This window comes from Phalangium opilio, unplaced genomic scaffold (genome assembly GCF_054372755.1).
Source record: "Phalangium opilio isolate 3A_F unplaced genomic scaffold, DU_Popi_V2 ptg000017l_1, whole genome shotgun sequence".
Taxonomy (NCBI): domain Eukaryota; kingdom Metazoa; phylum Arthropoda; class Arachnida; order Opiliones; family Phalangiidae; genus Phalangium; species Phalangium opilio.
In genome coordinates, this window is record NW_028324151.1 from 7,956,576 (window position 1) to 8,085,572 (window position 128,997).

General features: G+C 34.7%; 2 protein-coding genes and 2 non-coding genes across 4 annotated transcripts; 1 reads left to right on the forward strand and 3 right to left on the reverse strand.

The window, feature by feature from the left end:
* The first annotated feature begins 8,697 nt into the window (after positions 1-8,697).
* On the forward strand, positions 8,698-12,392 carry LOC149702901 (uncharacterized). The gene is made up of 9 exons (XM_089865803.1): positions 8,698-9,324; positions 9,384-9,423; positions 9,498-9,574; positions 10,111-10,177; positions 10,246-10,407; positions 10,460-10,631; positions 10,770-10,990; positions 11,046-11,344; positions 11,754-12,392. The coding sequence occupies exons 1-9, from the start codon at positions 9,251-9,253 to the stop codon at positions 11,986-11,988; spliced, it is 1,347 nt and encodes a 448-aa protein (XP_089721929.1). The 5' UTR covers positions 8,698-9,250; the 3' UTR covers positions 11,989-12,392.
* A 12,192-nt stretch (positions 12,393-24,584) lies between these two features.
* Duox (dual oxidase) lies at positions 24,585-117,621 on the reverse strand. The gene is made up of 27 exons (XM_089866818.1): positions 116,959-117,621; positions 70,247-70,348; positions 66,574-66,735; positions 62,874-63,061; positions 61,738-61,942; positions 60,659-60,825; positions 54,588-54,648; positions 51,839-51,935; positions 47,361-47,536; positions 43,879-44,051; positions 43,133-43,314; positions 42,482-42,600; positions 32,942-33,079; positions 32,384-32,488; positions 31,675-31,913; positions 31,244-31,429; positions 30,945-31,167; positions 28,904-29,219; positions 28,328-28,491; positions 28,022-28,252; positions 27,793-27,936; positions 27,406-27,566; positions 26,992-27,342; positions 26,749-26,925; positions 26,514-26,669; positions 26,292-26,420; positions 24,585-25,624 (listed from the first exon to the last, which is right to left on the reverse strand). The coding sequence occupies exons 1-27, from the start codon at positions 117,104-117,106 to the stop codon at positions 25,499-25,501; spliced, it is 4,626 nt and encodes a 1,541-aa protein (XP_089722944.1). The 5' UTR covers positions 117,107-117,621; the 3' UTR covers positions 24,585-25,498.
* TRNAV-CAC (transfer RNA valine (anticodon CAC)) lies at positions 102,011-102,083 on the reverse strand. Its single transcript has one exon. It is a non-coding gene; the product is annotated as a tRNA-Val (tRNA).
* Positions 102,292-102,364, reverse strand: TRNAV-CAC (transfer RNA valine (anticodon CAC)). Its single transcript has one exon. It is a non-coding gene; the product is annotated as a tRNA-Val (tRNA).
* Positions 117,622-128,997: the final 11,376 nt, after the last annotated feature.

Sequence of the window (128,997 nt, forward strand, 5' to 3'; positions counted from 1 at the left end):
AAGAGAAACACGAGAGAGATATACCTAAACACTTAGCTTTAGAATTTTATTTTCTCTTGATCTTTGGTACTTTCTTCTGAAGTGAAATATCAATCTTGGGAACCCTCGCTGTTTAACGGTGTTAAAACATATCCTTAGTTTCGTAATATTAGTTAGTTGTCTATATAAATTATTATAAATTTATTATCAATATCCATTCCATTTCCAAACTTATCCGGGTTGCGTATTATTGCGCAAATTTTGAATTTCATTTATCAAATACCGGCAAACGTCATACCTGTCCATAACTCTTGAATATATTAATAATTTCCGCCGTTTGACCGCGCCGCTACCTTTGACATTTTTAACACGATGATCTCATGATCTTACCGAAACTTGGGAATTTTTAACTGGCAAAGAATAACCTTTAACGTTCTGAGTAAAAAACTATCCACCGGAACCTTCCTTCGTAAGTCAAAGACTCAAAAACCCACGATTCTGAGAAACATTTCCTGGTTGGTTGGAAAACACCTGGATGCTACAAAAAATGGTAGTATGGCACGCAATCATTTAGGCATCGAAGAAATTTACCTAAACATTTATCAATAGGATGCGATTGTCATATTTGAGTTAATTCAAGTAGGGTTACTACCTATTACTAAATAAATATTGTCGTTTTGGGAAACAGTATGGTAATTTTTCTTCGAATTTCAAGCATCTTTCGCCAAAAGTATACTAGGGGTTTAAACAGCAAGGCGATAATCACCCTCTTAAAAAAACTTAATTGAATTTGGCGAACTTAAATTTTCTCATTTCTCGACACTCAACAACTTCTATTTAGTTTAGAAAACCTAGGATTTTTCAAGTAGAATTTAGCTGTATCCACGAACAGACATACTTATTCATCTCCTTAGCCATTTCGATTTGTTAGTTAAGAAAAATTTCCTGTCTCCAAGGCTGCATTTTCGAAAATTCAATTTTGTTTCAGATTTCATAGATGGATTTTGGACCTCCGCCTGATCACGTTAACAAATCTCACGTGACGTACTCTACATCTCGTGCCATGATTCTCACACCGCCCGCTAAATTTCATTCGACACGGAGTGTACCACGTGAATCTCTTAACAAGAAGGCAGGGCGGTTTGTGATTGGTCGGAGGTGCAAATTTCAAAATATCTATGAAATCTTCCCAAACTAATTTGAATATTTTAAAATCATTCGGAGGTATTTTCTGGATGTTTCACTATGCAGATTGGTCTTATAATTAGTAAAAGAATCGATAGAAAAACAGTCACTTTATCTTCCTTTTCACCCTCCCTTTAAATAAAAAATTAATCACAATAAGTTAGCTTTGTTATTTGAAAATTAAGTTAGGCCTAGCATCCTGGTATGTATAGATATTCCATCTTATTTAACCTTTTGAATTTAATGGGGGGATTCCCAGGCTACCAAACCCGTCTCACTTCTTGGTAAAGGTGAAACAACTTTCCTCACTTCTTCAGGGTCTATATCTTTTATTCGATACCACCTCACCAACGCCCGATAATTTTTAAACTTATATGTAGCACTGGTCTTGAAAAAATCAAAAAGTCCGTTGTAATGTTATGATTTTAACACCAACTCGATAGGGGATTTCCCTATGTGTAAAAAATAAAGGCGCCAAAAAATCTCGAAAGACGCACACCTGTCAAGTGACTCAAAAAATAACTCTAAGGGTTTTTAAACCGTTCACGCGACTTTGAGAAGCAAGAAGGAAGCGGGAATTTTTATACCAAAACAATGTTTCTAATTTTTTTTAAAAAAACTGATATGAAAAGGGCATGGGCTTCAAAATATTTGACTTGTAAATCTTACAAGGACGTCTTCGAGTTTGTAATACACCCTTATTGAAGTGTAATGCGTAGTTTTAGGACTGACTGTATATCTCTGATTAAATCGTTCGACGCTACATTCCTAACTAAACTCGGAACTGGATTGGGGTTTTTTGTACAAATTATTTAATTATGGGTGGAGTGATTTTGATATTGTATAACGTACGCGGTTAGACTCTGATACGGTTGTCGCCAAAGTTATGATTTATGCCTTTTTTCATGCATTTAGGCCTAATTTTGAAATATTGGTTATGTTTAAGATAAGACTACCTTGGTTTTATTTGACTGTAATGGGACAGAAGTAATTTATTTTAGTTTTTACGTTTTATGTAATTGAAATATCATTTGTTGATAGTGGTATTGGCACTGCACGTCTTTGGGTTCTTATACCGGACCTTAACCCTGTATCAGACGATACTGCAACGTACCTTTGTAAGACTACGAAATGGTCGTCAACGTGTCACACGTCATATTCGTTTAGTTTATGCAGGGATAGATTTAATTTTAGAAGCAGGAATGGAGAACAGAGTAATTTGGGCGCGCGTTAAAGTCCCGGACCCCCTTCACCGGGACGGGGGGTATGAAAGAATAGGCGGGTCATAGCGACAGAGGTAAAAAGGAATTACCTATTTTTCGCCGTCCCCGTCAGCAACGTCATCAAAATGTAGTTTAAGTGAGCCAATAAGATAATTTAAACTTTTCGTTACATGTTGGAGGGAGGGGCTATGAGTCGGACTCAAGTAAATACTAACAGTAGCTCATATATTTCTGATACTAACCGGTCCCCATTCCTGCTTCTAAAATTACATCTATCCCTGGTTTACGTTTATCAAATAATTGTGCGTGTTAAGCCTAATTTCAATTTGAAAGTGAAACTGCACGTGGGCTTTTTCCCGCCAAGTTCTTAAGTCCAGTAACGTTTTCGTTCGCGGTTTTTTGGCATTTTATTAAACTTTGTCGTATTCTTGTGGGAAACCCGTGGAAAATAATTCATCTATTGTTGTTAACTGAAAATCTTTTTGGCAATCAACCTTTACCTAGTTTATTCGATTTAAAAATATTGTGTTGAAAGCTTTAAGTTTATTTCTAAATATATTTTCTAAAGGATTATTGTTATTATTATTATTATTATTATTATTGAATTTTTATATTTATTCTGTATACATTAGAAACGCTTTAAGGCCTAACATTAAATTAAGCATAGCCTCAATGACCTCTAATTTTTTTTAAAATGAAAGCGAAAGTCTCATCTTTTGAAGGCGTGAAGTTTGAATAAAATTATATATTCAAATTTATTCAACTAACACTTGATTAAAAAGATCCATTGTCGAGATACAGAATGGAAATAGATTTTTTTAAAAAAGACTAGATATTTAGATTTATCTCTTGAAAGGGAATTTTTGCACGAACTTGAGTTTGAGTCTCGATAAAATTCATTCCGCCGTTTAAAAAAGGTATTAAAAAGAAAAAAAACCGCTTAAATTGGGTAAAATCCCGAAACTTCCCAATTATATTTTTCTTTTCTTAGCTCCAGCGTGGGTCAACGCTTCACAATGGTCAATATTTCTTACCCGCTGTCTTTAAAAAAAGAAACGTTCCTACTCTTATCATTAAACGTTATTTTCCATATAGTTTGGGAAATTCCCATTTTTGTTAATTTAATTGTTCATTAGCGGATTTCTTTCGGGCGGCTTTAAATTAGAGTTCATAATATATTAACCGGATCATTTTTTCTTTAACTAGTTTCACGCGTACGGAAGCTTAATTAAAGGTTATAGGTCAATTGTTTCTTAACAAGTTAATTTTTTGGCAAGGTGTTGAATAGTTGCTGTTTTTGGTAGATATTGAGTTTAGGGTTTTGGAGAAGATTTGAGATTAAACATTCTCTACTAAAAGGGGATTTCATAGAGAGTTTTTCTCAGAGAATATTTATATTCTGATTAAAAACATTTCACAGAGAATATTTAAATATTCTGATTTAAAAAATTTCCCTGAGTATTTTTAGATATTCTGATTAAAAATATTTCACAGAGAATATTTAGATATTCTGATTAAAAATATTTCACAGAGAATATTTAGATATTCTGATTAAAAATATTTCACAGAGAATATTTAGATATTCTGATTAAAAATATTTCACAGAGAATATTTAGATATTCTGATTAAAAATATTTCACAGAGAATATTTAGATATTCTGATTAAAAATATTTCACAGAGAATATTTAGATATTCTGATTAAAAATATTTCACAGAGAATATTTAGATATTCTGATTAAAAATATTTCACAGAGAATATTTAGATATTCTGATTAAAAATATTTCACAGAGAATATTTAGATATTCAGATTTAAAAAATGCACAGAGAATATTTAGGTATTCAGATTAAAAAAAATTCACCACAAAGAATATTTATATATTCAGATTAAAAAAAATTCACCACAAAGAATATTTATATATTCAGATTAAAAAAAATTCACCACAGAGAATATTTAGGTATTCAGATTAAAAGAATCACCACAGAGAATATTTAGATATTCAGATTAAAAAATTCACCACAGAGAATATTTAGATATTCAGATAAATTCACATATAATATCCAGATTAAAAAAATGCACAGAGAATATTTAGACATTATGTAATATTTTGCAAAAACAACATCAGATTCATAATTGCCTAGTTACTGTGGACGAAGGAGGTGCCCCTTGGCCATATTAAATTTTATTTATCACCTCAATTTACGGCAATTATAACTAATACCTTCTTAATGAATTAGAGAACGAGGAAAATGTGTTAAACACCAACGCCACATCAACCTTCACATTTTCTATTTGACTTATCGTTTTTCGATACTTTCAAGTTTTCCCAAACCATATCAAGGTTATCTCTAATTAAAATCAAATGTTTTTTTAACAAAATCTATTTATTCGAAAGTGATACCTTGCACACACCCACACTTACGTATCTTAAAAGTTTTGCCAAAAATTCAAAAAACTGGTGAGATAAATTTGAGAAGATTGCAAGTATAATTAGCTTGACAAATTCCACTGGGGGAGTTGTTCCGACGTACTTTCCCTCGTAAAGTTACCTATCAATTTTGAATCCCATTGATTGAAATTTGATTATGATTTGGAGGTTTGTCACTCTTCAAGAGATACTTAAATACGCCTAGAACTGAATGTTTCGTCATATCATAGTAATTTTCAAATATATGAAATTTTAAAACTTTATTTTTCATTATTAAAATTTGAGAATAACATGGTTTTGATTTTTCAAGCGGTAGTACGTAGTCTGAAACACCTAAACTATACAGGGTGTTTCTTGAAGTTCTGACAGAAATTAATGGGAATGTTCTTTGGACGAAGTATTTTGAGTCTAAAATGTTCTATGACATTTTGCCCGCAGGAACACCGTTTTCAAGTTAAGATTAAATTATTTTAATTAAGAAACTGAAAGGCAATGATTACTAATTTAATTAAGGGGTAATCCATAAAACACTCCAATCATAACTTGAAAACGGTGTCCATTAGAACATAGAGCTTAATTTCTGATAAACCTATCCTAAACACTTTGCATAATTCAGTACCATAAAAAATTGACTGCACAATAGGGTGTAAAACACGGTGTTTTAGTACAAATTTAAAAAAAAAAATTAATTATTTCCAAATTAGCCTGGACTATCTCGCGAAATAAACCGGCGCTTCATCTGAAATTGTAGTAAAAACATTAATTCCAAAAATTAACTGAGATTTCATGAAACGTTGAAGTGTTAAGTATCGCTTTACTAACTTTTACAACGTTCTGATAGAATTTTAATCTCGGGGTTCGCAATTCCCATATATAATTATTTCGAGGGAGTATTTACTACAACATCGTAATTGCGTGGCACACCCATTATCTTCACCATTCACACAATTACCTACGTTATTAGCCCCTCGAGTTAAAACTCCTTCGGGTCCCACACATTCTTTTCTAATTCACTCGTGCCATAGTATTTATTCAATGCGATATTGAAGACTCGAATTCAAACGGCCTTGTTTAACTATTTCAAATTGCTTCTATCGATTTTTAAATTAACGGCTGCTAACTGGTTTATTTGGTTTTGGGAACACCCACTTCTAGCGAAGGTAATATTATTGACCCCAAAAATCATTTGGTTCTATTATATTACTTGAAAACGAAACATTGCTATTACTCCTTGACCATATTGTTTCTTTGATATTAAGGCTTATCTAAATTAAGCCCGGAAGGTTTGAAATAAATTTAAAAACCATTAAATGTTAATTTTAATTAATCTGGATCGTATGAAAAGTTTTGGAATTTTTAATTCGAGCGGGAGCGGGATTTCCCTGGCTTCAATCTTTTTGTATGATCGCGCGTTTGACCTTGCTAAAATCTGAAATTGTCAACGAGGTAATTAGATATTTTTTTTAATTAAGGAACAGTCTCGCGAAAAACACTTTTTTTGTTGGTATTGATGTGAAATGACACTGACAGCTTTAATGTGACGAATCTCACACCAAAATCGGTGTTGATAAAAGAAAGTTACAAGCTAGTTTTCAAACATGATTAGTGTTGACATTTGGTTCTCATCTTTTGTAGATACGTAAACCAGATTCTTTCAAAATTTAAGCTCATAAAGCAGTACAAAGAAGCGCGATTTGATACATTGGTCAGAAATTAGTTACGTCAGAATTGTAACATAAAATGGAGCTTGAAGATTCTGATGTTTAAAAGTTATTCTTTTCCAAATCTTTCATGAACATTTTCGAAATTGTTGAATTGTTTTAGTGTTGATGATTTTATAGCGTACATTCTTTATAAAAATGTTGTCTCATGGACAATTGCGATACTATAATCCACTATATGGTATGGGAACACGACAACTGTGTGAAAGAAATTTGGGTGACAACGACTGGGTGTTGACGCTCTGTCGGTTTCGTTGCCACCCAATTGTCGCCTCACCCAATTTTAATTTCTCCCAGTTGTCGGACACCCAAATTGTTGTGCTCCAAATTGTTGGACACCCAGTCGTCATCACCCAAATTTCTTTCACCCAGGGCCAGATTAAGCAATTTGCACCAGGGGGGCGAGATAGTGTGCGCCCCCTTAAGTCGGAAAAAAGGAACAGCAAATGTCCCTAAGGGGGAATAGTTTAACTAAATGCGCCCCCAACAAGCCTTGCGCCCGGGGGCCAGTGCCCCCTCGCCCCCCCCCTTTAATCCGGCCGTGCCCATTTGGCTTACTGAGGCTCATACTTACACATTATAGGGCTATAGTGTTTTTGAACTCATCTTGAAGCTCTCATATTATCTGGTGCCAATTTCAACTCAAGAAATTACATGTATTTATTTCACGAGTCTTGTCCTTAAAAGTAGACGGTCGTTAAGAACCTTTTCTTAACCTCAAATATGGTATATCACCCTTAATATATCTACACTCCTTCTTGCTTACACCCATGGGTGTGGTACTTAGTATCATTCTCCAAGTGGTATATTAGTGGTTAGGCCTAATTCAAATTTCAAACCCAGCCACTAAAAGGGATTTTTACCTTTATTACGTTTTAAACAACTTTCGTTCGGTCAGTTACCTTGACTTCAATTTCTTTTTCTCTTTTTTTCTTCAAATAATTGTTGTGGTAAATGTCAGACTTCTACATGATAAACCTGATCTCGTTTTGAGTGGGTAATTCTATTTCCTATTATGTAAATATTTTCAAGGGTGGTTAGATTTAGGTGCCGCTTTTTAAGGGATACTGTAAGATTAATTTTAATTATACTGGTTAAGGTTGCCCGTGTGTTTTGAGGGAGTGGAAACCAGGAAGTGGTTCCTGTCTATGTATCCTACGTCACCTTCCATTTCTGTAAGTCACTTGACCAGTGGTCTCTCAAAGAAATTCAATAGAATGTTCGATTTTAGAGTGAAAATATAAACATTATTGTTTATTTTCTATACGGAATGAAGAATAGAGGCACTTCTTACACTGATCAAATTTCGTACACTTTTATTAAGTATTTGAAGTCTCAATTATTTGTCGATTGATCGTGCCCTATGTTCCCAAGGCCGCGTTTATACCGTTGTTGTATTTTTTTCGGTAAAATTCAATACCTAAACTAATTTCTAATGTCTACAGAAGTGGTATAAATTTTAATTTCTGGTCCTTTTGTGGGTTTGACAGAAAGTTCTCGATTTGCTAGCGACTGAATATAAAATTAGTTTTAAGGACCGTGAAGCACAAAATCGTTTCTGTATAACAGATGAAACTGAAATAAGAAATCAACAATCAACAATTTTAGTTTCACAACAGAAATTTTTGTTGTTATGAAGGGAAATTTTCCATAATATGCATAGATTGTCTATAAGTTGAGTACGTCTTTAGCATGGAATCCGAATCTGGATCAATTAGTCAATAAATTGCAACGAAGTAATAATGAAAACATTTTGTCACTTTTACTATGTCAAGAAAAAAAAAATAAAATAAAATAAATATACAGTTGGTTCCCGAACAGGGACTCTCCATGTATAAAAGGATTAAAATGATAATAGCATCTCCAACGTCACCTTATATTTCTTCAATACAACCCCATTTAGTTCCATCTGCATAATACGCTCTCCAACCTCATTACAGTACCATTCAGTTATAAACTCACTGATACGGTTGAAATTAGCCTGATACACGATTTAATTAGGAAAACACGGTAAAGGTGGGCTACTTTCATTTTTCTTCATCACGCGATTCACCTAAACGTAAATAGGAATAACACGGGGTATCATTATCTCTCTGTGTACATATGAAACTACAAGATGTGAATGGTGGGGGCCTGCGATCTGGTAAACAAACCACGCTTATACAAAAGTGACGACAATGAAGGAATATAATATTATCAAAAACGGATTTATGGGATAAGAACGTCGGATCGTAGCTTTAGCCTCTAGTACCATCCTCGCATACTTTATTGAGAAACTTCGTCTGCTTATATTTTGACTCCACCCACAAATTCGATCTCTAGAAGTAGCTATATACAGAATTTGTGGGTGGAGTCAAAATATAAGCAGACGAAGTTTCTCAATAAAGTATGCGAGGATGGGGAGTGAATTCGCTAACTCCGACGTTCTTATCCCATAAATCCGTTTTTGATATTATTATATTGTTTTCTTCGTATTTAGGACTAGTATTGACTAAGTCGAGAATCAACTTAGCTCTTGACGAGATAGGGTTACTGTTGTTGTACCGCGTTAGTTTTAGGGACGGGTTAAGCGTCTTGACGCTGGTATAATTTGCTAAAAAGATAAAGTACTGGATATCTTTGTTCGAAGTAGTTTTTGTGTAATAAATTGTGTCGCAAAGAAGTAGGTCTAATACATTTCGTTCTCGAAAACGGGTCTTGAATTGAGATCAGTCATGAATTGTGGCAATGTGTTCGGAGCAAATATCGTTAAACTTAATAATAGTGAGGGTCGCTTCTACAAATACAGGTAATTAAAGTTATTTAATGAATAAATTAGGCAGTGTATTAATTCCTTATTTTTTTCAGGGCTGCAAATCTCGCGACTATTCCAGTTGCGGCATGCGAGGTATTTTGTAAAATCGTATAAGCTCGATCAAGGAGCATGCAGAGCACGTTAAAATGTATTGAAATTTCTATTAGGAACTTTTATCTGTAGAGTCAATATTGGCATTATTCAAAATAATGGACGAGATTTACCTCAAAGTGTTTAATATGAAGTAAGGTTTGGTTACTGACTTTGAATAATTGAAAATACCGCACATTTATTTTAGTGTTCTGAGCTTTTCATAATAGCAGAAGCATATGATACTTATCTTCTAGAGAAGTGTACCACAAAGCGGGGTAGTTGTAACATGATTCTGCCCAACATCATTTTAAATTTGTAGCAAGGTTACTAAACAAAATCACATACGTGATAAATAGTTCCCCTCATCATTACTCTATTAGCGCTTAACTATTTGCCAAGGCACATGCTCTTGTGGTTTTTTTTTTGTCCCACGTCAAGACAATCAAGGTCTGTGGGTTGTTTGCTGAATATTTAGTACCACAAAACAGTTATATAATTCACTCTGCACGGTGCGATGCCCATCTGAAGTTTGATGAGCGGGAGAGCCAGCAGAAAGGGAAGTGAGCCTGGGAAGAATCGTGTTAATAATTGAAGTATTAGAAGGGATACAGAGTGTCATCCTTCTTCTATAATCCCCTTCTGATAATAGTAATAAAATAATAGTTTACGTTCCAAATGTATGCTCAGATTGGATTACAATTCCTTTCCATATGCCGAGTTGACTACAAATATAAGCTCCATTGCGCATATACAGGTAAAATTTCGAAGGCATTTACCTAAGAAATAATCAGAAATGAGACGAATTTTAATTGGTTACTATAGAATGTGTACGGCGCCCTATTTCCTATGGAACTTTCAGGCATTGCGCTAGATAACTTTTGGTATCATACGCCGGTATTCTTTACTTCGGAACTCCTCTTAATCACGGGACCACCGACTGAAGTTGGAAAATATTCCATGTCCTTCTTGACCTTCGACAATAGGGTACGACAGACACCAAAAGCTTAGGCTCTATAAAATAATGGTTATTTATCAGGTTCCATGCCTGCTGCTTTTGTGTATCTTTGCTCTACCACTCTTGGCTAAGCTTTCTGAATTTGTTTCGAACATGGGTAAGGGTGGACGACTAGATAAAACATCATTTCGTCAGAAAGTTGAAATATATTTGAATTTCTCATGGCAATTCGTTTGCATATTTTTCTTCGAACGTGAGTACTTGCCCTTTTTACACAAAACTCCCTCGCAATAACGTTGCCTCTGTACCCCCACCGACGGCATCGAAGTCTTCCCAGCATCCTTAGCTTTTAGGTAGGGTCGTACAGTAACAAATCGTATGAACATTTCAGCCTTTCTTCGGGTTCATAAATGTATTTCATGGAGAATCACTGTCGGTTCATGGTTAATCGTTATTTTAATTATATCAATATTCATGGGATCCGCCTTGAAGACGGAACTGTACTCAACCGATCACGTCTTGATCGACAGTCTAGAAAGTCTCAGTAAATACACCGCGACAAAAATTCAATTTAGCCAAACAGATAACGCAGCCTCGTATTTTGAAGAATGGGTAAGCTTTTATTGGTTTGGGAGATCATCGTGTTTTGATCGAGGTGTTGCATTAGGAAACGTCTATCATGCAAAACCAACCGGAATTGTCCCTGGCTTCGAGAGTCGAATACGCGACTATAGATGACGCCTTAGACCCTGATAATTACCGGAACGTGTATTTGGGGAAAATTGCGCTATTTGTTTCAAACTTGTACATGGACAATTTAATGTCAATAATTCTGGAAGGCGATGCTGATTTGAGAAAATTAACTTTTTACTTCAACGCAAAGCGAATCAAAAATCTCCTTTTCGTCTTTCCTATCAGTAGCGAATTGAAAAAATGTCCCGAGTTGATTGAACAAATAAATCTTGTGTAAGAAATGTTTGACTTTGTTAAATTGTACCAGAAGTAGGTTAAGGGACTAGAAATATTAAGGTAACCAAACTCTTGACTTGGCGAAAGTGAATATTCTTGATAACACACCAACGGTTTGCCCTCTGGTAGCGGTTTCTGAATTTTCCCTCCAAAACGTGAGACGCTCGTGGCGGTAGACGGCCGAATAGATTCAAGCACCCGCGTCCGTGTTCCGCGGCTTTATGTTGAGGGGAAGGGGATAGGAAATATTTTTGGAACTCGACCAATTTTTTTCTCTCAATTTGATCCTCAAATTTGTTTACTAGTGCCAGGATCTATTACCAATGCTAGAGCTCTTTACTTCTAGTCTCATCCTACTTCTGATTGTACAAATAATCGCCCAGTTTTCTTATTTCTCCGATTTTAGAACTTACGTGACCACGGAGACGAAACTTTTGGATTACTTGTTTTTCAAAAACAATTTCTACATTTCGAGAATAGTTTGGAAGAAGCCCGAGAAAACAATTTCAGCGCTGACCATTAACGAAACATACGGAGCATTTTTGTTATTTGCCTACTGTATGGCAATTGCAACAGCAACCTTGATTGCCGAAGTTATTATAAAATTGACATCTAGCTTCAACTGTCAACGCCATTTTTAAATATACCTTGGTTAAATACTCTTTCAGTGGAAACGACTCGGATAATATTTTTCGAATGAATAAAATTCAATACACCTAAAAATAAATTCATTCAAAATTTACAACGGCCATACGAGTTTCTAAACCGGGCTTTCACGAATGAGGGGTGATCTTATTGGTTCGCTTAGAAATGCGCAGAAGCAGAATTTTAGTGTCAGCCAATGAAAAAATGTCACCTTTGAGTTTGTATTTCTGTTCACTAGATGGCGCTTGCTTCATTTTCAATTTGCCCCTTAACGGGCGTAAATATATGGCCAGCTTGTTTATTTTATTTTTAGGTCTATTGACACTAACGGTCCAAGTTATTGGAGAAAAAAAGCGGCACCATGCAGTTGTTGTACTTTATCTTTATTAAAACGATATTGCAAATTTTTGGTTTACCACGTTTTGAACTAAGTCTAGAAGCCATATCATAGAATAGGTCGGATCAATTTAAGTTGAAGATATTTTTAGGGGTTAAGCGTGGAAATCGGCAACGTAAATTATTCATTAAGTTGGGGAGAAAAAAATAATGAAAAGGTCAACAAAACAGTATACGCTATGAGGGACTCTCTATTTACAAAAGAACTGTTTATGATTCTTGTCCTCACTTTTTATATGACTCAAATTAAATTAGACAGGGACTTTCCATGCATAAAAGGATTGAAATTATTCTTGTCCGGGCCGCATAATGAGCTCTAACCTTATTTCATCTGTTTCTACTATTATTAGTAAGAAACATTCTCTGCTACCATTAAAATTACCCTGATGCACAATTTAATTACGAAAACATAAAAAAGGTTTCCATCTTTTTTGATTATATCACGCGATTCCACTGATTTTAGGTAACTTCAAATGTGTAAATATCAAAGTCTCTCTTGATATTTACTCCGTGCAGAAGTGGTATGATACTAGAAGTATTGAGCTAACCAAATTCTTCACTCGGCATTAGTGAAAAGACTTGATAAAACACAAACGGTTGGCCCTCTAGTGGCGGTTTCAGAATTTTTCCCTCCAAAACGTGAGACGCTCGCGGTGGTAGACGGCCGAACTAGATTCAAGGAGCCGGGTCCGTGTTCTGCGGCTTTAGGTTGAGGGGAAAGGGGTAGGAAATGTTTTTGGAACTCGACCAATTTTTCTCTCTCTAGTTTTAGCGCGTGGGAAGCGGCATAAAATCCTCAAATTTGTTCACTAGTGCCAGGATCTATTACCAATGCTAGAGCCCTTCACTTCTAGTCTCATACCACTTCTGCTCCGTGTGATAAGTAGGTTTGAGCTATTCGCAGAGTTATACAACATAAGTCAAACACAAGTTGGGAAAACCAAAATATTACCTCGTAGAGTCAACTGGTTTATTATCTCCACTTATAAGCCAATACGTACAGATTGGTGTCTATGTGGGGAAGACCAGATAAGGGTGTTAGAAGTCAATAAGTACAGATTGGTTCTATGTGGGATAGACGAAGACAAAGGCCAAATGATGGTGGTGTGATTAGCCAATAAGTACAGATTGGTGTCTATGTGGGATAGACAAAGACCAGATGATGGTGATGTTAGAAGCCATTAAGTACAGATTGGTGTCTATGTGGGATAGACAAAGACCAGATGATGGTGGTGTTAGAAGTCAATAAGTACAGAATGGTTCTATGTGGGATAGACAGAGGCAAAGACCAGATGATTGTGGTATTAGAACCCATTAAGTACAGTTTGGTGTCTAGGCGGGATAGACGAAGACAAAGGCCAAATGATGGTGGTGTGAGTAGTCAATAAGTACAGATTGGTGTCTATGTGGGATAGACAAAGACGAAGACCAGATGATTGTGGTATTAGAAGCCATTTAGTACAGACATAATTCCGTTGTGGTACAGTTGTTCAATTGTTGTCTCTATGGGAGAGGCAATGACTAGATGATGGTGGTGTTAGAAGCCAATAAGTACAGATTGGTGTCTATGTGGGACAGAGAAACAGCTGAAGACACACACATACACACAGACAGACCATCGTGAATAGAACCTCTCTCAGTAACTTACGTCACTCGGAGAGAGGTAAGAAACATCTGATATATAAATATAAATTTAATATTTAACGCAGTTTAAAATAGACATATGTTTTACTGTCACGTTTAACGTAATCTGTAAAGGGTAGTTGAAACCATAATAAGTAACCAATCAAGGAATATGCATTTTTGTCTAATTGAATAGATTTTTAATTCTTATACTATCTCTTTGAAATCAGCATACATATTAAACAAAGGTGTAATACGCCGTAAAAACCTGTCTTTTAGGAGGTTGACCTCTAAATAATTTTGTTTATTGCAATGTGCGAATCCAATTTGTTAGTAATGATTTTAGTATATATTTTTTTTGTACAGGGTGTGGTCCTTAAGCCCCCCCCCCCGGCCACTTTTAACTACTTAATCGAAAAGTTTGAATAAATTAAAAATTAAGCCCTTGATAATGAATAAACCGGGGAAAAGATCAAAAATCAATAATTAAACTGCTTTCCTTTATTTTTTAAACCGTTTTCTGAGAAATTACGGTTCTTTTATTCAAACGTTTTTACGTTAAAACGCTTAAACTATAAACCCCTTTAATGTATCGCTTGTTATATTCATGAAGCGAATGATTTCCATATTGTGAAAGCTGCCAAATAACGAAATAATTTAATTTTTAATACCGGTATTAACGGTTTAAGCCTTGACCTCGAAAGGTTTGTTTGGCACTAGTCTGGTATTCTAATGTGTACATTAAGAAAAAAATGTCCATTAAAGGAAGTAAATATTATGTCTAAATTAATTAATAGTCCCTTTTTATAAGGGAAAGAGAGTTAATAAATTAATTACCAGAGTTCATAAGATATGTTCCATAAGTTTGTCACTGGTTACAAACTGGAGCTTGTAATGAAGTGACGTAGGTCATAGATTCACCTTCGTAAAGCGACGCCTGATGAGGCACTGTCATTGTGTAGCCGTGCGCGTGGTTAACTGTCGCGGACATGGGGGTTATAGGTACTAACTACAAAAAATGAATCCTCGTTTGTAAAATAAAACAAAACTTAAGTTTATTGGCAAAAGATTGAATTTAAAGTATCTCCATTGAGGAGTTAAAGTAGAAGCGAACTACACTGCTTCTTTACTAAACAAGAACTGCCTTCTCAAGCGAGAAAAACCATCCCCTCTCTTTTTAGGGGATTTACCTTTTAACAAAGAAGTTGGGGTCTCTTGGCCACCAACAGCGCCAGCATAGAGGCTTGGTCGAAAAGTAAAAAGGGGTACAGCAAGGATAAATATGTGGTAAATAGGTTGACCGAGAATGGACCACATCTGGCCGTTACACTTCCCCCCACCAAGGTTGGTTATGTAAAGACATAACAAACTTTTTTTTTTTTCTTACAAGACAATGAAAATGAGAACATGTTAAAATGTACAAGTAAAGTGAAAACGCGTACAGTTTGTTTTTTTTTGTTTATATAAAACGCGTACATTTGATCATAAAGAAAATAACTAAAAAAATAATATCATTGTAATGTAATGAAATTTTAAGAAATACGCGTACAAGCAGTCGGGAAAAACGCGTAAAAAAATTTGATTTTATAAAAGAAATATACGCGTGTACAAATTGAAGTTAAGATAACGCGTACAGTATTATTATTATTTAGGGTACCGCTTAGGAGCATTTCGATTAGTTCTTAGATTATAAGGGGACTTTCCTGGGATGGTACTAGTTTGTTGACATGTACTGGCATTTTTAACCTTATTGTTTTTTAAGGGTTTACTAATTGCTGTAGGGTCTACCTCAGGAATGGTTAAAGCGGGGTCCCTTTCATGGTACTTTTTAAGATTGGTGACGTGGTGGGTACCGCGGTCTAGAATTTTGCCGTTGCTTTTTTCCACTAAAACATAATTAAGATCTGAGTGTTTGGCACTAATGGTATAGGGGCCATCAAATTTAGGGCAAAATTTCTTAGCAATCCCATCCTCTTTGCTTGATAATGGGTGAGTTTTTAGTAAAACTAAATCGCCTATTTCGTAAGTGACATCTAGATGTGACTTATCGTATTGAGCTTTCTGCTTTTCATGGGCCTGACTACGCGCTGCTAGAACATTTTCGTTGAGGGTTTGAGTTTTGGACCGAAGATCCTCAACGTATTGAGATATAGTGCTAGGTTCTGAAGAATCATCTTTCGCGAGCACCCTTTCCAGTGGTAGATGCATATCGCGACCGGTCAGCATGAAATGTGGGCTCATACCCGTGGAGCTATTAATCGCTGAACGCATAGCCATTGCTAATTGGGGAAGGTTCTGGTCCCACTTTCCGTGTTTATCGTCGACGTACGAGGCTATCATTGTTTTTATTGTGCGATTTTCGCGTTCAGTTGGGTTAGCTTGCGGGTGGTATGTGGTCGTGTTGTTGATTTTTACACCCCAATCTGCGCATATAGATTTAAATAAACGCGAATTAAACTGTTTGCCATTGTCCACAATAAGACAACGCGGAACGCCGTAACGGGAAAATACTTCTTCCGTCATTTTTCGGGCTATAATAGGAGATGTACCCAGGCGGATAGCAAACATTTCAACGTATTTTGAAAAATTATCCGTAAATACGAGAAGGAAGGTGTTCCGTTTAGTGCTTGGCACAAGGGGTCCCATGAGATCCGCTGATATAACTTCCCATGGTTCTGTGGGAGTGATAGTTCCTAAAAGTCCGGCAGGTTTGTGATTGGCGCTCTTATATTTTTGACATTCTATGCAAGAAGCCACGTAACTCTTGACATCGGCTCCCATGTTATCCCAGTAAACTGACTTTTTAAGACGCCACAACGTCTTTTCCACGCCGAAATGACCGGCTGTAGGGTGGTCGTGTAATTCGTATAGAATCTGCGCGCGCATGGCGCTAGGAATTACGGGTTGCCAGGAGATTGGATTCGACAGCTTTTGGGTGTGTTGGCAGGAGCGAGTTTCGGTCAAGAAATAGAGAATACCGTTATCAGCTACGCAGTACTTCGGGGCTTTACGTTTTAATTTTCTTGATAAACGGTAATTATTTGGCAAATCACCTCGAGTGATGTACTTCTTGAGTGGTCCCAGGTTAGGATCCATGTCTTGAGCGTCGGCCAAAGCCTTGGGGTCTCGGATTGGAGTGAAAGTTGAACCGTTACTGGTGAAGTTTGCTGAGATAGTAGAAACGTTTAGCTTGTAGTTTCGGTTATCAGCAAAACTTAGGATGTCTTCGAATCTTTCTGATTCGGAATGGTCGTCGCAATCATTAATTGGGTTTCGGGAGAGAGCGTCAGCAACGACATTCTCTTTGCCTTTGCGGTGTTCAATTTTGAAGTTGAACTCTTGGAGTTCCACGGCCCATCTTGTTAATTTCGAAGCGGAATTTTTCATCTTGTTTAGCCATTGTAATGCGCTATTATCCGTGATTAGCGTGAACGGTACGCAATCTATATAGTGGCGGTACTTGTTAACGCTCCAAATAATGGCTAAAAGCTCTCGCTCCGTGGCGTGGTAACGCGTCTCCGCATCCTTTAGCTTTTTACTCCCAAAACATATGACCTTTTCTTTACCGTCAGGGGTCTTCTGGTATAGAACTGCACCAAGGCCTAAGAGGCTTGCATCAGTGCGTAACACGAATGGCAGGGAGTAGTCTGGGTAACTGAGAACGGGTGGTTGAATCAGTTTAGTTTTCAGGGCTTGAAAGCTTTCTTCGCAATGACTATCCCATTTAATAGCAGTCGACTTGGTACCCTTGGTAAGATTAGTTAATGGTAAGGCCGTCTCAGCGAAATCACTTATAAAATCTCTGTACCAGCCTACTAATCCGAGAAAGGATCGAACTTCCTTTAAATTAGTAGGTCTTGGGTAGTTCTGAATGGCGAGGGTTTTTGATTCGTCGGTGGAAATTCCCTCGTTGCTAACCATATGGCCCAAATACTTAATCTTGCGCTTTAAGAAATTGCATTTTGATATTTTACAAGTAAGACCTGTCTCTCGCATACGCTGAAGAATTTTTTCTAAGAATTCTAGGTGTTGCGGAATGGTGGCGGATTTGACTAGTAAATCATCGAAGTAAACTTCGGTCTCCTTTTGCAAGAAATCTTCAAAGATGGTTTCCATACATCTTTGGAAAGTAGCCGGAGCGTTGATTAGGCCGAACGGTAAGACGTTAAACTCGAATAGGCCTTTATGGGTGACGAACGCTGTGTAGGCTTTGCTTTCTTCGCTAAGGGAAATTTGCCAAAAACCGTCTTTAAGGTCCAGTGCAGTAAAATATTTGTGACCTATCAAGCGGTCTAGTTGGGCTCTGATGTGTGGTATAGGGTATACATCCGGTACAGTGATTTGATTTAATTTTCTAAAATCGCCTACGAATCTGTAACTTCCATCCTTTTTCCCAATCAACAAAATAGGTGAAGAGTACGGAGAGTGACTTTTTCTAATTATTCCGTCTTTCAACATTTGCTCTAATTGTTGATCTACTAGCTCTTTCTTCTGAGGAGAGAGAGGATATGGCCGGGATTTAAAAGGAATGGGCGTGGTGAGTTTGATCACGTGTTCTACCGCGTCAGTGTGACCGGCCTTTCCGGAAAAAACATCGGAGTATTGTAATATCAGGTCGTTGATCTTTTTAAGCCCTTCTTCTTCTTCGAGATTAAGATTAATTTCGGAACTTTCAGACTCGGCTGTTATGTCAACTGAATTAGTAGCTTTAATTTCGTCAGAAAATTCAATTTGATTTGGGAAAGGTTCATCAACAGCTCCGCAATAGGTATTTCCAAAACCCGTATCATAGGGATGAAGTGGAAATTCAGCCCCCTCGTCTCTAAAGGCAAACGTAAGGCGATGGGGTTTTACGTGTATATCCGTATGTAATTCGAAATCCCATCCCAAAAGTAGGTCTGTCTCTAGTTCGGCAGCTACCAAAATTTTCCATTTCCACGAGCGACCTTCAATTTTTATGGTAAAAATTCCATGGCCTTTTATTTCTAGCCCAGTTTTGTTGGCTGCACCTAGCTTTGGAACTTCTGAAAGGGGTTCTAGCTTGTCCTTTTCAGCTTTAGCCATATTGTATACTCGTTCTGACATGATTGTAACATCAGACCCACTGTCAAGTATGGCTGTACCTTGCCAATTTCCAACCCTTATCGGAATCTTTGGGCGTGCATGATTCTTGGCACTACAGCAACTTATACGTGGTGTCATTGTATCCAAAGGGGATTGACAGGTGGAATCTGGGTCTAAAGGAGTGAGCTCCGACCACAGGGGTTCTTGAAAATTTTTTGATGAAAGGGGAGAGTTCACAATAGAGTTTTTCGAAAGTTCGATCTCTGGCGATACGTTAGGGGCATTTTCCACAATTCTAATGAAAGAAACGCTAGGCTCTGGCTCTATAGAAATAGCAGAAGAGGCCCCACGCGGAGTATTGGCGACGGGTTGACTTTGGTCGCGCTTTAGCTTCCTACAAAATTCTACGGTGTGCCATTTCTTGTTGCAATAAGTGCATTTTGGTATTTTCTTAGAATTTCCCTTGTTTTCGTTCCCAGAGTTGTTATTCGTGTTGTTAGAAGGAGCTTTTTGGTTAGGGTTATTTGATGTTTTGGGCTGATTTTCGAATGAATTTCGGGGTGGAATATTCCAGTTTGAATGTTTGGAATTTTTGAAATCTCTCGTATAATTACGGTCGTAGAGATCACATTGTTCTTGCAAATGTTGAGCCTCTTGAGCCGCGTTTTGAACCTCTGAGAGAGATGGTTCACCCGATAAATGCATGTTGCGAATTAGATGTGGATTTAGACCGTTGACAACTCGCCTAGCAATTTCGTAGGTATCCATAAGCGGATCTAATTGCTTGCATAATTGTTCCATGGTTAGGACAAAGTCGAGAACTTTTTCATTCGGCTTTTGTCGTAGTGAATTGATTTTAGCATCTATTTGCCTTTTATAATCACGACCCATGAAAGCTTGAAAAAATCTAATTCTAAAAGTCTCCCAATCTCTAACAACCTCACGCTCACGTTCCCACCAAAGACACTTGTTTCCTTCCAACATTAGGGGTATACAATCTAAGATATCTGTATTACTGACTCTTTTGATTCTCATATAACGTTCTACCTCATCAATAAAAGCCATGGGATCACTATTTGAGGTCCCGAACTGGGGTAAAGGAACTTTTACCTCTCTTAATGAGCTAGAGTACGTTTCGGATGGGGGAGGATTTGGATTAAAATTATTTCCGAGTCCCTCTAATAGATCTCTACGATTAGTTCGGTTACTAACATTAGCGCCTGCAGATAAATTTGATTGTGGGGATGCTCCACGCGACGCGAGTATTTGATCTATTTGATTTTGTTGCACCTTCTGTGCCTCCATAAACAATTTCATATTTTGAGCTAACATGCCAAGCTGCTCCTTAAGGGAGGGACTATCATCTTCGCTTTCCGACATTTTAAAATCAAATAAAGGAAAAACAAACAAATATTGTGACCTTACTGATACTGGAGTTAAGTTGAGATGACGTTGGAAGGCAAAAGAGTTTATAAAGTTCACTATCGTGCACGGTAAAGTCCAAATGAACCTGAAGCGTCGTGTTTCTACGATGTTTAACGTTATTAACTGTTGTCTTCTTCCAAGGAGTGCTCCCTCGTTGTTTGTTGTTTTCTTCAGGTCTCCGAACTTTTTCTGGTTTCCTGGGGTTCCTTCCGGTCTCCGAACTTTTTCTGGTTACCCGGGGTTCATCAGTTAAAAATCTGGACTGGTTCTTCAGATTTGTTGACTGGATAGCTTCATCTGGTCCTGTTGATTTTACGCTTGACTAGAGACTATTGCATCAGTTTGTACATTTAATTCCAAACTGGATCTCCGTATGATTACGTTGAATCGCAGGAACAGGTACTGGATCGGGTTGACTATTTTAAATGTTTAGCCTGCCCGGCGCCTCCACCATTTTGTAGCCGTGCGCGTGGTTAACTGTCGCGGACATGGGGGTTATAGGTACTAACTACAAAAAATGAATCCTCGTTTGTAAAATAAAACAAAACTTAAGTTTATTGGCAAAAGATTGAATTTAAAGTATCTCCATTGAGGAGTTAAAGTAGAAGCGAACTACACTGCTTCTTTACTAAACAAGAACTGCCTTCTCAAGCGAGAAAAACCATCCCCTCTCTTTTTAGGGGATTTACCTTTTAACAAAGAAGTTGGGGTCTCTTGGCCACCAACAGCGCCAGCATAGAGGCTTGGTCGAAAAGTAAAAAGGGGTACAGCAAGGATAAATATGTGGTAAATAGGTTGACCGAGAATGGACCACATCTGGCCGTTACACTTGGCCTAGTACAGTAGGAATATAGGAAGATTGAAGTCCTGAAAAATTAACCGAGTGTAGGACTTCAATTCTCGCTTGTCGTTCTCGAACTAGCTCGAACTGTAAGTCTCTAGCATTACGAAGTATAGGTTGTGTCATACTTATGGAACATATCATATAAACTTATGTTACCAGTAAAATAAGTTTATTCAATTTAATACGGTAATGGGACGTTGTTTTTCTTAAGCATGTCTATAAGTTTTAATTAAAAAAATCAATATCTGGGCCTTCAGTCAAGTGATAACCTCATTCTTTTCGATACTTTTTAAGTCTTGGGTCTATCAACACAGTTTTGATTAATTTTATTCAGGCGTAATAAACTACATTCAAAAATAAACTGAATTGCAGAGCTAAGTTTAATCTTACTACAAAGAAATAGTGCTATAATCATGCTTTTACTTCTACTAATAGACTTTTCTAAAACGGTTTTTGAAATGCCTTAATATAATCGCGACTATAAAATTAAAAATTCCAGAATTTTAAACAAACCGTAAATATTGTCACGCGTTGAAAAGTATTACGTGGGTGTTGTCGACTCGCGAAAGCAATTACGAAAGAAGATTCTACCTTTCTTTTTTTGTGTTTATGTGAAAACCAAAAAGCACCGTTTTTAAGGTGAATGCCAAGGTTATTTTGACGTGTTTTATAGAATAACGGGAAACCACCCAGTGTGTTTCGGTTGGTAATCTACGCTATCACGATGCTATTTAATATGTTTAATGATCAGCAGAAGATTTGAATTTATTGGAATGTTTAAAAAAATGTGGATAGAATATTTTATTTTAGGGAAAATTTCATAAATGCGGAATTAGTATTACTTGATTTAATATTGAAGTTTCGTAATTGTGGAATAGTTTTCAGGGATGCTTTTAAGAATGTGCGTGGATTAATTAGTGGAAGGCTTAGACCAAATTATGAATGGAATAAACGGGGAATTATTTTGTTGAATGTTTCACGAACCATTTTTGAGAAATAAGCAATGTTATGTTAAATCTAAACTAATTTCTATGATGTGTTGAAATGGTGTAGGTCCTTAATGTAGAATAGTCGATCGATGGAAAGGTTGAAATTTTCAATGTAGAATCGATGGAAAGGTTGAAATTTTCAATGTAGAATCGATGGAAAGGTTGAAATTTTCAATGTAGAATCGATGGAAAGGTTGAAATTTTCGATGTAGAATCGATGGGAAGGTTGAAATGTTCAATGTAGAATAGTTGATCGATGAAAAGGTTGAAATTTTTAATGTAGAATCGAAGGAAGGTTGAAATGTTCAATGTAGAATAGTCGATGAAATAAGTATCTGTGAGACAGTAGATGGAAGACTCGATAAAGATGTAGAATGGTCGATGGAAGACTTGATAAACATGTAGAATAGTCGATGGAAGGCTTGAAAAACATGTAGAATAGTCGATGGAAGGCTTGAAAAACATGTAGAATAGTCTATGGGAGGCTTGAAAAACGTGTAGAATAGTCGATGGAAGGCTTGAAAAACATGTAGAATAGTCGATGTAAGACTTGATAAACATGTAGAAGAGTCGATGTAAGACTTGATAAACATGTAGAATAGTCGATGTAAGACTTGATAAACATGTAGAATAGTCGATGTAAGACTTGATAAACATGTAGAATAGTCGATGTAAGACTTGATAAACATGTAGAATAGTCGATGTAAGACTTGATAAACATCTAGAATAGTCGTAGGCTTTGAAAAGTTCGCAATTATTTTTGGAAGCCTTTCATAAACATAGAATTATTGTTAGATTTGATAAATGTGGAATAATTGGGAAGAGATTTTTGGCTTTTGATATTGGGAATGACTGTACTGGAAGATGTAAAATTAAATAATCGAGGGAAGGCTTGGCAATTTGATGAAGTATCGAAGGCGGAGAAAAAGCCTCGATTATCATACGCCCTTTAAATTTTTTAAAATAATTAGAGACTTCCGAGGTTTTGCATTACTGCTTCCAACACAAAACTGCAAAAATTTAATATTTATTGATAAACATTTAAATATTTCGTAATTTTAAAATTATGATACGTAACGAACACTACCATTAAATTTAATTATTTTTTCTATTGAATAACCTTTCCACGGTTAGTTGAGTACGGTGCGGGAAAACCAAATTTTTAGTTTTGAAATGTGCATTTTCGGATTATCACCGAAATCGAGACGAAATGTGACATTCCATTGCAATAGGCCTATCTATCTCTTCCCATTTAAATGTAGTAATTTAGTAGAAAACCTTGAATTTTTTAAAGTTTCTGCAAAAATACCAAAACGATAAGAATTCGTTTTTCTGTCTAAATGCGCGTCTACTTAAAAGACACCAAAAGAATTAATTTAAAAAAGTGTTAATTACGAATCTCAAGAAAGAAAAGGGCATTGTTTATTATATGAAAAATGTTGTTGCTTACAAGTTTTTATGGTTTTCTAGAATTGGGCGAGGTCCATGTCGGGTAGTGTAATCTCCTTTGTGGTAGGATTTAAGTTGACCTTGGCAACTGTCAGTCTGTTGCTTAATACAAGTGGGAAATGAACGGTGACCTTATTAGCTTTTTCCTATTTTTTTGCCAAAAATTACTAATTAGAAACGTGGCACTTGACATTGTGATGTCGAAATCAGAAATTTTACTTAATTTGTAGATACCTTGGTTTAAGACTAGGATCATTTGAGAAAGTACTTAAAAAGATAATTTTAAGTTATAATTATTGTACATATAGTTTGTTAAGATTTTGCAATGTCAAAAATCTATTATAGGCCCCAGTATGGAAACGCGACCAAATTATCATCACTTTAGTTCAGAATGTACCACCATAAGTTCATATGATATATTCCTTAAGTTTTCACTGGTTACTGAGAGTTTGTCATGAAGTGACGTAGGTCATAGATTCTCTCTTGAAAAGCGACGCCTGGTGAGGCGCTGTCAAAGGCTTAATACAGGCTAAATGGGAAGATGGACTGCAAAACCGAGTGTAGTCAATTCTCGCTTGTCGTTCTCGAACTGTTAGTCTCTAGCATTAGGAAGTAAAGGATGTGTCATACATATTTTATAAACTTATGGTATCACTTACTAATTGAGGGAAGAAAGGGTTGTAATGTTCCCCTCCATGTTTTGGCTGAGACACAAACTTGAAGGAAGCATTTTAGGACTTTAATCTTCTAAATGGTTTCACTGATTATAACTTAATTAGGCTTATGAATAATGAAACGTTAATTAACGACCAACGTTTTAATAATAATAATTAATTAATAATAATAATAATATAAAATTGCAATTGTCGATGTATACAAAAAAGCTCTCGGAGCTTATCACTGGAGAAAATTATAAAATCCTTAAAAATTATACATTTCAATTACAAAAATGACGCGAGAAGAAAAAAAATTACAAAAAAAACTAAATTGTACAGAATATTGTACGAACAAAATCACTGGAGAAGTTATAATAACAACAATGAAATTAATTTCAATTCATTGAGTCCACAATTGCAAGCCTTTATCACAACGAACTCCTAAAAAAACGCATTATTTCGAAATTAAAACTAATGAGCGATTTAATTGCGATTAAACTTAATAGTTATTTCATTATCATTAACATTATGGCTTATTTTGAAACCCAAAATTGAGCTTTTTCTTATTTATTTATCGAAATGTTCAAATCCGTAGAAAAAAAAAAATTAATTTATTCACTTAGAAGCAAATCAGTCGATCGGCTTAAAATAAAGTCTGTGTTAAAAGACGCGAGTTATTGTTTTAGACCGTAGCATTGTAAAAATGTTTGTATATTTATAAAACCTATGCTATTGCTAATTAGACACAAATCTAAAAAGAGAAAGACAAACTTAAAGGACTCGTACAAACACGTGTACAAAACTTGACTTAAAAATACTGTCACTGCAGTGGAATTTTTTTTTATTATTTTTTCTTTTTTGTTGACGTTTTTAGTCGATTTTTTTAATCTAATTTTTATTTTTTTATCTTCTTGTTCATGACCCTCATGACTCACTCGGGTTTTTTTGTGTTCTTGCCATCTCGCGCAACGTTGCATTTTTTATGTTCAGCTTTGGCATTCAGTTTAAGTTTCGCGATACCGTTTTCTTTTTTATTATTTTAATTGATTTTAAACTAAATTTAGAAGTTTTCGTAGTGATGTACGTAGTAGGGCAACTTGCGGTTATTATTGACTGTTTCGCAAGCGTGGCTGATACTTTTGGTAAGCGCCGACGGACCGCACGAAAAGACGCCGACTTTGCTAACCTGAAAATTAAAATAAAGGATTAGAATTTAGACCTAGTCTAAGTTTGGTTAGACTCGGGTTTGGGTTTGGCTAGACTCGGGTTTGGGTTTGGCTAGACTCGCGTTTGGGTTTGGCTAGACTCGGGTTTGGGTTTGGTTAGACTAGGGTTTGGGTTCGGTTAGACTAGGGTTTGGGTTCGGTTAGACTAGGGTTTGGGTTCGGTTAGACTAGGGTTTGGGTTCGGTTAGACTAGGGTTTGGGTTCGGTTAGACTAGGGTTTGGGTTCGGTTAGACTAGGGTTTGGGTTCGGTTAGACTCGGGTTTGGGTTCGGTTAGACTCGGGTTTGGGTTCGGTTAGACTCGGGTTTGGGTTCGGTTAGACTCGGGTTTGGGTTCGGTTAGACTCGGGTTTGGGTTCGGTTAGACTCGGATTTGGGTTCGGTTAGACTCGGATTTGGGTTCGGTTAGACTCGGATTTGGGTTCGGTTAGACTTTGGTTTAGGTTAGTAGTTATGACTGTACAGATAAACAGTCATCCAAGATGGCGGCCATGTTGGACGACTCTATCTGTGTAGTTATAACTTAACGCCAATGGGGGACTACGTCTTCTATAGCTGGCAGAAGTATTGACTTATACCTCATTAGCAATATGGGTTTTTCATATGAGAGACTGGAAAAGACACTTACGTATGAGTGTTGTTGTTGAACAAACTTGAGGAATGAAATCATATCGGGTCGACCAAAATGGTTAACCGCTTTAAGACCAGTAAACATACTGCGGTTCGAAATTCTTTGGAAATGATTTTCGCAAATATACTACGGAATAAACAGAGATGTTTGTTAACGCTGAGCTAGTTTAAAACTTTAAAACTTAAGTCTTCTAGAGATTATTCAGAAATTGAGCCTTACCAACATAGTAGTTCTTAAATCGAACTTGTGGAAGAATTGGGTTATAAAAATATGATGCTCCAGGACATTGGTAACGTCCTTTCTTTCAACATCCCTTAGGACATCGATAAACCATTCGAAATGCCGGTGGGATGGACAAATCCATAGGAAATACACCTAGTTTAGAAATAAATAATTACTAATTTTCCCTAGTTATTTTTGACCAAAGTATTTTGAATCTTAATTGACAACTTACCTTCTTGCAGGCTACTCCGGAATACCTATTGGTGGACGTCCCGAAGACCAAGTCGTTTAAGATGGAGGCGTAAGGAGTGACGCCAATTCCACCACCGACCATTATGGCAACTTCAAATTTGTACCAGTCCTGGTTACCTCCGCCGTACGGACCTTCCAGGCGTATTTGAGAGGATAACTGTTGAATGGTAAGTCGTACAAATTTAGTGTTCTGGGGGTTCAAAAAGAGTCATTGGGATCTTACCCTGGGTATAAGGTTATCTCTGTTATTATTGGGATCGAAGAAGTTTCTTAGCTTCCACGTCCATGGCCCTTGGGCCTTAACGTGCACCGATAAATAATTTTCGTGGGGTGCCGACGTTAAAGTGAAAGAATGAAGCTCGTTCGTTCTGAAACCCGTACAGGCCAATCTGACCCATTGACCAGACAGGTACTTGAAATTTGGGGGTCGCGCGAATTTCACCTTGGTTACGTCCGACGGTAGTAGTTCAGTCTCGATTATCTCCAACTCCATGTATTTAGTTTGGAGACTGACTACCTTGTCCAGGACAAAGACGATCGCTGGACCGACGAAGTACATCCAAAATCTTGGGGACTGTCAAAGTTAAATCGTGTTAATTATATTTTAAACTGATTTTAGAGGTTTATGATGACTTACCCCCGTTAATTTGGCGAGGCCGTGAATAAGACTTAATAAATAGATCAACACGTAGAGGCTGTGCGTTGACCAGAAGTAACTGTACGCTTTTTGACGGATTCTTGGGTGGGCAAATACGAACATAATGCAGACCAATGTAAATAGCATAATCCCCGTTATTCCTGCGCAAGAAGGAGGTTATTAGTATTGATTAGAGTAATATATTAAGCAACGGCTTCTACTAAAGCAGCGTTCTTGTCACATGGTTTGGGGGACATAAATAATATAATGAAATCTAGCTTTATCCATATGGAGCATTGACATTGTAAAAAGTCCTCCTTGTTCTGCTAACTTTTGCAACCTTATGTTGTCCTTGATTAAGCTTTATAAGATCTTTGTTCAACTTACCCGTTACTGTCTGGAAAAGCCAGAACGATATCGTTGGCTTGAAATCCGACTCGAAAGCCATTTCTTGAGTAAGACACCTTAAGTGATCCAATGGTTGAGTAGAAACGTGGTAAAAATTGATGCAATGTCCCACAGAATGTATAACTAGAAACGCAAAGTTTTAATATATTGGTCATATGTTAAAAACGCTCGCGAGCGTGTTGATTGCGTCATCAAACTCTGAACATACTTGTAAAGAAGAGAGCCGTTAGTGCAACAATCTTGTGAAACTGTATGGCGGAATCCAATGGAATGTATTGATGTAAAGGTAGTTCTCGAAGTTTCGTGGTCAAGTTTCGACACATGGTTAGCAGTAGTAACGAGTAACAGAAGGACATTGAAGCGGCCGAACCACGAGTGATAGCGATACCCATTCCCATGACGTGTCTCAAGTCCATGTGTTCAGCGAAGAATGTGTAGTCTGTAGATTTGAATTTTATGTTCGGGTTATTTAGGTGATTAGATAGGGTATCGAGATTAACTCGAGTGGACTTACATATAAATCTTTCCAAGAATAAAACAGTTGTTATGACGTAAAAGACGAAAATGTAGAAAATGTGTTGTCGGTATTCCTCTAAGAATGTTATCAAATAGTTCCATTTGCTTCGAATCCAAGTTGGAGTTTCTTCTCTGTTTTGACTGAGTTGGAAACTGGTCATTCTAAATCGTTTAAAATGGTATGTTAATTGTTTGCAGCAATTCCAGAGATGTGTTTTGTCGTAGCGTTTATGTGTAGAAACTATACAGAGTGTTTCTGATAAGTCTGCCATAAATTGAGGGGATGTTCTTTGGGTGATTTTGAGTCGAAAATGTAACTTCTACGATAATTTGCCGTCCGGGCCACTGTTTTCGAGTTAAGATTGTAAGAAGTATTTTACGAATGACCCCTTAAGTTTAATTAAGAAACTGAAAGACAATGATTTCTTATAAATTAAGGGGTCATTTTTAAAACACTCAAATTATAACTCGAAAACAGTGGCATGGACGAGGGCCTGGACGTCAAAATGTCTGCAGTACGATGGCTATACTTAAACTAGATGTATGTTTTATTTCTGAAAGAAAAACGCATTACCTTGCTACATTATTAGAAGTATCCAAGAAATTCTGATTAGCTCCTTTGCAGTCGAGTCCAATAGCGATCAAGTCTCCTTTATACTCGCTCATCATAACTTTGAAATCATCGTAAGTCAACTCATCCTTATTTTCCAATCCAGCTGAGGCGAACATCTCTCGAATTAAATCCATAACTTGTCCTTCCGTCATCGAGTTAGTCTTAGCAATGTCCACTAATGACCTTAGCATCTTGGTCAACTCCTGTTTATGAATGACACCGCTTCCATCGTGGTCGCACATGTCAAAAACGATCCTTAACTTATCTTCACTCTTTCCTGCAAATTAATTATATTAAAACACTATTATACCATTGTTTAAAATTTTGACACGAAAATTATGGGGTAATTAGATTAAAACATGTCAGGATACGTGAAAAGGGCGGGATCGTTTAGCGCCAATTTAGTTCGACTAAATAGCTGTCAGTGTCACGTTTGCCGCGCCTGGTAGTTAATTCTTTCGTAACCTTAGCGAGATACAGGAAACTGTACAATTCGGTAGAAACTAGACCGTTTGCAATGGTTTTGATACGGCAGCGGAGTGATACCCAATGTAAACTATCATAATCAAACGGTAAAGTTTGTCCAGAACAAAGTATGCACCTGGAAGTATGGGTTAACGCACCCCATTCTAAGTCTAATAACTTCACCGTATAAGTCTCGCAACACCCACGCCTGCGTTTTATTAGTGTGTATATACGGACACGTGAGATCATGGTGAGATAATAGCAGACGCTTGGGAAATAGGGGAACACATAATTTCAATCGTGACATCTCAATGACCTATTCTTAAACACAATTTCTGTATGCTTTCTATGCCTAGTGGGATTCCTTAATTGCTCTACCTAGTTTTATAAATTAATTTAAGAAAAGGAAATCATTGTTTTGTCCGTCGTGGTTCCCTTGTTTGTTTTATTTACCCACCCATACGTTCATTGACTTTGGTGTAGCATTACGTCAGGATTTCTTTTGTTATAAATTCTCTACAATATTTGGGAACTTGGAATAGAACAATTTGGAAGATAATTGTCCGTCTTAATCCATCATGAATGTAGTTAGAAATACTGATTTTTCTAAAGGATAACCCTGAACCACTTGAACTGTGTTTTTAAAAGGAAATTGGTAGTAACTCATTAAGGAGGGTATTTGAATCAGTTTAGTTTAACCAAGAAGTGATATCTAGTTTATTAGGAAGAAGGGATAAGTTACCTAAGTATTCGCGCGCCATAGTACCAGCCCCCCGGGGGTTTCAAAATACAAGGGGGGGACGTAAAAGGAGGCCGGGCTATTTCGCCTCACCTCAGTCGGAAAATACGTAATTTTCGTCATTCGCGTCGCGCTCATGTGAGTTTTCAAGAGCCTATGAGATGCTGGTTGTAATTTAGAGGCGGGGATTAACTTCGGACCTACGTTTGGACTGGAGATAAAGCTGGAAATGTGGCAAATTTATACCTTCTCCCTAATAAACTAGATATCACTTCTTGGTTTAACTGAAAGTTAGAATATCTCAAAATGGGAAGTACGTGGTATAAGACTATCAATGAATTCACAAAAGATTGGGACCTTACTCTGTCGAGAAACTATCTTTGTGGGACGTAAGAGAAACGCGAAAGTTTAGATTTTATATTAAAGATACCTCCAGACGCTTCAGGTTGGATTTCTAAATAAATTTGAATCTTTTCGTAGTTAAGACGTTTTGTCATTCAACGAACAATGGAAAATTACATAACTCCATTGGTGGCTTAAAATTATATCAAGAAGAGTTAGTTGTTAAAGGGAGACTCCGTCAACGGTAATTGCCGGTTTTCATTTCACAACGTGGGTGTTCCACATTCGTACTGTCGTGTTTTATTTGCCTATTGTTTGGTAGCGACCGACGGGGTAGGTTATAGAAATCTACTAAAATCCAGGGAGGGGGAAGCAAAGGGGTGTCTATAATTCCTTTCCCGGGGGGCAGACTAGACAATATGGTTTTATATCTTCGAAAAGTAAATTGGTAGTTACCTCTGGAAAACATAACGACCGTGTCCAGAAACTCTTGAAAACTGATTCGACCATCCTTATCCTTGTCGACGCAACTGAACATTTGTTTGACGAATAGAGAATCCGGTTTCATGCCCAACGCTTCCGCGAACTCTTTCTTGGAGAGTGACGTTCTCATGACCATGATGACGTCATTGCCGGCGTCTTCGATCTTGCGTTTCTCGCCAGGTTTCAAACCGAATGTCTGTTTGGTATATGGTAGGTTCGTTAGCTTATGAACCAGTTGAACTTGAACTGCGAAGTTTTTTCGTTTGACTTACCAAAGCGTAAGCTTCTCTAAAGAAATGTTCCAATCGCTTTTGTCGTTTTTCTTTCGTTTCGGCATTGGCTAACATGGCGTCCCTGTATGTTGAGATGGTTTCGAGCGTCTTCTTCTTGCCTACTAGGAAAGCTTCCAACTTATTCAGGAACTTTTTGCGTAGACCTATGCTCTCGAATTGCAGAACCTGAAAATTATTTTTAATTTATTATTGATAGGGATGTACAGGATTGGGGTTAAAGGATTCCAACAGTGACCACAGTTTTTGGGGAAATGGACATTGGGGTATCCCTCTATATGGTCATTACGAAAGGGGCTGTTGTTTCAGGAGGTTGGGTGAAAGGTTTTGTAACTGCCAACTGCGTGTCACTGTTTGTAAACTTTAGGACTAAAGTATGGTAAATCATTCTATGTGCCTCTCGTGAAACTTACCAGGTCATGGTCTCTGGGTGACCTGACTAGAACCATTGGTTTCTTTAAATTGTCCTCTGTGATTTCAACCACGATGGAGTTGACGGACTTGAATTCAATCTTTCTAAGTACCTCTCCTTTTCGATTGACTGTCGAGATGGATTCGTCCGGTCCAATTTTGACTTTGACGAATCTCTTGTGGTTTTGATGAAGCCATTCTTTTACGTCTAGCAGGATGTGGGTTGGATCTTCCTTAGTATCTGCGCGTTTTTGACACGTGGCCAAATGAAAAAAGCACCGACCCCATAGAGGGTTTTGTACGGTTTGACATATTATAGTATCGTTCTCCAATCAATGCGAAATTCAGTTATAGAATAAATTAGATGGTTCAATTTCAATTTGAATTAAGGCCTTTTCAGACGGTACAACTTTTCGACTGATTGATTTGAGTAAACTAGATGGGTCGTGTGAACAGAAGTTTGTGAAGTTGAATAGCCAAATAAAAAATTTATCGCTGACCAATTTTTTGACCCATCTAGTTGAGTCAAAAGTTTTATCGTCTGAAAAGGCTTTCAGTTATATATTAAATTTAAGTGTGATTAGTATTGTTTGTTAAAAACAAAGAAATTTTTTAGTTAAATACGTCATATCAATTGGGGATATGAAAACCATACAATTAAGGGTATAGAGGAAAATAGATAAACCCACAGATTTTGAAGAGGTTACTTACATTGTTTATCGTAATTTTTGCCGTTATTCGCATCGTTTCTCGCTTTGATCATTCGACGCCTCTTATTAGCTAGTTTAACAACTCCATAGCCCAATCCAGCGCAAACTACAAATACAATAAGTTAAATTTAAATATAGATATTTTGATGTTTACACGAACAACTACAAGGGTTCATCAAACCACGATATATAAAAAGTAACCAATAACTTATATGACAAAGCAGAAATTCATAAGATTTGTTCCATAAGTTTGTCAACTTGTCATGAAGTGACGTAGGTGAAACGTCATAGATTCTCGTAAAGCGACTCCTTTTGAGGAGCTGTTAAAGGCTTAGTACAGACTTAATAGGAAGGTGGACTGCAAAACCGAGCATAGTCAATTCTTGCTCTCAGTAAATCTTTAGCATTACGAAGTATAGTTAGTGTCATACTTAGTGAACATATCTTATAAACTTATGGACAAAGTAAATAAAATTTCGTCATATTAATCGAGGATTAAGATTATGTGGTTTTGCGAAATACCCTTCATTGTTCAATTAGTCAGTTATATATTGCTTACTTATTGGAATGAAACACAGCGTAACGCATGAATAGATATAAGCCACTTCGTTACCGTGGAAGTAATCAAAACCGCTAAGTTGGAGACACGGTTCCAACAATGAACTTTTCAATTGCATCGGTTGTGGACAAGGGTCACCTGAAAAGGTTAAAAACAAAATTCAAATGTAAATAATCAACCTTATGAACCGGTATAACGCCAATACCGATGGGGCTATACATTATATAATGTATTGTAAATCAAATTAATATAATTTTATAAATCCGGTGTCGCCTTTTTAAATGCGGAAGGATTTAATTGCTGCCTTGCAACACGTCATTAAAAAGCTATCGAATTTGAAAATTGTTTGAGATATTAAATTACGTCATTGTGATTAAGGGTACGTGTTTTAAGAAACTTTAATTGAATTTCAATCGGAGCTATAAGAGTTAATAGACCACGAAATGGAATATTATTCATTTTAATTGATATTCCTATGGCGGCGGCGCCTTTTACTCGATAGTTTTTACAATCCGGTTCTGTTTTTTAATTTTTTTTTTAAGTTAAATTTCTATTAATATCGCCTCAAAATTTTTATTTAATTAATTTAAGAGACGATGAAATTTAGCCATGAGGGTGCCGTAATACACCGGTATTGCGCTGTGTTGTGTTTGAAATATTTTGCCCTATAAACTGTTTAGTAAACAGACGTCAAATTCATATTACGTTGAAATTGTTATGGTAACGATTTTTACTTAAAAAAATCATTATTTCTGTATTGCTATTTGCTTCATATTTAAATTAAAGGGGCTTATGTCCAATGGTCCCATTTTGGTTCCTACCAAGAAGTGATATCTTGTTTACTAGGGAGAAGTTATAAGATGCCTAAGTATTCGAGCGCCATAATCCCAGTCCCCTTTTAAAATACAAGGGGGGACGTAAAACGAGGCTGGGCTATTTCGCCTCTTCTCAGTCGGAAAATACGTAATTTTCGTCATTCGAGTTGCGCTGACGTGAGTTTTCAAGAACCAATGAGATGCTGGTTGTAATTTAGAGGCGGGGATTATCTCCGGACCTACGTTAGGACTGGAGATAAAGCTAGATGTTTGGCGAATTTGTATCTTCTCCCTAGTAAACTAGATATCGCTTCTTGTTCCTACTTTAAAAATTTTTGGCCCTATTTTACCCTATTTTTCTCCTATTTATTTTTGGAGATTTTGGTAGGATCCCTGTATTTGCACCTATGGCAATGTTATTTGCTTCATATTAACCAAAATCCTGTAAACCATTATTTGGTAAGGCGAGGGGGAGCGGAGCCAGGCTGCTGACAGCAAAGAATTCCCTAAACGTGAACCATTTATTCATTTCTTTAAATTCTTTGGTATCAAAAAATAATAATCCAATACGTATTTTTTTAATTTATTTTTCTAACAAAGTGAAAATTTAATTTTTCACTTTCTCCCTATCTTTTGATCTGGTATGGTATAAGTTGTAGTAAATTGATTTGTTTTAAGGTATTTAAGTCCATTAGTAGAAAAATTCAGAGAATTTTGTGGAAAATCCAAAAAATCTGGATCATATCGTTTAACAATGGATCCAACAAGACTCAACTTCAATGACTAAAATTTCAAGTTATATTCCGAATATCTTGGGAGTGGTTTTTTTAACAAAAAAAAAACCCCTTCCCTCGCCTTCGGTTGCACCTTTTAATTCTCACGTGAATTTATTTTTCATGGTCGTTTAGCTCGACCACAAAAATCCCCAATTTTTTTTAATATTATTGAAGGTTATTTCATTTAACTTGTTAATGACGTCATTTGATAATCTTCAAATGAATGAAGCCGCGTGCGTTTAAAATAGATATTGGGTTTTTTATAATTTTATACCTGATTAATGAGGGTTAAATTGTTGTAAATTTAGGCTAAGGTCGACTCTTAATCTCAGTTTTGCTATAATTAATTCAATTCAAGGGGGAATGATTTTTAGAGGAAAAGATAATTGGGTGGATTTTGGGTTAGGTCAGTTATATAAGTATATAAAAATTTTCTAGCCCTCTAAAAATTCATCTCCCTTGGGCGTTAGTGAGATGGTGGAATTTTTAATATTATTATTTTATAATTTGTTCAGAAATTTCTCCGAATTTCTCTTAAATTTGTTAGAATAATAAAATGGATGCTTGCTCTGCAACGTTACGTCATTCATATTGAGAAAAGGATGGGTGTTTTAATATAGTGGAAACCTGGAAGATTTGTATGTCCATGTAGACACTAAACAGTAAGCACTAAATGGTCTTTGTGTGAACCCATATCAAATATTGTTCGACATGGAGCGGGCCACGAGAATTTTGTTAACATGAAGGCATGGCGTTACGCTATTGGTCAAAGGTGCGAATTTCAAATAGATCTATCTCAGAAGTCTTGGTGTGACGTCACCCATGCATGCTATTTGGCCATAGAACCAAAGCGGTACCAAACATGGCCGTCCACAGCTAACGTTTTACCTATTCATTGACGTCACAATTGAGATAGCACTATTATCCATGAAATCTCCTTAAACTAATTTGAATTTTAAAATAATTCAGAAGTATCCTAGGTATATCCTGGATGTTTCAGTTTCACTATGCAGATAGGTCTTATAATTAGTATAGAAGAAAGAATTTAAGAAATTACTTTATGTTCCCTTTTTACGCTCTCCTTAATCAAGTTAGAAATCATGCTGGTACGATATTATTTCGATTTAAATTAAGGTTATTTTATCTGTTACAAACCTCGCGCACTCCTTAAGAAAATTGCATATAGCGTCTTTCTACAATGTTTCCATTGGAATTAGTAACTTTATATTTTATTCAAAATGAAAGAAACGAGACTTTATGTAACCAGATGAATTGAGCGTTTTAAGTTATATAAACGGGATTTCAGCGGTCTTATTAATACTGTCTTATGATATTGGAGTTGAAGTCCGTACTCTTTCTAAGCTTAGATTTACGAATCATTGGACAAAGTACTTATTGTAGGACAACGTCCATTGAAAGAACTTGTTACTAAGATGACTTTAGAAATTGTATTCAATCCTCTGGAAGGCTCATGGAGTGACTAAGTGACATTATTACGCAATTCTCACATGTCACTCCCTGACTTACTAAACCTTCCAGGATTTGCAATGAAATTGAATTGAACTGAACCATACGTGGATCCATATAAAACATGAGAACTTAAAGGGTTATTCTCGTACCAAATTTTTTTCTTTGGTTGTTGTAAGCTTGTCAATAGGGTCTTGTCTTAACTGTAAAACCTCGTTCAGTCGATTAATCTTAATTGAGTTAATAAAATTAAGTGAATTGCTTGGATACAATGAGGGAAACTACCGCGAGTAGCAGAAGATCAATAATAGCCTTGATCTTCAACCTTGGTAACACTGTTTCAGGGTTTTGCCGGGTACATCTTGTTTTATCACACAATTCTATGGCTAATGATATACGAGATCCTGGTTTTTAAATAACGTTCATTCATTTTCACATAATACAGGCACATCAAAATCGCATTAAAGTCACCTTGTATTTTTTATATATTTTATATATTTATAAATATATCTTTCAAATCTAGTTATCCGTAGAAATATTAACGGGTTAGGATGTCATACCGGTTAACTTTTAACATATTCCTTCGTTTTGCACAAAAAGGTCGTCAGTCTTAAAATGCATATATAGTCTGCGAGAAAAGACTTATGTAAGGCGCCTTCAAAATGCTCTTTGTGTATAATTGTACCGTGGGCGGAATTTTTAAATATTTTCTCGAATAATAATAAAAAAAAGGTTTACAATTTTTCTTAGAGATGATACACGTGCTGGCTAATTTAAAGGAAAAGTATTGTGAAAACTTCTCTTTTTATTGGTGCACCACAATTAGTTATAATTATCGTTTTGGTTTTAATTGCTTAGTTCCCAATATTAGTTATAATTCGAAATTTTATCGAAAACCGTTATAAATGCGGCATTTCAGAAGAAAACAGCAAATAGTTTAATAAAGGATGATTATTAGTTCAAATTAAAGTTGTTGAGGGGTTTGATTAAATTATTTACAATCTTTGTTTTATCGAAAACAAGCGTACCTTTGCAAAGGAGAGACGAATGACGTCAACAGGTTTAAGTTACGTAAGATGAAGGAGACACTGCGATTGGCTTACGAATGTTATTAACCATAAATGTTAGTTAATCTAAATGTGTTTAAATAAAGCGAAATAAAAACCGATTTAAAATCTTAAGTATACAACGTTTCAAAAACTACGAGAAAAACATTTGACAAAATCGGCTTTAGTCACGACAATGTCTAATGATAATGTTAATGGTATTAAGTACTCGTACAACATAATCTCACATTCGAAATTTAATTAAGCTAAGAGCAAGCGCAAAATGAGAAGTGCTTTAATTTGCTTTTTCCCTTTGGCTGGATTAGGGTTAGTTCTAACTTATCCAACATTGATCTACAAGAGTAAATCCAAATGCCAAGAATTGATAAATTATTTTTGCGGGCCTAAAGGTAAGAGTGATTTAATGTGAAACGGTACAAAATGTAATCTTTGATAAAGATGGTTTCGATAAACAATATTTCATTCATATACTAAGGTGAGGATTGGGAAACAAATCGAACCGCGTCTTATTCCAAAGAATGCAAGAAGGTAATGTTGAATTCTTCCCAACAAAGAATATGACCATGTTAAACTGGTAACATAGACAATGTCGCTGTATACGCCGATAGACAGATAAGGATAGTATAGTTTAAATAATAAGATATGTTCCATAAGTTTGTTACTGGTTACAAACTGGAGCTTGTCATGAAGTAGATCATAGATAGAGTAGGTCATAGATTTGAGGTAAAGTGACGCCTGGTGAGGCGCTGTCAAAGGGATAGTACAGAATAAATAGGAAGATGGACTACAAAATTAACCGAGTGTAGTCAATTCTCGCTTGTCGTTCTCGAACTAGCTCGAGTACTGTAAGTCTCTAGTATTACAAAGTGTCATACTTATAGGACATATATCTTATAAACGTATGTTTAAATAAAACGTTAAAATACTTTAAATTTAAAACAGAGACATGATAGAATCAAGGATGAAATAGATGCAGTATTTGCCAGGACGTGCGCGGTAAGTTTATATCGCGTTACTATGAACTACACTTAATCTCGATTAAATCAAATTTTAATGACAGGATAAATTGGGATTTAGTAAGGTGACCAAAAATTTTGTTGTTTTGATGGTAGTCAACCTAATATTAACATTAATGTAATTAAACTTTCTCCAGAAATGCGACCATTTAATTATTGTGAGAATATTAACTAAATTTTATACGAGGGGCTAATTACTATCGGATTACGCCAAGTGACTGGCCCCTCGATTTGTTTCAAAATCAAATGATATCGCGTACAATTGATATTATTATTAATATTCAATAAATTAGATCTACAAAGCGTATTATAAAAACATGGAGGGCGTAAGTAACGTATATTAATTTGGATTTTTTAATCAGTTTAATTCTGAGATCCAACGAAAAGGGTTCTCGACGAACCAAGTACCGAATTAACAATGTGCGACATTGTCACGGTGCAAAGTGGTTCTGTAACAACTGAAGATAAACAGTAGAGCGTCGCTTAAATTTTCATCTTCTGTTATCTTGGTATTTCTCAAAATATTAACAGATATCGGCACGGTCGCCTATTGTAGGAAGCCCATGTGTCCTATAATTCCTATAAAATCCTATATTTTTTAATATTATCCTATAATTTCTTGAAATTTCCTTTAAGATCCTATATTTTCATACAAAAACGCATTTTTTTGTCCTAATAAAATCCTATATTTTCCTATAAAAACACATTTTTTGTCCTATAAAATCCTATATTTTCCCATAAAAACGCATTTTTTGTCTTATAAAAGCCTATATTTTCCTATAAAAACACAGTTTTTGTCCTATAAAATACTATATTTTCCTACAAGAACACCTTGTTTGTCCTATATTTTCCTATAAAAATACATTTTTTGTCCTATAAAATCCTATATTTTCCTATAAAAACACTTTTTTTGGCCCTATAAAATCCTATATTTTCCTATAAAAACACATTTTTTTGGTCCTATAAAATCCTATAATTCCGGAAAAAACACATTTTTTTGTCCTATAAAATCCTATAATTCCGGAAAAAACACATTTTTTTGTCCTATAAAATCCTATAATTCCGGAAAAAACACATTTTTTTGTCCTATAAAATCTTATAATTCCGGAAAAAACTCCTCTTTCTCCTATAAGGAATTTAAATTTTTGGCTGGGCTCCCTGCATTGTTATTGTCGATGCTTGGTTTCCAGTTCGACTATACCCCTTATCATAAGTTTATAATAATAGGCATGATAAACTTATGCCCTTATCTATCGTTGGATCTCGGCCTTTAATGCGTAACTTATTATACCCGTTCACAACTATTAGCCGAAATGCCTAGAATTGTACTTTTGCAATGACTACGTGAAAGAAAGCTGCGTACCGCAACTTAGTAATTTCAAACTTCATTACGAAAAATAATTAACTTGTATTGGGCTAAAAAAACTAAAACTGTATTTATAGGTGACGTAGCATACGTAAAGTTCCTCTTCCTATATCTTGTAAATACTGAGGCGTGTAAAAAGGTATTAATTTAAACACACATTAAGCGTTGAATTTCGATACTTCAGAGAACCTTTCTATTTAACTTCTGGCACTTGTCGAACAGAAAATTTTAGAATCACGCCCTGCATATTTGAAAACACAGGGAGAGTCCTGCCGGGTAAAATTTACTCTTAAGTGTATATTTGAAAACTTAAATTAATTATTTCAATTTCATAGGATAAAGCTAACGTTGGCCAAGTCAGTAAAATTAGTAAATAATAAATATTATATCTTTGTGATATAATTTCATTTACGTCTTTATTTTTCACATTTCAAAATTTTAGACATGCACACGTTTAATTGGGGTAATTTACCTACGAAACGTTTAATTAATTTTCTGCCTTATTTAAAATTTGAAAATTTTTCTTTGACAGGCAAATGCCCAATTTTGGAATAATCTGAGTGTAAGTGTATACAACCAGGGACAGGTTTAATTTTAGAAGTAGGAATGGAGAACAGGGTATATTGGGTGTGCCTCAAAGTCCCGGACCCCCTTCCACGGGACTAGGGGGGGTATGAAAGAAGAGGCGGATCATAGCGACAGACAGACAGAGGTAAAAAGGAATTACGTATTTTTCGCCGTCCCCGTCTGCAACGTCATCAAAACGTAGTTTAAGTGAGCCAATAAGATAATTTAAACTTTTCGTTACGTGTTGGAGGGAGGGGCTCTATACCGGGCTGAGTCTGACTGAAGTAAATACTAACCGTTCTCCATTCCTACTTCTAAAATTATTTCTATCCCTGATACCACCAATGGAAATTAAAATAACAGAAAGTGACGAAGTAGACAGAGCCTCGCAGGCAAGGAGAACAATATTTACTGTCCCTGTAGTTTACTTGAGGAGAAGTCTAGAGCTAATACACGGGCAAACCAATTTATAATTAATTTACATGTTTACACGATGAAATCTGTGATCTCTAAGAACCAAAAATATTCTAATGCCTCAAACGTCGACGTATTTTGAATTTTCGTTTGAGACAGGAAAGTTTTAACGTAATATTAAAGTAGCGCGCTGATTGGTCAACCAAATAACCTTGAGATAAAGCGAGGCTTGGTTTTTAATCTAATAGGTGTCCATTAATTTCAGACTGCCTGCAAGGAAAAAATCTAGTGGAACTAAAGTTAATTATGAAGATCAATTAATGTTCCTATTATACGATATAACATTAATAATCTATATATATATAAATCAAAGTCCTGACTGACTGACAGACTGACTGATAATCAACGCCCAGCCCAAACTGCTTGCCCTAGAAGGCTGAAAATTTGCAGGAACGTTACTCATAAGTAGTAGGCGCGTACTAAGAAAGATTTTTCCAATCCGCCGCCATCTTAAAAAATGGCGCCCAGAAATGTAAAAAATATTCTCTATGCAATTAAGTACGCGCTTTTCAACCGATTTCACAAATATTTAGTACACTGGTTTGCTTTAACCTTAAGACGGGCTGAATGGTCTTTCGGGTTAGATTTTTCGCTATCTTTTAAAATGGCGCCCAGAAATGTAAGAAAATATTCTCTTTGCAATAAAGTCCGCGCGTTTCAACCGATTTCACAAATATTTAGTACAATGGTTTCCTTTTACCTATAGACGGGCTGAATGGTATTTTGGGTTCGATTTTTTGCCATCTTTTTAAATGGCGGCCAAAAAAACCCTTCTTTATGGAATAATGTCCGCGTGAAAAGTAATAAAAAATATCCCGACGGGCTGACGGACTGTGCCGAGTGCCTTCGCTCCTAGGGTGCTACAAAAATATTAGTCATCAGTAAAATCTACACATTCTTTATATCATTTTAGATGGAAGTTCTTATTACACGCGAGCGACGCCGCGGGTAACGGCTAGTTATATATTATGTGCAAATAATAAACCAAAATACAAAATGTTTTCTACCAATACTTCAACCAATATTCGATTATTTGCTGTGACTGATTCATGTTTGGTAGTTGCGGAAATTGTCGAAGGGTTTTATTAAATGGTTTACAATCGTTTTATCGAAAACGGGCATTCCTATAGCGAATGAGAGACGAATGACGTCAACAGGTTTAAGTTACGCAAGATGAAGGATCACGGTGATTGGTTGACCGACGAGAAATTAGAAATTTCTATAGGTATTAATATTTGAAATTAGGTTTAATGGATATGATATATGCCTATTTGGTTTTAATCGAGTAGTTCAAACATTTGTTATGATTCGAAACAAGTAAAAGTACAGCATTTTGGAACAAAACAGACAAATTTAAATCAAGGACGATTATGAGCTCAAATTGAAGTTTAATAAGCTCATACAGAGTGTAACAACACATTATTGTGAATGTATGATAAACCCCAGACCTACGACACGGCTTTTAAAGCCACAAATTAGAACGACGGATATTATTTCACGAGTAGTAAAGCGACATCTGTAAAACTTCGAATAATAACAAATGTTTCAACTACGCAATTAAAACCAAATTCCTCATATCGATTAAACTTCATATGAAATATCAATACCTATATTAAGTTCTAATTTCAGGCTCTTTGTGGGTTTGAAAGAGAGTCAGGAGATGTGTATAAATGCAGTTTTTTTAGGACTTCGAAGCAAAACTCGTTTTTGTATGATTCTTCTAATTTTAAAGATGAAATTGAGCGGAAAATTATTCACGAGACTTTGCCTTTAAAGGGGCAAAAGTTTAAAATAAAAATAGCGAAAAAAAAAAAACCTTATTGGCAAAACCGGTTTTGTTCGGCGTTGTATATACCGTTTTTTTGAAACCGTTTTTCGTCGCTTTTTATTTGGTGATAAGTGATTGAATTAAGCCGTTTACGTGGTGGTGTTTGAAAGAAACATTATATAGTGTCGTGGGACGCCCGAGAAAGAATTGAAAGAAACACTTACCCTCTTTGAATGTTAAAACGTCTCTTTGAATTTCGCTCGCTCTGATTCCGGTTGCGTTGACAATGACGTCATATAATTTAATGTTGCGAATGAATTCAATTTCTTCCGGAGAGAATTGACTATTAATTAGAAATTGACACAAAATTTGTGAAATTAGTTATTATTACGATCCTCTATTTAATAAAAAAATTAAAAAAGAAGAATTTGTTGATCAAATGGTTACTCCGGGCTTTAATATTTGTTTTTTTAATCAAAAGAGCGTATAAAATAATGAATATATTAATTGGAACCATGTTTCTATCTATAATAGTAAAGAAGATACGAGTAATTAAGTTTCCGACGCGTTATGCTTCTCCGCGAGGCACTGGGAAGTCCCCTTATTGGATTCCCAGAACCACCTGACGGATTCGTCCAATAGTGGTGCTCCCCAGTGCCTTGCGGGAAAGCCTAACGCATAGTGCTCATTACATAAACTTAATTGCTCGTATCTTCTTTAATACTGTAGATAGAAACATAGTTCCAATTGATATATTCATTATTTTATAAGCTCTTTCGATTAAAAAGGAATAATTGTAGCTCAGAGTATCAATTTAATATTATAAGGACTAATATTTAAGTAAATACAAAGTTAAATCTTTTGTAATTTCTTACCCATTATGAATGTTCTCGAACCAAAACCTGTCAGCGTCTCTTAACAGCGTAAACTGTTGTTTTATGATCGCTCTGAATAGTGGTCCGGGTCTTCCGTCCGCCTCTGTCTCCAGCATACCGCCAACGTACAAATCAACGTTGTTTAAATCACCTTTATATAAATCTCTCATTTGCCCAATAATCTACGAAAAAAATAATAATTATATTTTAACAATTAAAATGTTTAATTTAAATCATTGGTATATGTCCTGGACGGCAAAATGGAGATAGAAGTTACATTTTCTGCTCAAAAATCACCCAAAGAACACCCCCCCCCCTTAATTTATATAAGACAGACTTATCAGAAACACACTGTATGTTCTTTCGAAAAGGATTGATTCAGTTTGATCAAGAAGTTATATCTAGTATCTCAGAGAGAAGGTTTAAATTCGCCACATTTCTAGCTTTATCTCCAGTCAAAACGTAGGTCCGGAGTTAATCCCCGTCTCTAAATCACAACCAGCATCTCATTGGTTCTTGAAAACTCACGTCAGCGCGACGACGCGAGTGACGAAAATTAGTCTTATTTTCCGACTGAGGAGAGGCGAAATAGCCCGGCGCCTCCTTTTACGTCCCCCCTTGTATTTTGAAAGGGGACTGGGACTATGGTGCGCGAATACAAAGGCATCTTATACCTTCTCTCTGAGATACTGATATAACTTCTTGGTTTGATAGAGACCTTTCATTTAAAAAGTTATATCTCTTACCTCTGGACTTTCTTCGGTTAAGCTGGGGTTGATATTGGACCAATTAGAAATTGGTGGTAATCCAAAGTATACCCTAACTGTGTTATAATCGGGTAAACCGTTATCTCTACCCCTCATAATGTTCAAGGCTCCTAAATCACGTCTCGTGAACTCCATGGGACCAAAGAGTTTATCTGTTAAAAGAAAAACAAACCTTTAAAAACATGTTAAAAAATGTCGTTTTAGTAAAAATATTCACGTAGACCCTGATTTTCTTTTCACCCCATGTTTTATTGCGATATTTTAACTGATTTCGTAACTCAAAAACTTATCAAAGGGTGTTTTTCTAAATCCCCAAAAACGTTTTGGTAAAAGAAAAGAAAAGAAAAACTTAATAGGATTAAATAATTTCGGAATTTTTTGGGGACAGTTTTAATTAGATTAAATTTCTGATTTAATTCTCGTGACATGTTGTCTAAGATTTTAATATTATTAATATATAAGTTTCTTAACTGGCACGAATTTTTTGATAAAAATTAGTCTGTTGGCACCTTCGAAAGCCGAATAATTTTCTTTAATCCAAACCATGAAGGTTTTGAAACTTTTCATCAAATAGTTATTTCAAAATAATAATAATTCTTTCAAAATTGAAAGTTGTACTCGATGAGAAACATTTTAGTCTGCATTGTAATACATTTTGTTCCAAAAACCCTTCTAGAATCGAAGTACAATAGATTAAATGGACGATTTTGAGTCGAAAATGTTCTATGACATTTTGTCGTCCGGGCCAACGTTTACAAGTTATAATTAGAGGGTTAGGGGGGGGGGTGTTTTCATATTACACGGCACGAGCAAGCTTCAGTGAAGTACACTTTTGGTTTTAATCTATGAACTTTTTCTATAAAAGACAATACTAATGCATTCAGGGGTCGTCCATAAAACACATTTTCGACTCAAAATCGCTCATAGAACCCAATTGTACTTCGTTGCTATAATTTCACTTTTTGGAACACCTTGCATTGTCGTTACTCCATTGCCATTCGTTTTCGATTGTACTAAGGTGCTAAGGGACTATATACTAAGCCGAGAAAACGTATTAAGATATCGTTTTTAATTCAGCGTGAAGTTGATAAGCTCTTTATAATCTTTGGGTGTGGGACAGCACCCCGTTTCAAAATCAGACGTCCTTATCCAATAATACGTTTCGTCTCTTTTAGGGTTACAGAGTCTAGTTCTCACTATCTTGTTTACTTCAAACAGTAGTTGATAGAGCGTAGGCATACAGTTAATAATTTAAATTCACGCATTTTGACAGATGTTGATGTGGTTTTTCCTGCTGTAGTAATTGGATAAAATGAATAATTTACTTTAAATAAGTCAAGTTTAGTTTTAAATGAACTAGCGATGGTTCGAGGCACTAATTACCGTAATTTCTAAAACTATAATTAATCGATTAAAATTTGTAAAAACATTATTTACTATTTTATGTGTATTTTTTAGTAATTTGAGGGTTCGAACGCCTTAAATACTAAATAATTAGTGATGGCCGATATAGTAAATTAACCGATACCGATATCGAAGTTTTACTGGAACCGATGCTGATTTTAATCGACTATTTAAACTCGGCGAGATAACCGATTATTTAGCCTATTGAAACCAATATCGATCGATTTTTACCAGTAAAATCTTTGAATTGCATGATCTTGAACTTGTTAATTGTAAATTAATCTCGAACCAATTAATTGAAAATTAATCTCTAGCCAATTAATTGGTAAAAATCTGTAGATTAACATTGAACCGATATATCATTTAAAGTGTAATTTCGGTCACTTACACCGATATCATATCGATTTTAATTTTCTTTGTAAATTTATTATCATTGTGATATATTATCAAAAACGGATTTATGGGATAAGAACGTCGGAGTTAGCGAATTCACTCCCCATCCTGGCATACTTTATTGAGAAACTTCGTCTGCTTATATTTTGACTCCACCCACAAATTCTGTATATAGCTACTTCTAGAGATCGAATTTGTGGGTGGAGTCAAAATATAAGCAGACGAAGTTTCTCAATAAAGTATGCGAGGATGGTACTAGAGGCTAAAGCTATGATCCGACGTTCTTATCCCATAAATCCGTTTTTGATATTATCAAATATTCACAGCGGTATTTAGTAAATTCCATGTAACTTATATACGTTAATTAAATTACCGACTCATAGTAGTTAACTCAACTGCTTAGTGTTCAAAATCAAATTTAACATTAAGAAATATAAAATACACGAAAAATAAAGTTCCCATGAAGGCTGTTAAGTGCGATCAAAACTCTAAGAGATTCGTGCAAGTTTTAAAAGGGCTCATTCTTTCGTCTTAATAAAAAATGTACTTCATTAGTTAGACGGAAGCCCTATATACGTTTCAGAGATATCACCTCCCATTTCGTGATTCCAGAATAAATCAAGAAAAAAGGATTTGTTCGTTAACCATAGGCGACAAGTTATTAATGTCAAACACCCCTTTTTTTGAATAATTAATATTTTCAAAGGAAATTGACTCTACACGTCTTTAAACGTTTGCAAACCTACTGTTTATAGTTTGACAGTGATGAATTGCTATTTTAAAAATTAAAGAGGTGGTATATTATTGTTATTTCATTATTGGTTATAGACTGTGCTAATTACTGGGCGCTATTAGATTGTAAATAACATAACAATTATAAGTAATGCACACTTGTTTTTATCAGGTTAAAAACAAGCCAACAAAAGTAATACATATTTGTGAAATACATTTACTCACTGACTGATCATTGTATCTCCAAGAAGCGATATCTAGTTTACTAGGGAGAAGATATAAGATGCCTAAGTATTCGCTCGCCATAGTCCCAGTCCCACTTACAAAATAAAAGGGGGACGTAAAAGGAGGCCGGGCTATTTCGCCTCTCCTCAGTCGGAAAATACGGAATTTGCGTCATTCGCTTCGCGATGACGTGAGTTTTCAAGAACCAATGAGATGCTGGTTGTAATTTAGAGGCGGGGATTAACTCTGGACCTACGTTTGGACTGGAGATAAAGCTGGAAATGTGGCGAATTTATATCTTCTCCCTAGTAAACTTGATATCGCTTCTTGGTATCTCCTAAACTCATTGCCCTATAATGCCACCATAGGTTTTACTGGGAAATTATCTTAAGGACTATACTAAAATACTATTTAATTCGCGGCCATCTTCGAAGATGGCGGCCACAGATAAGTTACTTAATATTCCTGACATTTCTTTACACGGTGGTTTGAACATGAAATGCATGGACTATATTTTGAAATGTATTGTATTTGCTTAAATTATGTTAGAGATAAGTTACATTGGTCGTAATTTCAGACCTAAATTACAGTTCTTAGGCTGGTAATTGCAATCGTAAGTTACCGTGCACGGTAATTTACCTCATATTTAAAAAAATGAAACGCTAATCACTGATTTTTCCTTTTAATATAAATGTTGGTTTATTTACCTCTGACATCGGAGCATAATATGTGATCTTCTCTTTCAGCAATTTGGGACGCCATTCCCATTAACATCTCTTCGACTCCGTATTCCGGCAACACTTCCTGCGAATCCCACCACGTGGAACACAATCTCATAGCTGGGAAATCACGTGATGTTTTTCGAAAGTTGCATTGACCGTCTCTATAAGGTGTTAAAAGAAATGGGTGAGTTTAATTTTTATATTTTTTAACACAATGGTGACCTAAATGGTTAACCTCTTAAAAGATTTAACGCGTACTGGTCATTTCTTTATTCTTTTAAATACGCAGTAAGAGTCCATAATGAATAGCCACTATAACTAAAGACAGAGACCGTGTTTTTCAGTTGATATTTTATAACCATAGATATTGCTTCATCTTGGGGTATTTTTACGATGGTGGATTTAAGCCTTTGAAACGTGTATGTTATCTGAGTGTCGTGGTACGTTTATAAAAGGGGGGCATTGGCTATACCTCGTGTTGAATCGAAATATCCCATTTATGTCGTATCAAAAACACCCCATTCACTATTTAATTAGTCATTATGCTTGTCACGTAAAAACTTTTGATAATTCCTTTTTTATTATTTTTAATTTTGCTTCGTCGTGTATAGCACCAATTTAATTTAAGTACTTAGGAGTGTGAGGGGGATATGGCTTATGCAGGGACAGATTTGAGTGGTCAGATTATGTGTTAACACGAACGGGGGGGGGTAAGAGTGTAAATGGGAAGCCTTGTTTCGCACCAAGTTTTTAATATGACCCTTAACTGCATTACGTAAACAAAACACGTCCGAGTTCCTAACAATTTAAAAACAATTTTCCAAAAACTCTTTCTTAAAGATCTTTTAAAAAATATTTAATTCACACTTCTTTAGATTCTATTAGATGTAATCAGAAGGGGATAATGGAAGAAGGATGACACTCTGTATCCTCGTAATACATTAGTTATGCAACATATGATTCTTCCCAAGCTATAGAGATCATTTTTTGTTTGCTCTCCTGCTCATCAAACTTATTTCAGATGGGCATCGCACCGTGGAAGGGTGAATTCTATAACTGTTTGGTACTAAATCCCCAGCAATCAACTCACAAATCTTGATTGTCTTGACGTGGGACAAAAACGCACAAGCGCATGCGCCTTGGCAAATAGTTAAGCGCTAATAGAGTAATGATGAAGGAACTATGTGATTCGGTTTAGTAACCTTGCTGCAAATGTTGGGAAGATTCATGTTACAATTACTAACTTCGCTTTGTGGTTGATACACTTCTCTCGAAGAGAAGTGTTATAAACTTCTGATGTAATGTAGAATATTCTTTTTAACTTGGAATCAAGTAGTGATTATAATTATAAACCGCGTATAATTTTTGGGTGTTTTGCAGTTAAACGTTTCGTGGTATAAACGTGGTGTTGTTAATCGAATTAGCGAACAACTTGTAAATTTATATTTGAATTTAACCCGTTCACTGACCCATCATAAATAATTCTTGTCTTCAAAGATGAAGTTTCTGTTTTTTCATTTTCTATAAAGAATATGTCAAATTTTGCTTCTAGGGATTTTAAAGTTAATTATTGTGATTTTGAAATTGGAATTTTTGAAAACACGCCAGTGAATAATTGAATTCTACAGAATATATATATTTACTTCCTTTTTTTGAAAATCCTAGTTGCAATTCGAACGTTTTCACCACAGAAAATCCCGATTGGCTCGCGCTCGCAAAGTACTTGGTCACGATATTAAATAGTTTAAAAGGATTTTTTCTTGCCTCTGGGAGCTTCCGAAATATTACCGAAACTTTATCGATGTCGTAAAAAAGTGCCTGTTTATTTTCTGAATTAACTTTTTAAGTAAAGAAGTAAGAATGTTTAGGAAAATCGTTACACGATGAAATTTTAAGGGCAAGTGTAAAATATCCGACTTCAATAACGTTTTATCACCACCAATCATGGAACCGTTAATTTAATTAATTTCCAAGAAGCTGTCAATTAAAACCTCTCAGGAAGTTTACGGTCTGTCAAAAATTAGAGGGTGTGTTCATTGGGTCAAACTGATTGGAAAGTGCCAAAGAACATGCACGGATGGTGCCAACAACATTTAGTTAGGAAGGTATGGGCTCCCAAACATTGATTGGAACCCTAAAACAAGGAAATAGTCATACTTGGGGAGTAGGAAATATCAGCCTGCTTAGCTTGTTTTAGAGTGTAAGACAATTTCAATAGCTTTCATTTCAATCTAAGAGAATTATTGAACCATTATCTGGCAGAAATGTATTTACTTACTTTTGGAGTAAGACATATCAGCGTGATCTGCTTGTTTTGGAGAAATAGACAATATCAATAGCTTTCAATCTAAAAGAACTTACTATTAAATGGGTAGAAGTGTGCAAACATTTGTAAATTAATGCTTATTCAAAGTGTCACTTCTACCCATTTAATAGTACTGTACACTTCTGCTAGATAAAGCTGGTTCATTAACATTCTTAGATTGAAAGCTATTAAAATTGTCTAATACTTCTAAACAAGATGGTATGGCTGATATGTCTTAAACACATATGGGACTACCTTGTTTTTGGGGCCAACTTGCGTTACTAGATGTTGTATACGTCATGCATGTTCTTTGACACTTTAAACTCAAGAACGCATCTTTTAATTTAAGGCAGACGTAACAGAAACACCCTGTATATGACTGTTTTGTCACAACCAAAAGGGTAGTCGGTTAGTGTTTAAAATTAAATGGAAAAGAAAAATATTTAAAATCTCAGACTTTGAAAGAGAAAGTGACTGACATTACTTGTCTAGTCGCTTAAATTAAAAATAAATATTGTGGGAAATAGGTCCCTGACTTAAACGTCTTATATATGCAAATATAGTGAGAAAATATTTTTAAAATATTGAAATTGCAACCTAATTTGCATATCTTTAGAATACCTGGGAAATTGGTCGATAAATTGCTTTACAAATTTTGCCACTATGACTACATTCTCTGCTCGGGAGTAGGTGATGTAACAAAAATGTCATATTTAAATTTTAAAGAAAAAAACACCGAAAATTTAAAATTTTGGGAATTATGAAAGGAAAATATGAATGAATTTGAATTTGAATTGATTTTAATTTTGATATGAATATTTAAGTGATAACTAATTACGTTATCTAGCAGAAGAGGTGCAGGTCACTCTTCATTAATTTAGTCCAATTAATCAGGTTGTGTAATTTTAATCACTAAATTTATCGGTTAAAATATTGATTGGTGATTTTGCGTGACTTTAGTTTATTTTGATTGTACTAATCAATCCAATTAAAGTGGATGAACTTAATTAAGTGAGGGATGTGTCCATTCCCTCGCCCGTAAGTGACTAAAGTCTTGTAACCAGAGTTGACGAGTTGAATTTTAATGGGAAAATAGAACAAGCGCTTTAGCAGAAACGTTTAATTTAAATAATATATTTTTTTCGTAAGAGGTTTTTTATTTATTCTTTTTTATTTATTGAAAGTGTGGGAATAGTAATTTCACCTTTAGAGGGTAATTCACCAAATTGTCTTGTAAAGTGGTATTTTATCTAAAGGAACCTAGCATAGTAGCATTCCAAAAAGCTGTTAAGATCGTGTTTCCTAAATTCCTATACCTACATTTCTGATTTCAAAGTATATAAAATTTTTACATCATCTTTTATTGGATTTCCAATTTCCTTATCTGTATCTTATAACTTAGGGAAATGGGTTCGCGAACTGATTGCTTCACATACTCGGGTCAGCCGTTTATTGAGGGTGAAATACTTTTTAAAAAACATTTGGGGTGATTGAGAATTATTGCTCAAGTTCAGGACGTTGCTTCACTTTAAATTTTCTTAATCTCCCACAGTTAAGTTTTAAAGCGAAGATTTTATTCCGTAGTCATCCGTGAATTTTATTAGTGCCAAATTTTTAGGGTTATCTGCTTTAATGTGTGATTCTAAGAGGGTCAGAGCATTTTTCGTAAAACTCTACTCCATTTTTGTACGCCTTAATATGACCACAGACCACTATAATAATCTGCTACGTTAATTAAGAAGCTAGGCCTAATTAGTCGATTATTTTAAAAGTAAAGTACTTTTATATTAATATTAGCAGGAAGGAAGAGATTTAATTTTAGAAGTAGGAATGGAGAACAGAGTAATGTGGGCGCGCGTCAAAGTCCCGGAGCCCCTTCCACGGGTCGGGGGGTATGAAAGAAGAGGCGGGCCATAGCGACAGAGGTAAAACGGAATTACGTATTTTTCTCCGTCAACGTCAACAACGTCATCAAAACGTAGTTTAACCGAGCCAATAAGATAATTTAAACTTTTCGTTACGTGTTGGAGGGAGGGGCTCTATACTGGGCTATGTATGAGTCGGACTGAAGTAAATATTAACCGTTCTCCATTCCTACTTCTAAAATTAAATCTATCCCTGATATTAGTAAATTTTTGATAAAGTTTTTTTCACTCACCGTCTATAAATTCCAGGCGGTATTTGCGTGTGTCCAAAACGAAACGCGGCAGATTGAAACACGTGACTAATACCAGGGTGACTGTCAGCCTTGTAACCTGAATTTTAAAACAAAACGAAAAATATATATAATAAATTTGTCACTTTTATCCGAAAAATCCTGAAAAATCGTTATTTTTCACCCTAAATTCTCCCAGTTTTTGTGTCTGTATATACAGAGTGGAACAGATCGAACCGACACTTATTTTGTTTGGACTGCTGACGGAGTAAATCGTTACGCTAAATTGTAGATCTATGAAACTATTGGTGTCAATTTAGAAATAAGCGAGACTATTTAGTAGTTAAAAATTATGGTCTAATTGAATAATGGGTAATTAAGGATAATATTAAATTAACGTATCTGTTATTATACCCATTTCAAGTTAGATAACTACTGTTGAAATCGACGGAATGTAAAATTGCTTATTTTACATAGGTCTGCTATTTGCTATCGTTCTATTGAATCGAAATCCCACATTGGACCGCCTTCCTATTCGGAAAAATATTTCAAATATGGATTTCGGTCCAATGGGACTCGGTTCTGCTAGACGTAAGGTAGAAAAACCGCACATTTTGGCTATTTTCGATCCAATTGGATGGAAGCATAATTTCCGAAAACTCATTTTTTTGTTGCCTGTTCGGTCCAATTCAGGCTTCTGATTAGGCAAGGTTTAGGTTAGGTTGGGTTAGATTCTGTCCAATGGGAATCGATTTAATGGGATTGGATCCACTGGGATGCGATTCAATTGGATTGGATCCACTGGGATTCGATTCAATGGGACCAAGAAGTTATATCAGTATCTCAGAGAGAAGGTATAAGATGCCTTTGTATTCGCGCGCCATAGTCCCAGTCCCCCCTTTCAAAATACAAGGGGGGACGGAAAAGGAGGCGCAGGGCTATTTCGCCTCTCCTCAGTCGGAAAATACGTAATTTTTGTCGTCGCGCTGACGTGAGTTTTCAAGAACCAATGAGATGCTGGTTGTAATTTAGAGACGGAGATTGACTCCGGACCTACGTTTGGACTGGAGATAAAGCTGGAAATCTGGCGAATTTATACCTTCTCTCTGAGATACTAGATATAACTTCTTGATGGGACGGAAAGCAAGAAAACCTCACATTTTGGCTGCATTCGATCCAATGGGCTGAAGCCTGCAATTTAGCATACCTATTTCTTTCGTCGGCAGTCTCGCTATTTTCAAACATAGAAATAAGTGTTTGGGTCTGATCTCTTCCTCACTGTATCATTTGACACTACGAATAAATCAAATATACCCTTGTCTAACGCTATACGCCAACTTTCTTGCTAGCCAAGTCACTAGATTAGTTAATAAAGATAAGAATTCTCGTAACCCAGAGCTGCCAAAACATACTCTATATTAGTTGCATTTAAACCACTCTTTAAAAACTTAAAAATCCCTTTGGCATTTTTTTTCTTCTTTTCGTGTTTACACCCCAAAGGCACTCTTATACTTTAGTATTAGCGGAGTTTATATCTTCGAAAAAACGCGATAATCTCGTCTCGATTTTTCATTTTTTTCTTTTTTCTTCTTTTAAATTTATTTAAGTTTTTCCCTCAAAATATTTTTTCTTGTACATTTTATAAATTTTGGGCGTTAGATGTTTTAATTCGATTAAACTCAAGTGGCGCGTGCGCTACAAGTCTTGTTGAACATGTAACTTGATACCTTACATTTTTTTTACTAGCCTTCGATCAGACTACAATAACTGACTTTGGGATCGTGTTTTTAAGATGATTATCGCCTTAACCCTTGTTATAAACTCTGCCATTATAGATTTAAAACCGATTTCAAATAAAAAGGTACTTAGCTATAATTTAGGTTTTTTTATTTGCAAAAGCACGATGTTTTTAATTTCTTAATTTATATTTAAGTTCAGGTTTTAATGATGAATTTAGTGATTTAGTTAAATCAAGAAGCGATATCTACTAGGGAGAAGGTATAAATTCGCCACATTTCTAGCTTTATCTGCAGTCCAAACGTAGGTCCGGAGTTAATCCCCGCCTCTAAATTACAATGAGCATCTCATTGGTTCTTGAAAACTCACGTCAGCTCGACGCGAATGACGAAAATTACGTATTTTCCGACTGAGGAGAGGCAGCGCAATAGCCCGGCCTCCTTTTACGTCCCCCCTTGTATTTTGAAAGGGGGACTGGGACTATGGCGTGCGAATACTTAGGCATCTTACCTTCTCCTTAATAAACTAGATATCACTTCTTGCTTAAATATAGTGTATAGCCAGAAACACACAATTCAGATGAATTTAAATATAAATATTTTTAATTGAAGTGTTATGCCTTTTAATTATATTCCAATCAGATTGTTTCTCTAATTATGATACCTAATGGGAAAGAAAATAACCCTGGTCCATTTTTAATATCACAATCGATTTATTGGGTGAACCTAATTTTTAAATTATTTATAAAATTTATATCTTGGTGCCTTATTTTTAAACTATTTATAAAATTTATATCTTGGTGATGTACGAACCGATTTTAATGAATCTTTATCTAGTTATATTTAGAACAATGACAAATGGGCCTAAAATGTAAGGGAAAATCGTAAAAAAAAAGGTCAGGGAAAACCTGGTAAAATCAGGGAAGTTAAATATGAAAATTTTGTGGCAACCCTGTTTTTCAAATTAAAAAAATGCTAGCTTTGAAAATAAAATGTAATTAAAAAATGACACCAACCTGTATACGTATCTATTGGTTCTTGAAGCAAAGTTGGTAGATATTCGTACATAATTATATTCTGAAAATAAACATAAAAGAAAATAACGGAAATTAAAACAATGGTACATGTATTTCACCCCCAAAATATGCTTAATTCCAACACCCAAGGTTGTATAGTCCGAATAAATTTGCATAGAAATATATAAAGAATTGTTTTAAGGAAAGCCAGTTGTAATAAACTAGATATGGTTTACGCCGAAAGCATTTAGCGCCAAAGGATATTCTAAATTCTCCTCCCCATTTATTTTATAATTTATTCATCGACCTTAACCTCATTAATGGGCGCGAACAACAATGAGATTAGGAACGAGAAAGAGTTCAAAGACATTGCCCTAATAACCAATTACGCGTTTGTTATTAATAATCGCTTTAAAACCAGGGTGAAATTATCTTCAAGTATATATGCTTAATTTGCTCGTGAATTAGTCTTAAGGTTTCCTATATCGCGTCATAAGGGGTTGGACATTCGCGATATCAATAGACCTTCTGTACTTCTCATTTCGAACATTTATGAGAATTTTAGAGAGCCCAGCAAAAATTTAAATTTCTTATAGGAAAAACAGGGTTTTTTTCTGTAATTATAGGATTTCATAGGAAAATATTGGACTAAAATTCTCATACATTTTTGTTTTAAACTATGTAGAAAAATCTCAACAAAAAAAAATAATAAATAACAAATTGGATTTTAGTTTGAAAAAGAGGAGCTTAATTAAAATATAATATGTAAGCAATCCAGAGGGAATCCGCAATTTCGTTGTCTAGACAAAGTTATCTCGGTAAAAGAGCTAAATTTTGATGAATTTGATGCTAAACTATACGAAAACTTCGACTAAATCAAAAATATAGGATATTATAGGACGTTTCATGAAATTATAGGACAGGTTCAAAAACATTGGATTTCATAGGAGTTCACGGTGCTTCTGAACTGTCGGAATTTACGCAAATATTATAATGTTCATCTTTAATTGAGGTGTTGCTTTTAACTGTGAAATTTTAGAATTAGCTTAAAGGTTTTCTTGTACTTTTGACAGTAGATATCGAAACTGATATCTAAACTTACCCTACTGATCATATAGAAAACTAAGAGAAATTTGTTATCTGTTATAAAGCTTTCTGAAAGACTATCTGGAAGAAATAAATTTCACTGATTTACATTTGATAATTATTTTTCCTGTAATCTAAAATGGTGCTTTTTATTTCAATTGTGCAGGCATCTGACATGATCCAAGTTAACGAATCAAAGAAAACAATCATAATCTAATTTAATTTAATTTAATTATTTAGAACTACAGATCATTAAATCTTATCAGCTAGTGGGCGACGGTCCTAAAGGTTACATTCTGACGCGTATCGAAAATAGGAAGTACACTACCTCTCTGTATACCTTGCAAATTAGTTTACTTGTTAAAATCGAACTCCACCCTAAATTCGTTTCAGATAGAACATTCAGTTCATGGTGTTTAATAGTAGGTAATCAGGGTTTTTAATGGGAAATTAAATAGAATTTCAAATAAATGTTATAGCCTTTCTTTCAGTGTAGTTTCATTATGAAAAAGTAATGTTTTTCATTCAGTTTTGTTTCTGTTACCGGTACGGAAGGTTTATTAATATATGGGGTTTAGTTTTGTCGTCATAATTTGGGCTGGGGGAAGCGTATTCCGTCCGTGGTGTTTCCCGATAGTTTTGGGTGTGAACTGGTTGAGCCATGGGTATCGTGGCCTCGTTGCCCTTGAATTTATAATTATTTAACTTCAGGGCGTTTTGTTTGCCTCACAGGAAAATTTATTTACCGGTATTTATATTGGGTATATGTATTAATTTACGGATTTTGTTTTGTTATTTAGTTAGAAATGTGAATCATTTTTATTCCGCGTAGGTGTCTTGAAATTGAAATAGGTTATTTTAAAATTATATTTTACGAGATGCCCTGATGCGCGCGCAGAAATGCGGGCGGGAATTTCTTTTCACATAACTGCGCTTATTTCACCCCCCCCCCCCACGCTACATATTTTATATTGGGGAATCAAAACATTAAGGGAATATCTCCGAATAATTTTAAAAATCAAAATACATTCACAAGGTTCGTAAAGAACCTGGATAACTTAATAGTTAAATAATATGCTTCGAGCAAAGCTAAATATGAGGCCAGTTGTGATGAAGTGGACTCTGGTAAACACCTTGAAATGGTCAGGGGTATTGGCAAAATTTGGTCAGGGATAAGCTGGAATTTTCAATATAAAACTTTTGTCAGCTTAAGCGATAAACTATAAGCTATACCTCCGACCAATCGCTTCAGCTATACAAGTGACGCGACATTTCGCCTTAAACTTTGCTCGATATCGAGAAAACTAAGCTCGAAAATGATTTATTTGTGTAAATCGTTCATGTTATGTTTTTCTCTAAAGGTTGTTTCGTGATTGGTCGTAGGTGCAGTTTTAAATTCATCAATGAATTCTGAATCAATTTTTATTAGCCCATATCTCCGTAACTAAATGTTGTAGACCCCATACACCGAGCACTCAGTTTGACCCTAAGAAGAACCCATCTAATTATTAGATGGCAGAATTATCAGAAACACCCTGTATTTTGTTATAATGGGAGATTACACCATATATCCATTGCGCTTAGCTGGCTATTATATGAGCCCTGTTTGTTATTTCTTAACAATTTAGCGCTCGAATGATTTCAAATATCCTTTTTTTATATTCAAGTTTATTGTTAAATCAGCGAAGTTTTTATGCAATATGAATTTCATAGTTTTGAAGGAAGAAACCCGATCCCACGCCTTCTTATACCTTGTTAAGAATTTATTTGTTAAAACGACACATGGCGCCAAATTTTTTTTTATATAAAGAGGAAAGGACCTAGACCTCTTTCCAATTCGATTTCTCTGTAGATTGTTAATAAAATTCGAGACACGCGTTCCAATAGATTGACCCATAAACGGCACGCATCCGCCACTACCACTCAGATTAACCGTAAAAAAACGTTTTAACACTTGTCTAAACCAATTTTTTTTCTTTTCGAGTCTGATTTGTCACTCAAAATTTTAAATTATACCGATTATGTTCTTGTGTCAGCGGTTAAAAAAAACACGCGTTTTTAACCCTTTTACGAGATGTAATTGTTTACGTATTTTTCAAGTGTTTGGGTTTGAAAAAGGTAACGTTATGGAATTCCGCTAAACAACTTTGTATGAAAATTTAAACTTTTGATTTGATTCTTTTCCTCTTTTATTGAATTCAAGCAATTAAGTTTAAACGTTACTTTTCAAAGTTTTTAAATACGAAACTGCAGCCCTATTATGGAAGTAAAATTAGAAATAAGAAAAACATTTCTAATTTTAATTACCAAAGTTATCTAATTATATAATGAATAATTGTAAATAATACAAAATTAATACTAAGGGGGCAACGAGAGTCATGGAACTTAGACCAAGTTTTGCAGTTCAATATAGCAATAGTGTTGCGATTTACAGACAGTATAAGAGTTCATCTAATCTCTTTCTCGCAATAGATAAGCGTATGGATAATATAGATAAGTTGGATTATAGGTCTAAATTGTATTTTAGAGGTAAATTAGTTGGGAATAGAGTTAGCTTATAGAGGGGTTTTTGAAATTACAAATAAATTCATTAGCGGCTCAATTAAGAGTCAAATTTGCCTAAAAGGAGTCTAACCAATAATAGAGAAGTTGGACATTAGGTCTAAAGTGTTATTTAGATGTAAATTAGTTGGGAATAGAGCTAGCTTATGACATTATAAATAACTTCATTAGCGGCTCAATTAAGAATCAAATTTGCCTAAAAGGAGTCTAACCAATAATAGGTACGTTGGATATTAGGTCTAAAATGTTATTTAGATGTAAATTAGTTGGGAATAGAGCTAGCTTATAAAGGTGTTTTTATGAAATTACAAATAACTTCATTAGCGGTTCAACAGTCAAATTTTACCTATAACTAGTTATTATCTCCATATATTTTGGTGTAGTTTTGAAAATACGCTGATTTAATTAACTTATATGAGAAAAATAAATCTATAACTAAATAACTCGCGTAGGAAAATACCATGCAGCTCTCAGGCTTTTGAACCGACGACAATAAAGTAAACAATGGTGTACTATACCGTAATTCAATCCCATTTTCTTAAAGTAATTTATAAACTGGAATAAATAAACTTTCAAATGATATAATTAAAGTGGTATTCTTTACCACGAATTATCTCGTTTCCTCGATCGGGTTAACCAAAATCCCACCGCGTGCAAATTGGAATTTTTCTCTTCAAAGTTCAATCTCGTAATAAGTTTCTGGTCAACCCAATTACACTCGTAATGTTCGCTTACCGAAGCTAATACGCCTAATGCCAGACGGGCTTTTTCTTTCAGTGTAGTTTATTCTAAGTCTCCCCCCTTTAATTGCATTGTTTTAGAAAGTTTTAACGAGGGAAAGTTAGTATTAGGTCCGTAGCCTAGTGACACAGAAAGTCACTTGAGCCTGCGTTTAAAGGGTCATTATTCCGCTCTGTCTACTTCGGCGACGAAGTCCTGCTTGATTGCGATGAAAACCTTTTTTCTTGTTTTTTTTTTAAAATCCTTTCTTTTTTTCAAAGGAGAAAATGTTTAAAGGACAAGCCTAACGACGTATTTGGTTGCTATTAGGCTTAGGACTTGAAATAGTTTTCATTGAGAGCTTGAAAATGAGACAAGTTACTCTAAACACAGTCGATAAACAAAGTTTCCAATGGTCAAAAAGTCCTAGAACACTTTTGACTGAAAATTGACATTCCCAAATTATTCTAGCTCTATAAATAATATTCTAATCGCTCAGGTTGATTTTACTAGCTGAAATATTTCGTTATTGAAAAACGTTTAAATTTGGGCGAGACTTGTTCTTTAAGGCTTTTCAAATGGTGTATGGTATGGACTAGAAATTGTCTTTTTAAATAATTTTGCCCGCCCTCCCTCATTGAATTCATTGTATTTGTACAGTTTGTGTTGTGTGTGTATGACCTTTCCCGAGGTTCTTCTATCTTTTCTGAAAAGATGTTATAATCTCTGTATTGCTTAACGACCTTTAAGGACGTATATTACGTATTTTTACGCTGAGTTATATACAGGTTGGGTAAAAAGGGTGAGGGAATAATGTTTATTTGTTTGGTATAGCCTGTGAGATTAGCTAGGATGACGGTAGAGCCATTGAGTTGTATTGACAGTAAGAAATGCATTTTTTGTAAGATAGTAATTGAGTATAGTTGTGAAGATGTCTATTCCAACAATTAGTTCATGATATTACGTCATTGGTGTCACTGTCGTCCTAGCATTTTTCACAGCCTATATTAATATAAATCTAGTTTAGATACAGGATTGAAACTTTTGCAATAAACGTTTTCTTTGACGAAAGAGCGAAATCTTTGAGTAAATTTCTATAATTTTGAGCAAATTGCGATAATTTTGAGCAAATTGCGATAATTTTGAGTAAATTTCTATAATTTTGAGCAAATTCCGATAATTCTGAGTAAATTGCGGTAATTCTGACCTAATCGCGATAATTCTGACCTAATCGCGATAATTCTGACCTAATCGCGATAATTCTGACCTAATCGCGATAATTCTGACCTAATCGCGATTACTTTGAGCAAATCGCGATTACTTTGAGCAAATCGCGATAATTCTGAGCGAATCGCGATTACTTTGAGCAAATCGCGATAATTCTGAGCGAATCGTGATTACTTTGAGCAAATCGCGATAATTCTGAGCGAATCGCGATTACTTTGAGCAAATCGCGATAATTCTGAGCAAATCGCAAAATTTCGGAGCAATTCACAAAGAAAATTTCTATGTACGATATTGGAATTATCCCCGAATAATTTTTTTAAATTACTCTCTTCCTGCAATCAGCTGTTCTTTTTATAGTTTTTTAATCATTTCCTCATTCTTTTCATTTGTAAAGTTTATTGGCGTGAAGAGGTTTTAATGTCGTTAATTCGCGTGACTTGTAAATCGAATGTAAAAGGTAGTTTCTTTTCGTTTACCTGCATTGTTGCGATGACCCATCTCCTGGCACGATGAAAAATGTCTTCATCCGTCCAATCAGGATGTTGAGCTTGTATGCGTTCGGCCAAGATATTGTGCCAACGGAAAAGCAAAATCCCGAAGGATAGCAACGCTGGGTTTTGGTTGCTTCGGGGGTCACCCAATACTGTAATTAATGGTCAAAGGTTAAATAATCAATGTGGTACCATCCAATGAATCAGTGCTTAATTAGTGCATAGTTTTGAACCTCGCTTTGGAAATGTCGGAAAATTTGCAACGTTTAATCAATAACCGATTAAGACTACTACTACTTAGTTGATTGACTTGAAATACATTTGCATATTGCGCTTAATTGAGGCCTAACTTTATGATAACGAGTATAAGAATTTGAATTGAACGTTCAGGATGTACAAGTAGAAACTTGCACTTTACAAGACTTCAATCTTTGGGTTATTAATTTCTTTCCCTAATAAATCTCTTATAATTAAAGCGATTTTCATAATACTTGGAGCAGGTACTCAATGGAGTACGCTCTTTCTGATGTTACTTCTTATATACTCTATCTACTCTAGATACGAATTTATGGGAATGTACATGTACAAAATTGCACTTCAGAAGTTAAATCTTTTGGTTAACCTTTTCTTTCGCTAATATCTCCTTTATCAACGCAACGAATTTCAAAAAACTTTGAGCGAGTACTCTAAGGAGTACGCTCTTTATGGTGGTACTTCCAAATATGCTCTATCTACTCTAGATACGAAGTTATGGGAATTTACATGTAGAAACTTGCGCGTCAGAAGTTAAATCTTTAGGTTAATATTTTCCTTCGCTAATATCTCCTTTATCAACGCAACGAATTTCAAAATACTTTGAGCGAGTACTCTATGGAGTACGCTCTTTATGGTGGTACTTCCAAATATCCTCTATCTACACTAGATAATAAGTTATGGTCAATAAAAGACATTTTAAAAAGTCCAAACATTGAACTACATCTATGCATAGCTACAAACAAATGTTTATAGTAGGTTCAAAATGGACGCAAAACAATTTAAATAAACTTTTAGGAATAGAAACTTACGGAACATTCGCTCGGGACTGAGCATGCCCAAATATTTGGCAGGCGGAGAATTAATCAGTGGTACCCTTTCTCTATTTCTGGGCGGAAATTTCCCTTCAAATTCGGATTTAAAGGTACCATTCTGGTAACTTCTCATACTGCTCATCCAGACTTCACTTGTACTGTAGACGAAACTCCCGTCTATCCAACTAGTCATTAAATTCATCTGAAAAAAAGATTTATATCCGTTTTATTTTTTCAATTAAGGGTGTAATTCTTTATTGAATTACGTGTAAATATACAATTCCCAATTAACTTGACTCTAAGATATAATTAAACTAATATCCGTATTTACTTTGGTATCATTGCACAGTTGTTTGGTAGCTTAGTATACACGAGACCGTGAAATTTTAACAGAACGGTAGTCACGGATGGTGTTTAAAGACGTGATTTAACTGACCCTCGCCCATAAGCACGTTTTTTCTTATGTAACTTTTATTTATTACTTTAAATATTAGCTATAACCACAACAGTGCTAACACATGATTTTTATGTTAGTTTATGTTTAACATTTTTACTTCATAAATATTTAAAAAAAAAACTTATCTATTAAAATATTTGTGTTTTTAAAGGGTTTCTTAAAACACCAGACATGTTAAGCACTAAATCTCTTAAATCTTCCTTTAAGTATCCCTTAAACTACTTGAGGAATTAAATTTATTGAATCATGGAGGAAAGAGGTAAGATGGAGCGCTAATGTTGATGGGCGAGCTGCTGCAATTAAAGTTTCCCAGTGTACCTTGCGGACGCCCCTACCCTACGGTGGGAAATTGTTTAGTGCTGCCACGTAGCGCCATTGTATTTGTATCAGAACTAGCTTCGTTTATTAATAAATAGGGGGCATCCTCGACGTTTCCGTACCGAACGACAATACCGAAACGCCGGGGATGCTGGGAGGACTTCGTTGCCGTAGATGGGGGTATAAAGGCTACGTTCCAGGTATTTAGATTCGGCTCCATCCCTCTCTTCTTCAAGATTGAATTATAAATTATTCGCTCTGGCGTTTGGTTAGTAACTAATCAATCTCAAACCATTCGAGCTAGTTCGTTAATTTGTTGATTTACGTTGTAGTTGTAGTTGTTGTTGTTATTTCTTACCTGTTCTCTGGGACTGTTTGGCGACTGGCCTGTGGTGGGATCGTATATGGCGCGATGAAATGGCATGTACTTATCGCCTTTGCAGTTTTTATCGTACATTTCGTCGCATTTTTCTATGGCTATTTTATGGAACTCTATGGGACAACCCGTCTCGCTGGCCATTAGGATCTCCGAGGAAACCATCTGACCTGTGAATTCATTGAAAAATATATATGGTTTAGTTTAGTTGTAAGGTATAGTCTACTGTTAAGGGCTGTTTTCTCAGGTAGAATATCTTAAACTACGCTGGAATTTCCCGATAAACAGCGCCATCTAGGTTAAACAACCTCAAGTAACCCCTAAAAATATCACCATGCACTGTCCTTGATTAGATTAAGGAGACAATGGACACACAGTTTATTTTTGCTCATTTGTTTTCCAATCAAAATTAATTGAACTTTAAGCTATTTATATTATTATTGAAAGCTAATTAATTATAACCTAATAATTCAACATAGTAATGACACAGAAAAATATTTCCAACACATTTTTTTCCCCTATTGTTTCATTGTGTGAAAGGAAAAATTGTTGAATTTGTAATAAACTTTTAAAAGAGTTTTGGGATCATAGTTGGGGGATAGCAATTAACATTTTTTTCGAATTAACTTTCCATATTTCAGCGTTAAGAAAAAGTATAGAAGAAAAAAACAAGTTGGGAGACGAAAATAAACCTCTCCGAGTCGAGAACAAATTAAGAGGTTTTTCTTAAATAATTAAATAAATATAATTGATGTTATTTATTTTAGTTAGATCTTTTTAAGAAACTTAATTCCTAAAATAATTTTAAATATAGCTATTGTTTACGTTTGAATTCAAGCGTATGCCTCTTTAACAATTCTTGGAAATTTAGGGTATATAAGGCGATTGATTCACCATAAGTGATAAAAAACCCGCAATTCCGTAAACCGTTGGTGGAAGCCCTGACATTGTGAAGCTAGACGTTTCTCGTAACCCTAGCCGATCGCCGCATTATGCGATCGGCATGCTTTCCTAATCAATAGCCTGCTCTATCCGCGGACGCTGCGCTTCAGCTTGCGTCGTGATGCGCATGATCGAGTGGGCTATGTCTAATCCTAACGATAGGAGTAGAAGCCAAAAATTGCTTTCCGCGAACAACACGTTTGCTCCGATTTGTCAACTACAAACGCGGTGACAGACACACAGACAAGTACGTCCAGTGTAATACCTATCCGTGATTTCATCGTCACTCGGAGAGGTAAAATGAAGGCACGATAATGATACTTTTCCCTATACGTAATATGTCCAACCCCCTTAGGTTTTTAAAAATGACCCTTTGCCGTCGAATAAATTCCTGAAGCTATGGCATCGTATTATGCTCGACGCGATCTTCTTTCTCTTCTTCTTCTTATGCGTTACGAGCTGGAGGTATATCATTTCCTCAAACGTTTCTTAGTTCCGTTTTGACCTATTTTCTAGTTTGAACTCGCGCGTTGATCTTTGCCAGTTTGTTTTTAATAAAAGTAAGAAACCAGCGGTGAAAACTCAAGGTTGGCTTGGTTTGGATTTACCTTAGCTTCGCTTCAACGCGACCAATATTTTATTTTCACAACTTTCTCATCTTTCCCCTTCACGTCATGATCATTTTTAATCTAGTAGAGGATGTATACTAAAACACCCTGGAGTGGTTCTAAGGCAGTCTTATTTTTGTAAGAATGCGTAGTTGTTTTCTTCGCTAATTACGCTACCTTATTACTGTAACACTGCTAATGAGTTCCAAATTTAGGCTAAAATGTTTTGCGTGCACAATAATCTAAGTTATCAAGTCTTGACTGACTGATAATGGCCGGCTGTTTTTGAAAGGTTTGTCAGAAATTAAGGGGGATGTTCTTTGGGCCATTTAGAGAGTCAAGAATTTTCTATAACATTTTGCCCTAAGGGGCCACTGTTTTTGAGTTATGAAATTAAGTGTTTTAGGGGTGACCCCTTAATTAAATTAGCATTGTCTTTCAGTCTCTCGTGTTAATTTTAAGGGGCCATCCTTAAAACACTCCAAACATATCTTGACCAATGTCAAGAACATTTTCAACTCGAAATATTTAAAAGAACATCACCCTTAACGTCTGACAGATCTTTCATAAACACCCTGAATAATAATGTAAACCCTGGTGAAGAGTAAAGGCCTTTTCAGACGATACAAAGTTTTGACTGATTTAGATGAGTCAACTTGAGTTGAGTAAACTGAACAGAAGTTGGACAAGTTGAATCACCAAATTTAAAACTGTCAACTGACCCTTTTGACCCATCTAGTTGATTCAAGAGTTGTATCGTCTGAAAAGGCTTAAAGTATTTTGTTATTCTGCTGTAACGAAAACATTCGCTTGTTGAATTTCATAATATCATCTTGCAAAATTCCACGAACCTAATACTGACCAAAACGATACCGTTTCTTTCACTACCATTCACTTCGACGAAAAAAAGAACTAAAAAATTCAATGGAAAACTAGTCTAAGCGTATCGCTTAATTCACCTTTCAACTAAAACTGATCCTACAAAAAACCACTCCATGTCACTTTAGTATCAATCATCCTTGTTTTAATCCCACATAAACAACGGCTTTTTTTCAAGCGTCATTTCATCCTTTCCCCCTTATTTTGTGTCTTGCTGCGCCGTGAAACCTGTTTTATAATATGGCAGCAGAAGAAGCGGGAGAAAGAACAGAAATTAAAAAAAAAAAATCATTTATATCCCTTTCATTTCCGGGTTCCTACGCGCCAAAACATCTCTTTGGCTGGCTCCCTCGCCATGCTAACTAAAGTCCAGGAAGTTTATTTGGAGACTGGAAGATGGGACGCCATGGGATCATCTATACAGGGTGTTTCTCATACGGGGTGTACCTTAAATTAAAGGGTGTGATCTTAGGGTCAAGCTAAGTTGAAAGTTTCATAGAACATGATGATGGGGTCTGCAACATTTAATTACGTAGATATGGGCCCCAAAGGCCCAAATATTGATTGGCCAAAACAAGGGAATGGTCACACATGTGCTATAACCATCTATAAAAAAGGCTTATAGTGTGGATTAATTAATAATAACATAAGTTCATAAGATATGTTCCATAAGTGTGTTACTGAGAGTTTGTCATGAAGTGACGTAGGTGAAACGTCATAGATTATTATGGTGAGGCGCTGTCAAAGGCTTAGTGCGGACTAATTATTAAGATGGACTACAAAAACGAGTGCAGTCAATTCTCGCGCCATTTTTGAACTAGCTCTCAGTAAGTCTCTTGCATTACGAAGTATAAGTAGTGTCATACTAATGGAACATATCACTTATAAACTTATGCTTTACTTTACTAGCATACGCATACTTCTACACATTTAATTGTACTTTTCTGCTAGATAAAGGTTCAATAACGTTCTTAGATTGAAGACTCTTGAATTATCTCATACGTCTCACTCCACATGTTTGACTATTTCCTTGTTTTCGGAGCCTATCAATGTTTGGGAGTACCCATATCGTCGTCATAACTAAATATTGTAAATCACGTGTTCTGTGACACTTTCCACTCAATTTGACCTTAAGAAAACACCCTTTAATTTATATCAGAATTATCAGAAACACCCTGTATATTTAGGCTTTGGACCCCAGATTGTGACGTGTTTATTAAGGTTAAAGGTTACAAAAGGTGAACGTGACTTACCAAAGAAGGCGAATAGTGCCGTTAAGTTCCTAGAAGATGGTTTACCATCTTCACCCTTGAGCAAGGCTTGACTAAGAGCTCTCGGGCTGGGCCGGTCACCTCCGGCCATCATATAGACGCCATCCGCGTATGATGGAGGCGTTTTACGCGTTAATTGGGTTTCTGAAAGGAAAAGATTACATTAGGTCTTATTCTTATTTGGTTAAAATAATTTCTCATGCAGTTTATGTCGGTGAAGGTTTCATTTTGAAAGGGTTAGCTTATGAACGTGTGGGAGTTTTATGGAATCTTCGGATGAGTAGGAGCTGGTTCAAGAGCGAGGTTTTGTGTTGGTTTATTTATTCGATTACAACAAGGTGACCTTAAGGCAATGATGTCATACTTAAAAATTATATAAGAAACTAGATATCTCTCCTTAATTAACTACTAAATAAATGCTTTATTGCCAGCGATTTTCGGGAAAATGCTGGGGTGATTTAAAGACCAAATACTGGTTTTAGAGTAAATTAAGGACCATTCGGGAAAATAGGGACTCTTCGGGGACCAGGTTAGAGCCTTGCAATAAGGAATGCAAACAAATATCAAGCAAGAACCGTCCTGAATCTTTAGGGACACAATTTGAGGAATTAAAATTATGATTTTGTTTTGGGTCAAAAACGGATTTATGCACTAAGAACGTGGGATCATAGCTTTAGCCTCTGGTACCATCCTCGCATACTTTATTGAGAAACTTCGTCTGCTTATATTTTGACTCCACCCACAAATTCGATCTCTAGAAGTAGTTATATACAGAATTTGTGGGTGGAGTCAAAATATAAGCAGACGAAGTTTCTCAATAAAGTATGCGAGGATGGGTAGTGAATTTGCTACCTTCAACGTTCTTCTCACATTAATCCGTTTTTGTTTGGGTCGACATCTTAAAATCGCGGTGTTTACTGTTTTAAAACTTCAGTAACGTTGTGAAGCTTCGATTAATTCCAATTTCCAATTACCTACTTTAGATAACATCCCTTTTGGATGACTGTGCACAAAGTGAAATAAGCCTAAATCCTCATTATGATTTTTGATTAATTTATGCAAATAATAGCGTCTGGTTTATATATTTCTGATACTGTTTTTTTCTTGAGGAAAAACCTTCCAACTTTAGGAAAACTAGTCTTCAATTAAAGGATCAAACGTTTTAATCTTACAAATATTTAATAATTGCATCGGAATTTCAATTTAATTAAGAAGACGCCCAAGAAACCTTTAGCCTTTTTCAAAATTAATCATCCTCGAGTTATAATAGGATAATTTTACCATTATATCCCCAAGGTAAAATAATCTTTGATCAATTTCTCGCAGAAATATAATTTCTTCCTAAATAATTAGTAGAAAATTATTAGATGACGATGAATTTTTGGAATCTCTAATGGGCCATCTAGCCTTGAATAATAAATTCATATATTATATATCAAAATTTCAAAGGGTTGTAGACAGGATGACAGTATTGCAATGGCATTTTTATTATTTACTCTTTAATTGGATTGGACAATTTAGAGGATTCCAATTAATAAATTTTATTAGTTTGCAACATTAACTCTCAGGAAACAGAAACGGACTTTATGGCGCTGTTGTTAATAGCATCAAATGCTGTTATTGATAATAACAAGAAATGCTGTTAAATAAGCAGAAATGTTGCTAAATAACAACACTTCTTGTTATTAAACATCATTTCTTGTTATTTAACAGCATTTATTGTTATTCAACAGAATTTTTTGTCATTTAACAACATTTGTGGTCATTTAACAACATTTCTTGTCATTTAACAACATTTATTGTCATTTAACAACATTTATTGTCATTTAACAACATTTATTGTCATTTAACAACACTTATTGTCATTTAACAACACTTATTGTCATTTAACAACACTTATTGTCATTTAACAACACTAATTGTCATTTAACAACACTTATTGTCATTTAACAACACTTATTGTCATTTAACAACACTAATTGTCATTTAACAACACTAATTGTCATTTAACAACACTAATTGTCATTTAACAACACTTATTGTCATTTAACAACACTAATTGTCATTTAACAACACTTATTGTCATTTAACAACACTAATTGTCATTTAACAACACTTATTGTCATTTAACAACACTTATTGTCATTTAACAACACTTATTGTCATTTAACAACATTCATTGTCATTTAACAACATTCAAAGCACAATTTATCTCATAGAATCACATATTTTGAGCTGAGAAAAAGGCTTAACGCCATAATTCTGTTAATTAACTATATATTGCTATTATAATAGATCTTTAACCTTACAATAAACCTTCATAAGTAACTGTTAGTGTGTTATAAAGCGGGCCACCCTTGGCCCAATATATATCTAATACCTTTTCTCAAAGTTACATTGTTCAACTTCAAGAGAAAAAAATAAATAATATAAACGGTAGCCGAGCCGGCAAAGTCGGAAGCTATATGTATATTTCACATACCCGCATATTTTTGCTAGTTTCCTGTGTTATTACGATTACAAAAACACACCCCGTTGTAAGCAAATTACCTCTTTTACTCCCCGCTAGAAGGTTAAATGAGTAATAACGTTGTTTTTACTAACGTTTTTTCTACCCAACTATCGTAAGAGTTGCCCTAGATTTTATATCATTTCCCTCTCTCTCAATTTTTTTCTTTGATAATTCTCAAGGTATTTTGCTAAAAATCTTCTCTGCAAATTCTTGAGTCATTCTTAACTTGTTACAAATGTTTCTAGTTAGTTTTGGAATTCTTAACTGGAGGCTGTGCATACAGCATTGGGCTAGAAAACGGCAAGCTAACCCTGTAAATTTTACCTAATCTAATCAAACCCAATATAACCCTTAACCCTAAACTAACCCTAGCAAAACCCAAGCCAAACCTAATTTAAACGCTAACCAAAAACTGGAGGCTGTACATACAGCATTGGACTAGAAAACGGCAAGCTGACCCTATAAATTGAACCTAATCCAATCAAACCCAATATAAGTCTTAACCCTAAACCAACCCTAACAAAAGCCAAGCCAAACCTAATTTAATCTCTAACTAAAAGTAAACGCAACCTAAACTGTAACACACTATCCTTAACATGAGAGGTCAAGTTGATAATCGAGGACTAATCAGTTCCAAAATGTATCCCTCTCTTATTGGGCGGAATTTAACTTGAATTAAAGGAAATTAGGCCTAAGGTTTAAGCAAAAGTTCATAGTTAAAAAACAAAAAGTATACTATTTCTTTGAAGCTTGATCTTGCCTTGTAATTGAGAAAACACCCCCTTTATATTTAGAATTTTGTCGACCCCCTCTGCGGCTGATTACCTTGAACTTGAATAGGCTCAAATTAGGAGCAGATGCTAGCTCTAGTACCAATAATTAACGTTAGGATCGCACCCATAGAGTACTATTTTCGTTAAAACTTTGACCCCCTGCTTGGTTGCTTCGTGCAGAGATTGAGGAGGAGGGTCCTTTCCCTCTCATTTTACCTGGCGTCTACACGTAGTACACTTTTTTGTTTGTATCTATAAACTTTTGCTTTAAGTCAGCTCTAAACCTAATTTAGTCCTTTTGGTCAGTTCTGCTAATTACCAAGTTATACTAGGTCAAATTTTTTCAAATAAATTTTTACAATTAACTTACCAATTGAACCCCATGAAGGGTGTGCTAAATTATTATACCATCCATCGAACCTTTGTATTTCGTTCAATGTGAACATGCGACTAGGTCGTTTACTGTTTCTACCTGCAAAAGAAAAGAAAAATTGAAGAAAAAAATTGTTAGTAAAATTACATAGTCGAATAAGTCATGGTAAATTAATATAAACACTATAAAGTCTATAGTTAAGCATTTTAAAATGCGTTTTATTCTATACAACGCCTTGGTTACGCTCTCTTACATACGTCTATAAAAATAGAATCACAAGTTTTTATTATACCACTAATAATAGCAATTCACATTTATCCTTGGGAATTTTGACACATGCAAATTAGATAGACTTTTTTCTTTAAAAAAAAAAACCGGCTCGACACCGTAAAAATTGATTGCCGCAACGTTATTTAATTAAACAATCTAATTTGGAGTTTAAATTCCCCCAAAAATAAACTCATTTTAATTTCTATAGACAGGTTTATTTGAAAATTTAAAAATGCATTTTTTTTGAAATAATGGTTGTTTCGAGAACAGCTTAGGGTGTAGAAAATATTTAGCGTTAATGTATTTTAGGAACATGAGTTTGACCTTTATAAAGAAGGGGTCAATGGTATTAAATTATAGATATGAGGATCGATTTAAAAGCGTAATAATATAGATTTACCCCTTTTTTTTGAATTTTTATTTTTTAATATTTTTCCTTGCCGATAGTAAAACGGGATTTTTTATTTTTTTTATTTTTATTATTATATACCTAAAGAGATAGTGAATGAAATTAGTGAATATATTTTACATTAATTATGATAATAAGGTACTAGTACGTTTAGGAATGTGGCCCCAGAATGACCTTTCGGAAATTGTATTAATAAAATTTTTCTTGAAATTCAAAGGTCGGGGGAAAATAGAGTCTGGTGTTTAATCACCTTGTTTTCTTAAGACGGTACATTGATAGGTATGTGGATAACAAAGACGCTAGATATGGCTTCGAACCAAAGGACTGGTAACGATGAGGCCCTAACTAACGTCTGTGGATCCACAAACCGGATGGTCCGTCTTAATTCAATATCGAGCGGCCGATACTTCTACCCACCCCCCATTTAAAAGGGTTTATTAGGAACGTGACCCCACAGTGACCTTTTGGAAACGGTAAAAATGTGAAATTTTTCGTACAGTAACAATTTCACTCCACCGTTAAAGTATTAAAATTTTAAACCAAGGCTTAACGAACATAAAAAGGGCCTAGGAACTTGACCCCACAATGACCCTTTGGAAACTATAAAAATGTGGAATTTTTCTTATCGGTAACAATTTCACTCCACCTTTAAAATATTAAAAATTTAAACCAAGGCTTAACGAAGGGTCTCTTAGGAATGTGACCCTATCATAACCTTTCGAAAACGAACGGTAAAATGTGGAATTTCTCTTAATACAGTAACAATTTCACCCCACCTTTAAAATATTAAAAAAAATTTAAACCAAGGCTTAAAGAAAATGCTAGGGCCCTTTGCATAAGCCACGGTTTTATTAGAATTTAAGCTGCTTAAAATAAAGACGTATTGAGATCGAGTGACACCCTTTAATACTCAATTAGAGAGACGAAAAAATAGAGACCCTTCTCGGTGCTGGTTAATTATACATTGCGTGCGTTATAAATTTGTAGTTAATTCCTGTAGAGCACAAACCCCGGTAGCTGCGTGCTACCTGATGCTAAAATATTCCTTATACATATTATAAGAAACAAAAAAAGAAAATAACTAAAAATGAGGAATTCACGCTAGCATCAGTCCTAGATACAGAGACTCCTTTATAGAAATATTTTTAATAAGCTAATATTTAACGTATCCGTGTCACTGACTGACTATACTGTATATATTCGTAACGAGCCTGTTAATACGATGGAAAGTTTATTAGTATTAAATATATTTCTGACTTTTCACCCTTTCTTTACTATAGCGTTTATTAAAACTTCATTCGCGTATAAAGTACTATATTATTTTTTCATATTACTAAATATTGGTTGTCCATTTTGTTTGACTGAATAAGGTGAAAGGTAGGAATGGGTATATTACGTTTGTGGGGTCGGATAGTTACCGAAATGCGGTTCTTTTTATATCTGATAAAGGGTTTGAAATACTGAAAAGTTATAAATTTTTATGGTTTTACCGCAAAATACTCTAAAATATCTCAGCAGTTTTTCAAGCATTTTTTGGTTTGTTAAAAGTTATGCTAGGTCGTGGGATCTTCATCAGTTTAGTAAAACATTGTTGAGAATAAGTTTTATTTGTCTTTCAAACTTCCGATTTTATTATTTTTCGAATAGAATATTTTTAAAAACATTTGGAACAACAAAGTGGCTTTAGTATTGTTACCAACACAGACTTCTCCTACACCACGTGAGATCAAAAATATATTTCGATTTCATGCAAATTTTAGGAGGATATATTAGCAAAATAACGAAAGCTAAAATAAAGCGTTAAAATTAGTCGTTCCTTCGCTAGAGGTATGTCGGTAATTTACCTTAATTTTACCCTGTTAATTGACCCAGTAGAGCAACAACGTTTGTGTCATTTGATTTTAAAATTTTTGGATATCAGAACCGTTGGTAATGAAACCATATACTATACATAAACTAGGCTTAATATAAATTAATTTTTATTACTCTAATTTGTTTTCCCCAAAATTTTAATGCCTAATTCATCTTATAATTTATAAATTAATTAATGTCTAATGTCTAACCTATGCGCATTATTAGTAAACCTCGGTCGATTTAATAGCAACATCTCTACCAAAGTTTTAAGAAATTATTCGAAGTGAAAAATGCACGACCTCTCGATTGATTCTAATGTCATCTTTAATCCCTTCTATTGGTATCTATTCAACTTAGTTCCTTGAACGGGGTTCAACTCTCATACTAGTGGTCTTAGCTTTTTAACCCCCACGAATTCGAAATACCTATCTTCCCATCCCTCTTCGGCTTCAAATGAATGTACAGAAACTTCTTCCTCGTTTCCTCGTGTTGAAAAATTCATCTCCGTAATTACGTAAGTTCATAAGATATGTTCCATAAGTTTGTCACTGGTTACAAACTAGAGCTTGTCATGAAGTGAGGGAGGTAGGTCATAGATTCGAGGTAAAGCGACGCCTGGTGAGGCGCTGTCAAAGGCTTAGTACAGGCTAAATAGGAAGATGGACTAGCTGCAAAATTAACCACCGAATGTAACCATGCAATTCTCGCTTGTCGTTCTCGAACTAGTTATCTCGAGCTGTAAGTCTCTAACATTACGAAGTAGAGGTAGTGTCATACTTATGGAACATATCTTATGGTAATTATGATACAAAAGCTGGAAATTGTAAATTGTATTTTTCGAAATATTTCCCCCTTTATAAAAGTTCACTTCCCCCGTCTTTTTTACGACGACCTTTTGTCAATTTAACTAAATACTAAACACTTGAAATCGTACAGTAACCGGTATCCAACGTATAGTGTTTATTGTAGTTATATAACGGTTGTTTAATTGCGGGAGAAGATGTATACTTTCGCTTCTGACCCGTTATGTAACAGAAACTCTCGCTTCATTAAAATGGAGATTCCTTTCAGTATTTGGGGTCTAGTTATATAAGAATCTAAACTTTGATTTACGTGAATAAATTAAAAATTATAAAACGCGAAACTAGATATTCGAAAGTGCACAAATAATTTCTGGATTGTAAAGATGCAGATTTATTGTTTGAAATTAATATCGAAAAACCATTGGCCCAAATTTTTATTTTGTTATTATTATTAAGTTGGTTCATAGTATGAAACAACAAATTAGTGCTGATTTAGTTGAATTTCACCCTTTTCTCTCTGGTTTTGTACACACATTTCTATAGAAAATAATGCTTGGAAATTGATTAGTTTACATAGTTTCGACTGAAATATAATTGTATTCTATATGCCCTCTCTTCAAAATGGTTAATAGTACACAATCTGCGCTATGAGTTCATGGGGATGTCAACAACAATATTTTGCAGGCTTTAACAAATTTTCGGGTCAGAGATCCGCGTCCTAATCTGCAAATCTGGAGGTCACATATCATCTTACATACATAGTATTTGGGCCTATACCAATCAGTGGTCGACAATGATATGGCTTTTAAAAAGAAAATTAGGCAAACTTTATTATGTCAGAACTGTGGCAATTGAAATGGAAACGGAAGGATTGAGGGTGTTATAGATAAAACTGATACTTCTGTAGAGGGTGTTTCTGAAACGTCTGGCATAAATTAAGGGGATGTTCTTTGGGCGATTTGGAGTCGATAATGTCCTATGACATTTTGCTATAAGGGCCACTGTTTTCGAGTTGCGATTTGAGTGTTTTAGGGATGACCCCTTAATTAAATTAGAAATCATTGTCTAAATCCTCGTCTAAATCAGTTTCTTAATTAAATTTAAGGGGTCATCCGTAAAATACTCAAATCATAACTCGAAAACAGTGGCCCTTAGGGCAAAATGCCATAGAAGTTACATTTTCAACTCAAAATCACCCAAAGATCATCCCCAATATTTAACGGCAGACTTACCAGAAACACCCTGTATAACAATAATAATATCCTAGCGTTTCTATGTGGCACTGAAGCAGTTGACGTACTATACTATGGTATAAAATCATCAGAGCGGTGAAAACGTAATTAGAAATATAGGTTCGTAATGAATCAGACTTTCTGACAATTGAAATGCCTCCTCTGAACATACAATGAATGAGTGGTCTTAATTTAAGATAGGGTTTATTGGGATTTATGTCGTTGCTGTTGGCTGTTGTTTAAGCGGATTTGTATTTGAAATTAAGTTATAAATTATATTACCAGCTGTGGTCCAAATTATTCGGCCGGAACGACCGGTACGGCCTTGAAATGTCACGCTTGTTTTTAATTTTTTTTCGAAAGAATATGAACCACAATGCAATCTTACCACTATATGATTTTGATATTTAGTTGCATTTTGAAAAGCATAAGGAATGAATGCTTATACTAAGTTCAATCTGCTACCATAATAGTGTCTTCTCTTTAAAACTGTTGATCCGCAATTTTCAACAAAAATTGCATTGATTATGCCGTAAACCATAAGCTTATAAGATATGTTCCATAAGTATGACACTAACTATACTTCGTAATGCTAGAAACTTACTGAGAGCTAGTTCGAGAATGAGAGGGGAGAATTGCAGTCCATCTTCCTATTTAGTCTGTACAAAGCCTTTGACAGCGCCACAACAGGCGTCACTTTACGAGAATCAATGACCTACTTCAATCACTTCATGACAAGCTCCAGTTTGTAACCAGTAACAAACTTATGGAACATATCTTATTAACTTATGCTTAAAGGCCGACTTCCATCTAAAAGAGTTCTGAAAACCGAGCATGAAGACCAACAATGCAGCGACCGTGCCGATTTTCGACTCCCCGCTGTGGTGAAAGTTAGAAGGGTTCTAGCTAATTGAAAGCCGTGCAATGTGGTTCTAGCGAACTTTGCTAGAACTCTTTTCGATGGAAGTCGGCCTTTAAACTGTAATGAGAATTTATACGTAAAAACACACCGTTCGTCTGCTCGATTTCAAACTTACGTTTTTATTAAGTATTATAGTATAAATTACACATCTATAATTAAGTCTTATCTGCATAACCAAAATCTATTGAAAGATTCGTTCTTTAACAATATTTAAAGCTAAAAAGTATACGGTAATTAACGCGTCACAAATAATTGGGTACTGAGTGACACGTAAGAGGTTTGTCATACACCCATACGAAAACCAAAACATAACAAACAAAATAAATAAATAAACAAACAAAACTTCTGACGCTTGCATTTTGGCCGCTCACTTTGGATTTGGATGAAGGCGTTTCCGAATAAAAAGCATCAGCAGTTGCCTTCGTCGGTGAAAAGGGTTTTGAAAATATTTTCTTAAGTAAGAGACCCTTAAAGATATATTAACGTATTTTAGGCGCAGACAGCCGGTTTAAGTTTTAAAAACTTCAAAATCAATATGGCCCAAAGCGAAAGCGCATGCACTTTTGAAAAGTCTCTTCTCCATCCGATACGCCTGAGTAAATACGGCCGATGCTCTTCCTATATTCGATCGCTAAACTTATACGTATCGTTTTTAAAAATAAATATCTGACAAAGTGATGAATTAAATTAAATTTCACCTCTACGGTTTGCAAAAGAAGTACGCAGCTGCACGTGTTTTGTAAAGGGGAATGTTGCCTTTTGGTACCGTCTCATTTTGGACCCCCATTAAAGCTATTAGCTCCATTAAACATCATATCATAGCTTATGAGTATGGGTTCGCCATAGTCTGAAGGATAGCTTTTTGATTCTTAACTCTTTATTGCTTCAAGAATAACACAGAGCTAAACGGAAACATTACGGCCTCGTATCTCCCAAGTTAATTTCTATGCGGGTTTTGTGGGCCGGGCTTGGGGACTCATAATTCTGACGTCTTAGATTTTGTCTACTTTGAATCTCTAACAGATCATTTTCATTACCTTTCTGCTTGAACTAAAGTGAAGGATTTGTAGAAACCTTCACCCCTGACATCATGCATAGTGCATTTGAATCTAGAAACCACGTGTCATTGATGTAGCTTGCGACCTGCGTCATAACTCCCGTGACCTATGAGCATCGAACTCGAATGTTGTGTGTTTGTCTGTTTGAACGAGTAGTCGACGTTGATCCAATATATGTGAATAGCCAATGAAACGCAAAGTAGGTGGAGCAAGCAGTTTAAGAAATTTTGGTTCAATATATGTTAATAGCCAATGGAACACAAGGAAGGTGGAGCGGGCAGTTTAACAAAATTTTAAGCCCCTCCTCTTACCTTCAATCAGATATGGGATCTATGGCCTCTTAAAGATTCCAAGTGGAAGAAAGAATTCTATGTATTTCTGGTTGTATACTTAGAGGTTTTCTTTTTTAAGATGAGAGACCAAATAGAACTACAAATTAACATTCTTCTTTGCATGTAAAAGAGTATATTGTGAGTGAAGCTCAAAGTACGTGTGATACAATCTTGTTTAAAAATCACTCGAAAGTCGCGGCTGTGATGACCCACTCTTAAGATTTCGCTACTCATTCAACCCATCTGTAAACAATCGCTTATATAATATTTTTAAAAGTTTCTTTTTGAATGAACTCTTGTGTAAAGTTCAATTTGTACATAATACCAAGAAAGAGAGGCTGCTTCTTTCCTATTTCAACCTAACCCTAGCCGCCGTAGAATGATGACTATCTTTTTGAAGTTTCCCCAACCGTGCATCTATAGATAGACGTGAAACCAAAACAATGAAGTATAGTACACGTAACGAATTTTAAACAAACAATATATGGAATTTTATAGTGTGGTTTGTTCTTTGTTTACTAGTTACGTTGTCACGAATATGTGATGTCCGTAATTGGCGCTTCGTAACGCGGTTTCATATGCTATGTAATTTTCACCATGTGTGAACATAAGTTTATAAGATATGCTCCATAAGTATGACCCTTCCTTTACTTCGTAATGCTAGATACTTACAGCAACGAGCTAGTTCGAGAACGACATGCGAGAATTGACTACACTCGGTTAATTTTGCAGTCCATCTTCCTATTTAGTCTGTACTAAGCCTTAGACAGCGTCTCACCTCGAATCGTAAACGTTTTAACTATGTCACTTCATGATAAGCTCTCATTAACCAGTGAGAAACTTATGGAACATATCGTATGAACTTGTGATAGCATTAACGAAGCACGGGTATTTCGCTAGTAACTTTATAACATCGTCGCATTTTTTCATCATGCATTGCTCATACGCATAATTACCATCATTCACAAACAAAATACAGACGTAGAGACTCCCCACCAATAATCTTAACCTAATGAAATTCATTTGGAATCCGAATTAACGGTCGCGTCAATCATTGAAATATTAGATTTCGTAACTTACTATGTACATACACGGTTTCCTAGTTCGTAAAAGCATAAGTTCATAAGATATGTTCCATAAGTTTGTCACTGGTTACAATAAACTGGAGCTTGTCATGAAGTGACTTAGGTCATAGATTCGAGGTAAAGCGACGTCTGGTGAGGCGCTGTCAAAGGCTTAGTACAGACTAAATAGGAAGATGGAAGTCCTGCAAAATTAACCACCGAGTGTAGGACTTCAATTCTCGCTTGTCGTTCTCGAACTAGCTCGAGCTGTAAGTCTCAATCTTTACAAAATTCAGGTAGTTTCATACTTATGGAACATACTTTATAAACTTATGGTATAAGTCATATTTCACTTCATCAGTAAATAAAAAATTAGAAACTCTGAATCTAAACGTAAATTTTTTCGCAGAGTCAAGAACAAAATCTAAAAAACCGCCTACTTTTTTGTGCCCTTTGCGAAAATTTTAAATTTTTTGCAAATGGTTTTTAAAAAAATCCAATTAATTTTTGTATACCAATTTTTTATGAAATGTAAAAAAAAAGGGTTATATAGTTTCGAAGCCGCATTTATTATAGCGAAAGCGTAGGCCGGTCGTGGCTCTCTGGCTTCTTGCTGGCTGGCCATTTTGGCATAACGACCTTTATAATTAACCAACTGTGAAATTTTGCTTTCTATTACAATGGACTTGATTTAACTTCCAGAAGAGAGATACTTGTGCTAACAGAAATTGCGAGTTATAAATCTTTGAAATGTTGAGAGTAAAAAAAGAGTAAATTATCGAAGGTTTTTTATTTTTACTTTTACCACTATACCACCCCTCGAGTCTAAGGGTAAATTAGATTCAATTATATTTTTTGGTTTGCCCATACGGCACCGTAACCACATGCATTGAAATTTTGTAGCTATTAGAATATTGCATTGTAGACTATTTCAATGCATTGACCGCTGTTTTCTGATATTTATGTAGCAGAAAAATGTAATGATTTTCAATTTTGGTGGTAATTATTAATTTTATGCGTATTAGACGAAATATAAATTGAGTATTGAGATGAGAGGTTAAAGGTTAATCATTTTCATTGTATATAGAAGAATTACACATGGAATATCACACTTGTTCTTTAAAATATAGTTTTGTTTTAAAAACTTAAAAAAAAACTTAAAACAACGTATTTCCTAGGTATGTCATTAAGAATACATAGCTTTCTACCATTTGGAATATTTAAAATGCCATTTTCTGCGCCTTTCTGCTTGAATTAAAGGGGAGGAGTTGTTGAAACCTTTACCCCTGACGTCATTCATAATGTAATCGAGCTTAGAAGCCACGTGACATTGAGAATATAGAGACCTACGCGCTCCAAACCCTATTGTAAACAATAGCGCTCTGCGTGTTCTGCACAGTGAACAAGTTGATCTAGGGTCGACCGTTGTATGATCTAGGGTCGACCGTTGTACTAGATATGTGAATAACCAATGAAACACGAGGGAGGAGGAGCTAACGGTTTGAAGTCCTTCCCTTTTCCTTCAATCAGATATTATTATGGAGTTTATTGCCGCTTAAAGATTCCAAGCATAAGAAATCTATGTACGTTGTGTAGTGATACTAAACCATCGATATTTAAAAATTCTACGATTACTATGCCAAAAAAAAATTCTTATTTTAAGCTTTTAAAATTCAAATTTTCGCAAACATTTTATGGATAAAAATCACAAAATGAACAAATATAAATCTTTCAAATTTGTTCTAATTTTTGTTTTGTTTTTATTATTCAACGTATAAAAATTCCAAATATGGATAAAAAATTCTTATGATTAAAAGCTTTTAAAATTCAAATTTTCGCAGACATTTCTTGGATAAAAATCATAGAAATGCCACGCAAGTATATATATGCTACGTAGGATGTATTATTTAATCTTGATAACGTATTAACCAGCCAGCAGCTTATTACGAAAAATATATCCCATGCAGCCAGGTCATTTTATGTACGTAATTTACTTTAATCTTTAAACAATCTAAGGCTATATAAAAGGCCAAAAACTTTTAACTTTTCACGCGAATTTTGGGAAAGAAATTAACTAAACCAGGGCCAAAAAAAAAAACAGTTTGTATCTACGATAAAATTTGCAATTTTTCAACTCAAATGAAAGTAAAGAATACCTTATATAATAATTTTTTTCTTTTTTTTTTTAGTAGGGGGGCCTTTTTTTTTGTTTTTTTGGCATCCTTATAGAATTTTTTGAATCTTATCAGCTGATATAAAACGTGATTTGCCGTGGTGGTTGGTAAAACGAGAGAATAGTTGCCACACCTTTACGGGAATCGTAATTGCATCGCGCCAACTAAATCTCTAGGTTCAAATATTTTACAATGTAATCAAATGCGCTGGTTGGTTGCTTGGTTTGTTCAAACCATTTTTGTACCTAACCCTAACCTATTATCAAAAATACGTGGTATGTGGTGAATTTTTCAACTATAATACACTATTATCACATTTTTTTTCTTTGGTGTGAAGTATATATTATTTATGTATAAAAAATATATATGTGTGTATAGTTATTATTGGGCCACACATGAAGAGATTGTTTTTGGATTCTTTAAAGGGTTACCGAAAGAAATATGTATTTGTATTGCGTTCAACAAATTTCCAGGAACTTGGTGTATATTACATTTCTTCTTTGGAGTTTTCTACATTTGCTAAGTGCATCATTTATTTGATTTTTTTAAGATTAGTGTCATCATAAGGACATTATTATGATGTCTTTATGGTGTCATGTTTTAAGTAGTTTTTCGAGTTTTTAGTGTAAAAAAATTCTTTAAACCATGGCCATTTTGTAAAATGGCGGATGGATAAGTTACTACATAGTTCTGACATAATGAGTTTCAAAATTACATTTCCCATATACTTTTGCTTGCAATTTGAAATTCAAGAACTAATCCTCCGGGTATGGACTGCTTTTAATTGCAATATATAGTGGTTTATGGACACTTTAAGTCATCGTCTTTCTTAATATATTAGACAATCACTAAATATGAAAACATTTGACTTCTTGTTTAGTTTATTGCATTAGGAAGTCGCCTTTTATAATTTTTGTTACTAGTCAAGTAGCTTCTTTTGTTGATGTGTTCATTGGGAATTTCGAATTTTGATTGCTTGAAAGCGACTCAAATTTTTAATCCTTTCAAATACGTTTCATACTGAATTTCATAGCCCCTTTAATATTTTATAAAATATAAAAACACGATTGATAACAAGCTGATATTAGTAATTCGAAAGGTATTATTACCAGCTAGTTCAAAATTTTGATATGTAAGTTCTTTATCTCGGGTGTCGAACCTAAGTTTCAACACCTGATTTTATAGATAGTTTATTTGTTTCAAGCAAATACTTAGAAATGGGAGGAGGTAATCTTATGGTTAATATCAGAGGTCAATAAGAATACCCCTTACTCGAAGTTAAGTTGCCAACTCATGCTTTTATTTAGTGAAACTTGAAGTTGGCAACGTTAGAAAATAAACAATAATAGAGTTTATTTATGGCAAAAATAGTTCATAAGATGAAATCGTATCTTTGGTCCTTAAGTTTGGTAACTTTCTGGTGGACTGGTACATCATTGCGTCGTCTGCTCTATCAACTTCGTGTTTTAAAGATGAACTGAAGGGATTTTTCCCACGAATCTGTTTAATGAAACTCAGCCCGCAAAGATATAAAGAAATTTCGCTCTTATTCCGTATTATTTGTTATTTAGTGTGAGGGCCACTGAAACGTACGTGTGAACCTATTCTACCCCGTTAAAACCATATTCTGTTTTTTTGTTATAAAGTTACCAAAAATACTCTTCAAATACGATTCCTTTTATGTTAAAGAGAATGAATATATCTTAGTACAGTTCCTTTTGTATTGAAAATTACCTATTTGAGGTATAAATTATAGCTTTATGCAAAACAGTATTTCGTATCTCCGATTTCTATCTTTTTCTTAAATTACCAAAACAAGCGATCTACTTTGAAATACGTTTTGACGTTTTGATTTGAATGTATATTGTAATCTTTTTTTATTTATGGCTATCAAGGGAATGTGGAACGCAATTTAGCTGGTATTTGATGTATTCATTTTGCTAAAATGAAATGATTAGCCAATAAATTGTTATAAAGCCCCAATGACCAATCGTAAACGGTTTCAATTTTCCATCGACCAATCGTAAGTGGTTTCAATTTCTCAATGACCAATCGTAAGTGGTTTCAATTTCCCAATGAATAATATTAAGTTGTTTCAATTTCAAAATGACCAATCGTAAGTGGTTTCAATTTCCCATTGACCAATCGTAAGTGGTTTCAATTTCCCATTGACCAATCGTAAGTGGTTTCAATTTCCCATTGACCAATCGTAAGTGGTTTCAATTTCCCATTGACCAATCGTAAGTGGTTCCAACTTCCCAATGACCAATCGTAAGTGGTTTCAATTTTGAAAAGCTCTATTAATTAAGAGAATCGTCCCTACAAATCTTTTGCTTTTTCCTTATTTTCATCGCAATTTTTTTATAATTTATTCATATATTTTATTTTTTTTAATTAAAATTTAAACATTTTATCACGAAATTAATGCATTTCAAATCAAACCCCACTGATAACGAATATACTACTGAACCTGCACTTTAAACAGTGATGTTAGTTCATGGTTGTTTATTATTTCTTAAGTTAATATAGGTTTAGTATTTTTAATTATTAATTAATTAAATAAATAAATGAAATTAATTTAGTCAAGAGCGTCTCTCTATTAGTTATTAGTTCAAATGATTTATTATATTTCATCCTTCCTTTAAGTAAGTCAAATTAAAAAGAGTTTTTACAACCTTCCCGTATTGATATTGGTAATTTAAATTGTACATTGGAATGAAAGTATACGCTTCATTGGAATCTAGGTCATTATTGTCATTATTCTAGTTGCTTCTTCCCAATATCCCATAAAGAATGTACCTATACACCCTATAAAGAACGCTATTATTTTATTATACCCAATTCTCCCCGGAAATAAGTGCATATATATATTAAATATATCGGATATAATAAGTCTTTGTTTTGCCATTTCTTTAAATTTATAGCAAATAGCTATTGTGGAATTGAATTATTTCGTTTTTCATTATATTCAAATTAGGCTTAATACCTACACGGGGATAGATTTAATTTAAGAAGTTAAATTTAAATCTATCCCTGACGTACACAAGAAACGACAAGGTGGTTGTTCTTTTGGTCTATTTTGAGTCGAAAATGCTCTATGACATTTTGCCCTAAGGTAAGATTGTCAGAGTATTTTACGGATGACCCCTTAACTTTAATTAAGAAACTGAAAGACAATGATTACTAATTTAATTAAGGGGTCATCCCTAAAACACTGAAATCTTAACTCGAAAACAGTGGCCCGGAAGGCAAAATGTTATAGAACATTTTCGACTCAAAATGGATTTCCCAAAGAACATCTCCCCTTAATATACGGCAGACTTATCAAAAGTGGGTACATTTTAGTATCACTTTACAACACCCAAGAGTTGGAAAAGAAATCGACTTGGGTGTTTGCTAGTTTGTGACTTTTGATTCATGCTACAATTCATTATAAAAGAAATGAAGAGGATTACTTATAAAGGCAAGGTAACTGAGACAAGGTGGTAATAAAGTGAAATTGATGCCTTTTTTTCGGACTGGTTATGGGTGTGTTTTTTTTACTTTTTGTTTTATCGAAATTCCTTTGCTATTGTTTGGCGAGCGACGCAATCTGACGTCTGCTCGTTACAAAGCACGACTTCTCGTGATTAATAACCTTAACTCTGCCTCCTCAAGATTCGATTGTGTCCCTCCACTTAAAACAAAAACTCGAATGAAAAACTTATCCTTTTCTTCGCCGGTATGGGCTTGTCTTCCATCAAAGACATGTCTTTTTGAATTATGATTTAGAGGGACCCATATTAAGGGAGCCTTATCGGTTGAAACAATGTGGTATCTTTCGCTTTAGAATGGCCCAAAGCGCAGCGAAACGTTTGGGTTGATTTTAAACCTATTTTAGAACTTTAAACCAGGTATAGATTTAATTTTAGAAGTAGGAATGGAGAACAGAGTAATCTGGGCTCGCGTGAAAGTCCCGGACCCCCTTCCACGGGACGGAGGGGTATGAAAGAAGAGGCGGGTTATAGCGACAGAGGTAAAAAGGAATTACGTATTTATCGCCGTCCCCGTCAGCAACGTCATCAAAACGTAGTTCACGTGAGCCAATAAGATAATTTAAACATTTCGTTACGTGTTGGAGGGATTGGCTCTATACTGTGCTATGAGTCGGACTGAAGTAAATACTAACCATTCTCCATTCCTACTTCTAAAATTAAATCTATCCCTGGTGTGATTAAATGTAATTAGAACACTAGCAATATCGCGTATTCTTCACTACGCGTTAGGGTTCCCGCCAGGGATGTACCTTTATTGGGCCCCTAGTACCACCTGACATTTAGAAAATTTGCTATCTTAATAACGAGTACATTATTGTTCTATATGAAAGCCTCTACAGTATAATTCTTGTACGATGAGAGGTAGATAATTTTCTCAATTTCAACGCGGCTTTTATTAAACGAATGAAATATATTATTGGACATGGCGGTTCACTCGTGCACTAATCTCTCTCGCACCACGAATCCACGATCCTCCGTTATTATATGGGAGAGAGAGAGAGATTGTTTCATCCCGATAAACTCTTTTTGCCACTATTTCTCGTGATTCAGACATTTTTAATGTCTAAACCCCTATAGACGCATTCATTGTGCACCTAGATTTAGATTTGTACCGAAAAAGTACACTAATCCGAAGTTTCCAAATGAGTTTAATATTAAGGGTCATTCGAAATTTTTAACGTATTTTATTCGAAAGAACCTGTACGGTTAGACCCAATCTTTGAAATAGCACAGTCTTCAGGTACACAAACCAGTTTATGAATTGTTTGGAGCAGTTTATCTTAATTGTTTGGAGCAGATTATTTTAATTGTTTCGAGCAGTTTATTTTAATTGTTCGGAGCAGTTTATTTTAATTGTATGAAGCAGTTTATCTTAATCTTTTGAAGCAGTTTATTTTAATTGTATGAAGCAGTTTATCTTAATCTTTTGAAGCAGTTTATCTTAGTTGTTTGAAGCAGTTTATCTTAATCTTTTGAAGCAGTTTATCTTAGTTGTTTGAAGCAGTTTATCTTAATCTTTTGAAGCAGTTTATCTTAGTTGTTTGGAGCAGTTTATCTTAATCGTTTGGAGCAGTTTATTTTAATTGCTTGGAGCAGATTATTTTAATTGTTTGGAGCAGTTTATTTTAATTGCTTGGAGCAGATTATTTTAATTGTTTGGAGCAGATTATTTTAATTGTATGGATCAGTTTATTTTAATTGTATGGATCAGTTTATTTTAATTGTTTGGAGCAGATTATTTTAATTGTTTGGAGCAGTTTATCATAATTGATTGGAGCAGTTTATCTTAATTGATTGGAGCAGTTTGTCTTAATTGATTGGAGCAGTTTATCTTAATTGTTTGGAGCAGTTTATCTTAATCGTTTGGAGCAGTTTATCTTAATCGTTTGGAGCAGTTAATCTTAATCGTTTGGAGCAGTTTATCTTAATCGTTTGGAGCAGTTTATCTTAATCGTTTGGAGCAGTTTATCTTAATCGTTTGGAGCAGTTTATCTTAATCGTTTGGAGCAGTTTATCTTAATCGTTTGGAGCAGTTTATCTTAATCGTTTGGAGCAGTTTATCTTAATCGTTTGGAGCAGTTTATCTTAATCGTTTGGAGCAGTTTATCTTAATCGTTTGGAGCAGTTTATCTTAATCGTTTGGAGCAGTTTATCTTAATCGTTTGGAGCAGTTTATCTTAATCGTTTGGAGCAGTTTATCTTAATCGTTTGGAGCAGTTTATCTTAATCGTTTGGAGCAGTTTATTTTAATCGTTTGGAGCAGTTTATTTTAATCGTTTGGAGCAGTTTATCTTAATCGTTTGGAGCAGTTTATCTTAATCGTTTGGAGCAGTTTATCTTAATCGTTTGGAGCAGTTTATCTTAATCGTTTGGAGCAGTTTATTTTAATCGTTTGGAGCAGTTTATTTTAATCGCTTGGAGCAGTTTATTTTAATCGCTTGGAGCAGTTTATTTTAATTGCTTGGAGCAATTAAATATTCATTTTTTTAAGTATTGTAGACAGACAATTTGATATATTCATTATTTAAAAGTTTGTTTTTCAAAAAAAATAATATAGAAATGACAAATCCATCTTCCTCTTTCCTTCAATCAACATTATGACTTCATACTCCCTTTAAAAAAGGGGTAAATCTTAAAATACCGCGTGCAAAGGTTTAGGCGCTATTATTCAAAGTACTTACATAAATATGTAATTATTTATAAGTATATATTTGTACAAGTCGGTGAGTGGGGCACCTCAATACAAACATACATACGTACAATAACTAAACCAGCCAGCATATTATCTGTAAACTAAGGGTTGTCAAATTTTTGGGACCCTAATATTTCATACAGTCGTTTATTTTCCATAGTATACTGTATACAAAACAGTTTACACAAAAATCTCTGACAAAATGAATATAAACGATCAGAAAAAAAAACTTAACTCTTTACACGGCCGACTGCTTCCAAATTTCACGCGCTGCGTGGCTCAATTATGTATTGGTTGTTTTCTCCGAAAAAATTGGGAATAATATTTCCGAAAAATTTCGTCAAAAAATGTAATTTTTTTATTTTTTGCGTAATAGTTTTTAAACGAAGGGGCAGTTTCTAACGCCTATATTTTAACTGGGCAGCTGAAAGTTTTGTTTTACTGTCATTAGTAGAGATATTGGTTAACGTCATCTTTAAACAGATCATGCAATTAATGTTGGATATTTCAACTCTTATTTTAAGTTTTATGTTTTAAGCTGTTGACATTTATTTAAGTTTCGTGTTGAAGCGGTTGACAATTATCTATGGTCGTGTTGAAGCGGTTGACAATTATCTATGTTCGTATTGAAGTGGTTGTTCGTGTTGAAGCGTTTGACAATTATTTATGTTCGTGTTGAACTGGTTGACATTTATGTTCGAGTCGAAAGGGTTGACTCTTATTTTAAGTCCATGTTTGAAGCAGTTGAATATTTGAAGCGTTGACCCTTATTTATTGTCAATTTTTTGAAGCGTTGACAATTATCTTATGTCAATATTTGAAGTGTTGACCCTTAAAACGGTTATATTTTGAATCCATATCGAAAAAGTTTCAAATATGGAAATGTTTCTATTTATTAAGCCTTTCGCATTCCCTTTAAACTATTTATCGCTTTATCAGTTTCACGGGAACTGAATTTAACTTAATTTCGGGTTAAATTCGATTTATAACAAAACAAATCGTTATCCTAACTATATACATTAATGAAATATATCGAGATTAATGGTTTTTGAAATGTTTATATTGAACCGTTAACGGACTTTTCCAATCGCTCTTACGAGAAGCAAATTCTTTGACAGTCAAAAGCAAAAAGCAAAAATTAAGGTTATTATTAAGCAACATTTACTCTAAATCATGGAGGAAAAACAGGAGTGGAAAAGAAGGTGCTCTTTCTCTACCCATGGCTCCCTAGATAAAATTATATATTTTATCTAGGGAGCCCTGCTCAACCCATCCGACCGTCCTTCCACCCACAAGTGGGAGCGTATCCCTGTAAACATTGGGGGTGGGGTGCTGCGAGGTTCGTTTATCACGTGACTACCTTTTACCAGGGCTGCGAACAATACATTTCCATCCCACCCTATCCTCCCGCTGAGTGCTGAGTGAAGTTGGCATCAAAAGCAAGCCTGGTTGAGTCGGTCCTATCTTTTCTTCTCCTCTCTATTTTACTCCATTTTATTTTGTTTCTCTAGAGACGGAAAAGATAAAATTTAAACCACACGAAGTTCGCGATTAAAATCAAAAGCTCCAACCATAAATTAAAAGCATTATTATTATTATCTGGAACTAAACGCCTTTATGTCTGTACCCCCGTTCTATAGCAAATCTATTGATCATAACGTCAATCAAATTGTCACGTTAAGAGATCAATACTTCTTGGCAAAGAAAGAAACGTAGGTACGTTAAAAAATCTATACCGCATCTAGCCCCAGATTACGAAACTTAAGAATTGAACACCTATACGATAAATTTAAACTTCCTGATTTTTTAGCAACTCTCTACTGGTCGTGAAGAATTTCTAGCGCTTGTTGCACTTAGGCCGAACGGTGAAACAATGAAACACCATTCCTGATAAGGGATACACCTTGCTATAATATTTTCTTTTTTAATCGAAAAAGCGTATAAAATAATGAATATATTAGTTGGAACCAAGTTTCTATCTGCAATATTAAAGAAGATACAAGCAATTAAGTTTCCGTAATAGCGCGTGATGGATACTGTTCAGCAGGCTTTCTCGCGAAGCACTGGGAAGTACCCCTATTGGTCGAATCCGTCAGGTGGTACTAGGCGTCCAATAGAGGTACTCCCCAGTGCTTCGCGGAGAAGCATAACGCGTAATGTCCATTACGGAAACTTAATTGCTCGTATCTTCTTTAATATTGCAGCTAGAAACATGGTTCCAAGTGATATATTCATTATTCTATACGCTCTTTTGATCAAAAAAGAGAACATTATAGTCCGATGTATCCTTTAAATGAACTTGGGTGAGAATTTCTTCGTTCCCTTGTTTTCCCATGCTGCTTGAAAACGGAACTTTGAGAATCATGAACTTTAGTTTACAAATGAAACTTCTTTTTTTGGTATTTCATCTAAAGCTTTTATCTTTGTTTAATCTAGATCGGGGGGGGGGGTGATTTTTGAATCAAGCAAAGCATGCATATCCGCAAAAAACATTTCAAATGGATTGGGTGAAGGTATATCTATTCTATACCCTTTTAGTTTGGCCGAATATTTTGGGTGTGGTTTAATTCTCAAACAATATCCCAGTAATATTCTTTTAAAGCGCGATGCATTTGGCTTATACAGTATTCGAGTTATTGAAATTCCTTAGGTTTTAACTTAAGTTATAGTCCTAGCTTTATAAGCTTATACTATCAGTTTTAAATCGCTATGTTTTTAAATTTATAAATCTTGATTATATTTCTTCCGCACATATTTTTATGATTGATAGAGTTCACGTATTATTTATTTCTTTCCGAGTTATTATTCGGTAGAAAAACTTCGTGATTTACACGAACCGATGAATGTTTTTTTCGTAATATTACATACCAGGAGTTTCCGAGTTAGTAGTAGAGGAGTGTTTACCATTAATCTAAACATGCTAAGAAGTAATTTTTGCCTGGCAACGATATCACAAAATCATTACAATTTTTTTTTGTTGCATCTTTTGAAAAAAAAAAAAAAATTAAATATACAGCCCTTGTTTCTGATAAGTCTGGGTGTCTGGCTTAAATAAAGGGGGATGTTCTTTGAGCGATTTTGAGTCGAAAATGTTCTATGATATTTTTTGCCTTAAGGGACACTGTTTTCAAGTTAAGATTGGTCAAAGTATTTTACGGATGACCCCTTAAATTTAATCAAGAAACTGAAAGACAATGATTTCTAATTTAACTAAGGGGTCATCCCTAAAACACTCAAATCATTTTATCTAGGCCGGAGTATTCTTTTAATATGTATCGGTGTTTACCATCGTTTTGAATTAAGTTTTCTCGTGAAAATTGCTGACTACCTTTGTGTGAATTACTGAATTTTATAATAGTTAAAAGAAATATGGGTTATGATTTTCAATTTCCACTAATATTTTTGAGTATGAATAGATTTAACCATGAAATTTTGAAGTTCTAAGTATAAACGAAATTTATTTATATCGAAAAATTGCAATATTATTTTGGTTTTACTTGGAATTATACTTAACATTTCAAAGGACGTTTCTTGAAAAAATAATTAACTATACTTCATATTTTCCCCTCAAAAAAAAAATTAACTTAAGTCTTACAAATTAAAAAATAAAATACGGTTATTTAATTTCAACAAGGCAGGCGTTATTACGTGTTTTCTCCTTAGAATTTTCGATGCTAGTCTATGTAGCCTTCTGCCGTCCCGTTAATCCCCCTTCATCAATTAAAGACACGAATGCCCCCGAGACAGACATCAAAAACATTAAATTTAAGCCTTATTAAAATTCAATATAAAAATTTTATTTTTTTCTATGATACCTCTTGCCTTCTACATTTAATACTATACAGGGTGTTTCTGATAAGTATGTCTTAAATTAAAGCTTGAGTTCTTAGGGTCAATCAATATTTGGTAGCCCATATCTCTGACACTAAATGTTGTAGACCCCAGCATGTTCTTTAACATTTCCCCTCAGTTTGACCAGAAGGGAATAATAGAAGAAGGGTGACACTCCGTATCCTCTTAATACTTAAGTTTTGTAACATGATTCTTCCCAGGCTCACTTCCCTTTTTGTTTGCTTTCCTGCCCATCAAACTTATTTCATATGGGCATCGCACCGTGCTGGGTGAATTCTATAACTGTTTGGTATTTACTAAATCCCCAGTCAGCAATCATCCCATCACAAACCTTGATTGTCTTGACGTGGAGGGACAAAAACGTACAAACGCATGCGCCTTGGCAAATAGTTAAGCAGCGCTAATAGAGTAATGATGAGGGAACTATTTTTCGCGTATGTGATTCGGTTTAGTAACCTTGCTATAATAAAAGTAAAAGGGATGTTGGGAAGATTCATGTTACAATTACCTACTCCGCTTTCTGGTGGTACACTTCCCTCGAAGAGAAGTATTATATACTTCTGGTTTGACCCAACGAACACACCTTAGTTTATGGCAGTCTTTTAATCAGATACACCCTGTATGCCTAACTAGTACGCTATGGAATTCATTAGATACTAATGAACTTTATAGTCTCATAAATCCTTGGGCCGGGCTCTAATTCAGAATCAAGCCAAAATTATTATTGCATTGACGATAAACGTGTAAGAAACTTAATACCACCGAGGATGTGAGTATAATGAAAAGCTCTAGGATGAGATCTATTTAGCCTAGTTATTATCTTCTGGCCCAATTTAATTTTTTTTTATAACGGGTAATTTGAGTCAATCAAATTTCAAAGGATTACCTTGAAATATCGAAATATATACGGCAATTTTCTTATTGAATCGTTCGATTAAATCCAATTGATTCATACGTTGTTGGTTGCCTAAGCTTTAGTTAGAATTAAATTCCATTCGAATTGCTGACGTATACGTTAAAGGGAGTATGAATTGTTCAAACGATAAAGAAAAATCTCGCCATAACATTTGCGTTGATTTTGATAATTATTATCAAACATTCCGTAATTACAGTCTTTCTTTAGTTAACCTAAAATTTAAGCCAATGAGCGTACAATCCAATGTTGGTGGCAAAATTCGGAAAATACGGAGTATTATTGGTCAAAATTCAATTCTTATCTATTTTGAAATCAACGCAAATGTTTTAGTTAGTTTTATTAAGTTTCTCGAGCCTGTTTTATCATCAACTTATTTTCAAACATTCATGCTCCCTTTACAAAGCATTCGCAAGGATTGAAGATGCATAATGCAACATATATAATTCTTGCATCATTGAAGTTGGGTCACTCAAGTACTTATGGTTTGTAATCGTAAGCTTCCGTCGTCTGCTTACTATTACTATCGATGCCAGGGCTGTACATAAGCATATTCTTTTAGTGCATGGTCAAGTTTTACTAGCGAGCCTACGGATTTCGAATTATCTAGTAGTCAAATGCGACTACAGGGCACCACATAAGCATATTCTTTAAGTGGTCAAGATGACCAGTGAGCCCCGGGATTTCAATTTAGAAGTGGGGCATTTTTTCGACTAGTGCCTTATGTACAGCCCTGATCGATGAAGTCACTTGGTTTCCAATTAAGTAACGTGGCTGTTGACAATTGAATTAAAAGCTATTTCATTATTAATCAGACGTCAGAATTACTCCATTTAAAGGTGTTCTATGGAGTATTTCACGTTAAATTATGGTCTTCGCGACTTTCATTAAAGTATTGCAGCACCAAAGCTAGCTGGAGCCTGGAAGATAAGAAATTCCGTGTGGAATTATACTTATCTGACCCGTTAAAGGGCGCTTGGGGGCTAGGATCTTTTAAATCATTTTTTTTCTCTTACTAATTTTCGTCTTTTTAGCCATATCGTAGTATACGATAGGCTCTTAGTTTGACCCGAGCCGTCCGTAGTAGTAGTAGTGGCCGGGGTTGTCGCTTCGTTATCGTCAGATTTTAGCTTAAAAGGAACTTTATATTACCACAACCCACCCATAGGGGTTACAGGGCTCGGTTAGAGATTTAATTTTAATTAAAAATTTTTCAGGTCAGACCCGGGAATCGAACCCGGGTCGCTGGCGTAGTAAACATCCACTCTACCAACGAACCATAGAGACTTGATAGAAACTCCGAGTTTTTTATTATTTATTCTTATCTCTAAAATGTCGGGGTGATGTGGGGTGGGGTACCTCTTAATCTGTGGGGTCGGAAACTTTTGAATTTTTAACTGTGGAGTCGGATACTTATGAATTTGTATGTTTGGGGTTTTTATATTTATTTTCTTTTTATGTATGTGCTAATTAAATAGATAACGATTTTCCCCGTTTTTCGTTCTCGTTCGGTAGCTATCGTCATCTATGTTATGTTTGACTGGAACGTTTTGGCGGTTAATTCAAAAATGGGTTTAGATAGAGCTAACATAGTGTTAAATGAGCGTTATGCGTTTGATCATTTTAGCATTGCTAAAGGTAATTCGAGGGGATAATCACTAAAATGCGTAATCACTATAACTAAACTTTCTCTTTCAAACGTTTCTGGGCATAAGTCCTTGTTAGAAACTTATAAGATGCGATAAGTGTGCATCGGCATAAGTCTATGTCGTAAACTCATCGAGGGGATTATCACTAAAAACTATCTGTTCTTCGATTCGCCGGAATATTAGAATTACAGCATAAGTAAATTTATACGGTTATAATTTAATCACTGTTTAGAGTAGGGAATCGAGGGGCTATTCACTCTGATTTTATGCACGGTAAATCATTTAAGCATTGAAAAAGATAGCGCTATTCACTCATTAGGGTAACGTATAGAGGGGTTATCTACTCATTAGGGTAGGGTATAGAGGGGCTATTCACTCGTACGATATGGCTACTATTACGAGCCCTTGGGCCGTCTTGTTTTCTTCTTCTTGAAAGTTTTTAAAAAATTGAGTGGAAAAACGGCTTTTGGGAAGAGTTTTATATCTCTCAAGATTCGCTATGGTTCATTAATTATAGTCCACGCTGCTGCTGAACCCGGTTTCTTCTATTTGTCAGGAAAAGTTTTTAAAGACTCTAAGAAAATTCTCCGCTGTATCATAAGTTTATAAGATGTGTTCCATAAGTATGACCCTACCTATACTTCGTAATGCTAGAGACTTACTAAGAGCTAGTTCGAGAACGACAAGCGAGAACTGATTAACTACACTCGGTTAAATTGCAGTTCATCTTCCTATTTAGTCTGCATTACCAGGGATAAATTTAATTTTAGAAGTAGGAATGGAGAAGGTTAGTATTTACTTCAGTCCGACCAAAAACGGATTTATGTGAGAAGAACGTTGAGGGTAGCAAATTCACTACCCATCCTCGCATACTTTATTGAGAAACGTCGTCTGCTTATATTTTGACTCCACCCACAAATTCTGTATATCTCTATTTTCGTGGTTAAATATATAAAGAAAGAAAAACTAGATGCTTAAAAAAGAAACATCAATTATTTATATTCTTAACTTTAAAACTTAATTCCACTAAATCGGGAGTTATATAGCATTGTTGTCCACTTTGCTTTTTTACCACTGGCGCAATTTCGGAAAAAATATTTAACCACAAAAATAGAGAAGTCTCTATACACAGAATTTGTGGGTGGAGTCAAAATGTAAGCAGACGAAGTTTCTCAATAAAGTATGCGAGGATGGTACCAGAGGCTAAAGCTATGATCCCACGTTCTTAGTGCATAAATCCGTTTTTGGTCCGACTCATAGCCCAGTATAGAGGCCCTCTCTCCAACACGTACCGAAAAGTTTAAATTATTTCGTTGGCTCACTTAAACTACATTTTGATGACCTTGCTGACTTAGACGGTGAAAAATACGCAATTCTTTTTTACCTCTGTCGCTATGACCCACCTCCTCTTTCATACCCCCCATCCCGAGGAAGGGGGTCCGGGACTTTGACGCGTGCCCAGATTACTCTATTCTCCATTCCTACTTCTAAAATTAAATCTATCCCTGGCATTACTTAGCCTTTGACAGCATCGCCTCACCTACGTCGCTTCATGACAGGCTCTCACTGAGTAACCAGTGACAAACTTATGGAAAATATCTCATGAACTTACGCTGTATTAAATAACGTCATTAAAAATGGAACCTCAAAATGTTTTTGGGGGGCTTTAGGAGACTAGTATCGACGGAGATCTCACCGAGATATCAAAGTCCCCAGACCGTTTTAATGGCTAAATTGAAATTAAGAAATTTAAAGAGAATTAAAAAAAAACTGTAAAAGATATTTAGCTAATATCCAGAAAGTTGCTTAAAATTATTACTCAATCACTTCGACACTTTTTCAAGAAAAACACACTGAGGTAGTTTGTGTACCTGTACCCCGATTATACCACTAATTTTGATTCAAGTTTTGATTATGGACTTTCTAAATGGGTAAATAAAGCGCTAAACTACCAGTGCTGTAATTGTTTTTCTGTAGTAATTTTAAAGGTATAATTTTAATTACCACGAAAAACTATCTTGAATTAACAAATGGCAAAAGAAAAAACATACGGAGAGATAACAAGTTGGGAAACCATAATAAACCTCTCCGAGTCTGTGTGTGATTCTGAATCACACGCATGTGCAGTGTAATACCTCTCCGTGACGTAATCGTCACTCGGAGAGGTAAAAAGAACTGAAGTAAAGACATTAGAAATTGAAAATTAAAGTATTGATTTACGGTGCCTAAAAATACGCTAAAGACCGTATTAAGAATTTTCAATTAATCTTACTACTTCTCTCATAAACTTCATGACCCCAATTCTTGGTTATTCAACCTTCATTTAAATCGTAAAAACAGTCGCAAGGTCACGTAAATCTCATCGCCGCAGTTAAAATAAATTGATTTGGGCAATCCCATTGCAAAAATGCACCAAGGGTGAAGGTGTGGCGGAATTACACGTAATATTAGCAACCGCAGAGGGAAACTTTGTGGAGCATTCTCAAGGTGGCGCGTATAGACACCATCCGGATAAGCTTCGCCCTCGTAGAAAAATACCTATTAACCTTGAGTCATTTTGTACTCCTAAATACTAAATTACTTCAAAGGGAGGGGACCCTAGTTTGGAAACAAAACCCGTTAAACGGTAATTGAAGCCAAGTTTACCGAATAGTGACAAAATGCATGCGTGTACATTTCAATTGGCAAAAGTGATTGTTGACTTAATACAGAAAATGTTTAGTGCTGTAGGCCTGGTAGACGTAATATATTTCAAGTTTGCGCTGACCTATTTATCGTCTAAAATAATTGAGCAGACGATCTAAATTTACTATAAAGGATAAGATGACGTGGTCTGTATTAGCCAATGATTAAATAAATAGCTAGTTAATCGGCATTTACAGTCAGTTGTCTGCACACGTGGGATAGTTTATAACATTGGTCTTTCCAGATCATGTGTCTATTATTAACTACCCAATCGCACAGCCACGTTTCATGAACTAAATAATGTCATTTTTCGAGTTATGGTATTCTTCAAATTTTTTGAATTATTAGATAAATAAATATAAATAACAATTTCTATTTATTTTTGCTAATAATTAATTTAATTTTTAATCAAGATCGTAATTAGTACTTCTATAATACAACACGAGAATTGTAAAAATGGTTAAGGCATTTCTTATTAACCAGGGTGGTATGTTTTACTCTTGAATGATAGACAGTTTGACACTTGTTTTTCCAATTCGAGTTCATGGTTTCAAACTTTGAATATCGTCAATTGCAACCTTGATTTTTTTCTAGTTTTAGTTTTTTTTTCGCGCCTTGATGTTTGTAAAAATACGTAGTATTCTTTGTTTCATGGCAAGGATACACATTTGGTTTGTAAAACAATAGAACTAATCCCGGATACCCAGCAACTTTTACGTTGACTTGTTTTTTACTTCAAAGTCAAGTCACTTGAAAAGAATAAACTTTGAAGCCTCACTCCGTAGGTAGCGCCGATTCTTTCAAAAAAGGTGAAACACCTTGAACCTCTATTTTATTTTGTTTAAATTTATTTTAAAGAACTGCTTAAACGCACCAAAGTAGATTCGTTAGATATTAATTGTAAACTTTCATTTTGATGACAAAAATTTTAAAATATAAATTTTTATGACAATAAGATCACTTTCCTATACTTTTCGAAAGAACACTATATTTCTCTTAAAGGGAGGGTGAAGTGGAAAATCAAGTGATTTTTTATCGATTCTTTCACTAATAATGCATTTTGAAACATTCAAGAAATACCTCCGAATGATTTTAAAATTCAAATTAGGATCTGATTTTAAGGATAATTAGAAATAAGAACCTCTGACCAATCGCGTAACGTCCTGCCTTCCTGTTAACAAAATTCCAAACATTCAAGAAATACCTCCGAATGATTTTAAAATTCAAGTTGGGTTCAGATTTTAAGGATAATTAGAAATAAGGACCTCTGACCAATCGCGTAACGTCCGCCTTCCTGTTAACAAAATTCCAGTTGCACGCACTACATCTCGCGCCACGATTATCATCACATCACGCTCAAATTTTATCAAATCTCGCGATAAATTTCATTTGGCATGGAGCGCGCCACGAGTTTTTTGTTAACAAGAAGGCGGGGCGTTACGCGATTGGTCAGAGGTTCTTATTTCAAATTATCCATAAAATCTCAACCTAATTTTAATTTTTAAATCACTCGGAGATATTTCCTGGATGTTTCACTATGCAGGCTGGGCTTAAAATATGTAGAAGAATCGATAAAAAAATCACTTAATTTTCCATTTCACCCTCCCTTGCTTGTAAATTATCGAAACATTCTAATTGGAAGTTTTGAAACTCGTGAATATTTTATCTCAAAATAAAACCTTACTTCTCGAAACATTCAAGTACCCCTTTAAAAAGCACTTTTTCGCTACAACTTATCGAATAAGACGATTGTTAAATAAAAAGGTGGAATTGAAATATGCAAGGTCAACTACCAAATTATACAAAAATTACTAAAAGGGAAATTTTTTAACCTCGATGAATTCAAGTTCAGTCCACTCCTAATCCTCGGGAATCTAAAAATTTAAAATTTCCCTCTTCAATTGATGGCGGGAATTTTTTGGGCTTTAGAGATGACGTACGTACATTTTTCTACGTAAGGTACATAAATGTGCGTCATACCGAACATCCGAACACTCTTTATTTTATGAAAAGGTCCAGTCTTGAAATGGGTTCGGCGTTTTATGCTAATTGCACCAAGAAAAATAAGAGTTAAAAAAGGCTAAGTTTCGCTAATTATTTTAATGACTGACATCTTTTCTTTATGTCACGGATTTAATAAGGCTTGCAAAGCGTAATTATATTTATATCCATCTCCAATTACGGATATAACTAAATTAACTTCCCAAAAGGCGTTAACGAAAACATCATATATAACGCAATTACATTTAACAAAGCAATTTAAGCAAAAATAAAATATAAATAATAATTTTGAATAAACATTATGAACCTTTCTATAATCACTACCTCCTTTATCTGTCAAGGCCCGTGCATTGTTAAAATTGGCATTCTAGTTCGCCACTGTTTCCCGCTAGAGGGCGCGTTCTGTTGATCAGAAATTTGGACGCCATTTCTCGCGAAATGACGTCACTTTTCAAATTTTGACAATTCCACCGTCGCTGTTAAATCGCACCTAATTCAGCGAAAATTTGCTGATAAACAGCGCCATCTAGGTTAAAAGATAGCTCCCCCTGAAAATACCATCATGTACTGGCCTTGATAGATATAGGAGGCAGTGCTATAATACGGGCTTGTAAATTTACGTAAAGAAAACTATATAAAGGCCCCCTTTATAAACGACTTAATCGAGTTGTAAGAATAAAAATGGAAAGATTAAGAATTTTGCTATATAAGAAAAGCTATCCTAGTAATTTAATCGTTACTTTGCTTTTTGCCTCGCGGCCTACAGAAGTCGATTAACTATAGGTTCTTAAAACGCCCTGAGCGACAACAAAGAATCATAGACTTTAAAGATGACCCCTTAATGCATAATGTATTCGAAAATGCGTCTGAACCTTAAAGGAGAGAGGGATGGAGTGGTAATCCTCATACCTAAAACGTTGCCTCTGTACCCCCACCCACGGAACGGCACCGAAGACCTCCCAGCATCCTCAGCGTTTAGGTAGGGTCGTACAGTACGAAAACGCAAAGAACGCCCCCTCTGTCTTAAAAATAGAAGCTAGTTCTCATACAAATACAATGTCGCTACGTGGCAGCACTTAACAACCGCGTACCGAAGGTAGGGGCATGCGCGAGGTACACTGGGAGAGTTTCCGTGCCATAGGTCGCCCATCATCATACAACTCCATCTCACCTCTTTTCTCTCTGTCTGAAGCCTGAAATTTTTAAACTAAGGCAAAAGTAGCTCTAGAACGATCTGAACCATAGAACGCATGACATATCAGCCTGTTGTTAAACCACGGTACAACTTCAATTTAATTTTCTTTGGCTTGGAAGGGGTTGACCATTAAAAGTGTGTTGGCTTCTTCTCGCTTCTAACTACCCTTATATAATACCCTTCTTATTTACTACTAAATTGCACGCTTTTTTTCATTTCTTATTTAAAAAGAAAGAAAAAACTAAATGAAATAATAACTGGAATAGAAAATGCGCAGACTCTAGTTGCGTTGTGTTGTGTTTCCCGTACCATTATGAAATATAACGTAAGGTGTAGATATTATTTGAGGATTGAGGGAAAAGGTCTTCACGGATTTTTGATGATATCGTGATGTTGCTATAAAAATTTCTCTCTCCTACTCTATTATATCGTTATTATTTTCTGTGGTGGATTAAAGGATTTAATATCGCGTTTTTTTTTCTTCTTTCTTCTTAAATGTGTACGGTGAAAGACCGACAGAGGCATAATTAGGTGCTTTGCATCGAGCTTAACCACAATTTACCGTTAAAGCATGGGATAGTGAAATGGGAAAGCCAGTGTTTGTTATTCTACTAATTATAAGACCAATCTGCATATAGTGAAACATCCAGGAAATACAAATACCTTCTTCCGAATTATTTTAAAATTCTATTCTAAAATTAGTTCAATGAGATTTCATATAGGCCTAGATAATTTGAACTTTTTGCACCTCCGACCAATCACGTAACGCCATGCCTTGTTGTGAATGAAATTTACGTGGCAAACTCTACATCTCGCGTCATTATTGTCACATGGTGCGCAATTTTCATCAAATCTCGCGCACTAACGTTCGTTCGACACGGACTGAGCTTGCCACTATAATTTTGTTAACAAGAAGGGGCATGCATAGCGTTACGCGATTGGTTGGAGGTGCAAATTTCAAATTATCTATGAAATCTCATGAGCAAACAGTCAGAAATCGTAAAGTTATTTTAAAAACTTAACATATCGCGTTCAAACCTCTACTTAAACCTAACGAACTATTATTATTTATGGACAAAATTAAACTAAATCACCGAAATCCAATGTCAAATGCATAAAATGTTGTATTTTGCTGAACCAAAAACTTCATATAACTAAACGTGAACAATTGTTACAGAGGTTATAGGCACCACTATAATCGAACAAATGGGATTAAAACCAAAGTGTAATTGTATTAGCGTTAGGTAAACATCTAAATTTTCTCGTCCTCGCAATCTTCACCTCACCTTTTCAAGGGGTTAGATAAAATATCAAGTTTTTTATGTAGGATCATGCACGATCCGTTTTCAGCGTGGGTTTAGTATCGATAGCGAACCATTTAGGGTTGTTTCATTATCTACCGTTATGAAATATATATATATATAGTTTTAGTTTTTCAATAACAAAATATTTTTTTTATTGCAAGGTTTTTATGCCATTTTTCCAAAAAATAGTTTCAAATGTTCAAATGAAGTCCTTGTCCTTAGCGAGCGAACGCAACTGTTTTTACTTTTACTTGAAATGCAGTTTTTTTGTTTTTTGAGGATGACGTATGAGGTACTTAAAATGAAGAAACAGCTGCTCCTTCTGATGATAAAGGGTCGAATCATGATCCCGTATGAACTTTAATAGCACCACTCAATTACCTTTAAGGTTTCAGGAATTTAGGGAAATGGGGCTTTATTTACCAGCTACGGATTATAAAGTTCTAATTTGCACTCGTCTTTTTTTTCGAAAGGATTTATTACCATCTAATTTTCGCATTTATTTCCTTACTTAGTTTTAAGCTATTGTTAAAGTTAATTTTACGCAATTTATTTTGTGCTCTTCTTGTTGCTCAAATTTAGCTTAAATTTGCTTTAGTTTTCTATTTTCTAAATACAACCAATTCGAATACAGCCTTTTCGAAGTTTTTCATTTTATTCGAATAGTTTAGTTTCCCGCATTTTCCTCAAGTATTTGCGTACTCTACAGCATTCTTAATTTCCGCATTTTTCAGTATTTGCACATCTACAACAGTTTAATTGTCCGTCTTTCTGAAATTCTTTCAGTTTCCAATAGTATAATTTCCTGCATTTTTCAGTTTTTTGCAGGAAACTAAACTATTGTAACGAGATGAAAAACTTAAAAAACACTTGATATTGGATTATTGGAAACTAAGATAGCGAAAAAAAAATGTGTAACATTATTGTACTATGACAATAGAATTAACCAATTAAAATTTAAGCAAAATTTGAGCAAACGAAGTACATAAACCTATTGAATTTTGAGATTTTATTTAACTCAATATACAATATACAATATACAATATACAATCTTCCAAATTTGATGGCGCAATTTGATATAGGCCCTAGTACTTACATTTTCCGAAAACATTTTATCATGAAATTAATTGTTCTTGAAAAAGCGTAGATATGTAATTTTTTCAATTAATTTAGAGGGACTAGATCGATTAACAGTAAAATCAGTTGATTGAATTAAATATTGATTAAGGATTGAGTGGATAAAAATAACTAGAAAAAATTTTCAATATCTGAACTTCAGTCAATTGATAAACCTCACACATATCGTTTGTTTTTTCGGCCTTGGTCCAAACCAAGACGTTTTTATATAATATCTGTCACTTCAGTCTTAATGTAATTAAATTTTGAATAATTATGTTTGCTTTACCGTCATACATTTGCACTCTAAAATATAATGGTGCATTCAAACACCATATATGCTGTTTTTTCCAGTGCCAAAAAAGACATCATTTAGGGTGTACTTTAACCCCATTTCTATGATCAATTCACGCCATTTACTAATATTATTTGGAAGTATTAAGGAAATATTAGGCATTTAAGCACCATTTACAGTGGCTTTTAACATCTTTTTTGACAATCTGTTGAACTTCTAATATTACTTAGTTTAATGGTTTTAAAAGTAGGGAAAAAGTATGCTACCTATGTCACATTATTAAACCAAGTGAAGTGAAATAATTGTTAAATATTTATTATAACCACTACACCACAGACACGTGGTAAGTCTAAGTTTTCCAAGAGATCTAACTAATTATTATGACCAATCACGATGGTTAAAACATGTATCTACCTGGGCTCGAACCTGGGACTTTCCGTGTGTGAAGCGGACGTGATAACCACTACACCATAGATACGTGGTAATACTGAGTTTTCCAAGAGGTCTAGGCTAGCTAATTCAAGCGCCCAATCACGATGGTCAAAACATGTGTCTACCAGGGCATGAACCTGGGATCTTCCGCGTGTGAAGCGGACGTGATAACCACTGCACCATAGATACGTGGTAGCACTGAGTTTTCCAAGAGATCTAGCTAATTCTTATGTCCAGTCACGATGGTCAATACATGTATCTACCAGGGCTCGAACCTGGGACCTTCCGCGTGTGAAGCGGACGTGATAACCACCACACTACAGATACGTAATAACACTGAGTTTTCCAAGAGATCTAGCTAATTATTATGTCCAATCACGATGGTCAAAGCCGTACTTCTGTAATTAACTAAAATTAACATACTTAGACTTAATTGTTTTGATCAAACTGGCTGATAGCACACCCTGAATACTTAGTTGTTAATTTAAGATAATTCCGAAAAGTATCTTCGCTGTAGTTTTTAAGTTATCGGTGGGGAAAAATCACGAAAAACCCATGTTAATCTCCATAGGAAATTAGCAAAAGCGGGTGAATATTACTTTAACGTTACAAAACGGTATCAAGTCATATCTGCAAGGGCCTACCGGCCCTGTAGAATTAAATGAATTGCGATAAAAACTTAGCTGGTTCCTGGCGCGGCTTGTAACATTTTTCAATGAAACAAAGCTAGCTCTCAATCAACAAGAAAAAGAAATCAAGGGCATCTTTAATTTTATATATCATGTCAAAAAAATAAAACCATTCTATTTATAAATAGTTACAATTTAACCCCCAAATTGATACTTTAATTTCATTTATACAATCGGGCGGCCGACATTGACCCAATAACAAAAAATACTATCTCTTAATACACCCTTAATCACCGCCTTAAAATACCTATAATTTAATCCACTCACACATAAATCCGTGAGTGTTCAATGACACTCTGAGAGCTTTTATTAAAGAAAATCGCGTATTTTAAACAATCAATTGAAAGCCTACCCTTAACCAGTAGGTACCACTAATAAACATGTTAAATTCGGTAAAATTGAAAACACCCTTTCTTCAAAAAACCCAGTTGAAAGAAAAACTAACGTTTTAACCTTGATTATACGCAAAATTTATATTTTATCATAAAAAGTATACGTGAGTAATTCAAAAGTGTATTGTCCAAAAAAGTTTTAAATCAACCTTGATCAAATAAATAAATTCGGAAGAAGCTCGTTATTGTTACGTTATCAAAAGGAGACAAGTGACCCTGAATTTACGCGGCCATAATCAAATATTTGACTGAATCTTTGTTTGCAGCGGAGTTAAAGTTAATGCTACCAGCATAAGTTTATAAGTTATGTTCCATAAGTATGACACTTCCTATACAAGTTCGTAATGCTAAAGGCTTACTGAGAGCTAGTTCGAGAACGACAAGAGAGAATTGAGTAACTACACTCGGTTGCTTTTGCACTATCCATCTTCCTATTTAGTCTGTACTAAGCCTTGGACAGCGCTTCATCAGACGTCGCTTTAACGAGAATCTATGACGGTTCACATACGTCACTTCATGACAAGCTCTCAGTAACCAGCGAGAAACTTATGGAACATATCTTATGAACTTGAGGTTGTTGAGTTTTCCAAAAATATACATATTCTACTATAACATTTGCAAATTAAAAAATATACTATTTAAACTTTTCATATTAAGCCTGATTAATTAATATAACAAATCAAACCTACTAAGGAAAGCAATCAATAAGTCTACAATAATTTTAATTTAAATTAGTAGTTTTGAGACAACTTAGACTGGAATCATGAATGCCAATTGCCAAGTTATGGCAGGCGAGTTTACGGAATTTGATCAAGGCATCGAATCGAGTATTAGTGTCGTGCGTTTTACATTTTCCCTTTGAAATTTAACTGGATGTTTAACACTGTGAAAGGTGGGTTTTATCCCGTATTGAACGGGAACTTTCAACTGTAATGCACTATGATAATGGAACTTACAAAGCACATTAAGTATTTATTCATACCGTCATCATTAAATCGTCAGACATTGGAAGTTTTTAATATCTTTTTAAGTCACGATTCTTTCTGATCGATATTTACTTATTGGTTATCGCGGCTCGAAGTAAGGCGCTATTATATTAAATAAATATAGGAACATATTGAGTTTTATTAATTTTTAATTTTTTTCTTGATTATTTTTGACATAACAATAATATCACGTATACCAAGTATACGCGTTACCTGAAAGAGAAGGGGTTTACGTATTTACACGCGAAGGTTCAAGATCACTTTTGAGAGGTATTCTGTCAGCTTTGGATATTTTTTTCTTTTTTTGACAAGGAAGTGGATGTGTTTTTCGAAATTATTATTTTTGTTAGTTTAAACTTGAATTTGTATAATACTTCGCATTATTATTCGAAACCTACTTCGATCATCAATTGAATAAATTGTAATATATCAAAAGGATGTACAAATGATCAAATGGGAATGTAAGGCGATGATCTAAACGATTATCGGGAATATAATTGAACGATTGTAAATCGATGGAATTGGCATCTAATAAATCGAATCGTCGATACTAACTAACTGATCTAGGGTTTAAATGATTGAGTCTAATCTTCATCGATCAAGCGATCATGGTCCTTAGCTATTGATTGGGGTCTATGTGATTGGTTTTTAATCTGTGGAAAGTGGGTCTATGTGATCAGTTCTTAATCTGTGGAAAGTGGGTCTATGTGATCAGTTCTTAATCTGTGGAAAGTGGGTCTATGTGATCAGTTCTTAAGAAGTGGAAAGTGGGTCTATGTGATCAGTTCTTAAGAAGTAGAACGGGATTTGTGTGATCACTTGTTAAGAAGTAGAACGGGGTTTGTGTGATCACTTCTTAACAAGTAGAACGGGGTCCATGTGATCGGTTTTTAATCCGTAGAACGAGACTCTTTGATCCATTCTCAACATGTGTGGTGGAGTCTCAACTTGTGGAAAGGGGGTCTGTGTGATCGATTCTTAACCTTTAGAATGGGCTCTGTGTGATCGATTCTTAACCTTTAGAACGGGCTCTGTGTGATCGATTCTTAACCAGTGGAAAGTGAGTCTTTTTGATCGATTGTTATCTAATATTTGTTTTTTCATAACGGCTGATGTTTTCTTGGGAGCATTAGATACATTCTTTATTGTGTTTATTTAAAGGGGGTTATGTGTTTTTGAATGAAGCAAGCTGTTTACTCGGATTACTGGGGATTGCGTGGAACAATTATTATCTAGGCCTAATGTCAGTTATGCATATGAGAGATTAATCTCGAGAAATCATGACCTAAGTAAACTACCAGCTGTCCATTTCTGATGGACAGCCAACTCATTGAGAGTCTCAAAGTGAGATCCTTGCACTACATAAGGTCCGAGCTAAAACCCATTATTGCGTTTCATCATTTTTAAAGTTTTTCCGCTCTTCAGTTATTACAAAAGCCTTTTGATACATACATCTAAATGTATGTGTATTATTTTTGAGGTATTTTAAAATTCTGAAATATTATTTTGAGCTATTTTAAAGACGTAGTTATGATTTTGAGCCATTTAAACCATTTTAAAGGACTTAAATATTATTTTGAGCTATTTTTAAGGTTGAAAAAATTATTTTAAATGTCGAACATATTATTTTAAGATATTTTGAAGGTTTGAAATATTATATTGAGCTATTTTAAAGGTCTTAAATATTATTTTGAGCTATTTTAAAGGTCTTAAATATTATTTTGAGCTATTTTAAAGGTCTTAAATATTATTTTGAGCTATTTTAAAGGTCTTAAATATTATTTTGAGCTATTTTAAAGGTCTTAAATATTATTTTGAGCTATTTTAAAGGTCTTAAATATTATTTTGAGCTATTTTAAAGGTCTTAAATATTATTTTGAGCTATTTTAATAAAGCTCTTAAATATTATTTTGAGCTATTTTAAAGCTCTTAAATATTATTTTGAGCTATTTTAATAAAGCTCTTAAATATTATTTTGAGCTATTTTAAAGCTCTTAAATATTATTTTGAGCTATTTTAAAGCTCTTATATATTATTTTGAGCTATTTTAAAGCTCTTAAATATTATTTTGAGCTATGTTAAAGCTCTTAAATATTATTTTGAGCTATTTTAAAGCTCTTAAATATTATTTTGAGCCTTATTAGGCCTTAAAAGTGCATATTCACACCTAACATAATGCCGCAATACATTTTTTTTTAAAACCTAAATAGTATTTCCGGATATTTTACAAACAGCCACTAGTTTTCGAAGTAAATACCAAATAACAAATTAATTTATTTTTTCTTTTTAGTTCCCCTTATAAAATTGTGGTATTTACAATTTTGCAAAATATCTACACACCAGTAAAGGAAATATTAAATTTTGAAATTCTTTCAAGAAAAAGATGAAAAGATTACCAAAATATTTTTATTTTATATTTTTAAGGGATAAAAATCATGAATTCCTGTCTTTATTTGGTGTCCCATAAAACGCCATGAAAGATTACACTGTGTGTGAGCGCGCGCGTTTTTCGTATTTATTTTAATATTTTCTTTATAAACTTTCAAACTTTAAAAATTTTTTCCCACCTATTTTTTTTAATAAACTTAAGAAATGGGGAAACGAAATTTTTGAATATAATATTTGGCAAGATAAAACTAACATAAAATTGTCAAATTTTCATGTCAACGTTTATTTCAAATCTGATTTAAAACCGTTAATCTTTTTTCCGAGATTTTATTATGGGTGTTTTTTGACCTGGGACCGCCCAAAATTCGGACATATTTTAAACCAAATATTTAGGTTATTTAAATCGATTGAAATTTTTAGTATAATTAACCCACGTTTAAATGACTCTTTAAAGCTCTTTGAATAGTCGCTAAATCATATCATAAACGAGAATTAGGTTTAAACTTAATGACAGTTTTTGAAATTTTGTTTTAGGCTTAACGATTTTGTTGTGGGATTTCAGTATTTGAAGTTAAAAAAATTCTGAGTACTTTAAGCTACAAGCAAGAGTTCATAGATACAATCAAAAAGTGTTCTTCATTCACTTTGGCTGTAGACGCCATGTGAAATGAGAAGCAAACGACCCTCCTCTCAACCCCTACACAAACGAACCAATCAGAAAAGAGTTTTTTTGAGGTTTTACTACATTTTCTGTAAGGGTAAATTTTGATTGGGTTAATGAAATTAATTAATAATTAAGATTAATTGTGGAAACATGGAAGTTTCAGATAGGCCCTTTTGGGAATTGGAGAAAACACGAGTTATAGTTTATCAACAGTAGGAACCGCCCCAAAACGTCAAACTAGCTAAGCATAAATCACTATCACCACCATTGAAGCGTAGTTTTAATGTAAGAATCCTCCCTACAAATCAAAATCAAATGGAAATTCACGCTTTTCACATTAAATTCCAATAATTCTTCTTGTAAATTTACATTTCCTCAATCTGCTCAAAGTAGTACATACAAGTAACTCCGCAGTGGGAAATAAATTATTTAAATCAGACTCCCACTCGCTAATATACAAATAAATATCTAAATAAAAAAAATTACCTCTCCGAGTGACGATGACGTCACGGAGAGGTATTACACTGGACGTTTCTGTGTGTGTCTGTCACCTTGTTCGAATCTTAGCATAAAGAAGTACGCAGCGATCATCTAGGGTTACGAGAAACGTCTGGTCCCCAATGGCAGGGCTTCCACCAAAGATTCACGCAATTGCGGGTTTTCTTATCATTTATTGTGAATCAATCGCCTTATATACCCTAAGTTTCCAAAAATTGTTAAAGAGGCATACGCTTGATTTCAAACGTCTACAATTGCTATGTTTAAAATGATTTTAGGAAGAAAGTTTCTTAAAAAATTTAACTAGAATTAAGGTAAATTTATGACGATTAAAATAATTAATATCAATTATATTTATTTAATTATTATTTAAGAAAAATCTCTTAATTAAGTCTCGACTAGGAGAGGTTTATTTTGGTTTCCCAACTTGTTTTTTAAATATTTCAAACATTAAAATAATATCATACCATTCTGTGTACAGTTAAGATTCTACCTTCATTTTGAAAATTTATTTCGTAATGTTTTTCGATTTCTTCCCCCCCCCCTTTTAAGCTCGCCCTAATATAAACCTATTCGACCGAATCGGAGAAATTATTTTTCTTCTAAAAAAAATAAAAACTATAATAGAACGATACGAGGCCCTCATTTCTTTGATAATACATATACTTTCACCCACAATATAATTATTTTAACCAAAAAACTTCTAAAAACCGTTTAAAGCGACGGTTTAAAGAGTTATTGAAATTCCTCGGGTTTTTACATTTTCCGTTTTTCTACTTGAAAAAAGGTTTAATTACTTTAAATTTTAAAATGAGGACTCATTTTTAGACAGGAACAACCAGCCAAATTATGCATTCCACAAAGGGTCTTGGTTAATGTGCAATTTCCAAGCGTTAATGCCAGGGTTAAAACGGAACATCAGGAGGGTATAAGGACCTAAAGACGTTAGAAAGGGCTTCAAAGCTACCAGTCCTGCGCCAAAATAACTTTGTTTGAAGAGATATCTCAGCTGTGACGTCAGTGCATGCCTAAGTAAAACGTCACGGACTTAGATTTGGCAGTTGGCGGCCATGTTTCATACCTCTTAGGTTCTATGGGAAAATAGCGTGTGTGACGTCACACTTGAACTTTTGAGGTAGCTCTATTTAATGTCCACATACGAAACAATGTCCAAAGAGGTCAAACAACAGACACTACTTACTAACATTACTAAGCAATGACTCGGCCGGTTGCATAATTAACAACGGCCAATTAGTCTTCTCTAGGCGCTGATTGGCCGTTTTAAAGTCTGTCCAAGGCTTAATGTTCAAGAATGCTTTCCAGATATAATACATTTTATAACTAATCAGTCTAGGTATGTTACTGATTATTTAAGAGCCAGTGAAGATTGGATGCTAGTTCTATTTACTTTATAAATCATTTCACAATACCTTTAACATAAATACTTAAATCTCATTTATTTTATATTTTTTTTGGGTAAATTTCTTCACAATTTAACGCTGAATTTTTTTTAATAAAAACTGATTAAAATCTGTGGTTTTTATTTTATTCTAGATTTAAAAATCGGTTTTTCTTTTACTTAAAAAAAAATTCTCTACAAATCTCTTTTGGGGCCAAAAATTCTTAAGAGCGAACTGTTTTTTTCTCTCTTTATCGAGTTTGAAAATAACCAAGTTGTGCCATTGTTTTAGAAGAACATAATTGGGTTCTTTCGGGTCGTGACGAAAAAGCTTTTAACTCTTTTTTTTATAAAAGTGCTGATAATAATAAAAAAGAAATAACGTCGAGCTTTCACACAAATTTTTTCGTGTTCTCCTCCGATTAGCCGTTTCGATATAATTCAGTAATTAAAAGGGAGAAAAGAAAGATAGTTGTAGTGGTTGAGTGGACAATTGCAAAGGTTCTCGAAGAGTTTGCTTTTCTTGGCTAAAAAAGATCAAAATCGAACTCACTTCGAAACTCAATTGTTCCTTACAGTAATCTTAAACGAATCTCATTGTTGAATTTCGAGACATGTTTCGTTTCATTTTCTTAGTAATCCTCGTGATTTATCATTAAAGCCAAGCATTTATTATGAATTTGGTTTGTTAGCCCATGCATAATTAAGTTCTGCTCTATAGTTGTATCATACGTTCATGAGATATGTTCCGTAAGTTTGTCATTGGTTACAAACTGGAGCTTATCATGAAGTGACGTAGGTCATAGATTCGAGGTAAAGCGACGCCTGGTGAGGCGCTGTCAAAGGCTTAGTAATGCAGACTAAATAATAATATGGACTAGCTGCAAAACCACGTGTAGTCGTTCTCGAACTAGCTCGAGCTGTAAGTCTCTAGCATTACGAAGTATAGGTTGTGTCATACTAATGGAACATATCTTATAAACTTATGGTTGTATTGGTAATATTCTTGGGTATATTATATTGATTCCTAAAAAATTTATTATATAAGATTTAGGTCCCTGGCCTGGGTGCTTAAACCTAAATTTCTGGATCATAAACTTGACATAAATTAACGAGTCATGAATAAAATTACAAAGGGTACAAAACAATTTTTATTTGCATACTGGGTTATACGATAAACCATAACCATTTTTTTCCGTCATTTGTTCAGCTTTACGTGGCAATATATCAGCATTACTATAAGTATATAAGATATGTTCCAGAAGTATGACACTTCCTATACTTCGTAATGCTAGAGACTTACAGTTCGAGCTAGTTCGAGAACGACAAGCGAGGATTGAAGTCCTACACTCGGTGGTTAATTTTGCAACTAGTCCATCTTCCTATTTAGTCTGTACTAAGCCTTTGACAGCAGTGCCTCACCAGGCGTCGTTCGCTTTACCTCGAATCTATGACCTACGCCACTTCATGACAAGCTCTCTAAAACCAGTGACAAACTTACATTATTACCTTACTTCATAGCATTAACCTTCGCTGATAATTTTTAACTACCTTGTTAAGCATTTAAATACTAGTTTTTCTTTTTACTTCAACTTTGACCTCTAAACTTATATTGGCATATGAGATAATTTTCTTAATAATTCGGGCGTGTCTAAAACTGTAATCTTTGTTTATCGATGTTGTCATATCGTGTTTTCGTTTGGTTCAATCAGAACTGTCACGCCTGTTATCTTTTCTAACGCGTGAAGGTTATGTTTAAACTGTTTGTATACTTTCCAAATACTATGGCGTCATTTCAATTTGAATATTGAAGGATACCCAGGTAGTTCATCGTGTTAAATAATAATATGATTGGTAACGTAAATGCAACGTTGGAAGTGTTTTTCTACTTCCGTTTTTCATTACCGCGTTTACTAGGAAGTGATGTTTGAATTTAATATTTTAATTTAGCGTGGGGTTTACTTTAATTAAGAGTTTAGGGGGCGTTTAATTACCACGTGATTACGGTGGCCAGCTAAGTCTGGTGGTATTTTACCGGAATTACTCAGTTGCTTGTCTGACCTGAAGTGTTAAGTAGTAAATAAGACCAAAAAGGTTTGGTTTAATATCAAAGTGAGTTATTGATCTTACACTTTATCATAAATCAGTAATTTCGTGATTAATCGTGTAATAATTTGATAGCGACTTTAGTAAAAATTTGAGATCAAATGATCTTCATTTCATCCCATTTTCTGTTAATTTAATTGCATTTTATTTGTTTTTAAATTTATTTCCTAGTCTTGGATAAATTCTCAAATATGCTATTAAATTGAAGCTTGATCAATTTTGAAACCACATACAATAAATTCTAATACGTAGACCTCAGATTTCCTGCAGTATTTCTGTAACCCCGCAATTTCTCCATGTTCTAGGAATCTAGGTTCACTATCGTGAGAATTTCCCTAAGCCTTGTCCCCATTTTTAAGTTAAAATTGGCTAGAAATAGCTAATTTTTCAAATCGAATAAAAACACTCAAGTACAGTTTTTAAAGACGTTTCCTTCCTTAACATTTACAAAGTTATAAATCAAAAAACATTTGTTAAAATTCCTTACTTTTAGAAACACTAGAAAAAACTTTAGGCCCCATGTACATACTTTTAACGAAATATTTAAAGAAATAAAAAAAATATATAATTTCTTTTTTTAAACATATCTTCCAACAAGTAGTTGTTAAGCTAGGCGTAGTAAAAATTCGTAGACGAAGTGAACTGGTGGTGGAGGGGTACTACAGGTACCTTTTACCTGTAGTCTTTACCCGTAAAGACCTTGGAAAAATTCCAAGGACACTCTACATTTATTTAAGTTTTATAAGTTATTCGAAAATGCTCGCCTCCCAAAAAAAATAAGAAAAAAGTGGATGGCTAAGAAGTATGCACGCTAGACTTTTATATCATAAAAATACCCCTCCCTATTATCACGCTAACACCCACCACGTGCTCTTATGTCTCAAAACTCCTTAAATCTTGAAGAAAAACCATCATTTGCAATTTTTAATACACGTTTTAATTCTTTGCTTTTTCCCATGGTAAGAGCTCGGTTTAAAACATATAGTTCTCGAATCAAAATTCTTTTTCATACAATGTTTTTAAGGTGTGAAATAAATAAATTTGACATTTACTTGACGAATATTAAATAGCTAAGGTAAAGAAAATTAATATAATTATTGTTTGTTTAAAACCTTGTATGCAAATTTATTTTTTGTTCTAAGCTGTTCATAACGAATTTAGAACTTCCGCGGAACAAAATATTTTTTTATCTAATTGGTTCAATTGCTTGATTGAGGATTTTTTTTTCTTCAAAAATTGCATGTAATATCAGACTTTGACAGTTCCACAAATTTTAAATTCCATATAACTGCAAGATACTCCACATAACTGCCAAATTTTTGGTTATAACTGCCAAATATTCCACATAACTTCTAAATATACAAATAACTGCTAAATATTCCTCATAACTGCAACATATTCCACATAACTTCCAAATATACAAATAACTGCCAAATATTCCACGTAACTGCCAAATATTCCACGTAACTGCCAAATATTCCACATAACTGCCAAATATTCCACGTAACTGCCAAATATTCCACGTAACTGCCAAATATTCCACGTAACTGCCAAATATTCCACGTAACTGCCAAATATTCCACATAACTGCCAAATATTCCACATAACTGCCAAATATTCCACATAACTGCCAAATATTCCACATAACTACCAAATTTTGCACATAACTGCCAAATATTCCACATAACTGCCAAATATTCCACATAACTGCAACATATTCCACATAACTGCAACATATTCCTCATAACTGCCAAATATTCCACATAACTGCAACATATTCCTCATAACTGCCAAATATTCCACATAACTGCCAAAATATTCCACATAACTGCCAAAATATTCCACATAACTGCCAAATATTCCACATAACTGCCAAAATATTCCACATAACTGCCAAATATTCTACATAACTGCCAAAATATTCCACATAACTGCCAAATATTCCACATCACTGCCAAATATTCCACATCACTGCCAAATATTCCACATAACTGCCAAATATTCCACATAAATACCAAATATTCCACATATTACATTTCACCTCTTTTCATTAAATTGTTGGAAAGGAAATAATACGAATTGATTTTGATAGTGTCCCTTTAAGGGATGGGATAGAAGAATGAGTTTAGCTCCTTTGGTTACGTGTCTAAGAGAAAATATTAAGTCTGAGATTTTAATAAAAGAAAAATATTAAATTCCTCGTCTCGTGCACGATGGCGCGTTTTTTCGTCTCTTTTTATTAAATTTTTTTTTTTTTTTATTCAATGGGTTTTTAATTTCGAAGAAAATTCTTTTTCGCCAAGAAAAAAAGAAATCGCGCGATGTTTTAGAGCCTTGAGGGATCCGTTGGACTTCTTTGATAAAAAAAAATATGAAAGGGAAATACACATCGCGTCCAAAATCTTCCGGTTTCGAATCGGGTGTAATTATATTGGCAGAGGGTATCTGACGACTTCTTTATTTTCATTTGGTTTCTTTGCCAGTAACGGTAAAAAGAGGATATATTTCTAATTAGAAGGATTATGGTTACCATATCGACAGAAGGGAATAATAGAAGAAGGATGACACTCTGTACATCCTCTTCTTTATACTTTAGTTATTATGTAACATGATTCTTGCCAGGCAGGGATTTACCCTTTTTGTTTGCTCTCCCGCTCATCAAACTTATTTCAGATGGGCATCGCACCGTGCTAGGGGGGTGAATTCTATAACTGTTTGGTTCTAAATCCTCAGCAATCAACCTTGATTGTCTTGACGTGGAGGGACAGAAACGTATAAGCAATAGTTAAGCGCCAATAGAGTAGTGATGAAGGAACTATTTATCGCGTACATTATTCGGTTTAGTAACCTTGCTGCAAATGTTAAGGGATAATGTTACAATTACCCTGCTTTGTGGTACACTTCTCTCGAGGAGAATTATTATATACTTCTGGTATCGAGGACTTTTTCTGATGAGGATTATAAATGTATAATAGCTTCGTGTCCTTGCCCATCTTTCTGAATAGCGTGAACAAATCCGTATCGGTTTTGGTTGCGACATAATTTTGGAGATTTGTGAGACCTTAATGTGATCAACGGAAACTGAAAATGCCCAAGCTGTTAAGTATCTGTCAGAATGTCATTTGGTGATTGCCAAAGGCTTAATCATTATGGGCTACGTGTATAATCATTTTGGAGGTTTTTTTTTTGGCAATGTTATGGATAGGGTTTTTATAGATTATATACACGTGCAGGGTGTTTCTGATAAGTCTGGCATAAGTGAAAGGTTTCAATGGGTGAAACCGATTGAAAAGTGTAGAAGAACATGCTGGGTCGACCTACAAAATTTAGTCACGAAAAAGGTATGGGCCCCTAAAACAAAGTTATCGTAAACATTTCTGCCAGATTCGCGGTTTAGTTTGAAATTTTCAATTTTGTGGGGCAATGTCGAGATGGCACCACCTCGTTAGCGCCTTAGCACACTCGATCATGCCTTACTGACGCGTGATTGAGTGGGCTACGCTTTAGCAGACGATATATGAAACGTTTTAGGTTTTCTTTCGATATTTGACGTCATTTTCGATTCGTCTAGTCTTCAAAAGTCTTTGCTCAAAAATCACCATATACGCGACTCGTTTTAAGTCGTCTGCTCTGACTTCTGAACAGTGAAAGAAACATACCGACAGTCCGAGTATACCGACAAGAACGTAAGATTTTACTCTAATCTGAATATGCCATAAGTGGTATGGATGTTAGGTGCAATGATGAATTCTGAAGGTCAGTTAATTCTTTTGTGCCTGGCATTTATATAGCTTCATTATCTCTTTAAAATACCATCTAGTTATTAATTTTGGGGAAAAATCGTTTGGTTAAGTAGTTAGCTCAAGAATGATAGGCGTACGTAGGACATAAGGGAAATAAATTTTATATTTTTTTTACTTCATTCCAAACGTTAACTAGAATAACGGGAAATTAATAGTTTAAAAAGAATTGGTTTTTATCAAGGACGTCCAGAACAGGTATATATATAATAATATTAAATTAGAGTCGACGACGACGACGTTTATAGAGGCAATTACTAACATTTTTTATCTTCTTTCTAATATACTTATGATTTAGATTCCAATAAAAAAAAATAGTAAGCACCCAAAGTTTTAGTTAGATCTAGTTTTTCCTAAATAAATTTTTTTTAAATCACAAAAATTTTTCGAATCTGAACTCATTAACGTTTCTCAATTGATAACCGCAAAATATTATATTCGACCATGAAACTATATGTAATTATAATTAAACCGTCATGAAATATGATAAACTAGGCAAGACTACTTTTAAAATTTGAATAAATTAAAATTAATGAAATATATTACGACGCGTTTTGTAATAATTAATAAAATATTTAGTATTTAGTATTTTTAATTTTTTTTTTTTTTTCAAAATATCGTACGTCAGAAAAAGCTCAGTCAAATATTGAGAAATGGCATTTAATCACCTTTTATTGAGGGAAGGGTTTATGGAAGATAAGATGGGGTGCCACGACTTTATTTAGTTTATATATCTTCCGGCGATTCTCTTTTTAATGGCGCCAAATTCGACTAACCTATAAACCTCGTATATTTTGGTCATGTGCAGAAAAAGTTTAATTTTGTTTTTTTTTATTTTAAAAAGACACATCTCCCGAAATTTTTTTAAACGTTCCACCTTTGATTTGTACCACGTGTATTTTTCTTATTGATAATGTTCTTAGAGAGAGAGAGAGAAAGAGAGAGAGAGAGAGAGAGAGAGAGAGAGAGAGAGAGAGAGAGAGAGAGAGAGAGAGAGAGAGAGAGAGAGAGAGAGAGAGAGAGAGAGAGAGAGAGAGAGAGAGAGAGAGAGAGAGAGAGAGAGAGAGAGGGTTACTAAGCCTTTTACAAAATTTTCTCGCTTGGTTAAACACGCTCGCCTGTCGTAATTAAACTTAAAAAGAAAAGGAAAGGGGGCCAAAAACCCATAGTAAATTTTCACCCGTTGTTTGCAATGCTTGAAATAGCAACTTAAACGTTATTTTTTTAATATGGATTGTAACATTGAACGTGTTGTATTTTCGAGTTGAAATGGTTTGTACTAATTCTACTCTAGGTGAAACCGCTGTTATTTTGCGTATAAACTAGTTAATTTGGAAAATTCTATAGGCAAACAACTAGCACTTTTATTGGAATATGGTGTGCAAATTAGTGAAATATGTCGAAATTCTTGAGACGGCTAATTCTTTTATGTGTTTGTTCACAATGGAAGTATAGAAAGAGACAACTTCAATTATTAAATTCATAAAAAGAGTTGACTTATTATTCTAAAACGTGGTTCAGTAACTCGAGAGCTATGCCTAGTTTTTGGGGCCAATTAAAGATTTAATAATTTAAATTCAGCTGGTTCTATAATAAGAACAACTGAATTTTATTGTCGACGAAAAATTGATTGTAAACTCATAATTGAACTGTCGTAGAAATTTAAATTGCATAATTAGAGCAATTGTTTTTCATTTGCCTTTTTATTTAAATCAAAAACCAACCTCAAAATTTAAAATAATAATTTTGATCAGGTCATAGATATAATTATCACTATTTTTTATTACGAACATTTTCTTGCAAAAGTTTCTAATCATAATTTTAAAATTTACTAAATAAATAAGGACGTTATGTAACAAAATCAACAACAATACGGAAGATACGAAACAACCATTATTTACCTCTAACAATAAACGCAATAAAAATAAAACTTATAATAATAATAATAAAAAATAATAGATATTTGAAAGAAGATAAAACATAAAAAACAAAAACTTACTATCTCCATCGAGTCCTTTATATCCCAGTGTATCTATTGAGAGCGCGAACTGTGACGTTGTCATCCATACCGTTATAAACAACGCCAAATAATATCTGTTCTTCCTCCACAATGGTACGGATATTAATCCGTCCATCAAGTTTTTCATATTTCAAAATATTTTAAAACTCCCTTAATAATCCAATCGCGAATTGATTGGGAGTTATTTCACCAGCAAAATTACACGGCGACTTAAGTATAATGACGCGAACTTTAACCTAATCCGATTCCACGCATTACGTTTTAATTAATCCGAGATAATGTAATATTAATATTATTATTTTAATTAAAATACGCGAATTGATTTTGTATAAAAACACACTGGTTACTTAATGAAACAAAATATATAGGGAAACTTCTATTTAAAAAAAAGAATGTTTCTCCTGTATCTGAAGCTATCTTATATTTCCTGTTCTGCCAGATCTGGCTGGCGTAGTAGCTTGGTTGAGTGGCAAAAACGTTCTGATCAAGAGTTAGTTACTCGATGGAAGAACCGCTATGGGGGTAAAAAAAGGCGATCAGAGAAAAATATCTTTTCCGGGCTTCCTACAGCTTTCTTATATCTATCTTGAACGGATAGTCGACGTTCGCCAACTGCCGCCGGTTTTCCGTGGCGTATTTACTAGGATAGTCTGTCTGTCTGTCGAGAAGGAAGGGGCAAACGCGGCGGGGTGACCTACACTGCCTCTCAGCCCTGTCTTGAACATTTTCTTCGCATATTTTTCTTTTTTAACATTTTTTTTATCATGAAAACCCACTAGCGCGACTCGCTGCGGGGTGGGATGACACTAAAGTCTTAAGGAACTTAAAGATCGAGTTGGTTACTGCTGCTAATGGTGATGGTGATGGTGGTGGTAAGACTTGGAAACCCGTGACGTCATCAACTACGTAAGACCATACCATGGATGGCTTTCGGGGATAATTTTAAAGGCGGGGATTTTATCTTTAGATTCTGAGATTTTTCTTGGAAGATGGGTATGGTTATGGGTTCACTTCAGCCATTTTTTTTTGTTCTATGAGGATAGGATTCAGTCTCCGAGGGATGGGATACTTACTTCGAGGTTTGGTATTTAAGTTACGGACCCCATTCTTGAAGAGTGACACTTTAACTTCAAAACGTCTAGTGCCATCGAACATGATGGTGTATGACTAGTGTCGCGCGACAACGGAGTAGGGGGTGACAAAATTTACGTTGACATTGAGGATTGGTACGGAACGTAGACAATATTGATTGATATGAAATTTACGAAAACATTTTGTATGACATTACTAATCAACTCAAAGGAAAATATTGCACGAAGGCGACTAGAGTGTAAAAATCGAAGGCTTCGTTTTGAGTCCCATTTAAGTATTTAAATCACTAAGTGGTAATGTTTCAAACCTCTAAAACTGAGCTGTCGTGTGCCTGTTGACAAACATATTCTATTGGTATGCGCATTAAGAATTGTTCCAACACACTAGTAACAAGAGTACCATATAGAAAAGTCTTTTTCTTCTATCGACTTTGTCTTTTTGTACCATTCTGACTTTGGTACCTGGCATATAAATTCAAGTTACTTCATGTGCAACTCTGCCATAGCTGTACTCATACATAAGCTAAGCGTACAAAATGTATTCTTACATTTTAATGGTGACACATTCGTTGATTGGTAGTTTTTCTCGACCATGAATTACCTTTGATAAGGTGTCGTAACTATGACTTCACAAATGTGACAATGTCAATATCACATACGAACCGGACGACACCCAAAATAAAAAACTTCCAGGCTATAATTTTTAACTTTTATTGGAAAGATCATGTAAAATAAAACTATTCCAAATTCGAACAATGTATCCATCTATAACAACGTGCGAAATAAGGCGGTAGCACAGGGCAAATGACCAGTTTAAAAATTAAATCTGAGGGGGTCAGTGGTCCCCGGGACCACTAAGAAACCGCAAAGGTAACCAGAGTCATTAACTCGAATATTTTAATTATCGACTTGTTTAGTTTAGCAGACGACATGCCCTGGTCAATTTATTTATTCCAGACCAGGGGGATCGCTGGCCCAATGTCCAGTTTAAAAAAGGCTATAGAACGCTACTGGACGGAATCCGTCAGGTGGTACTAGTCACCCAATAGAATTTTACCGCACTTAGAGAAGCCTATCACGAATGGTCCTGTACTCAGTCCTTTATTAGCTTATTGATGTAGATTTTTGAGTACTTAAAAATCTTCATCGACCGCCAAGTGTCCGACCCCCTGAATTTAATAGATCCTCTTTTTATTTATTACCTGACTCACCTGTTGCTATGCAAATTGGAAAACCAGATGAAAATCATACGCCTAGCTTTGGCCATGCTTTTCTTTTATTTTTTTTCTTTCTTTCTTCTTTCTCAAGTGATGATTAGGGGGTTATAAGGAAATTTGTTGAACGGGGTTTTTCTCTAATTTATATTCCTAGTACACCGTCTCTACCTGGTGGCGATTACGTGAATTAAAGGAGGCTTTTACGCAATGAAGATCAATGAGGAAAGACAGGAAACTTACGTTATTGCTTATGTTGATCCGGGGTATTGGGAAAGGATTTTCTTTATCGGTACTTTACGTTTGATTTCAATTCTGTGATTTATATCGAAAGATATATAGGCCTACAGTGGTGTGATTTATTATAGTTTTATAGATGTTAAGTTAGGGAAATTTATAAATTAACCTTTTAAATTTACAACTTGGATTTAGTCTTTTTTATTAAAACTGCTCTCAAGTCTCTCCTCCCTGCTGCTATTTTATCCTTATGTTGGGTTAAATTCGCTTATCATTCAAAAGGCCCAATCATCTCACGCTTAGCCTTTTTCTATAGGTCATATATTTTGGCTGACCTGAAGTGCGCTTCACCATTTGTTTTTGTAAAATATTAAGAATGTCACATTACCGAAATTTCTATTATAACTCAGATTGCTACTTTATGTCTATCTACAATATTAACTTTCTTGACCCTAACCGTGACCCTTTCGGTGAAGAAGACAGGGTAAAATCCGTCACGTGATATTAAACGTCCGATAGAATTTTATACCCAATTAAAGTCATCTTGAGTGTTTTAGGGATGACCACTTAATTAAATTAGCATTATCTTTCAGTTTCTCATGTTGAATTTAAGGGGTCATCCAATCTTGAAAAGTTTCAAGTAGCGACAAAATGTCATAGAACATTTTCGACTCAAAATCGCCCAAATAACATCCCCCTTAATTTATGGCACACTTATTAGAAACACCATTAGTTTCAGTCGGAAGTGTTTTCGCAGTCCTGTAAGCCAAGCTTCTGGGTGACAAACTTTGAGGGAATACGACATGTCGGCGATCCTAACCTACAAGTGCCGACAACCCCATGTCCGCCGGAAGTGACTGGACCCCAAACATCCCTTCGTGACCTCTCATGAAAACCTAATTCCTTCCCTTATAAATCACGGCATGAAACCTAACTAATCGCATCCTTGCCTAGGACCCTTATAGGAAGGGACACAATTTTCATTGAAACCCTTATTTAAATATTTTTATTTAGTTTCATTTTAATATAGTTTTTAATATTGTAAATAGACTCATAATTTTCATTATAAATATTAATAATTTTCATTATAAGTATTAATAATTTTCATTATAAATATTAATAATTTTGATTTGCTAAAAGATAATGAAAACTTTCCCTTTTCATATAAAAACTTAACTACAAATCAAGAGCCAAGACCAAAAGTATATAGATATAAAAACAAAAAGTACACTTCGTTGAAACTTTCTCGTGCCGTGTAATGTGAGAGGACCCCCTTTATCCCAGAATAGTGTCGACCCCTTTGCGTGTGATTACCTTCCCGACCGTGGCACAGGGAATAAGCCGTGAATAGGTTCATAAAGAACCAGATGTTAGCTCTAGTACCAAAAATTAACGTTTGGTTCGTCAGAATCATGTACTATTTTCTATAAATCTATGACGCCAAGAAGCTCTTCCCTGATTGGTTAGTTACTGTAGGGGGTTGAGAGGAGGGTAGTTTGCCTCTCATTTTACATGTCGTCTACAGCCAAGGGCAGGGAATTGTTAATGAAGTGTACTTTTTGTTTTTAAACCTATAGACTTTTGCCAATACTATGGAAAACAGTGAAGGAGAAACCAGTAATCAAATCATTTCTGTCGTATTTTACTCCCTGCTTTAACTTTTGTAGGCTCAAGCTGAGTGAACAGTTGATTCCATCAAACGTTTTGCTCGCTTTAATCCTTTTAAATGTTAAAGGGTGTTTGTGCTTCTAACTCCCAGAAGAAAAAGGAATTTGAATGTGGTTTTTGATATATTTGGGTTTTACCCTTTTTTTACAAGGTGACTGACTACAAGAAGGGTATGTTACGGATAGGGAGTGGTCGCTTGTCGCTGTGTTTAGACCATATATTATACCAGATTATTTTTATACCAAGTCCCAACTAAGAAAAGGTCGAATAGAGCACCATTGTTAAATCACCCTAGGGGGTGCGATACACACCAACACTACTTTGATTAAAACCTGAGATATAAATGTCGCGTATTTAGTTTTCCGTTTTTATTTAGCCTTGGAGAGATATTTAAATTAAAGGGTTAGAGTTACTTATTTTCAAAATTTATGTTTATTTTTTTTATTATTATTATTGAAATATTAATTTTTTCGTTATGAGTCAGCTTCAGAGATTTGATATTTTCAGAAATTTATGAAGAAATTCGGTTTTTTATGGGTTTGTTTCTCTGATGCCATGTTTGTTTAAAGTCAAGATATACATGATGTTTCTGATAAGTCTACCATAAATTAAAATAGTGTGTTCTTTGGGTCAGACTAAGTGAAATGTGTCGAAGAACATGGGGTCTAAGGCATTTAGTATCGAAGGTACGGGGCCCTAAACATTGGTCTCTAAAAAAGGAATTGGAACACATGTTTAACAAAACATATCAGAGTAACATCTTGTTTAGACAATTTCACTAGCCTAAAATAAAAGAATATAAGCAGAAGTGTACGTTTATAGGCAGAAGTGTGCCTAAGATTGTCATGTAAAAGTAGTTCAAAGTGTTGAACATGGTGAGAGAAAAGTGAAATCAGGCTCTCTCTAAAGCAACTTTCTTTAATGGAAATTGACCCTAGGTAGCGAACGATTTTCCAATTTGTTTTCTATACTAAATTTAATAAAGAGCGTAATTTTTTGAATGCAAAACATTTGCCAGAACAGTTCTATAAGCGATGACGTCATTAATAAGCTCTTTTAGTTTAAAATTAATACCAACTCAACCCCAAAATAATTGAGTTATATTTAAATTATTCGTGGAAAATGTTATATTATTAAAACATATTTTAGAACTGGTAAAATAAAAAGTATAGTGTTGGGATACTAACCCTTTAATTTAATTTAATATTTTCTTTTACTCATTTCCTGTAAATGTATTAAATTTCTGCTAATGAAAGGAGTCATTTTAAATGGGAAGAAAACAAATCGAAGGTGTGTGAGTCCCAACCCATTTTTCTACAATGATTTTCGTTAATACTAGGTCAATGTTGATCAAACATTTATACGTTTTTGCCTTAATTATTCGAGCAATTAGTCGTAGCTCGTTTCTTATCGAATTTATGTCATATGTACGCTAAAGATCCCATTAACCAACCTTGGGTGATTCTATCGAGAGTTTCGTCATTTTGTCTTTCGTTCCAGTCGTTTTCACCGGAATTTAAATGTCGTTCTGCGCTAAACGGCCGGAATCGGCCTAATTTTCTTATCGGGAAAGATTAGTTAGGCTTAGCTGACACGAGTTGTAGTTGCGGTATGATTCTCTGAATATGGTTTTTTGGGTGAAATAAACAATTTAACTTCCTCTTTTTTGTCCAAGGTGTAACTTGTCCTTGAGAAAGTTTTTTGGTGCTTCTGTTTCATCGAGTACCCCAGAATTTTGCAGTGAAATTATAAATATGTAACATTTGTTATCATTTCTATGAACTTTCGAACAAATTAAGTAGATAAATATCAAGAAGTCATATCTAGTTTATTAGGGAGAATTAGGTATAAGATGCCTAAGTATTCGCGCGCCATAGTCCCAGTCCCCCTTTCAAAATACAAAGGGGCACGTAAAAGGAGGCCGGGCTATTTCGCCTCTCCTCAGTCGGAAAATACGTTATTTTCGTCATTCGCGTCGCGCTGACGTGGGTTTTCAAGAACCAATGAGATGCTGGTTGTAATTTAGAGGCGGGGATTAACTCCGGACCTACGTTTGGACTGGAGATAAAGCTGGAAATGTGGAGGATTTATACCTTCTCCCTAGTAAACTATATATCACTTTTTGAAAATATATATTACTATACAAGTTTTTCTGATAAGTTTGGCATAAATGAAGTTATGGTTCTTTAAGCGATTTTGAGTCGAAAATGTTCTATGACATTTTTCATTCCGGGCTACTGTTTTCAAGTTAAGATTGGAGGGTTTTAGAGATGACCCCCTTATTAAATTAGAAATCATTGACTTTCAGTTTATTAATTAAATACTCCAAACTCAACTTAAAACGATGGCCCGGACGTCAAAATGGAGATAGAACGTTTTCGACTCAAAATTGCCCAAAGAACATCCCCCTTAATTTATCCCAGACTGTATTGATATAGGTTTGACCTCGAGGTCACGAGAGTCACTAAACCATCATGGAAACACACGTGATTTTCAATCGCAATTCAAATATCGTATCCTTTGCTTATGAATTAAATTGTAAACTTGAATTAACTACTTAATTAACTAATTATAACACATATTTATTTAAAAAATTGCTTGACGCTAGAAGCATAATATATTTCAATAGTAATTTTTCGTATGACGTTTTCCATGCACGATATAGTATGTATATTGTGTTTTGAAACCGTTTGAAGAAATATTTGACACTTCACAAGCAGTTGAGTATAGTAATAAGGCCAATTCCTGTCCGATTAGTGTTTACGCTATGAAACGTTGTACCTAAGATTTACGATCGAATCGGATATGATTCGCAGAATTAACTATGAACATTTCTCTATCGCATTCGTCTTTTCTTAATTTATGGAAGGTGGATTTATATTGTCAGGTGTACGGGGGTATCCCGTCGACTTTACAAATTCCCATAATTTTCTATAAGCTTATCGTATCTTCGAATAGTAGGACATGCTGCTCACAGACGAACTGGGGAATGAATGCTTTAGTATCTTATTCAAATTGCGATACACCAAGTAAAGCCCCAAATTCTCGACCTGGATTGTGAAATATCTTTTTAGGGATTGTCGATTTACATTGTTTAGTTTAGTTTGGTAAGAGCAAAGACAAATATGAGTGACAGAAAGTGAGGCGGAAAAGTGATTCGTCTTGCTATTATCTTTACCCTGCGATGTACTTTTGAAAATTGCCAATGAATATTAGCTCGAGTACATACAGCTAAAGGCCTTTTCAGATGATATAATTTTTGACTCAACTAGATCGGTCAAAAGTTGAGTCAACATAAATAGTCTGGTATAATTTTGTGATTCAACATATCGTATGAAAAGGCCGTTTCCCAACGTATCTAGTCGGATTTTATTTAATTTTTATCTTGGCTAAAAATTATTTTGTAACTTAAATAATAAGTTTAGACATTTAAATATTCCTCTAACCCTTAAAATTATTGTATTGAAAGTTCAATCAAGTGTTAAACATTTTTTACCAATTCTTTTTTGGATAAGACCTCAATTTGGATTTAACTTTAATGATTCAGTCATTATTGGTTATACCTGGCAATTAGGAACACAAAACAAGTGATCTAAAGCCATGTCCAAAAGCATCCTATAGTTAAATTTGTTACCCATGGAAGATATCCATAGCAATAGACCTTTTCGATGTGAAACGGGGGTAGGCAACCCTCAGTATTGGGTCATACAAGGGGGTTGATACATTGCCTTCTCTGCGCACTCTCATGATACAAAAAGACTACAGCGCAGGCGCGAAAAAGTGAGATAGAAGGCAAAGTTCTACCCCCTTGCCTTTCCCTCTTAGTTAGACTTTTCCTCCTAGTGGTTAGACTTGAAATTAAAATTAAAAGAAAAAACAATCAACGTTTGAATTTGGATCTATTAGTTCATTTGGTTCTCGATCTGATGAATTCAGGCTTAAAACCGATTTCTTTGGCCTCTCTAATACATACTCGTAAAAGAAAAAGAGAAAGTTTTTAATGATTTCGAAATTGTACAAACTTAACTGATCGGACAGATCACGTTTATAGGAACAATTGTTATCCAGATGTTGGATTAAGAAAAGGCTTTTAAAAATTTGATAAAGTTTACCATGCAGGGAATGAAAATGCAGCCTGTTCTTTATTATGTTACAGACAGACAGACTGCTGGCTGGCTGGCTTATTTCTTATTCATTTTAATGTTTATTGAAATCTTGCCTTTTTTAGGGAAATTAGGTTATTCACGATAAATATAAAATTAAATGGGAATTTCAAATCAAATTAGGACGGAAAATAAGTTCTTTGTTTTTTGTTTTTGTTTAATATTCCGAATAAAAGTCTCCTAAAATGGGCGAGGGAATGGCTAGTGCATTTAATAAAGGGATACTAAATGCAATTTACGATATACACCTCGGTCTACTCTACTTCTTGTACTAAGTATGGTGCCAATTAGTTTTCGACTGGGTTTGATACCTATTCGTTTTTTGATTGACTGGGTTTGATACCTATTAGTTTTTGATTGACTGGGTTTGATACCTATTCGTTTTTGATTGACTGGGTTTGATACCTATTAGTTTTTGATTGACTGGGTTTGATACCTATTCGTTTTTGATTGACTGGGTTTGATACCTTCGTTTTTGTTCGACTGGGTTTGATACCTATTCGTTTTTGATCGACTGGGTTTGATACCTATTCGTTTTTGATTGACTGGGTTTGATACCTATTCGTTTTTGATTGACTGGGTTTGATACCTATTCGTTTTTGATTGACTGGGTTTGATACCTATTCGTTTTTGATTGACTGGGTTTGATACCTATTCGTTTTTGACTGACTGGGTTTGATACCCATTGTTTTTTACTGTCTTTGATACCTATTGTTTTTTACTGTCTTTGATACCTATTGTTTTTTAACTGTCTTTGATACCCATTTTTTTTTACTGTCTTTGATACCCATTGCTTTTTACTGTCTTTGATACCCATTGCTTTTTACTGGGTTTGATACCCATTGTTTTTTTACTGGGTTTGATACCCATTGTTTTTTACTGTCTTTGATACCCATTGTTTTTTTACTGTCTTTGATACCCATTGTTTTTTACTGTCTTTGATACCCATTGTTTTTTACTGTCTTTGATACCCATTGTTTTTTTACTGGGTTTGATACCTTCCTACAGAAAACCTTAAAGGGATGTATGGACGTGTCAAGAACTATGTTTTGAAGTAGTAGTGTTACTATTTCAGAGAGAAGTGATTGAGATAAGTCACGTGACTGTAAGCGTGTAACGACTCGGCGGATAGATTCAACGGGTAAGCCGATGCCCCATTCCCAATGCACTGATAACACTACGAAATTGACGCATGCCCACTAGAGCTCTTTTTTTATGGAAAATAAGCTTATTATATGCCCCGCCCCTTTAAAGAGACTGCTGCGCCATCTACGTTAAAATATTTCTACTTCTAACAGTAGTCAATAGAAGGATGACCCATTATGATTTTTCCTTATTCGTGCTGGGGTACTTGTAGAGCTGGAGATCATAGTAGGTGATGGTTTCTATTTGTGGAAAATCTGCCACCAGGAGACGCCTATCTTCATAAGACTTATTCGTACCCTTTTATGAAGGATGCGAGCTCGTAGCAAATATCCTTTCGACCCATACTTATGATTATGACACTAGTAAAATCCTTTTCATTTTACAATCCCTATCAGGATAAAAATTAAAGCAAATTTGTTTGTTATTTTAGTTCGCATTTTACGGATATCCGCTTCTATTTTAAAAGCCTATCGTAAGTTTTGTTCACGGAGGATGTGTTGTTTAAAATAGAATAATTCTTCCACTAAAAATATGATAGGCGTAGACAAACTTATTCGCCAGCAGTAGCTTGACTTACTGGAGTCCTGATCAAACAATAAATATTCTACACCAGCTCGACATGAATTATCGTAGTTTTCGTTCATTTGACGTTATTCGCTATTCGTTTGAGGATCGTTAACTGTGTGCCTTAATGGTTTGTTTACACTCGTCATATATAAATCAAAACCAAATCTCACAAACAAACAAATGCTCGATGAAAAAAATTAACACTAATAACAAATTAACGAGGGACCTTAGAAATTGTTAAGGACTCCTCAACATGTTGGGCGAACTATTTTGTGACGTCATTAGAGCTATGGACTGCAGAATATATTCGTGTATAGTACTAGATGAAGACCAATGGAGATAAACTTATGATATTGGCATCTACTCCTTAAGTTAAGTGTGTTATTTTCTCAACATGTCGGGCGAACAGCGAACTATTTTGTGACGTCATTAGAACCAGGCTGCAGAGCGCAGATTCTATTCGTGTACTTCTTGATGACCTATAGAGATAAACTTATGATAAATATTAAAAATAAAGAAATTTAATATCAAGTTTTTAACCGAAAAACAAACTTGGACCTTGATTATCACCACCAAACAACAAAATTGGTCGAATCTAGACGAAAGTCAAATCAAATTTCGCCTTTTTAAAATTCAAAAATTCAAACCACCTTCGTTTAAGTAGCCTTGTTCTCTAAATGGACATTTCGTGGCTGATAACTTTTTTTATAAAAATATTAATAAAAAAGAAATCTTGAAATTTTGCTTCTATACATCCAGTTTGAAACAAATAATTTGAAAAGAGTATATCGCCGATAGCACCCGTTATTTAAATTTTAAGCATTTCGTGAATAAACGTATATGATTTTTTTTTATATAAATAAAAATTTAATTCAAGGCTTTTCGGTAAGATAAAGAAAAAACAATTTAGCAAACCTCGGCGTGTGTTGTTTTAAATTATAATACTTATATACAATATAATTTTATATACCATCCGACACGCAAATCCTTGCGTCGAATCCATTTACATTTTGATTAATAGATCAAGTTTTCGGAAACATTTTCAATTTGCTCTTTCCGGGTATTTACCGTTTCATGTGGTTTTGAGGGTTTTCTTTATTTTGGAATTCGAGAATTAATTTCTAACTTTAATGTATATGAAAACGTATACACGTCAATAATGTGTCCAAGGAATTTTAAGAACTACTCGAATTCAAAATTAAATACTACTTCAAGATAAACCATCTATTTACAAAAGTTCGCAAATTACAGAACGAAACAAATTGCTAATTTTCGACATATCTTTACATTATGTACGAGATGTACCCTACATCTCGTACATAATGTAAAGATATGCCAATTATCAAATGATAGATGTTCAGCTAGCTAATTGTACCAAGTCATCTTGCGACTTATTGCCACTTATCTAACGCCTTTACAATGCATAGAGGGGTGGTGGCTAGCCCCTATAACGTTAAAAACAGCGATTATTTGAATTAATTTGTGAATTGAATCTTTCAAAAATGGCTCTATACTGTGCTATGAGCCGGGCTGAAGTAAATACTAACAGTTCTCCATGCAGTCCTACTTCTAAAATTAAATCTATCCCTGATGGCTTCAATTTAATTCAATCACTATAAAATATGTGATATATTACGTAGCATTTTCATTATCTTCTCTCTTTAACAATTAGTAGTAGGTAGAAAATGGCTGTTGAAATTCACATGTTATCGACGCCATTTTTATTTATCATAAATTTTGCCGGAAATTTGAAAATGTTAAGCCTTGCCGGGCTTCAATCATTTGCTGATTTCCCGCCAAACGTTCTGATAAATTTAAAAAAAAAATGGCGTCGATACCGTCTGAGTTAGAACCGCTATTAACTACCTACTAATAGTAAACCTATGGAAACCCTCCATCCTTGGAATTCATTTATTTACAGATTAATATACC

Excerpts from the sequence above, each read along its gene's own strand:
- Duox (XM_089866818.1), bottom strand. The coding sequence starts at position 117,106 with ATGAAAAACTTGATGGACGGATTAATATCCGTACCATTGTGGAGGAAG. Across the intron at positions 66,736-70,246 it reads CCCTTCATGGGGTTCAATTG|AAACCCAATTAACGCGTAAA; the intron begins GTAAGTTAATTG and ends TTTTCCTTTCAG. Across the intron at positions 60,826-61,737 it reads CAGTCCCGAGCGAATGTTCC|TATTGGGTGACCCCCGAAGC; the intron begins GTAAGTTTCTAT and ends CATTAATTACAG.
- LOC149702901 (XM_089865803.1), top strand. The coding sequence starts at position 9,251 with ATGAATTGTGGCAATGTGTTCGGAGCAAATATCGTTAAACTTAATAAT. Across the intron at positions 9,325-9,383 it reads GGTCGCTTCTACAAATACAG|GGCTGCAAATCTCGCGACTA; the intron begins GTAATTAAAGTT and ends TATTTTTTTCAG. Across the intron at positions 11,345-11,753 it reads ATTGAACAAATAAATCTTGT|AACTTACGTGACCACGGAGA; the intron begins GTAAGAAATGTT and ends CTCCGATTTTAG.